General features: G+C 39.9%; 2 protein-coding genes, 1 non-coding gene and 1 pseudogene across 9 annotated transcripts in view; all 4 read left to right on the top strand.

Moving 5' to 3' along the window:
- Positions 1-31812: 31812 nt before the first annotated feature.
- LOC141417094 (small nucleolar RNA SNORA13) lies at positions 31813-31945 on the top strand. Its single transcript, XR_012441714.1, has one exon. It is a non-coding gene; the product is annotated as a small nucleolar RNA SNORA13 (small nucleolar RNA).
- A 4007-nt stretch (positions 31946-35952) lies between these two features.
- Positions 35953-96280, top strand: LOC109696799 (nucleolar protein 16 pseudogene; annotated as a pseudogene).
- Positions 96281-110937: 14657 nt separating this feature from the next.
- On the top strand, positions 110938-128220 carry Golga7 (golgin A7). 3 transcript variants are annotated; one of them, XM_020180023.2, is made up of 6 exons: positions 110938-111049; positions 111342-111474; positions 116954-117106; positions 122909-123010; positions 124183-124245; positions 126825-128220. In XM_020180023.2, the coding sequence occupies exons 2-5, from the start codon at positions 111364-111366 to the stop codon at positions 124228-124230; spliced, it is 414 nt and encodes a 137-aa protein (XP_020035612.1). In that variant the 5' UTR covers positions 110938-111049; positions 111342-111363; the 3' UTR covers positions 124231-124245; positions 126825-128220. The 3 variants fall into 3 exon arrangements, with proteins under 3 accessions (XP_020035612.1, XP_020035610.1, XP_020035613.1); XM_020180021.2 differs by having other exon boundaries at positions 111043-111101; XM_020180024.2 differs by having other exon boundaries at positions 111043-111101; positions 124178-124245.
- Positions 128221-132960: 4740 nt separating this feature from the next.
- The window catches only part of Gins4 (GINS complex subunit 4), a 20060-nt gene continuing 8841 nt past the window's right edge, over positions 132961-144179 (top strand). Inside the window, exons 1-2 of one of the 5 annotated variants that reach the window (XM_020180028.2) lie at positions 139137-139294; positions 139653-139822. In XM_020180028.2, coding sequence (XP_020035617.1) covers positions 139727-139822 — 96 coding nt within the window. In that variant the 5' untranslated portion in view covers positions 139137-139294; positions 139653-139726. Of the gene's footprint in view, positions 133149-139136; positions 139823-143488; positions 143600-144179 lie in introns of those variants that run through there. The other 4 variants (XM_020180027.2, XM_074054609.1, XM_020180029.2 and 1 more) reach the window with 4 other exon arrangements.

Genomic DNA, 144179 nt, shown 5'->3' with positions numbered 1-144179 from the left:
GGATGACTAAAGCAGGGGTGTCATCCCGCCCTTCTTGGTCCTCTGCTGTTTCCTAGGAAGTGAAGTCCTGCCAGGAGAGGGTGCTCAGGTTCCAGAGGGGGATCCTACATGGTGAAGCTGGATCAGGAATGCACTCCCACTCGAGAGAAGCTGGCTTAACTGGACTGTGGTGGATCCAAGGAGCAATCTCTGCTACTTTAACTGCAGTGGGGATAGACAAGATAACAACAAAAGGGCCCCTCTAATGGGGTTTTAACTGGTAGACATTCTATATATTTTTTTTCTAGACAATGTCTTTTTTTTTAAACTGAGTAGAATTACCATGGCAACAATATATTATCAGTGTATTTGTCCAAGAAAATGCATTGTTTTTAAAAAGTTAAAACCATCATCTTTAAGTATCAAAGGACATGTTTAGAGCCAGTAAAAATAGTTATTTTGTCTCTATTTTAGTAGAAGACCCTGTCAAAAAATATGAGTTTGTGTCTGGGAGGGCTTTAATGCCAGACAGCCACACATGCATAAGAACCATTTCTTTAATCCTCTCGGCCTTGGTTATTTTTGAGAGGTCTGGCACCAGTGACTCCATTTGAACTTTGAAAGCATTCCCCACTTTGTCTCCAAACTGCTTGTCTCTGAGCAGTCTCTTCTGAAGATCTGTCTCCCATCCAAGTACTTACCAGGCCCGACCCTGCTTAGCTTCCAAGACCAGACGAGATAGGGTGTGTTCAGGGTGGTATGGCCATAGTCTGAAGATCTTTCTTGACTGGTCATCATCAGGATTTTCTTTTTCCTGGATTTTGTTTGGTTGGTCTTGGTCCCACATCGCAGGAGGGTGGGGTGGAAGGGGATATAATGAGCAGATCAGGTGGGAGTCAGTGCCAACTAGACCCTTTTGGTCAAATTTAAGCAACAAAGAGGTTTAGAAGGAGTGCCTCTTAGGCAGTGGGCTTCTAGACAAGGACAATACAAAACAAAATCTAACAAAAGCAGATGTCTAAAAACCTAACCTGGTTGATACATAAGTAGTTATTAGAGTCATTTTTTTTATGGATTTGATTGTAAATGTCCCAGAAGGATCAGAACTGTAATGACAAATGACATGACCTTAAGAGCCATGGTTAAAATTCTGATGGACAATTTAGCAACTAACAGAACAGTATGTCAGTACCACTAACTTTTTGTTACTGTGTTTATTTAAATTTTGTATTTTAGAAGGCTTGATATACTTGAAAAACAGATATATTTAATATACAGGAAACAGCAACAGCATCACAGCTCTATACAGGTTATATATACATATTAGTTTAGTTGTTCTTGAAAAAAAACCTTAGATTTATATTAGTTGTAGGGGGAAAGACCAGTTTTAGTAAACCTAAATAGCCAAGTCACAGACACATATAGGGTACCAACTGTATTAGAATCACCCAAGATAACAGTTGTTTAACCATGAGGTCATCTAGAAAGTTTTATATAAACTGTTAGAAAATAAGAGGCATGGAAGAGGCAGAGAGATGGCTCAAACACCAGTAATAGGCTTTATTCTTTAGGCGGGAGCTCTGTGGAGGGAGACCCCAGCAAGAGAGCTAGAGCCCATTGCCATACACAGGCTTGGGCTAGATATAGGGGGCTAATTGAAAAGTACCAGGAAGGTCACTAAGGGCTATTGTTGCTGGGCAACCAAGAAAGATAAGTTGTAGTTAGGTCACTGTCTGCCCAACTGTCCTTGGCATCTATCCAGGGAGATAAAGTTAAGTCATCTGTAAGGGGAAGGGGGTCTGGTCCTAACATGGCTGTCCTTATTATTAACCCCAACATAAACCAACTCTTAAATGAACATGACTCAGTTACCTTAGTAGTTAAAACCCCAACAAAAATCACCAGAGAACACAGGTAAATATTTATGGGGACTAAGTGTGGAGTTAGGAAACATAGTGGCCAAGAATCATGGCTCAGATGTTGATAGTGATCATATCCCAGATTGTTGACATTAACACTTGGTTCATCACATACAGCAGGATCCCATCAACCTGCAGTCAATGGAGCCCCCCTAAAATAAAAGACCCAGTCTGTCCATCCCAGGGCAAAAATTCCTTCCATCCAACATGTGGAAGGAGTAGGACTAACACCTCCACTCTCTTGAGTCCAATAAAAACTGGAGGTCTTGACTTCCAGGGTAGTGCTCCTTTTTGAGTTTTTTTTTTAATCCTATCTGGAGGGTGGACTTTAGCTTTACATAAGTAAATTTGTAGTAACCCTCATATCAGTGCAGCAGTAATCCCTGTGCTCAGCTGCCTCTTGTCTGTGTTTTAATAAACTCTTGTGGTCTTGACAAATTTGTGGATTAACCTGTAACACCAAAAATTCCTGACAGTTATCTTGACAAAGCAAAAACAATTTTTAAGACAATTTTTTGTAAATGTTATCAAGAGCAATACAATATTTTAAAGATAGCCTTGTTGTCATGAGCTTAGAGAATTAAGTCTTAGCTTAACATCAGTACATTAAATTTTGACCTTATACAACCTTTAATGTAACTCTTAGATTTTAGTCAACTTAATCACTTACATAAGCATCTATAAGCTCCACCTTTTTATGACAACTTACTGTGTACTTTTATGACAACCTTATTTTGTATCCCCTGGGAGAGCTTGTCTTTATCCTTTTTTAAAGTGTTTTTTATCCTTTTATTTTAAAAAACCACATCTTTAATATCATGTTACTTGTTGAAATTAATTTATAAAACATTTTAACTTAAAACCTTATATTTGTATGGGGAAAAAACAGAAAGAAAGCAACCTTAAAATTTTTTTGTATAGAAACAATTTATAGAAAGCCCATTTGTTAATAGGCCCATGTATTATAAGAGAGAATTAAATTTCAGATTGTATTTATGGCAGAATGAAACATGTGAGGGTCATTTCTTTAACTACCCAAATTCCAAGATTCCTGCTGCAGGCTGTGCCCCCTCATTTTTCCTCTCCTTTGGTCTGAGCTGGAGTGTTAACCCCTGAATACCTGCATCTTAGTGAGACCTGATTGAAATAAGTTTGATAACCTGTTTTCTTAAAAATAGCAATAGAACAGAGTAATAATTTTTACATTGACTCTATAATAAGAACTATTCTCAAGATGTTTACATATTTCTGTGTAAAAAGCCTAAGCAGTTTATAACAACAATCTTTAAAACAAATACCATGATTGTTTTTTGTTACCTTGAGTATCATATTAACCTTATAGCAGTAGTTTAAGAAGCATTTTGAAGATGCTTACACACACACACACTGTGAGCACACCATTAGATGGATGCATAATCTGACCAGCCCTCAGCAAGGGAAACAAGCATCTCATGACTGTCTCAATAACAGATCAAGCTTATTGCATCAACCTTTTGGAGTAGTTTTTTGGTTTTTTGTTTGGTTTTTTTTTTATCAGAAATAGTTAAAGTTGCTCTTTTTCTCACCCTTTTAGGTAGGTTCTCCCTGTTTACGTTCCCTAGAGGTAATAGTGCCAGCAAGTTCAGTATTTTTGGCATATTTTAATAATACTAAATTATTTTCTTTTACTTTTTATTTTCAAGACATAAAAACTCAACTGAAGGAGTGTATCAAACCTTTCATCTTTTTCTGTCTCCAAACATTTTATGATATTTTACTTTTTTTCCTCTCTCTTTCTCTCGATCTCCCCTCTCTCTTTCCCTCTCTCTTCTCATTTCATCCAAGAAGACCTAATCCCAATTTTGTTTTCATTTCTCCATTTCCCTCTCTATATATTCACAACCCTTCCGCAACATGCCCCTTCCTTCAAGTCTGACCAGATCTTATGTATCAGTGCAAGTCCATCCATCATGTGTTAATTTTTGTAAGAGCTCAGTTAGTGCTGAGCCTCAGTCTGCCTTCCAGGTGCCCATTTGGGGTGAAGATGTGCAAACTGGGGCACCAAAGCCACCCATCAAGACTGAAAGACTCTGATTTCTCCTCAGTCCACCCAATAAATTGCTACTTGAATTTAAATAAACAACAAAGTCTGGTTTTTGAAGAGCAGTTTTAGCCTCTTGGCTTTTCCCATTCTCTGGGTGTTAGGGTTTTTTTTTTTACAATTACTCTGTAAGCTTCATTAACCACAGTTTTATCTAGTGACCCTTCTGGGGCCCATCCTACACCAAAAGCAGTTCAATCTACTTCACAAAGGACCTTTAGCTTGTTAGCAGTTAACTCCATAGTCTCCATTAAATCCCTTTTTAAAGTTATTAGTCATACACTCCAAGGGAGTGTTTTTACTCTGATTTGCACATATCTCCTCCCATTACCAGACTGCCAGACAGACACAGGGTGGGAGGGGACCCCTCACTCCCTTCGCAGCTGGGCTGCGTCTCAGCTCGCATTTTCATATCCTGTCACACAGCACAGTACTTCCACCCACTCCCTGCACCTAAGGGACATGGCTTCATTCAGAAAAAAGGCAGTTACTAGGGTGTCCCATTGGGAGGTGATCAGTCTCCCCTTCTGCCTCCTGGGGCAGGCCTGAATTTGAACCCAGGTCTTTACCAGTCTGATGAGCAGTGTTCCCCTCCCCTTTCTGGTTCCTGCACCTCACTGGGTTCCATTGTACATCCAAGACCCTCATCCTGACTCACCGAGAGGATGAATCCCCCTCTGGATCAAGCTGTCAATTGGCGCCTGGTGGGATCTCCTCCTGGCAGTCTGGGGGATGCACCCCAGTGAAAAGGGAGGTGATAACTCACCATCTCTGCAATCCCGGACAACCCCCCCAAGAAATGTTGTGGGAGGAGCTGAGATATGAGACTGAGGCAAATAGCAAGAAGCAACATTTTATTGTGCCAACACAGACTCATGTCCAAAGGCTGAGCCTCCAGAACAAAGGGGTCTCACCTTATGTACCCTTGTAAGCAGGTTACAGAAGCAAAAAGCAAGGTCTAATCCATATATGGTTATATTTAATTTTACTGGCTACTTTATCCCTCTCTGATGCTATGTGACCGTCCTCATGTTCAGATTTCTCAGATTTTATCTCTCTGCTATGCCATCCTTACCTCCCTGCTACTTTCTCAGGACTCAGGCCTAGACTGTTTTCTTCTGATCCTCCTCCCTGCTACAGGAAGGAAGGAGGGAAAGAGGGAGGGAGGGAGGGGGGAGGGAGGGAAGAAAGGAAGAAAGGAAAGAAGGAAAAATGCAGAAGTATATACCTCACACTGGCTTGTGAGAGCAAACACAGGTGGGAGCACACTGTAAATGTTTATATGTTTGTATGAATGAGATTCTTATGTTAAATAAAGAAAATAAAACTGTCAAATGCACCATAATGGGTGCATTTGACCCAAAATCAGACACACTAAGAAGATATACAAGATTTTAAAATGTAATACTAAGTTATACTTTGTAGATTTTTTTGGAGCAGGGACATACTAGAGTTTGATCTCAGGGCCTTGCACTTGCTAAGCAGGTACTCTACCACTCGAGTCACTCCCCTAGTCCTTTTTGCTTCAGAAATTTTTCACATAGGGTCTAGACCCACATCCTCCTATAGGCTTCCCAAATAGTTGGGTTAACTAGGCACACACCACCACATCCAGCTTCACTAGGTGAGATGAAATTTCACAAGGCCTAGGCTGGTCTCAAACTGTGATCCTCCCTATCTCTGTCTCCCAAATAACTAGAATCACAGACTTGAGCACCATTCCTGGTACTCTGTAGATCATAATGGAATTTTCCTGAACATTCTATCAATTAAAAGACCACACAATACAATGGTATGAAGTCACACAGACCTGGATCTAAACTGTTGTCCTATCCTCACAAGCTTTGCAAACTTGGACACATAGCCAACAATCCTGAACTGAAATTCCTTTTTCTGAAACATGATTAGAATAATAGCTAACCCACTAAGAGCCAAAACTAAGATGAAGTGAGCTGCCTTGGGCACAAAATTTAAGGAGATGCCAGAAAACTTAGAAATCAAGATAAATAACATAACATACATTTTAATATAGTATTTTAAAATAAAAATTAATGCAAAATGATCCACTATGAGCAAAATAGTAAATGACGTTAGACTCAGTGATGTTGATCTTTCCTTTTACGTTAGATTCCTGTTGGTTCAGCATAGTGCTGGGTGTGTGTGAATTAAAACAAATAAGCAAGACATGTAAATACCTAGAATAGCAGGTGTCACATAGTAGGAATTTTGTTTGTTTGGTTTGGTTTGGTTTTTGAGACAGGGTCTCACTATGTAGCCCAGGCTCACCAACTAGCCATCTTCCTGCCTCAGCCTCCCAAGTGCTGGGATACACACATGCACCACCAAACCCGGCTGAGTTCTGTGAATTTTTAATGAAGGAAGGATGATCATTTCATCTCTCTGGACTTCAGAGTTGTTAAAAAAAAATATTAATGATGAATAATATTAAGTTGCATCAATTTTTTCTCTATTTATTAAACACTTACACACACACATTCTCTTTCTACCTTCTTAATGAAAATAGATTGGACAGATATCCAGTATACTTTCCAGGTGAGAAACTGAGCAGGTTAAGTAACCAGCTAGAATTAGTCCTGTGAGAAGATGCTCTGGCTCCTTGGACCCCAGTGGGAAGCTGGCATTGGGATAGGATAGGTAGAAACACTGGCTGGCTCCCGGGCCAAGCTTCAGTTTCCTGTGAGTTACCTATTAGAAGACAGTAAAGATTACTTAAATCAAAACACGCACACACAGATAGCAAAGTCAGTCACACAGGAAAGTTTAGGATGAAAAGACACCCAGTCTTTTTACTCCCTGTCCCACCCACCGCGTCACTTTCTAAAGATAGCATCTTTGAAAGTCTCTGTCTTTTACTACTTGCCGAAATGGAGAACATGCTCCGGCCACTAGTTGTCAATGCATCAACTGTAAGCAGTGTCCACTGGTGACCAGATGAACCACAGTGACAAGGAGACTTGTGCTTATTTTATCTCATTCTCTCTGTTCTGTTACTAGGTCAGTGCAGCTATCTCAATTCTTGTGTCCCATGAGAGAAGATTCCAGGCAGAAGGTGAAGCAAAGTAGTTAAAAAGTAGTTTATTAGAGTAAAAAAGGCGCCTTCAGAAGGTGAAAGGGCAGTGCCTCAGAAAGAGAGGTCCAGAAGGATGACAACAGCCACCCCAGCACAGGCCTTTATGGAAGCTCAGTGGGCTTGGAGCAGCAAGTCCTCCCCTAACCAGCCTACAGGGAATAACTGACATGAAAACTGTGAGAGGATTATGTCTCAAGGATCATTTTATGCATGTGAATACCCATGACCACCTAAGAAAACCCATGGGCGTGAAGGAGAATAAAAATTTAAAGTACAGATTATAATGATGTGTTAATGGGGTGAAAGGCAACTTTCAGTCAAAGTAGCCCACTTTAACCAGACTAGACCAGACTTGTTCTTCACTTGGAACCAAGTACAGGGCACTGCAATGATGTATATGCATTCCAGCACAAAAGTAGTCTTGAGGAGAGTCCCGCTGCCTCAGGCCTTTTCCTCATCAGTTCACACCTACCGTTCCAGATGTGCTGTGTCTGAGCCCAGGGTCTTTGTCTCACAATTTCAAAGAATGAAAATTACAGAAAAAGGGGGAGAATTTGCTGAGATAAAGTAACAAAGAGTAGAGCCCCCAGAGCTCGGATGGGTCCCAAGAGAGGGTACCAGAGAAATTATACGATCTGAGGTTTCTCCAGGGCATTGCTCAATCTCTATGTTAATTAGATGGGTAGAACGCAGCATTCTGGTTGGCTGTGCCTGCAGTGTTCTGATTGGTCACACCCTAATCCTCATATTGTCCTTATTCTGGTCCATCCTGCTTTTCTTTCTTTCTACCCTTGTCATAGAGAGGTGATAATGGAGGTTTCCAGGGGGAGTAGATTCTTGTCACAGGATATTTACCCATCAGCCTCAGACTCCAATATGACTGCAGGAGAGAATGGCTCAAAACAAAGGTGACACATGCAAGAGATATCAAGTTTTTATCCTGCTTTTAATTACCCTTTGGACATTTGTAGGCCCAAATGAAGAGTCAATGGTTTAGTAAAAACAGTTCTAAGTACCTGTTCTACAAACACTTGAGTGGCAATGATTATAATAATCACAATTTTACATTTTATTTTATTCAACAGCTTTCATTTAACAAATACTGACTGTCATTATCATGCTACATTTTGGAGATGGTAACTGGGTGTGGTTCTTGCCTGTGATACCAGCTCTCAAAAGGCTGAAGCAGGAGTTCAAGGCCCTCTTGGACTACATAGTGAGTCTGAGACCATCCTGGGCTACATAGCAAGACTCTAACACCAAAAAAGTCAAAAAGCAAAACCAACATCGTCCCTGCTGTCATGGTCCACACAAGCTGGTGGCCTTTCTCTTCTTTAGAGTCACCACATTTTCTTTGTAAGCTCATTGGCTATTTGTTGCACTTTGTTTCTTGGGAGTACTTCTGTTTTTTTTTTTTTTACATTCACACTCATAGAAAATGCTTGCATAACAGAACCAGATTCACACATGTTGCCATGGAACTGTGTGAAACAAGTACTGTCTCTGTGATTTCACAGACATAGAAAAACAATACTATACCATTTTTCCTTGACAGTTTCCCCTGCTCCCATCCCTGTCTTCTCAGCATGTCATAGTGCATACCCCAGACAAATCAGATTTTAAAGTTTACAGAATTCAGTGGTAGAGCCTGTGCTTAGCATGTGCAAAGCCCTGGGTTTATTATATATGAAATTTTATTTTTATTATATATATATAATAAAAATAAAATTTTGTGAGTGTCTTTCCATATTTTTCTGTAAATCAGATAATCCTATACACATGTGCAGAGGCCTTTTAAAAAAGTCTGTGTGGCACTTTTTTATACACACTTTTCTACATCTTCCATTAATCACTCAAACATTTACTCTAGAAAATTGCTCCAAATAATAGTGTATGACTCTAGATCATTCTTTTATGATTGCACAATATTTCATGGTGTGGTCAGATCATTATTTATTCAGACATTTCCCCATTGACAAGAAATTCTCATTTTTCCAGCTCTTAGCCACTCCAGACAAAACCGAAACAAACAGACGTGCACTCGTGAACAGGATACATTTGTCTTATGCAATAAATTCCTGAAAGTGCAATGTTCATTGCTTTAGTTTGGGTAAGTGTCCCCAAAGGCCCATATGTTAAAGATTTGCTCTCCAGCCCAGGGTGCTATTGAAAGGTGGTGGAACCTTGAAAAGCTGTGGCCTTCATGAAGGTTTGGGTCATTATAGGCCCGAGGTCTCCTCTCTTCACTTCATGAGGTGGTAAGTGAGCAGCTTCCTCTAGCACACACTTCTGCCACTATGTACTAACTCACCACAAACCCAAAAGCAATGTGGCTAACCATTAGCCAGATAAACCTTAACTTTTTTAAAGTTGGTGATCTGAAGTACTTTGTTACAGTAATGGAAAATGGCACCTTTGTTTTCAAAAATGTGTATTTTAAATTTTGATTGGTGTTCCAGTTGCTTTCTAAGAAGGATATAACACTTAACATTTCCATAAGCAGTTACAGTGTCTTCATTCACACCCCTGAGAACAGTGAGCTTGAGTTCTTTTTAATTTTGCTAGTCTAATAGGAATAAACTGATACATTATTGTTGCTTTACTTTGCATTTCTTGATGACTGCCACATTTGAGCATCTTTTCATAGTTTTTAGCTATTCTCCAAACTGTATATTCAAACACACTGCCTAATTTTCTGTTGTTTTGTATGTCTTTTGTCAGCTTGTGAGAGCTCTTTGTGTATTATAGAATTTAACTCATTGACATCTGCATTACAACTATTTCACAGATCAGTAAGTTATGTACGGACTTTGTTTATGAGATTTCTTTTTTTCCACACAGAACGTGTAAGCTTTTATGTAACCAACAAAATCTCACTTTTGCCTTGTCACTTCTGGGTTTCTTGTCTTTACTGTGAGGCTCTCCCTACCTTCTGTAGTCTAAATTTTCTTGGAGTGTTTTTTAAATCTTTTGTTGTTGTTGTTGTTGTCCTTATAATTTAGTACTGTTTTTTATTTTTATTTTTATTGTTGTGCTGGGGGTACATTGTGGCACTTAAAAAAGTTCTTACAATATCTCATACTTGAACTCACCCCCTCCATCATTCTCCTTTATCCCCTACCACCCCCCATTCCTAGGATAGTTTCAGCATTTTTCCATTTACATACATGTATACCCAGTATTTGCACCATATCCATCCTCCTACACCCCAACACATGCTCCCCTTCCCCACTGGTACCACCCCCCCAGACAGAACCTGTTCTGCCCTGCTGTTCTCCACTTATGTAAAAGAAAAATAATAGAATTTGTGTTTGACTAAGATAGCTATACAGGGAGTATTCCTTGTGGCATTTATATGTAAATATCTATTATAACACAAATTGGTTCATCCCATCTATTTTTCTCCTTTCTATCTTAGCCCCCTTCTTATGGTGATTTCAATTTCAACAGGCTTAAAAATTCTATATTCATTCTTATATGGAAAGTACATCAACCATATTCACCTTCTTAACTTCTTTATTTTACCTTCCCTCTCTTGTATGTGACCTCCCCTTAGCATGACCTGTTTTTAATAATATTGCTTGTATTTGTATTAGGTCTATAGTCCACATATGAGAGAAAAAAAAATGTGCCTTTGGCTTTCTGAACCTGGCTAACTTCACTTAAGATGATGCTCTCCAGTTCTACCTATTTATTGGCAAATGACAAAATTTCATTCTTTGTGGCTGAATAAAATTCCATTATATATAAATTCCACATTTTCTTAATCCATTCATCAGTAGTGAGGCACTGTGGCTGTTAGCATAGCTTAGCTATTGTGAATAGTGCTGCAATAAACATGGGTGTGCAGGTGCCTTCATTGTAACCCGACTCACATTCCTTCTAGTATATCCCTAGGAGTGGCATTGTGGGATCATATGGCTTTTTAGTCATTGTGTTTTTTGTTTTTTGAAGCACTTCCATACAACCACTGTTTTCCACAGTGGTTGTACTAATTTCCATTCCCATGATGGAGTGTTTTAATTATTTCCTTTTACATTTATCTTGCATTAGTCTTTAATCCATCTGGGATTTGTTTTGTGTTTGATATGACAATGGGGCCCATTTTTTTTCTTCCAGTTATACAAATGCCATTAAAGAATTCATTCTTCTCCCTCTGGATTGAGCTGCTACACTTGCCTAATGAAAATTCACATTTAATTCTGGTTTGTCAGTTCTGCTCTGCTCGCCTACTTGTCAATTCTTATATAAGTACTACACTGCTTTCATTTCATGTATGTGGGGCAAATTATCCCTCATTCTCCTTCCATGTAATTTTCTTAGTTATTCTTAAACATTTCCCATACGAAATTTAAGAACATTTCATCCAGTTCTGAGAAAAGCTCCATCAAGTTTTTAAATTGAAATTGAAACAAGTTACATACAGATTTGAGGAATAATAAGTTTCAGGGTAGCCACCACTGTACTGCTTTTCTGCTTCTGAGGTTCCCCCAAGAAACCCATGCTATGTATCTGCAGTATATCGCAGGTGCATGAAGCAAATCCAAAGGGTAGTCAGCTCTGAGAAAAGCAACTTAAGGAAGAAAGATTTGTTTTAGTTCATGATTTCAGGGGTTTTGACCTTCAGGCCCATTGATTCTGGGCCTCAGATGAGGCAGAACATCATGGCTACAGGAGTGTGTGGAGGAGGTTCTTCATTGAATGGCAGATAAGGAATCAGAGAGAGACAAAGCGAGTGAGGAGAAGGTATAAACTGCAAAAGCACGCCCCAAGTGACCTTCTTCCTCCAGCTCAGCTCCACCTCCTAAAATTTCCACCATCACTCAAAATAGCACCACCAGCTGGAGACCAAGCTTGAAAGACCAAGCATGACCCTATAGAGGACATTTCATATTCAAGCCCTAACAGAAGGGCAATTCAATCTATTTTTGTTTGTATTAAGTTCTTTTATTTTGCTATGGATTTATTATAATAGATCTTTCACCCCCAAGTCTCCACATACCCAATTATACCTCATCCTATTAACTTTAAATTTTTTCTCACTTAATGATCAAGGCATTATGCCTATGGAAAAGCACTTCCATGCACAGAACACCTGCCCACCTGTGCATGTTCTTTGGAAGAATTTAGAGAAAAGCACATGGCAGGGACTTGACCCTTTACTAACTACAGGTCGAGCATAGGCTTGTGTCTTTCCAGAACATTAACAATGACCAAGATGGCTGCCTCTCTGATGCAGCAAACCATGAAAAGACTTCGGCTGGACGACCTACCGTGATCTCATCACCAACTGAGAAAGAAGAAGGACCCACCCCCTCCAGTGACCTGGGGAGCCGATAAAGGATTGGTCACCCAAGCTAAACGCTGGGGTTTTGCTACTGGACATGATATTACTAAACCTGAGATGCTTCTTGTGTGTCTGTTGGCTGTCCTTACCATTAATTCCCAGGGGGCCAAAGCAGAGGAAAATTACACACACTGGTCATTTGTGCCTCATCCTCCAATTCTTCATCCCAAAGTCTGGGGACAACCATTGCCTATATTTTGGAATAATGCTTCTCATGCCTTAGGAGGTGGACCTTTGCCTGGTAGTTATAACATCTCAGTCGTCCCTGTTAACAATTGTAGTGATGCTAACTGCACTAGACCGCCTACACCACCTCCTTTTCTCCCCTACTACCCTAAGGTACAGACATACACAAGGCCTCAGTATTGATCATGTGCCTTGGACAACTTGTATAGGACTTTACCCTGCACCTATACATCCTCAGGTGCCTTTTATTTCTTGGACCCTTCTCCCTACTTGGAATGAGTCTAATCCCTCTAAATTGGTTTACCCTCAACAGTTCTCTGATATTAACTGGGGATCTAGACCCAAAATGTGACATGGCCCCACCCTCAGCCACTGTGTTATTCAATATCAATCTCAAGTGTATGCCACCTTGGATACACTCCTTGGTTCTTTGAAACCTTATAACTTTCCTCTTGCAATGTCACTATTTTTCCTAATAATCTAAGCTTCTCTTGGGATTCCTCTAATTCTAATCATCCACTCAACTTTTCTGCCAGTTATGTCAGACCTCCTCATGCCTTTCTTATTGGTAATCTAAATTTTTCTGTTACTGCAAGCCAGATATTAGGACATGTACAATGTAAAAACTGTACCTTATGTGCTTGCATTGATTCCTCAGTTACCTCTTCTTTTTTAATCGTGCACCATCCTCCCTTTGCTTGGTTACAAGTTACCTTAAACCATACTTGGACTGGTGACAATGGGTTGGCATTACTACATCTAGCCCTGGAACAGATTCATTGCCCCAAGAGATTTTTTAGGTGCTCTCATTTTTGGAATTGTCTCTCTTATAACTCTTGTAGCCAGCACAACCACTGCTTCAGTGGCATTAACCCAGCAAATTCAAACAGCTCATTATGTAAATACACTCAGCAAAAATGTTTCTAACATATTGCATTCTCAAAATGACCTTAACAGGGACCTTCAACAAGGGATCCTCAAACTACAGAAGAATTGAACCTTATGGAAGAAACCCTCACTGGAGCAGTCCAATACATACAGCTCACTTGTGATTCCCGGTATCATCACATCTGCATTATCACTGCTCAATGGAACAGCATTTACCACAATTGAACTTTTGATACAGCATTATATTCAGGGAGCTTGTACTCAAAATTTAACCATACATATCCAGCGTCTGACCTGCAAGCTGCCCATCTCTCTACTATCTCCCTGTACTCTATACAGAGTTGGCTAAACAAACTTAATCCTAGTCACTGGTTTCATTTTGGACTTATAGGCCTGATAGGCATAGGAGGACTCATGCTTTTGGGTCTGCTTAGCATTATATGGCTAAAAAGACTAATCATGTGAGAAAATAACCACCACAAAAAAGAAAAATCTCTAAACGCCTTTTTCATTAAAAAAAAAAAAAGGCAGGGAGATATGGATAACTCTCAGGACCCCCAAAGCCTCTTGGAAGAGTGGAGTCACTGTAGCTTTTGTGCAACAGCCCTAAGAGAGATTGCAACAGTCCAAGAGGACAGTTGCTGAATTCCCCTGTTCTCCCTCTGCATGAGACCAGGAAGACCCAGTTCCAAAAACATGATGTTCCGCACCTGGGCTCGTAGCCATAGCAACGTGACAGCCAATCCTAGTTCAGAGGTCAAGGGAAACCTGGGGACTGCTAGGTACTCCTTCCTACTTTTCTGCACTGCTTAAATACACTCTTCAGAAAATAAACTGCGCCATTGCTGCCCAGCACAACCCCAAGTTCATGTTGTTATTCACCACTCGAGCCCTTAAGACCAGAGTTGGAGCCCCTGCTGCAGCTGGACTGCAGCAGATCTTACGCATTTTTGGTACATATGAATTTCTAGTTTTCATAACTATGTGTTTTATCATTAACAGATTGCCTGTCTTTATTCTATTTAGTGTTTTAATCCTAAATGCACTCTACTTAATATTCATATTGCTTTTATTGTATTATTTGGTTTGCATTCATTGCCTTCAACATATATATTCAAGCTTTTCCTTTTAATCTGTTATGATGAATAATAAATTTAATTGACTTCAAATTATTACATTTAATGTGATGACTAACCCAGCTTATCTCACTATATACTACATATGTACTTATAATAGCTTTGTTACTCTACATTGTTACTTATCTTAGGTTATCATTTTGTTTTTCCCATGTTCCTTTATACTGGTTTGATGAAGCTGCCATCTTTTTCTCCAGGTTTTGGAGGTTCTGCTGTATACTTCCACTCCACTACTACTAACTGTCCCTTTCTCTGGCTCTTTTAACCACATACCTATAATTCCAATGTTATGCATAAGCAAGGTATCTACCATAGCCACTATGAAGATTCAGTATTCCCCACAATGACAGTGTGATTCCTTTCTATCTCCTCCTTCTCCCTGTTTTCTCTGTCTGCCTATGAGGTTTTGAAAGTTTTTAAATCCTCCATTACTGAAACCACTCCTAGACTCTAGAGTTGACTGAAATCACTTAAAATTTCTTTTTTTGGTATTTTTCTCTTCTATTTCAAAATGTCTCCTTTATCTGCATAATACATATTCCCAGAACTAAGAGCTATTTAAAGTGATTCAAGAAAGCAGAGAATGTCATGAGGTAGGACTCTAGCTTGGATCTGAAATGTACCCCAAAGGCCTATGTGTTGGAGGCTTGGTCCCCACTTGTGGTGCTATATGGGAAGAGGTGGAACCTTTAAGAGGTGGGGCCTAGGAGGAATCTTCAGGTCACTGAGGATGTAACCTGCAAGGAGATAGTGGACACCTGGTCTTTTCCTCACTTTCTCTTTTTTTCACTCCCCTCCTTTGAAGCAGTTTTGCTCTCCTATGTGCTCTGTCCATGCTGTGCTGTCACAGGCCCAAAGAAATAGGGCCAATGGATCATGAACTGAAGCCTCCAAAACTGTGAGCAAAAACAAACCTTTTCTCCTCATAAGTTGATTATATCAGGCATTTTTTACAGTAATAGAAAGCTAACGCAAACAAAAGTTCACAAAATGCTCCACAAAGGGATTTATTTTGCTTTTGAAATTTTTGCCTAGTCTAGATATGCTCATTTTAAAATATTTCCTAAACAGGTATTCCATGATGATAATGTCAATTAATAGATCAGATGAATGAATTAGACTGAGACAGAGTGGAGAGAGGGGTCATGCACAGAATAATAACAAGACTTGGTCAATCAAATCTGTCAATCATCCTAGTCCCCCTCCCCCAGAAAGACTGCCCAGATTTTCCCTGCCATTTGCCCTTACAATTTATAAATTACCTTTTAAACAAAGATATCAGTGTGTCTGTGCCACCTGCCCAGAGCCCACTACTCTTTCTTTTGCAGTGCCTATTCTTTCCTTTTTCTTTCAATAAAGCTCTGCTTTGTAATATATGTCTCTGTCCAAGAGATTCAAGGACCTGACATCTCCTTAGTCCATCCTCTGGTAACATTTGTGGTGAGTCAGCCAGGAGCTAAGCCCCCTATTCATTTCCACTGCCTGTTTTCACTGAACTGAGTTTCTTTCCTTTGTCTGACTTTCTTTTTGCTATGGGATGTCATATCCCACCAGTCCCTTCACTTTTTTGATCACCACCATCTTATGGCTGCCCCCAGGAGGTGACTTCCCCATCCCCAACCTATGCACAAAATGTAAATCATGCCTCAATGGGAAGCCTTAGGGGAACAGGTCTGGGATGCACCAGTGGCCTGAGGCAGCAAAAACCGGCATCTGACACTGGAGCCAACCCAGCAGCCACCCCCTTTCTCCCAGTCCCGCTCTGGAGAGCAGGGAAACCAGACCAGACTTGGGAGATGAGAGGGAATGCCTCCTTCTCCTCCCTTGGGAACTGATTATAACACCTTCTCCATCTCCATGGAGACAGCCAGTACTCCCCCTTGCTGATGGCTGCGATTTATGCTGAGCATCACAACAGCTTCCCCAGACCAAACTGCCCCTCAGAGGCACTGGCAGCACGCATCAGAATAGGCTCAGTCGAGTCAGCTTTTTCTCACTCCTGTTACTACTGAACCTAACTAGCCTAACTGGGGGTGACAGGAGACTCAGAAAGGGCAAACGATAGAAGACAGACATGCATAAAGTTGAGGCCAGGTGTGCTGGGCGCTCAGATGGAGATGCACAACAGCCTCATTGCTTTTTTACTTCTCTTCTCTTTTGTTACTCTGCTTCTTTTGTTCTCTATTCTTTAAGGCCTTGCTTCTTTACTATTCTTTAAAACCTTGCTTCTTAAGTTTCCTTTTCTATGCTTTAAAGTGTCTTTCCTTAGATTCACTCTGTCCCATGCTTTCTCTTAGCTTTTCTTTAGCATAATCTCTCTTAGAGTCTTTGCCCATCAGACTTGCACTGTCCCATGTTCTCTTTAACTCAGCAGTAGCAGTCAGCTGTGTGATTCAGCAAGCAGCCCACCAATCAAAACCCCTCAACCCTCTTCAGCGAGTCTTTTATATCCAGTAGTAAACAAGGAGGTAGAGCAACAGTTCTCGGGGAGGGGAGTGACACTGTAACAAGAGAAACCTGCATTCCTAACTCTCTGAATGTAAACAATTTAGGAAAAGCAGCTGTGCTGCATTTTGCACTTCCCTCTCTTCTGTGGCTGGGGCCATGCCAAACTCAGCCTGCCAATTATTGGGTACAACTGTGCTTATGTCAAGTTCTCATAGGCTTCTCATAGTCCACTCCCCACAGCTCAGAGCATGAAAGGACTGGGCGTCTTTTCATAGGTACCTGCAGAGGGAGAATGACAGGAACTGTGATGGAAAAGGCAAAGTGGAGACCACAGGCACTGCAACTTCACTCTCAACCACCTCACAAAAAACTTCATCTCCTAAGGTACTAGGAAAGTCTTTTGAGTCCCTTCTCCCAGTCCTAGAGAATGACTCTGAGGAAAAGTCACAGATACCCTAAAATAATTCCTAAGTCTCTTTTGTTTGAGGGAAGTTGACAAGGGCCTAATTCTGACTTTGTTTGCTTTGGTCATTCAGCACATTTCTCTGAAGCCACTTCACCAGGCATTTTTGGATCAGGAAAAATATATAATCATTGGGTTAGTGCACAGATCAGAGCCCTTCTCTCTGAAATCCCTCAAATAGGGGTTGCACATGACCCTTGGAGGAATAAAAAAGTACAAGCAGCACCAGCACCCAAGCCAAAGCCAGAGACATGTTGCTCTGGCTAGTTGGGGTAAATTAGAGGAAAATCCTCCAGACCCCAGGATTCCTTAAACCCTAAGGAGAGGCACTGATGGTCTCTGGAATTCCCATCTCCTCTCCATCCTTTCCTATCTTCCCTTCTCTTTTCATAGATCAAAATGTGTCCACATTCAATCCAACCACTGTATCCTTAAACATTGGAAATGCTTTGACCCCACTAACCTGGAAAAGAAACACCTTGTCTTTTATTGTAATATAGCCTGGCCCCAATATCAACTGGTGAGTCAAGAAAAATGGCCTGAGAATGGGAACTTAAACTATAATACCATTCTACAATTAGATTTGTTTTTGCAAGAAACAAGGAAAATGGTGCAAGGTACAGTATGTCCAAGTCTTTATGACCTTATATTAGGAGTAGATCCCAGATATACTCTGACAAGAAAAAGGATGCCTCTCTGATGGGAGGACACAAAGATGGAGCTTGGTAGCATATAGATGATAAGCTAGTCTTGCCCCCAAGCAGCACAATGGAAGGTGATAAAGTCTATACTTGGCACTTTCCACTTGGGCTGAGATGCAACCCAGGGGCTGATCACCCAGCTGTTTGTGGGGACCAGAATAAGTTCTACAGTGAGATAGGTTTCCCAAGGCTGTTCCCTGTGCTTTTATAACAATCCTGGTCCAAAGCTTCCCCTCACTGGTTGATCCAGTTGAGAAAGGGCTTTTACCCAGGAGAGAATTGGCATATATATTTCACTTACATTCCTGCTTGCCACGGATATAAGCAATTGCTAGTTCTCATAAGTACCTTTATAGGATAAATTGAGGCTTTTCCCATCTGAACTTAAAAAGCCTCAAGATGGCAAAGGTGCTTCTAAAAGAGATAATTCCTAGATTTGGCCTGCCTCAGACACTCCAGGGTGATAATGGGCCAGCTTACATTTCATAGGTTGTCCCAGGCGTAGCTCAGGCCTTGGGAATTATATATCATCTACATTCAGCTTAAAGACCCCAATCCTCTGTAAGATGGGAAAGGCCAATCAAACAGACAATGGTCAAGCTTTGCCAAAAGACTTCTGGAAAATGGACTGCTAAGAATTAGAAATGCCCCAAGGGTTAAGATCCATCTAAGTCCCTTTGAAATGCTCTAAGGGAGGTCATTCCTCTCCAATGATTTAGTGATGGATCCTGAGACTGACAGTCTTCTAAGATATATAACAGATCTAGTGACATTTCAACAAGCAATCCAGGAACTGAGAAACTAGGTTCTCCTGGCCCCACAAAAGAAGGGGACTCAGAATTGAACTGGGAGAACAGGTGCTGATCAAGTCCTGGAAGGAAGGAACCTCAGCTGATGGAAGAGTCACTATTTGATGATCCTGGCCACTCCCACAGCCATCAAAGTACAAAGAATGGATAGTTGATTCATCTTTCCAAGGTAATCAAGGTATAAGAGGGAAGACTTCTTCCTGACAAGCATGACCTGAGGACACTTATTCCTATGAGCTGATAGAAGACCCAAAACTTCTCTTCCAGAGAGACCAAAGAACTTCAACTTAGAGACAAATAAAAGCTTTACATGCCTACTTCTTTCATTCCTCTTCCTCAACACAAATGGGCTCCTCACCCACCCAGGACTTCTTGTAGGAATACTTTTGATATGGTTGATGTGGATGTACCTACACCTCTCCTAGTCCCATTCCCCAAATCCCATCACTGTGTTTACTCCAAAACTCTGAGACACCTCCACTGAATGTTTTGCCTGACTTTTCTCCCAGGACTAACACCAGGTCTTGGTCAACCCCTAATGGAATCTTTAAATCCTACCTACTAACCACTGTAAATCTCACACACCAACTTCAGCAAAATCAACCCAGAGCTAGCCAAAGATTGCTGGTTGTGCCTTTCTCTCTCTAATGAATACAGAGCCTTTCCTGTTCCAGAGAGGTTATGGGCCCTTGGAAACATGTCCTTTTACCCAAGATATTAAGGAGTCTAGCCTACCTAGCCTATAACCCTAAATGACCTTTATAATTTCCAAATCTTAGAAACTGAAAAAAAAAAAAAAAAAAAACTATGACCACCAAGACTATCCAACTTCTCTAATCATACCAGGCAAACCTTACCCAGGGAGTCTCTCACTTGCTTATGTAGGGACCAGACACCACTCAAACCCCTCTTAAATTCAAGGCACCTCTGTGCATTAAAAGAATATTAATCAAAGGACACCATCTAGATGATCTTACAAATGACTCCTGTGCACAGATTTTAACTTCAAACCCCTCTAGTGGCTCTATTAATTTCTGAGTGACCCAGGCAGCCAGGTTCACCCACCCATGAGTTTTTCTGTGACCTTCAATAAATCAAGCCAGTGTCCTCTATAAACAGGTTGTTATACCGGATGCCCTTCTAGATGCACAACTATTTTTCCTTGGGACAATTGTGAACAGTCACTTCTTACAGAGTGCTTGTTGCTTCCCAAATACACAATTTTCCTGAGTGGCCTCTTGTGGACACCAAAAGATTTTTCCTACAATGGGAAAATAAGACCACTGGGGCTACTCAGGATCAATCCCAAGGGCCCTTCCAGCTCCTCACTGGGACTACATTGGCTGCATGGGAAAATGAGAATAATAAATTCTCACATGTTCTCATAGAGCTCAACTTTTGCTTAGAGACACTGAAAATACTCTTCCTGTGCAGTACTAATTCTTATGACTGTATATCTACTAACTAAACTGGTACCAACAGCCAGATACACCTGGCCCCTAATATAGATATTGCCCCAAAGAATCAGTCCTTAATTGCCCACTTACGGTGGCAGTCCAGACCAAAAGGACTATTCAATTCATCCCTCTCCTGATTGGGTTGGGGATAGCTGCAGGAATAGGTACCAGGATGGGAGAACTAACCATCTCCCTCTCACATTACCAAAAAATTATCCAGACATTTCTGGCAGCCTGCAAGAAAGAGCCAAAACCGTGGTCATACTTCAGAATCAAATAGACTTCCTGGAAGCTGTCACTCTTCAAAACAGGAGAGGAGTAGATCTTCTGACAGCTGAAAAGGTAGGCTTTGTCTTTTCCTAGACAAAATTTCATATAAATCAGCCGGGTTTGGTCAGAGAGGCCTAGACAAGATTTCATATAAATCAGTAGGTTTGATCAGAGAGGCAGCAAAAAAAGTTAGCTAAAAGAACTTCCCAAATCCAACAACAATTAATCGATGCCTGGGGATCATGGCTTAAGATTTGGAATTTGGAACCTAGCTGTTGCCTCTAGCAAGGCTGCTTGCGATGCTTCTATTGGTGCTCATGTTCAGACCTTGCTTGATGAACTTGTTAATCAGACTTATCTCTTCCAGGATCAGCCTTTAAGATTCAAGTCTTGATGCAACAGGGCTATCAACCTCTACAAATGGACAAGATCCCATGATCAACATTGATCATGCTGAGCAAAGAGTCAGGCAGCAGGAGCTAATGGTCACCAAATAAATCTCAAGGGAAAGAGATGGGAGAGACAAATTCCCTGATAGGTAGGGTCTGCAGCCCCTTGCCAGTTTCTAAGCAGATACAGAAAATACAGACTTCCCCTCCCTCAGCAACCCCAAAAAAGGTTTTTCAGGATATTGTCAGGGAGAAGTTGAGGCAGGCTAGTAATAGGGAAAGACGAAACCCCATCATTGGACTCTACCCTCCTCAGCAAAAGGGTCACCTCATGCTGAATTCCCACCTAGTACCACCCTCAGACACCCCCTCAATTGTAGATTTTGCTGGTTAAGACAGGAAAATGGCACATGCCAAATCAAGAGAAATCTGTCCTCAATTTGACCTCTTAGGTAAAGCCCTCCTTTTAAGACCTTATGAATGTTGGTTGCATCTCATACACACAGTTAAAGACTTGGGAATCAGCATGAGTGATTGCACAGAATAACAAGACCTGGTCAATCACCCTAGCTCCTCCTGCAAAGACCACCCAGATTTTTCAAACCATTTGCCTTACAAGTTATAAATTGCTCTTTTAACAAAGAGACTAATGCTTCTCTGCCACCTGGCCAGAGTCCACCACTCTTTCTTTTGTGGTGCCTATTCTTTCCTTTTTCTTTCCATAAAGCTTTGCTTTGTAATCTGTGTCTCTGTCCAGTTCTTTCTCCAAGAGACACAGGACCTGACATCTTGACTGGAGTCTCCTTAGTCTACCATCTGGGAACAATTCCATTGGTAGCAAAAATGTTAAACATTTTAAATGACTAAATATAAAATTCATGACTTCTGAATAAACTACAATTTTGAAATGAATAGAGCAAGTGTGTGGTAATTCTGAGCAAAGGAACTTACAAATACATTTTTATATTTAAAGTAACAGTCATTTTAGAAATACAGGAGTACAAATTTTCAGAAATTACTTATAATCTTCTCGAATTTTCCATTTAGCTTATAGAGTTTCATTTTTATTTTCTGAAAATTGTGCCTCCACAGACACCGCAGTAAGAGTGGTAAGGCTGGGAATGGAGCCCCAGAATCCCGACTCTATGACCAACCACTGTTTTTTCCCTACAGATTCTTTGAACATCAATGTAAAATACTTTTTTAAAAGTTTTTATGGAATAGTAAATTATTTGCAGGGGAGGAATGCTTTTCAATGATGTGGTTGCTTAAATTGGTAACTAGGCTGTTATTTGCATTACAAAACACCAGCCCTTCAGTTAGAGTTAGATGTCCTAAGGACTTCCTTCCTTGCTGTGGAAATACAGACAGCAATCCCCCTACACCATTTCAGTATCTTACTGGATAACAACCACCACCTACATAAGAGATGAAAGAGGTTTTCTCTTGATCTCCTTCCCCACACACAAACTTTCCTGCTGAATACTAACCATCGTAACCTCCAGCAACCATTGCGAATCTCATGGGAGATTCTGCAAGCATTGAGTAAGGCCAGTGCAAAATAACCAACAGATTCTCTTGTATGTACAAAGAATTAAAATGAAGAAAGAAGGATTGAGAAGACAAAAAGGCACCTCTTATATCCTCACATCCTCCCAGCCCACCTTGATCCCTGGATTTCCCTGTATCAACCAGCTTTACATGTGAATAATCCAATAACATCTTATCTCAGTTGAATGAAGTCCTATTCTTGCTCCCTGCCCCACTTCTTTGAGCCATTCACAGGAGGCCTGCAGAAGCTCACTAGGTACCTGCACGTGTGTAAATCTGGAAGTTCCGAGGACATGACTTCCCAAGAAACCACCCCTGCCAGTGGATAAGGATGCTGGTGGGTAAGGACTCTTGAATGTGGCTTTTGGAAGAAATTTTGATAGAGCTTGCTCACAGGGTTTCAGCAGTATTGAGTCTCAGTTATCCATAGAGGAGACCTCTTAATAATGCACTCAGAAATTGGCCTTCCCTTTCTCTAGTTTACTCTTCTAAGACCCCCCACTTTGATCCTCTGTCATCTCTTCCCAAAACAAAGAATCTTCATGCAAACCTTTTGTCTCTGCTTTCTGGCTAGAGAAAATTTAGGCTAATCCTGGAGTGGCTAACCCCCAGCATGCAGTCACACCACAATTGCTAACACTTTCACCACTGGTGGATTGGAATGAAATACCGATGAAAGTGACGCATTAGCTGATGCAGAAGCAATAACTGCGGGCAGTCTAGGGAATGGTTCTCATAATGGTTTTGGAGTTGGCTGGCTGTTGACAATGGTTTTTGAAGCCTTCCAAATATACTAGGCTCAGATTAGCCAACTATCAACTCAAGGCCTACTGTGAAAGCAGACGCTTCACAGGACAGCTTAAATAAACCCTTATCTTCTGCAGCTGCAGGGTAGACCACAAGCCCTGGATTTCACTGTCAATATAACCCAGCTACAAAGGTTAAGGAAGTGCAGAGTTAACAGGTCTCTTAGGCCAAAGTATTTGTCTAGAGAAGAAAATGATACGGCACTGAAACCAGGAAAGGGCATATTTGTATGGAGAATCTTACACCCAAGGTACCCCAAACTCTCCAAGTCAGCAGAAACAGCCTCTTCCTCCTTCCTAAAAGAGAGCTTCCTTACCAGGTGTCCCCTAAAGCCCCATGTGTTAGACACATGGGCCCCACTTTGGTGCTATTGGAAGGTAGTAGAACATGAAAGAGGTAGGGTCTAGTGGGAGGTCCCTGGGGGCATGCGCTTGAAGGGGATAGTAGGATCCCAGTCTCTCCATCTCTCTGTTGCTACCCATCCAGGAGGTGAGGAGTTTGTTTCACCACACTCTCTCACCATGATGTGCTGCCTCACCACAGGCCTAAAAGCATTGGGTACAACCAATCATGGTTGCCCCAAAAACTGTAAGCCAAAATAAACCCTTTCTCTGGATATAGATACAAAAAGGGGCATTGAAAACACAAAAGCCTTCATGTTGCATGCCTGTCCAGTGAAGTAACAGCCATTTTGATAAGAAAAGTCAACTAGAAGGAGGTCTTCAAATAGTTCCACTCCCACAGAAGACAGCACTCCATGGTAAAGTGTCTGCCTGAGTTCAACCCCCAGTGGAGAGGAGGAAGATACAGAGAAGTACTTTCATTATGTGCCCATTTAATTCACTTATATGGCCCCTAAAGAAGCCAGATGAATCATGGCAGGTTCATGGCTGTATACTTAACCAAGTACTTACAAAGCCCTGAGTTCAAACCCCAGGCCCACCAAAAAAAAAAAAAAACTGCTAGCATGGTGGCTTCACTATAAACAGAATAACACAGCCTCTGGGTCCTAACTTAACAAATGCAACCTTTCACCCCTTGGCAGCAAGCAATTTGCTTTTACCTAGGAACAACAGTGCATGCAAACACTTTCCCCAAAGCATCATTAATTCTCCTACTTCCTGCCATATAATGATGCCGAGTGAGCCTAAATATACAGCAACATTTTGTCCCTAAGCACCCCTCACGAGAGAAGAAGCTTCCTTACATTCCCTTCTACTTCTTCCAAAGCCCCCACATCACAGGGTATTCTCTCATTTTCTTTCTTTTTGAATAACAAAGTACTGCTTGGAGAATGTAAGGACCCCAACCCAAATTAGCCTAACCTACTCCACTTCATAGAGTACTCCAGCTTGTCTGACAGGAAAGTGGTTTTACGTTATTTTGCAGAAGCTTTTTCTGAACTCAAGTGGAACCCCACTTGATTATGTTGACAGCATAATCTAACCTCTTGATGTCATAGAAAAGATTGTACAAGCCAACAAGCAGCCAACAACCACCTTGACAAAACATTGAGAAACTGACCACCCCGGCTGCTTCCTGGAACAGCTAGCTGAACAAAAAAAAAGTCAGCAGTACATTCCTTCTACATCTTAAACGTTTATAAACCAACCTCCTTCTGGGTCAATATCTCTTAGTATCTGGCCCCTTTGTTCCCTTGGAAAGTGAATAAAACTGTTTCTGCCTCAATTCCTGTTTTTCTATGAAATCTTTCACACCCTACACACTGGTTTCACGGACTGGACCTAACAAGGAAGAAACTTGAGCCAGAAACAACCCAGTTAGTGGAGTTTAGATGTGTCACCTGACAAGATCAGTGTAAGAGACAAAAAAAACCTTGCACCTTTTAGTAACTGTGATTATAATATGTAATAAGTATATAAATGAATGTATTTGACCTGCAATTCTTCATCAGAACTCCAAGAAGGAGGAACTTTTCTCACTTTTATATTCCTTGGATAGAACAGTGCCTGGCACATAGAAAATAATATGTTTTTGCAAATGAATAAATCCATGAAATCACAGCTGTGAAGCTGCAAGTTGATGAGGTTCTAAAATGACCTTAAATGTAACAGAATTGGCATTTACTTCAGATAAATGAAAATTCATCTTCAGACAAAATCCTGCACATCCATAGCAGCTTTAGTCATAATAGCTAAAATTGGAAACGAGCCTGCCACCCTTTGATGGGTTATACAAACTGCTCCATCACACAGAGTCCTGTGCAAAGTGAAAAGGAATGAACTTCTGACACATGTGATTGGTTTGACTTGCTAAAGAATCGGGCTGAGCACTGAGTGGGGGAATCCCCAAGTTTACATTTTATATGAGTTCACTTATATTACATTCCTGAAATGGCAATTACTGAAGTGAAGAACAGATTAATGGTTATCAGGGGTTTGGGGTACTGGCTGGTAGGGGGAAGGTGGGATGATTATAAAGAGCAATAGTAGGAAACTTTTTGATGACGGAATTTCTCTGCATCTGTGATTATAGACACAAACCTACACACGATAGAGTTCAAGTGCACATGCACGCACACACATATGAGTATGTGCAAAACTGAGGGAATTTGGACAAGATCGGTAGGTTGCATCAGTATCAATTTTCTGCTTGTAAAATTGAACTTTTGGTTTGCAAAACAATACCATTGGACAAAACTGGGTAAAGGCTCCTTTACTATCATTTCTTAAAACAGCACATGCCGGGGACTGGGGATGTAGCTCAGTGGTAGAGCGCTTGCCTTGCAAGCACAAGACCCTGAGTTCCATTTCCAGCACCCCCAAAAAAAATGTGTGTGACTATACAATTGTTTTCAAAATATGAACTGCTAATAATATAGGAAGTAGTTAGGTTCTGGAGATGACAAATACACATATAAAGGACACTTCCCTACTGTCCTGTAATGGGAATCTGTAGCCTAGATGAAATTTCCAACAACAGCATCACACTCAGATTGCAAAAGTGCTTCATGCCACATAATGAAAATGAATACATGCTCCTGACAGCAGTTAAGTAACTCAAAACATGGCTTTAGTTGATGGTAATGCCCTTAAATTAAATATAATTGTGAAAACTTTGAATAAAATTATTCCTTAAAATGTGAGAATTGAATTAAGTACTTCTTATGAATTAATGTGTTATCTAGTATGAGATTTAAAATGTGTAGCACTGAATCAATAAACTTACAGGAGACATTAGACAATTGGCTTACTTTCCTAAAAATGTACTTAAGTTTTTAGAAATCTTTTTTTATTGGGAGAATGAGAAAATCGTGTTATAGTCAGTAAGACCTATGAATTTAAGCATATAGAATATTATTGATATGAGAAATAATGCTCAAAGAACTTGTGAGAGTGTTTAATATGACAAGGTGTTAAAGTGGCAGAGTAGAATCCATGTCACCTTAACTCAAGACATGGAAGGCTTCCCATGGGCCTGTAAGTTCTTACCCTCCCAAAGCTGATCACGACATTCTATAAACCGTCACTCCATGACAACTCAAGCCCACCCCTCCTCCTCATGTGCTGAGCGGCAGTGCAGACTGATTTCAATTTTCTTTTATTTTGTTTTATTCTATTTTATTTTATTTTTGTGCTGGGTAGGGGATCTAGATTCAGTTTTCTGCAGGCAAATATCCAGTTTCCCCAGCAACATTTGTTGAAAGAAGCTGTCTTTTCTCCATCGTATGTTTTGGGCACCTTTGTCAAAAATCATGTGGGTGTAGATGCATCGATTCACACCTGGGTCTTCTGTTCCACTGGTCTTCATATCTATTTTTGTTCCAGTACCATGCTATTTTTATTGCTATGACTTTGTGGTATGTCACACAGGTAGCATGTTGTCTTGAGCGTTGCTCTTTTTTTGCTCAGTATTGCCTTGGCTATTTGTGGTCATTTGTGTTTCCAATGAATTTTAGGGTTGATTTTTCAATCTCTGTGATGAATGTCATGGGAATTTTGATGGGAATTCTGTTGAACATGTACATTGCTTTTGGTAGTATAGCCATTTTCACTATGTTGATTCTAACAATCCATGAGCATGGGAGATCTTTCTATCTTCTGTAGTCTCCGATTTCTTTCTTCAATAGTTTATAGTTTTCCATGTAGAGATCTTTCACATCCTTTGTTAAATTTATTCCTAGGTATTTTTTTGAGGCTATTATAAATGGAATGATTTTCCTATATTCTTTCTCAATCTGTTCATTGTTGGTGTATAGAAATGTTACTGATTTTTGAAGATTGATTTTGTATCCTGCAACTTTGCTGAAACTGTTTATGGTGTCTAGGAGTTTTTTGGTGGAGTTTTTTGGATCCTTTTTGTATAAGATCATGTTGTCTGCAAATAGGGGTGGTTTGACTACTTCCTCTCCCATTTGTATTTTCTTTTACTTCTTCCTGCCTTATTGCTCTGGCTAGGAATTCCAAAACAATGTTGAATAAGAGTGGAGAGAATGGAATAATTGTCTCATTCCTGACTTTAGAGGGAATGTTTTCAGTTTTTCTGCATTTAGTGTGATATTGGCTATAGGCTTGTCATGTATAACCTTTGTAATGTTGAGATACATTCCTTCTATTCCTAGTTTTATCAGAGCTTTTTATCATGAAAGGATGTTGAATTTTATCAAAGGCTTTCTCTGTATCTATTAAGATGATCATGTGGTTTTTGTCTTTGCTTCTGTTAATATGCTGTATTACATTTAATGGTTTGTAAATGTTGAACCATCCCTGCATCCCTGGGATGAAACCAACTTGATCGTGGTGTATGATCTTTTTGATATGCTGTTGAATTTGGTTTGCCAATGTTTTATTGAGGATTTTTCATCTATGTTCATTAAAGAGATTGGTGTGTAATTCTCTTTTTTGTTGTGTCCTTGTCCAGTTTAGGAATGAGTGTAACACTGGCTTTATAGAATGATCATGGCAGTGCGCCTTCCCTTTCTATCTCATGGAAAAGTTTGAGGAGTATTGATGTGAGTGCTTCTTTAAAGGTCTGGTAGAATTCAGCAGTTAATCTGTCAGATCTTGGACTTTTCTTTTTTGGGGAGACTCTTTATTGCTGCTTCTAGTTAATTGCATGTTATATATCTGTTTAGGTGACTAAAATCCTCTTCGTTCAGTTTTGGATAGTCATATGCATCTAGAAATTTGTCCATTTCTTCTAGATTTTCCAATTTATTTGAAAATAGGTTCTCAAAGTAGTCCCTGATGATTCCCTAGATTTCCTTGGTGTTTGTTGTTATTTCCCCTTTTTCATTGCTAATTTTATTAATTTGAGACTTCTCATTTTAGTCAGATTTGCCAGGAGTTTGTCAATCTTCTTTATCTTTTCAAAGAATCAGATTTTTGGTTTTTTGGATTTTATTTTTGTCTCTATTTCATTGATGTAAGCCCTTATTTTCATTATTTCTCTCCTTCTGCTAGTTTTGGGTTTTGCTTGTTCTTGTCTTTCTAGGAGTTTGAGATGCAGCATTAGGTCATTTATTTGAACTCTCTCTGTGTTTTTAATACATGCACTCATGGCTATAAACTTTCCCCTTAGGACTGCCTTTGCTGAGTTCCATAGGTTCAGATAGGTTGTGCTTTCATTCTCATTAAGTTCCAGGAAGTTTTTCATTTCTTCCCTGATTTCTTCAATGACCCACTCATCATAGAGCAGTGTGTTGTTCAGCCTCCAGTTGTATGAATATTTTCTGCTGTTTCTTTTGTTATTGAATTCTAGTTTTATTGCATTGTGGTCAGCCAGTATGTTAAGACTTGTTTTGTGACCTAAAATTGGTCTATTTTGAAGAAGTTTCCATGGGCTGCTGAGAAGAATGTATATTGTGCTGTTGCAGGATGGCATACTCTGTAGACATCTGTCAGGTCCATTTAATCTCTAGTGTCATTCAATTCTAGACTTTCGTTGTTGATTTTTTTTGTCTGGACAACTTATCTATTTGTGACAGAGGAGTATTTAAGTCTCCCATCACCACTGTGTTGGGGATCTATCTGTGTTTTTAAGTCTAGTAATGTATGTTTAATTAAGTTGAGTCACTGAATTTGGACACATATAAGTTAATGATTGTTATTTCCTCTTGTTGTATTGCTCCTTTTATTCTTTGTCTCTTCTGACTAATGTAGGTTTAAAGTCTACTTTATCTGATATAAGTATTGCTACTCTTACCTATTTTCAGGGGCCATTAGCTTGGTAAATCTTCCACCCTTTCACTCTAAGGCAATGTTTGTTTCTGTCCATATGGTGGGTTTCTTGTAAACAACAGATAGTCAGGTCATCCTTTTTAATTCAGTTCACCAGTCAGTGTCTTTTGATAGGGGAGTTGAGTTCATTAACATTCAGTGTTAATATAACAAGGTATGTGGTAATTCTTGCCACTTAGTTGTTTTTGTTGTATAAGGTTTTTTGTGTGTGTAACTAATTCTATGCTACTCTCTGATTACTTATCTGGTCGTCTCTTGAGGTTTAATATTTCCCATCCTTTCATGACTATGTTTGTTTTCATCTTCTGAGTGTAGGATTCCTTTCAGAATCTTCTGTAGTGGGGTTTAGTGGTCAGGTATTGTTTTAGTTACTGAATATCATGAAAGATTTTTATTCCTCCTTCAATGAATGATAGCTTTTCTAGGTAGAGAATCCTAGGGCTGAAGTTATTTTCTCTCAGTGCTCAAAATACTTCACTCCATGCCCTTCTTGCTTTTAAGATTTCTGTTGAGAAATCTGTTATTTTGATGGGTTTACCTTTATATGTTATTTGATTTTTCTCTCTTATGGCCTTCAATATTCTTTCCTTGTTCTCTGTGCTTATTGTTTTAAATATAATATGCTATGGAGAGGTTCTATTTTGCTCCTGTCTGTTTGGTGTCTAGGAAGCTTCCTGTACCTGTATGGGCATCTCTTTCTCAAGATTTGGGAAATTTTCTGCTATTACTTTGTTGAATATATTACATATTCCTTTGGCTTGGACCTCTTCTCCTTTTTTGATGTCCATGATTCACAGGTTTGGTCTTTTAATAGAGTCACAGAATTCTTGCATGTTCCTTTCACAGTTCTTGAGTCTTTTGCCTAAGTATTCATCTGTTTTTTTAATATATCTATTTTGTCTTCAAGTTCTGAAATTCTATCTTCCACTTGTTCCAGTCTGCTGGAGTGGCTTTCACCTGTATTTTTTTAGTTGATAAGTAAAAAGGAACTTTTTATTTCCAGGATTTCTGTTTGATTTTTTTTCCCTGAGACTTTCAATATCTTTGTTATACTCCTTTTTCAAATCTTATGCTTTCCTTGTTATTTCATATATCTCTTTTTGTATAGTCTCCTTAGTTTCATTTTGGAGTTTGTTGAAATTCTCTCTGAGTTCATTTAGTTGTTTCTGTATCTTATCAAGTCTTTTATCCATTTTTCTCAATAATCATTGAACTGTTTTTGTATGTTTTCTTTAAGCTCCTCTTCAAGCTCATTGGACTTTCTTCTCATCATTAGTTTGAGATCAGCAACTGGGAATTTATCCCCTTTGCTTTCCACTAAATCTTCTATTATGTTATTGTTAGCCTTTTGAGGAGTCTTATTCCTCTGCCTTCTTTTTCTCCCCATGTTTCTATTTTGTACTTTGCTCATGTGCTGTTGATTAGTTAGTTGGGGGGTTTAATCACCTGTTTTCTGTCCCTTGACTTAATTTCTATGCTCCTACTAGCTTAGTTGTTAGCTAGGTTGTTGTAATATTTCTGTTCCCTAACCTGGAGGTATAACTAGGCAATAACAAATTCACAAATTCAATATCAAACCAATTATTTACATAATATATAAGAAACCCCTTGTGATATTGTCTACACAGTGGGTATTGGGGAAATAACAATTGTTTGTATAGAAATAGATACTTGAGTAATTGAAAATATGGTGTTAGAAGAGGGGGCAAGGAGGGGGGATGGGATGAGGGGCAAAAGAGGTATGAGGTTTTGGGGCTGTAAGGTAATGGTGCCCTAATGTGTGTAAAGGAGTAGCTCAGTCACTGGGGAGAAGACGCTATTGTCAGGGATTGCTGCCATGACTCTGAAGTATGTTCCTGAAATTGTGGAGTTCAGGATTTCTGTGTCCCTCAACTAGCCACCATTTTGGAATTTTTTGATTTCAGTGGATTCTATGAGGTGTTGGTGAATTATGTGAGGTGCATTGAACTAAAAGTCCTCCTAATGCAAAATACATAAGCATACTGGAGAAAAGTATCTTTTTAAAAACTTTCATTGGGTCACTAAGAGTATAAGGGAGACCAAAAATTACTCCGAAAGCACAAATCCAGTAGCCTTTGTGTTTCCTATTCAGTTTTGGAAACTAGTTGATGAGGTGTCAAGAAAGGCATAAATAAATGCTTTGCAGTCTTTTCCTACCCTTAAATTTGGTATCTTTGGTATAAGACCTGCATACACAACAGTTCACAAATTTGTATTTGTGTATTTAAGTAATCTTGGAGTCTGCCAATGTTAGGTGTATGGTATTAACCAGTTCCAACTAATTTTTGTTCAGGTGAAGGATGGGTGCTTGAAGTTGACTGCTACTACCTGAACACCATGTGGGAGCACAAAGGATATTCTTATTGGGGATTTTGATCTCCCAAAGTTGTTTGGATCATTTAAATTTCCAAGAGTCTGAGAAGTACTTTACCTTTGGGCAGTTCATGAATATACATTTACAGTACATGAATAAATATTTTAATGTGCTCAAAAAAAAGAAAAAAGCACAGATCCAGAAAGCCCTCAAAAAGTCCCCAAACTCTCAGCTTTCCCTGGGGCAGCTGTCAATCCCTAGCACCCTGAAAATTCTGGTGTACACTGGGTCTCACAGAAAGATAGAGTAGAGGGATATATTAGACAGAAAGTTAAACATAAGATCTTCATGTTAAGAAGAGCCCCAATGATTAAATCAGCACTTTCACAGTATCCAACCATAAGAAAACTAGCAACAGAAAGGGACTTCCTCAAACTGAGGAAGGCCATACATAGAGGTCACATGACACTTAGCGAGAGATCATTCTGTGTTTCCTCTCTGAGATCAGACAGAATGCCAATTCTCACTACCTCTGCTTGCCATTGTAGGAGAGAGGGAGAAAGAGGAGAGAGAAGAAGGAGAAGAAGAGGGAGGGAGGAGAAGAAAGGAGGAAGAGGAGAAAATAAAAAAAGAACAGAGAGAGGGGAGGGGGAAGAGAGAGAAAGACAAAGACACAGAGATAGAGACAGAGACAGAGAATTGCTTTATGTTCCTCTCCAGCCAATGGATGGTGACAACTGTCCTGATGTTTTCCTGTGGACTAGGTTTGCCTATGGTAGAATTTTATATGTAGATGGAGTCTCTCTCTCTCTCTCTCTCTCTCTCTCTCTTCCCCCCCCCCCTTTGTACACCAGCTTGTTCTACCTCCTCCCCCACACAGCCCCTGCATGAGTAGCAGAGGGAGGGAGCAAGAATAACTCCTATGTCTTGAGGGAAGCATTTGTTAAAATGAACTCTTAAGATCTGTATGTTTATATTAAAAGAAAAACAATAAATAAATCTTGAACTCAATAACATGCTTGTTGAAGTATATAAAAGGAAACATATTGATGTCTTGCTCTAAAATGGATAGATAGATAGATAGATAGATAGATAGATAGATAGATAGATAGATATTAAAGCAAATGTAGTAAAGTGCTATGGTAAATCTCTGCAGTGGGTGTTTAAGTTTTCACTGCAAAATTCTTTCAATTTTTCTGCATGCTTACAATTTTCATAATAAGATATTAAGAAAAAAACCTAAAGAGTAAGATACAAATGTTACTTTGAGGTGATGGACATTTTAAGTTAAAAATATGCAATGCTTTCATAAGAAAGAAGTGATACATATTTGAGGAGGTATATATGTTTAACCTGATTTAAACATTATACCAAAACCAGGTGTGTAATCCCAGTATTCCAGAGGCTTAGGCAGGAGGATCAAGAGTTGGAGGCCAGCCTGGGCTACACAGTGAGATCCTGTCTCAAAAAAAAAACCTAAAAGAAAAAAGAAAGAAAAGGAGTCAGGGAAAGAGGGAGGCGGGGAGAGAGGACAGAAGGAAAGAAGGAAGGCAAGAAGGAAGGAAGGAATTTGTCACCGAGACAAGTTGGTGCTGTGCCTAGCCTGAGGAATGATCAGTCACCCAGCAACAGCCTCACTCCCATCTTGGTCTGTTGACTCAGGTCTGAGGAGCCCACGGTGGTCAGTGGCTGTCTTAGTTTCCAGTCCAGTGAATCATTGTGTCTCCTGGTAGAAGCATTCCTCCCTGCGACCCTCAGACCTCTAAGCCAGCAGAGAAGGTTTGGGGGAAGGGGAGGGCATTGCCTGCCTTTTGAACCAGGAAAAGCCCCTCTTAGACGAGAATTTTCATGTACAGCTCAATTTCACACATCACAGGCTTGGAAGAGTCAAAAACGTCAAAAGAGCATTTTCCTGTTCTTTTCTTCCCACTTAAAACTGGGCATACTGACATCCACAATGCCTGGTGCTGCTGTACAGGAGGCACAGGAGGACTGAGCTCCCTGCCTCTAAATTATCTGACATTCTTCTCCACTCCCACAAGGACATGGGCCTGGGAGGGACACCTGTTTTAGGACTACAACAAAGTTTTGTTACATATGTGATTCGACACAAATATGATTGTTTTATACTTTTTAATTTTAGAGAAGTGCTCCCCCATTTTCTTTTGCTTGTCTCCCCTCTTCCTCACACCAACCCAAATCATATCAGGTATCTCCAGTCCATAGGTAATCCATCTTAACCATCTAGTCTGTATTCTGTATTTTTTCCCTGCTCTTTATTCACAGTACACACACAAATACATATATAAGATTTTTATCATCTTTTCACAATTGCAATCATCTGTACTTTTCTTGCCTGCATTTTGCTTTTTCTCCTTTAAAAATGTCTTGTGCAAAAATCTCTCCAAATTGATGGGTATAGTGTAGCACTCTTACTGGCAACAAGAGTGCCCCCAAGGAAGTGAAAGATACTTCATGAAGGGTGTGCAGGAAAAAATGCACACTTTTATGTATAAAGCATAGATACACATGCAGTACATAAGCGTACTGTGTGTATGTGGTGTAAGATTTCATGGAGAGTCAATTAAGGAAATTATATCTAAGAAAATTCCAGGGAGGGGGATGATAAATGAAGATGATAAATTTATCATGGGATGATAAATGTGAAGTGGTTTCATCCTTCACACTCTTTTCATTGGCTGTACCTTATTTCCTAGAAAGGTGTGCCACACCTTTCTGAAGGGGAGTCATTTCATTCCCAGTTTTCTTCCTCATTGTAACATGCTGCATTCACATCTTTGTACATGTCCTTCACACTGGCAATTATATCTCTATAGGTTCCTTCCTCATGAGCAGGATTGCTGGGTTGAAGAGATGGGTGGGTACTTTAAATTTCAAAATAGCAAACTTAAATTATCTTGTCACTTTCCAAAAAGACAGTGGGATTTCACACTACAAACAGCAATATATGAAAACACCTTTTCCCTGTATCCCTGCTAGCAATGGGTGTTATAGTGACTGAAAATATCCCATAGTTTGATGGCTATAGTATAACTCATTGTTATATTGGTCCTCCCCATATAATCTGAGCACCTTTTTATAAATTCACTGGCATTTGGACTTGCTTTTCTCCATGTTGCCTGTTTATAACCCTTGCCCACTTTCTTAATGGAGTTACTTGTCTTATTCTTGTCAGTTTGTAAGAGCTCTTTATATAGGACAAAAACTAAGACTCTATCTGTCATATATATTATAAATATTTTGGCAAAACTATCATTTGTCTATGAACTTTATGATGTCACTAGACATCTAAATGCTTTACATTTTTATGTAGCGAAATGTGGCTTTTCCTTCCTTACAGTCTCTGGGTTATTGAATACTTGGAAGTTTCTTATTTTCTTCTAACATTTCTTTATTTCTTTTTGTTTCCACTTTTAAATAAATATCTTTTGAATTGTAACATACAGATATGCATAAAGTGAACGCACTTACATAACCTAGGTCAAGAAATAACCCCTACTGGAGGCGTGGCTCACGTGGTAGAGCACCTGCTTTGCAAGAGTGAAGCCCTGAGTTTAAACCCCAGTACCACCAAAAAAAAAAAAAAAGAAAAACGAATAAAGAAAAAAAAGTTCCCTTTCCATCCTGTAAGCAGGAGTGCAAAAAAGCTAAGAGGCCAGACCCTTGGGGTTGGAAACCTGGAGCCCAGAACGCCAGTGTCATTGGCACAGTGCAAAAAGGCAGCATAAGCCTAAAGAATCCTAGAAGGGAAAGCGCCCCTGGTTAGAGGAGGGGCAGACACTCTTCTGCTATGTATTCCTAAAAGGCCATATCCAAGAGGGGGCAAGTGCTCAGCTACCGAACCCAAGGTTCAAAAGAAAACCCAGTTGAGGAGAATGGTGGTGCCTAGAGGTCCCCGTGCAGAAGACGTGCAGACTCTGCCCGGCCACAACCAAAGCCTTCAGAGGGCAACGGGCTGTCACCTCCCTGGACCACGGGGCAGCTCCGCGGGACGGCACCTCTGTCCCTCGTGGAGTCCTCTGCGCTGGCGGGAGCCCACAGGCCAGGAAGGAAGCTTCCAGCCCCGGACAGGGACGAGGAACGCGGCGGGGGGGTGGGCGGTGCAGGCTTTGCCAGACATCCCAGCCCTTCGTGGCCCTCCTTCCACGCCACCTGCTCTTGCTCAGATAAACAGAATGTATCCCATAAATTGATGCTCCGGATTTCTTACCGATACTCATTCAATAACCGGCACTCTGTGTTTGCGTCCCTTTTATTTTACTTAAGTTTTCTTTGGTGGGTGGGTGTGTCTTTGAAAAGTTCTTGGAGGTGAGTTGGACCCTGCCAACATAGTTGATTTTCACCTCTACCTTAAAGAGAGGCATTGTAGGGAGAAGAGGTCTGCAGTGCGGGGGCGGGAGGGTCCTTCTCGGCTTTGGATCACACTCTTGGCTTCAGGTTTATTCTTGGTGTCTGCCTTCTCAGCTTCTTCACGGACCCTCAACCAATACAAAATAGTGGCGCCGTCTCAATCATCCCTGACCGAGTCAACACTAAACTACTCAGACAGAAACGATGGGCTTCTCCCACCGCAAACGTTCCTCAAGTTCCATTACCGACACCCATTTCTCCCCCACCTGCTTGGCCTCAGCCTCCCCCACGATCTTAGTTTCTTAGTTTCTTGTGTATCTTGTGTCTGTAAACATTCACAGCAAGTGACTGTAACTGGTTGCTCTCCCCTTTTCTTAGTCAAAAAATGTGCATACTGTGGATGCCGTTAAACAGCTGATGTGTTTCAATCCTTCCATAGAAGCAGCTATCATTACTGCTACACCATGTAGTATTCCATTCCATGGATGCTTGGCATTCCATCACTTGTCATTATACACAATGTCGCAGTATATAACCTGAAGTATGCATTCAGACAGGCAAGTATCTTTAGAACAAATTCCCAGGTACTTGTTTTCTACTGCGTCAAAACCTTCATACATTTTAACTTTAGCAGAAGGTTCCAAACTTTCCTCTAGGTATTGTACCAGTTTATATGCCCCATAATGTACAAGAGAGCCCATAGGTCAATTTTATTGATACTTACATGTAGTAAAGTTCATGCCTTTTAAGTCCATAGCTCTGTGACATACTGTGGTGAAAGCATCACCAAGAGAATGTCATCACTTCATAAAGGTCTTTGTTAAAGACCACTGGGCTTTCTGGATTCACAATATCTTCAGGAAAACAATGAAAAAAGAAAATCCAAAACTCTCTTCAAATGTGTATTTGCATTATTTCATATGTGACTTACTTAATACATTGTCAAAAATCTCTTTTATTCTTTTCTCTCTCCTCTCCTCTTCTTTTCTCTTTCTCTCTCCTTTCTCTCTCACCCTCCCTCACCCCTTCCCCCTTTCTCTCTCCCATCTATTTTTGGTTTTTTGAGACAAGGTCCTACTATATAACCAGGCTGTCCTTGATCCTCCTGCCTGAGGGCTGGGATTATAGGTACACACTGCCACACTGGCTGCTGAATTTTATCATGTACTTTTCCAGAATCTATTAGTATAGCAAATGCTGTTCAGTGCCTGCCCATGTTCCCTTTGTGCATACTTTTATATACCAGAGGTTGCTTGCAATGGATAACTTTGACTCTGAGAGCTTTTCTTTCTGACAATGACAACAGCAAGGCAAATCCAAAGAGGTAGAAATCGAATGTAGTACAGTAGTTCTCAACCAATAGCCAGGGGAATTCAAGGAACAATCCCTTGGTGGCCACAACTCTAAATGTGTTGGATAGTGCTTCCCAGAGTGCCCCAGCAGGACTGAGCTCCACTGCTCAAAGTGGTAACTGCCTAGATAGAGTACTTTATTGGTTTCCTCTCTGTCTCACGTCCTCATTCCCCATCAGTGTTTCTTAGACCATGCTGTTGATTAATGATTTGTGTTTGAATCCTTGTTCCAGGGAATGCTTCTGGTGTAGGCAAAACCACTATGGTTTTCTCTATTACTGTATTGATATAATGTGGATAAACAAACCAATCTAAGGACCAGCTGCCTGCTTTTGAAAATAAGGCTTTATTGGAACACAGGCACACTTACTTGTCTAAGTCTGCCTTTGGGCTGTCATGGCAGGTGAGTAACTCCAACAAAAACCCTACATCTTCAAAGTCTAAAATGTATAGCATCTGTGTTTTTAAGAGAAGTTTTCTAGTGCCATGCCATCTTAAGGTATTAATTTGGTAGGAATCTTGTTCCTTAGTAAAGGTTCTATATATCCTGAAATAAATCTACATGTTCCAAGTTTTTTTTTTTGGTTTTTTTTTTTTTTTTTTTGCAGTACTGGGGTCTGAACTCTGGGCTTCACACTTGTTAGGCAGGTGCCCTGCCACTTAAGCCATTCTGCCACCCCAAAAGTACACTATACTTTTGATAAACTGCTGGTGTTATATTTTTAGATATATAGTTAGATGTATATATCTATCTGTAGATAGATAGATCAGTATATATTTACATCTATATTCATTAGTAAGACTTGCCTATTGCTTTTTCTTTATTTTTCAGGCTTTTATAATAAATGTATTCTGGCTTCATAAAAATGGGATAATGCAACACATTGAAATAATGCAATTTTTAAAGATTAGCTTAAAAGTATGGAACTTTTTCACAGTAAACCATTAACCATCATGCCAATGTCTTTTTTAAGAAATAAGTTTATTCAAGTTTCCCATTTCTTCTTGGATCAGTTTTTGAGTCTTCATTTCCTGTGGGCTTTTACTTCTGTTGTTGTAAAGCTGCATGTTCTATTCTCTCATATTTTTTATTCTTGTTTGTATTTAATAATGTGTCATTCTCATTTGATTTTGTTATTGGTGTCTTCCCTCTTTTGCACTGGCAGACTTGTGAGAAGTTCATCTATTATGTTCAGTTTGTAAAAATAATCAACTTTTAAAAATCTTCTTTATCCTTTCTATTGTTTAGTCCTGTTTCATTAACTTCAGCTTTTGCATTTATTAATTGTTTTCATATTTTGGGGTTACATATTGTTCTTTTTCCAATTTCTTTAATTTAGTACTTCATTCTGAGATTTGCTCCAGGTTTTGTAGAACCTGAAGCTGTTGTAATTTTGGGCTTCTTTTGATTTTGAGAAATTTCTTTAAGAAAAATAAAATTATGAAATTATATATAGAAGTCTGTGTAAATGAAGATCTCTGAAACATCATAAAAATAAGTCTATTCTTGATCAATTCTTTCATTTTCTTTATACCTTTGTTTTAATAATAAAAGTATCTAAGCTTATATGTTTCTAGCTTTTTGTGTCCCACACAGTTTGTCAGAAGATATAGAACCTCCATAGACCACTGACAGAGAAGGCGTCTAAGCAAGAATTCTACATCTAGCTAAGATACTCACCTGCAGGGAAAAGATGTTTGCACTTAGACAAGAATTCATAGAGTATATCACCCACATACCCTGTCTGAGTAAAGATCCAGATAAAACAATAAAGAAACAAAGGAAATCTCAAGGTAAAGAAAAACGAGAACAATATGTGTGCATACATATATATGAAATAAATGCGTAATATATTGTCTGGAACTGCACAATGTAAGTACAAGAGAAAGAACCTTGAAAAGAAAACTGAATTATCCTTCTATAACACAGAGGTTGGTATTGGGGGGAAGCATTGCAAGTGATCTTATTATTATCTTTATTTGGAAACTAGGTGCAGTTTAAGGAGGTACATGTAGGCACTAAGTTGACAAGGGGTAGACTTCCATGGTTAATGTTATGTGTTAACTTGGCTGGGATAAAGGATGCCCAGATCGCTGGTAAAATATTGTATCTTCATATATGTGCAAGGGTACTTCTGGAAGAGATTAATATTTAAATTGGTGAACTGCATAAAGCAGATGGCCCTTCCCAATGTGTCAAGGGCCTGAGTAGAACAAAAAGGCAGAGGAAGAACAAACATCTCTCTCTCTCTCTCTCTCTCTCTCTCTCTCTCTCTCTCTCTCTCCCCGCCCTCCCCCCCACCACATTGAGCTGAAACATCTATCTTCTCCTACCTTCAGACATTGGTGCTCCTAGTTTTGGGGCCTTTGGACTTGGTCCAGGGCTTACACAATCAGCTCATTTGGTCCTCAGACTGGAACTGAATTCATGAATTTCCTTGGTTCTCTAGGTTGCAGAGGCAGAGTGTAGGACTTTGTGGCCTCTAAAACCATGTGAGTTCATTCCTATCTTATAGGTCTTCTACTGGTTCTGTATGCTCCAAATGATATTTGGTTGCAGATTGTCACAACACATGCCACCATTAGTTGCTGCTTAGTCGGCATGGCTCAAATAAGACATCTTCCTTCTCTGTGAATGTTAGCCTATTGAGGAGGGTGAACAGCTACCAGGTCCTCCTTTGGGGAGATTTTGGTCTCTCTACTCATCATATCACCCATCTTTAAGGCTCAGCTTGTACTTTCTCCATGATGGCTATCACTGTGAATTACACAATCTATTTAATTCTCAAAACAATCATATTTTGTGTGATATCAGTTTAATTTCCCAGGTTTACTGAGCTCTCTGAATTATGTTAGGACCATTAGGAATAAGAACAAGAAGATTGGTAATGCCTGCATAGAGGTGACAGTTGGAACAATGGCCTCAGAGCTTCAAGGAATGCAGGAAAGAACCAGGGTAGAGATGGAGGAGAGGATAAGCCAGAATGGGAGGTATGACATTTGCCAAGGCAGGGCTGCAGTCAGAACCACCAAATTCACAAAGGATTGTCAACTTGAGTTAGATCTGAGTCAAGTTGATACCCAAGGATTGGCTCCAGATAGCAGAGCAGAGTGAGAAGGCATCATCTCCAAATCAGCAAGATTTCTCAGCACCATGCAAGAGCAGAATCATGAAAGGTATTGCCTGTAGAGTTCAAGGGCAAAATGCCAGAAAGGATCCAGTGCAGCAGGCAGCTGGCAGGAGTGAGGTTATACAGTGGTGAGCTTATGGCCTGGCCAGGCACAAGGCCACTCTCACCCCAGTGGACAAAGCCCAGAGCCAAGACATAGCCAGGCAGGCAGACTGGCCTTAGCATGGATCTCATATGGGATCCACAAGGGTTCTTCTTGGATCCAGGGCATAATGGAGTAGGTTTGCAGAATCCCAAAACAGCAACACAGGAAGAACTGAGACAGGGTTCCCTGGGAAGACAAGACCCCTAGGCCTGAAACAACCAGAGAACAGAACACAATTAAATGGCAGACTACGCAGGGCAGACAGTTGGGAAGAGAGGAGAGCAGTATAGGGCAACTTGTCCTGGAAGGCTGCAAATTCTCTTCAACTTGAGGTTTCTGTTGCCTGTCTGAGGGAGGAGATATGGTTAGAAAACTTCCAAGGTCTCTGGTAATCAACCTTGCTAATACACTTCTCAGAGGGTTTTGTTTAGTTTTTGTTGTTCTCAAGATTCACATTTTGCTACCAACTCTGCCCAGCTGGCCCCTTGTGGTCAGTGAATCTTTTACATGATCTCTGTGGTTTTCTCCCAAGGGAAGCTCCTTTCACATTTTTATAAAATAGACTTGGTTCACTTGAAAGGACCACAGCCTGCTGTCTGGAGGAGATGACAGAAGGGGCCCTTCTGAGGCCCTTGCTTAGTACCCTGGGTGGGCCTCACTGAAGATCAACACAAGAGACAAGCCACTGACCTACAGCAGCACAGGGGAGAAGCCACAGTCTACCTCCAACATCTGGAATCCCAAGTGCCTCTAAAATGGATAACTGTATGAGGGAATATTCCTTCCTCTCTTTTAATAGTATCTTCTTTTAAATTAAAACACTTAAGGATGCACTGCAAACTTAATAGACCTTTCCCTCAGGAGGAAGAAGAGGGGTTAGAATATGGGAAACAGAAGTTGAAGAAATCCAAGAGCACCTTCAACATCAATGACAAAACTCTAGATTGTTCAATTTAGACTTCATCACTTCCATAGTTTCTGGGATGTGATGAAATTATTTCTGAGTATAGATACGCAAGTAGGCATACCATTTTGAATTTTGGATATATTCATTCTCATACATATAATAGATATGTATACATATGTGTGTACATGATAATAGATAGATTCAGGAATACACATGTTTCTTCCACACACAAGAGGCCTAGGTGGAACCTGAGATTTCAGGATCAGCTTCCAGGGAGGCCACAAGAACTCTGGAGCAGCCATCTGGGAAGCAGGTCGGCCTTCTCCCAATCGTGGTTTTCATTCCTTCCCTTCTCCTGCTGCCATCCCTGTCCACTGCCCTGAGGTCAGATAGAGTCTGAGTGATTCTGGGTATTTCAGCATACTAAGAGAGGCCTTCCTCTTCCCTCTCCATTTCTTTGGTGGAGGGGGTGCTGTTTTTTCCGCTCCCTCCCTTGTTAGAGCGAGCTTTCTCTCTCGCTCCTGGTTACTACTGAACCTAATTGGGCTTAACTGGGGGGCAGCTGAAGATTCAGAAAAGACACAAGACAGACAGATCGACAGAAAGTGGGGTCAGATGTGTTGGGTGCTCATCAGGTGGAGACACCCAACCCTCATTGCTTCTTTTCTCTATCTTTATTCTTTAAGGCCTTACTGCTTGCAGTTTTTTAAAACCTTGCTTCTAAAGTCTTCTTTAAAACCTTGCTTAAGACCTCTTTCTTGAGACTCACATTGTCCCATGTTTTCCCTTAGCTTATTCACTCTTAAAGTCTTTTGCCCCCCAGGCTTTCACTGCCCCATCTCTCTTTAGCTCTCTCAAAGCCTTGGTGCTCAGAATTGCAAAGTCTCAGTCCTCTATCTTGCACTGTCCCATGTTCTCTTTGGCTTTTCTTTAGCTTCTAAAGCCTATGTTAAAGTTCTTTCTTTTGCTTTCTTTTCTGAGGCCTATGTTGAAGTTCTCAGTACAGACTTTCTATCAACCCCTCTTTAGCCATTCTTTTCCCTTCAGTAATTCCTTTCTCTTCCAAAAGCTACCCACACCAAAAAGCCCAAAGCAAAAGAATCAAGCCAAAGCCCAAAAAAACCCAAGCCCAAAAGGCCCTCTAAACCAAAAGCCAAACGCAAAAAGCCCCAGCCCTCCTTTAGGGGTCTTTTATAAACAGGGGCATTTTATAAACAGCGGCAAACAGGGTGGAGCAAGGGGCTGACATTATAACAGGAGAAACCTGCGTTCCTGCTTCTCTGAACACAAACAACTTAGGAGAAACAGCTGTTCTGTTTTCCCTGTTTCATGACCAGGGCTGTGCCTATCTCGGCCTACAGGTAAAAGCAAATAAGCCGCATCTCCCCTTGCTTAGGTACAGTTCTCATAGGCTTTTCAAAATCCGCTCCCCACACTTTGGGATTTTCATTCCCATAGCTACCACAGCAAGCGAGTATCCACAAAGTATTTCAGCCTCTCCATTTCCCAACTTCCCAGTAACTCCTATCTGTCTACTTCCCATAAAAACTCAGCAATTCCATCATCTCTCCTGTTTATTAAGAAGTTTAAGCCCTAAGGCCAGACTGACAGTCTGGACTGTCTCCTGGGATCCATGGGACCTCATGAAGACTGAAGTCCTGATAACCTGAGAAGAGTTCCCAGGATTCCCAAGGCTATGTGTAGGTCTCCCTATGACCATGCTGAGCTGATGACTAATGCAACATACACAGTGCAACATATGCATGTCTACTCATTCATCATCCTTAGTTAAGAGCTTTCTATGAGCTGGTACACACATAAGAAATAAAGTAAAAATGCCCCCACAGCCACGTGACAGAGACTGAGGCAGGGCAATCAGTCTGCAGTGGCCATCTTCATTTCTCCATCACAAAGTGAAAACCCAAGGGCTGATACTATGGTTTGTTTGGTTTTGCAGCTCTAAGCTAATTTTTAATGAGTTGCTAACATTTAGACAGTGAGGGCATCTCACATTAAAAATGCAAATACTGAGCATCACTTGAAAAATCACAAGTCTGGACCACATTGCACACAGCAACAGTTGGCAAAACAACTCCTTTTGGAAATGGAACATGTCACTTCCATGTCTCGCCAGCACTAAGGCTGTCATTGGCCACTGAACCATCCACCCAGCTTGCTCTGCACATTTAGGGATCCTATCAGGTCTGTTATGGATTGGATCTGGAATATCGCCAAAGGCCCATGTGTTAAAGATTTGATCCCCAGGCTGTGTGCTGTTGGGAGGTGGTGAAACCTTTAAGGTTTGTGGTCTTGTGGGATAAAATGAGGAAACTAGAGGTGTACCCTTGAAGTAGATATTAGTACCTCAGCTCCTTCTCTTTCTCCTTGCTTCCAGCCACCATGAGGTAAACGGGCTTTTCGGTCATGCATCCCCACTATGAAGGTCTGTGCTGCTATGGGCCCAAAGCAATGGAGCCGAGTGACCATGGACTGAAGCCTCTGAAACTACGAGCCAAAATAAACCATTCCTCGTTTTAAGCTGATTATCTCACAGCTTTAGGAAGCTGACTGACACAAGAGCATTGAGAGCATTTGTGCTCATGGATCATGTCCTGAAGTCTCAGACTAGTGTCCCTGCTCATCCTCCAGGGGAGAATGATGTGAATTAACTGGGTGACTCCATCTATCAGGACAGAGACCAATGCATGAGAGCAGTACAGCTGTTAATATAGGGCAAGAGTCTTCAGTAGGACAGCTGCCTTCAAAGAAAGTGAGTTCTCTTCTCGGTGGACATTGCCAGGACATCAGTGGACATTTTCAGGGTGTCAATGTCCTGGAAATGTCCATTACTGTAAGACAAATGTTCCAGGAGATCAAAGCAATGAAGGCTGGAGAGCTCAAGGAGGACCCACAGAGCCAGGAGAATTCCTTCTGGATCTAAAATAACAGATAATACTTCTACTTGAATGTGATTGAGGAAGAGTTTGGTTTAGCTGGATCTTCACAGCCAGTGAGGATTGTGGGCACTCAGGCACCAGAAGAAAGCCCACTGCTCTCACCCAGCACCTAGTGGGCAGCAAATCAAGGGTCCCTCCTTTCTCCCCTAAGGAGCAACTCCTACTGCATTGGAAAATTGGGGGTGCCCTTTGAAAACAACAGAATCAGAGTGAAAAAAATTACAAGGCAATGTTGCTGGCTTTGACTTGTCTCCTACAGAAAGGAAATAGATTTTAGTATAAGATCTAAGAGGCAACATGTTTAATAAACTGCAAAACATATACTTTTGGCTGGATACTAGAATGATGAGCTTGGGCTAAAAGGAGATTTTTTTTTTTTCTTTTACAAAACAAGTTAGACATGGACCCAAAGGGGAGGGGCTGGAATCCACCTCCCACGATCCCACCAAAATGTTCTCAAGGCACTTGGAAGCAATCACTCCAACTCTATCACAGATACCATACAAAAGGCAAGATTAAAGGCCCTTCCTGCTCCTTTTTCACCCAATGGAAAAGTTTATTGCAAAAACACTTTTGCAAGCCAAGCAATATATGTCTCCTTGTGATGAGACATCACTTAGACACTGACAAATCCCATTTCCCAAGTTGTGGGGCCTCTAGCTGACTATGAGGAGTCAGCCCAGAGGTCGACAGTGGAAATATTTCATAGTGTCCACCCCCACCCCTGAGCAAAGTATATTTCATTCTCATTCTCCTTAGCCCAGTTGGAATCTAAAGTCTAGACAGTTTTCAGATAACAACCATCAGAGACAGCAGAGAGAAATGTATATGCCTCCCAAAGATAAAAAGAAGCTGAGCTTCTCCCTTAAGCTTTCTGGAAAGTGCTCAGAAGGCTCCACTGAGGAGCAACCAAAGGAACAATGTCTGGAAACAAATTCTAAGATACTGGGGCACATTCTACCCATCCCTCAGTTGCATGGCAGAAAGAGACTCCCCCTTCCCAAAGCTCATTCAAAAATAAATGCAAAGGCAGCCCATGGCAAAGTAGGAGAAGAGGTGTATGCTGGTGACCTCTTCAGTCACTTATAAATTCTTTCATTTAGCAAATGTTTGTCCACTATGCACACTTAGCAGGTATCCCATTGGGCACAGAAAACACAACTGTGAACAATTCCAAACAAGACCCTGCTTTCATGACATTGAAATTCCTGTTAGAAAGTCTAGCAGGCCTTCACTCAGAAATGTCACAAAGTCTAGGGCGGGCCCAGCTTTGAGACACAGGGAATTTCACTATACTGCTTGCAAACCAAAACCCCTTTCCTCATCCTCACACCCACTGCAGTCTGGAGCTCATAAGAACTCCACATCTTCATTCCAGATTGCATAGACTTTCTATTCCTCAAAGCACAGGACTCCAAAGGCAAACATACCACTCTCAGTCCTTCTGGAGATTTCCTTAATAGGAAGCATGGTTCTAGGCACTAAATGGATGTCTCATAGACGCTTGTGTAGTTATCGATAAAGCAAAGACTTATACAAACAATAAAGGGGTATTGGCTGGGTGCCAGTGGCTCACACCTGTAATCCTGGCTACTCAGGAGGCCGCAATCAGGAGAATCACAGTTCGAAGCCAGACAGGGCAAATAGTCTGCGAGACCCTATCTCAAACAACCCTTCACAAGAAAAGGGCTGGTAGAGTGGCTCAAGGTGTAGGCCCTGAGATCAATCCCTAGTACCACAAAAAAAAAAAACTGTATTGAAGGGTTGCTGTAAATACAACCCTCATCTTTCCGCCTCTGAGGAAATGTAGGTTCACACTGATCTAACTCTGCTACTTTGCAGACCAAGTCATTCAGCCAACACACACACCATTTCTATGTAACAGCTCCTGGCTTCAGTGCCTTTGAAGAGGGGGTATCCTGCGGCAAAGACTGCAGTAGGACTTCACTTCTTCTGTTGCCAAGATGGGGCTTTTTAAGCCTGGATTGCAATGAAAATGTCACAATGCTCAAATCAAGAAGAAATTTTCATTCCACTGGCAAAGGGCCTCTGCTACAGTTTGGATCCTGAATGCTCTGCAAAGGCCTATGTATTAAAGGCTTGAGAGGTGGCAGAACCTTCAAGAGGTGGGACATAATGGGAGTTCCTTTGTTTCCTTGGAAGGACACAAGAACCCCAGGCCCTTCCTCTTCTTCTCTTTTGCTCCCTAGCTATTAGGTGAGTAGTTTTGCCACCATGATATTCTGCCTCAACACAGGCCCAAAAACAATGCGACCAGTGCACCATGGGCTGAAACCTCCAAAACTGTGAGCCACAGTAAATCTTCCCTCTTTTTAAGTCCTTTATCTCAAGTATTTGTTACAGTAGCACACAACTGACTGACATAGCATCTTACATTGCAACAGACCAATGGTGGGCTGAGGTCCTTCACTGGTCAGAGACAGATTAGGCTCTCCACCCACACCCCAAGACTGAGAGATCCAGTGTGGCCAATAAATGGGCCAACTCCAGAGAGGCTGGGGCAGATGGTGTCCTTCTTCTCCCACAGGAATCCCTTGATCCCTTAGAAGAGGCAGCTGATCTCAGTCCCATAATCCAAGCCTCTCCTGAAGCAATAAATACACAGGATCCAGGTTTGGAATCTGACCCCCTTTCAAGACCTTATCAAGCACTTGAAAATTAAACTTGGTTCCAAGGGACAACCAACTAGGCCAATCCCAAATAACAGAAATCCACATGGTGGTAGAATTAACTAGAGGAGGGTTAAGGTCTCTATGAGTTTAGCAAAACTTAAGTCCAATATCCACAATTTAAAATACAAATGAATTATTTAGGTCTAAAAGACCTAATTACCATTTTAAATTTTTTAATATGAATTGGTCATTTGCAATTAATCATATACATTTATGGGGTACAAAGTGATGTTACAATTTATGACTAATACAATGTGGAAAAATTAAGTCAAACTGACTAACATATCCTTTACCTCAAATACTGCTGTGGTTTTATATGATCTGAGTGTGTCCCCAAGGGTCATGTGTCAAAACTGAATTTACATGATAAGATATTAAGAAGGTAGGAACTTAGGACAAATGTGGTTGAGGAAGAGCCTTTGGGAAGTGACTAGAATTAGATAAGGTCATCAGGGTAGATCCCCCATGGTTGAATCCTGGTAACTTTAGAAGAAGCAAGAGAGACCAGAAGACCCAAAGGTACTTATACTCTTATCTCTCACCACACAATGCCCTGCACTAATTTGAGACTCTGCCACAAGAAGCAATCACTAGATGCAACCCTTCAACCTTGACCCTCCAAAACTGTGAGTCAAAAAAGCCTTTTTCTTCATAAAGTTACCCAGCCTCAGGCATATTGTTATAGTAATACAAAGCAGACTGATACAAGTACTTATCATTTTTTGTACTTGCCAGCAACTTTAAAATGTAAAAAACATTATTATTAACTATATTCGTCACACTGTACAATAGATCTAAAAAACATATTGTGATTGCCAAATATTAATAGTGGGCATCTAAGACTAGGATACTGAATGCGCTGAAACAACTAAGGGAGGACTGGCTTGTTTGGTCTAACAAGGCATCTACTTGCTGTATAAACACTACTAACAAATGAGAAATAAGGTGATAAAATAGCAATAACAAAATAACTGGCTGTTCTAGAATAAATACCCAGAATTAGCAGTATTCGTCCACAGAATCACAGACTCCTCTAGTTGTGTAATTTTCAGAAGAACAGGAAATCCTGAGAGATCTCAGGTTCAATCCCTTTCTCCTGTTTTACTGAAGTATCTATTGAATATGATTAGGGTTCTGAGTATGAATTGTTGAGCAGTTAGTTTTGCTGCTTGTGTCAGATAAGACAGCTTTAGTTACAAAAGACAGAGATCTTGACTTATACAAAAATTGATTTGGGCAAAAACAGTGACATACATAACTAAAAAGTAAAAAACTATGGGTTTCAGCTACCATGCAATTAGGTATACCTCGTTAGAAGGCACTGGTTTACAAGCCAGAGGAGAAGAAACTGTGTAACACTAATTTTGTCCTGTCCAATAGTTGAGGTGGCTGTGACAATCTTAGAGTGGTGTGATTTGTTCCCAACTCACTGTCATTGCCTCTGTGACCGAGCTGCCCTCCATGTGCTAGGAAACTGCTGGGTGAAAGCCAGGAGATCCTGTACACTGGATGTGAAGAACGTCGCTTTATGTTAGTTATTATTAATTAAACAAAAACAAGTCCACCATCTGTTTGGCCTGTGTCAAGAGCTATGGCTAAATTTTGAAAATTGTATGTACAATAAGAACTTACATGTTTTATATCCTATTTTTCTTTCTGCATGTTCAACAAAATGGGATGAAAGCTAATGTGCTTGCTTTGTTTTCTTTGGTAATTTTGAATTTTGTAGTTTTTAAAACTAGAAACCATTGTTCTAACAAGGCAAGAAACCCTCGCATCCAAACAGAGCTTTATGAAACAGCGTACACTGTAGATGGTTTTCCCAATGTCCCTGGCAGTCTTTGTTGTTGTTCATGCAATGACAGAGGGTAAGTGGGCTGGCAGTTCTATTTTAACATTCTTTAAGCATATTTTAAAATAGCACTGAAGTAAATGGTCTACATAATTATTGTGCGGACCTGTCTTTCTTGTTTTTAAGGTTTTTCAGTACGTTCAGTTAATTCAAAACACTGTAGCCACTTGTCTATCAGTATGCTTGACTTTCACAGCTTTAAGAATTATTTGTGAAGAAAATATATAAATATGAAACATCTCATGTTGAGTGTATTATGCTGTATTTTTAATGTGACAGTACAAATCGTTTTAGACACATGAATGTAGGTAGATATGTTAAATGCTAAAAAATAAAGCTGGTTCATTAAAAAAAGACTAAGCTGGACACCATGGCTCAAAGGTCCGTGTGTGTCGCCTACGGAGCTGACTGACCAACACTTATAATCCTAGCTAGTTGGTAAACTAAAGTCAAGAGAATTGAGGTTCCTGGCCAATCCAGGAAAAAGTTTGCAAGACCCCATCTCAATGGAAGAAAGCTGGGTGTAGTAGCATGCGCCTGGCATCCCAGCTATAGCAGGAAGTGTAAAATAGGAACATGGTCCAGGCCAGCCTGGGCAAAAAGTGAGAACTTATCTCCAAAATAACCAGAGCAAAAAATGCTGGAAGCATGGCTCAAGAGGTAGAGTGCTGCCTTACAAGCACATAGCTCTGAGCTCAGACCCTAGTACTGCCAAGGAAAAAAAAATCTTAAGGCATTGGGTCCAGACAAAGGGAACAGAGGTCACCATTCCCTATTCTGGTTCCCTCTACATTGATTTTATTCAGGCTTCCTTTCTGACTGCTCTGCTATCTGCTGCAGGTGACTTCCAATACATAGTCTAATGTGCCTGCTTGGTCCTTCATGGCAGTCAGATGTACTTCATTAAAACGAGGGGTTCTATAATTTATTGCACATTTGGCTGGACACAATAAATTAACTCTTAATTTTTTTAAACTTTGTGATCAAGATTGAAAAATTACCAACCTCACTGATCTCCATAAATAGAGAGGAAAAAAATCTTTCTTTCTTCCTCTGGTGCTTTCCAAAAAAATTTACCTGTGTTTTTCACCACTATGAGCAATCTGTCATTTCATCAGAATGCTTTCTCCACGCTTTATCCCTCCATCCATCCATCCTTTCATCCATCCTTTCACGCAGCTGCTTGCCAAGCACTGGTAAATAAAGATGAGAGAGGGTCATTCTCTTCAGTGGACTCACATTCTTATAAGGAAAAAAACAGGCAAACAAATAAGTAGATGAAACAGGGTAAACAGGTTCTTGTGTTATGGCACCAAGAACAGAGTAGGAAGGGCCACACTGTCAAAGCTTCACAAAGAGGTAATGCATGACAGCCAATGCAGGCAGGACAAAGCCTGAGCATGGACAGCACAATGTGCAGGTATAAGCATGCAGAAGTGCCAGGAGTGCTGGATCTAGACTGTGGGGGGAGGATAAAGACAAGGCAAGAAGGCATCAGATTTCAAAGGTCCATGTGTGCCTCCTAAGGAGACAACTGACAAACGCCATAGCTTATCTAGACCTGAGGAGAAAGAATAGCTTAGATTATCCATCAACTTGAAATTGAAATTGAAGTTGAGGTAAATACGTGCTAAGTCACCAGCCAACTTCCAAGGCAAAAGCATTCAGTCCATTCTGTCTTCCTTAAAACTCTAGTTTTGTCCAAAGCATTTGAAGGTAGCAGGCATAGAGAAGGCACAGGTAGAACAGTACAGTTGATCCTCATTATTCACACAGTCCATATTTGTGAATCCTCCTTACTCACTCAAATTTATTTGTAACCCCCAAAGCAATATCCAGGGTGTTCCCCTGCTCATTCATGTATACATGCACAGTGGTGAAAACTCTGATGCCCACATTCCCAGGGGAGACCGAACAGGGCAGTGCTCTGGCTTTGTATTTCAGCTCTCACACAATCAACAAACATCCTTTTGTGCTCAATTTAGCGCCACATTTTCACATTATTCTGTTTTTTGTTGGTGATCCTGCTGTGTCTCCAAACATAGAGCTGAAAGTGCTATCTAGTGTTCCTAAGCATAATTTGCCGTATGGAGAAAATATGGGTGACAGATAAGCTTTGTTCAGGCATAACTGCAATGTTAATGTTAAATGCATCAATAATATGTATTTAAGAAGGTATCTTTAAACAGTAACACATTTAAAACAGTATTATATATTTATCGACTGGTGAAAATGTTGCTACCAGAACTCAGAGGAACTGTTAGGGTGAACATGAGGACCTCCATGTTAGGATCAGACCTCCTCCCACTCACGGGCAGCTTACTGGAAACATCCTACCACTTACTGGAAAAATCACATCTGACCCCAAAAAATAAGAAAAACCCACCTTACGCCATTGTAACCAGAGGCAAGAGTCGATTGAGCAACTGATCGACCTAATCACCACTTATCTCCATTAGCTACCCCCAGCAACAAGCCAGTCACAAAAGTTTCCCTGGCCTAACCGGTTTCCAGGCACCTTCCCACTACCCTCCTATAACTACCCCAGGCCGCAAGCAACAGCACGCTCTAGTTCTCTTGCTGCAGACCCCCTCCATAGGTTTCCTCTCTAAATAAAGCCTGTGCTAATGTATTAAGCACACCTACCCTTCCGTGCCTTTTTTTCAGTCTGACAGGAACCTAGCCCTATATTTCTCCTAAGAGCTATGGTATTCACTAGTTCAGTATTAACTATTGCTTTATAGAACATTATTCTTGGAATAATGAGTGTTGGACTGGGCCTTAAATGTCATTTCATTCCCTTTGATAGGTTTAAGTCTGGAAGTTACTGAATGAGGTAAGCATAAGGTTGTTAAGTTGCCTTTAAACATGTAGCTGAATCTGAGATTGGAATTTCACTGAAGGAACTACATTTTGGGGAAAATATAGGAAGACTGAAAAGGTTCTATGCCTCTAAAAACACACTTTCCAGTCCCTATCCCACTGTCCTGACTATTTCTCTGTGTCTTGAAGAAAGGAAAGTAAACAAGTCCCCAGAAGGTGTACCAGTGAACTTCTAAATGAACATAACCAACTTCTACATGTAGGAGGCCTGTGGGTTCCATGACTTTCCTGCCATGCTCCCATCATCTGCAATCTCTGCCATTTCCACAATGAGCTTATTTGTATTGGAAAACGTGACATGAAATCTAAATAGCAGACACAGTCTTTAGTCTTTGGCTGTGAGGCTCAGAAGCCTCGCAGTCTCTGGAATGACATGGTACCAGTTGCCCTTACCATGACCCCATGTAGACCAAACTCCAGGCCATTCCACCACATCCAGACTTCATGACACACTAAAGTCATGAAGGGGCATGCTGAGTAATGCCATCTCCCTGTTCACAGCTGATGGTGGTCCAGCTTATCTCCACAGCCCATCCACATGTCCCCATGCCAAAAAACTCTATGGGCACCCCTTCATTATGCTTAAGAGGGACACAGAGCAGCAGAGCCTGGTGCTGCCACCTGAGCTCACCTAGAGCCTGTACCTTCAGAGCCTCTACAATTACTGTGCCAGAGCTCCAGGTCCAGCCTTGTGCTGAGGAAATGAACAGAAATTCTGCCTTGACATCCTGGCCAGTGGGTCACCCTCATTCCAAGCAGAGCTTGGAACTAAAGGAGTAGACAGCAGCAATAAGACAGGTAGGTAGGCAGGTGGAAGGGTGGCTGGCATTGCTGAGTCTGCATCATACCAGACACTATATAGGCACCTGGTATATACATACCAAGAGGTATCCCTGCCTGAGATAACCCTCATGCGCGTACAAGGAAACTGAGATGTAACAGAGACAGTAAATTACCCAAAGTCACAACTATTGAATCCAAAGGAAGACTCAAACCCAATCCACTCACACTTATCCCTGGGCTAATTTCTACCTCATCATCTTACCTCTGTTTTGCCCCCACCTAAAAGTCAGGGCCAGTGACTCAGTGAGGACTCAGTGAGAAGGACTAGGATGGTACTCTGAGAATTACTAAGCTCCAAACAAACATAAGATGCTATTATTACAAGAAACCCCAGGCAAATGGTCACATTTTCTGTTTCCTGCTGTGTGCAGGAAGAAGGCCTGGCTTGGCCTGGTAATTGATACTGCAAGGACCCAAGGGTGCTCCCAGGGTGTAACATCATTTGAAGGCAGTATGTATAAAAACTCAGGATGTAAGTACCTGCCCCCCTCCCCTCCTTGCTCAGTAAACACTCCCAGGACCTTCAGACTGGAGGCTTGGACTTACCCAGTCACCATTTCATTCTTTTATTTTGGCAGTCCTGGGGATTAAATTCAGGATCCTGAACTTGCAAGGCAGGTGGTCTACAACTTGAGTCATACCCCCAGTCTTTTTTGCTTTTAGTTGGCTTTTCAGATAAGGCCTTGTTTTGTTGTTGTTGTTTTGTTTTTTATTTTGTTTTTTTATTTTTTTTACCTGGGCTATTCTCAAACTGCAATCCTCCTATCTCTGCCTCCCAAATAGCTAGGGTTATAGGCATGCACCACCATGCCAGCCATCAGTTTCATTCTGACAAAGACCACACTGGGTGCTCAGCCAGGTAGGACTAGGTGAGGTAGTCTTGGTGCCAGGTACCTGGTTCTGGTGTGAGCACTGAGGTCTTGGGCTTCTCTTGAGCAGCAAGCCTTTGCTAAATCTCCCAGCATGTGCACAACACAACGCAGCTTTGGCCCAGTTTCCTGCTGAGGATTCCCATTCTCCTCACTAGTATGAAAATACTGCCTTATATTTCTTCAATTAAAAAATTTGGAGCTGGGTGCCAGTGGTTCACACCTGTAATTCTAGCTACTCAGGAGACAGAGATCAGCCCGGGCAAATAGTTCACGAGACCCTATCTCAAAAAAAAAAAAAAAACACAAAAAAGGGCTGGTGGAGTGGCTCAAGGTGTAGGCCCTGTGTTCAAACCCCCATACTGAAAGAAAAAAAATGATATTTAGCCAGGTATACAAAACAGAGTTGGGCATCCAAGGATCCCTCAGAAGCAACTTGCCCCCTGTGGCATGTTCCAAAGATACGTGAAAGAGCCTTGTTTGGCATAAAAAGCACCCATCAGTACAAGCAGCTAGAACACCTAAAAATGAAAACCTGTCCCCAGGCTAGAATTCCTGATCCATCATTCACTAGCTGGGTGGCAGTGAGTAGCTTTTTTCACCATGCTGAATGCCATTGTTCTCATCTGAGAATGGGGATAATGCTCTCCGGTCTGCTTGACAATACTCTTGAATGCATTACATGAAATCATTAATATAAAACATATGGTTCAATGCCTGGCACATAGTAGGTCCTTGATAAATAGCAGATATTGACTTACTTAAATCAGTAAAGAATGGAAAGGAGCTGTATTCTGAGGGCGAATGCCTTCACAAAAATGTCTCTGGCAACTATGGATGGAAAAGAAAAAATGACTTCTACCCTTAGTCTCCCTCAGCCCTTTGTCAGTGACTCAATTGTGGCATCCATTATGCTCTGGCTTTACTCAGGCTTTCTATATAATTACATAATAATGAAGTTATCACCTACTGAACACCTATCCCATATCTGGAACACTTGGAACTAGGAGTGTTTCAAATTTTAGAGTTTTTCAGATTTTGGAATATTTGCATAGCTTTTATCAGTTGAACATTCCTCATCACCTACAGTGGAGCAATGACAAGAATTACATCTCACGTCTCACTTCTCAGAATCCATGTAAGCAAGAAGAGTGGATTGAAATAGTTTCGAGAAAGGGAAAAAAAAAACCTAGAACTGTTTATTTAGTCTATATTTGTCCTTCAAAAGTGAAGGAAAAATAAAAGCTCAGATTAAAAAAAATTAGAGAAACTTGTTGCCACTATAACCTGCCTTGTAATAAAGTTAAGAAGAGTTCTTTAGAGAAAAGAATGATGTAGGTCAGGAACCTGGATCTACATAGAGGAAGAGCATCAAAGAAGAAATAAGTGAAAGTAAAAAAAAAAAAATTTAAGAAAGCCTATACTGTCTTTGACGTGCAAAGCAAAGAACACACACCCTGTCCTTAAGGAACTCACATTCTAAAAAGAAAAGAAACAGCAGAACTTATGAAAACAGTGTGGGCTCAGAGTCAGAACACTAAGTGAAACTCTACCAACTTACAAGCTTTATTCGTTAGGGCAGGAGGTTACTTAAGTTATCTGATCTATCTCCTCACCTAAATATTAGAGGATGAGAACTGACATATGCAAAAACAATATAGATTGAATATTCCAAAGCAAAATCCAAAAATGCTCTGAAGCCTAAAGCTTTTAAGGCATCATGTCAATACTCAAAAAAGTTTTAGATTTCAGGAAATTTCAGCTTCTGGCTTCTTTTGTGATTTCTTCTTCACTTTTGATTATTATAGTTTGAATATAATATTCCTAAGTGTTGTCTTTGTCACTTGTCCTTCTTGGTGTTTTCTATGAATCCTGGATCTGTGGATTGAGATCTAACATTAATTTGGAAAATTTTTCAGTCATTGTTGTTTCAGACATTTCTTTTCCTCCTCCTCCTCCTCCTCCTCCTCCTCCTTCTCCTCCTCCTCCTTCTCCTCCTCCTCTTATTCCCATCATGCATATGTTATAGCTTTCCTAATTGTCCCACAGTTCTCAAATAGTCTATTCTGATTTTTGCTTTTTGATTTTCAGTTTAAGACATCTCCTCAAGCTCAGACATTCTTTCATCATCTGGGTTTAATCAAAGGTATTCTTCATTTCTGTTATAGTGTTTTTTATTTCTAGCATTTATTTTTGGTTCTTTCTTAGAATTTCTAGGCTGAAAGGCCACATGTTTTCTCTCATATGTGTAATACAGGCCCAATACAGATATAAGCAATATTATGAAAAACAGGTCACACTAAGGAGAGGTCAGAACCAATTCTGGTCATAATACATAATACATGGAAATGTCACAAGGAAACTTCCTGTATAACTATCTTAAACAAACAAAAATGTTAATTGTTTTACAAAATTTGAGATGAGGAGGGCAAAACAGATCCTGTCTGGGGAGGGAGGTGGTATCAATCAGGGGGAGGGTTGGGGGAGAGGGTGTAGGAGAGTGAATATGGTGCAAATACTGTGTACACATGTATGTAAATGAAAAAGTGAGACCTACTGAAACTATTCCAGGAATGGAGGGAGAGGGTAAGGGAGAATGATGGAAGGGGTGAATTCAAATATATTTCATATATTGTATGAAATTTTATAAATGCCACAATGTACCCCCAGCACAACAAAAAAAAATTAACCTTCATGATCCAATCAACTCCCAAGGTCCCACCTCTAAGCCTTCAACACATGAGCTTTTGGGGGACATCCAAGGTCCAAACCATAATAGGCTCCTAAGAAGAAGACATACCCAGGTAATGTTTTGTAGTTGAAACATGGGAAAGAGCCACAAGTTCTCTTCCTTTTGCCCAGCTCCATCTGCCACCTTTTTTCTTCCCAACATCCTATCTCTATCCCCAATAGTATGGTGTTTCCAAAGTATATATTCAATGAGCTTAACATAAATCTTGAACATTAGGAGCTGAGGAATCAGTTCTGGAGTCTAACGTGGATTTTTGAAAAGTGTTGTGGCTGATCTGTCAGGGTCTCTTAGGAAATAGCATATTACCATGAATATTAGACCTTCTTACTCTCTGTACTCATACCTACCTGTCCAGGTCTTCCCTGGCTCTTACCATGTGTTACTGTGAAAATAATGCTTCCTCTTGTTCATGTATTTAGAAGTAAGGTAAGCTAAATTCCCTGCTGAGATGTTTGGATTAGCAAAGCACCCCTGAAGGAGATGGATGGCCCTACCATGAAATGTGTCTAGAGTCCCAGATGCTGTCCAGGTGTGGAGAAGAACTAAGCCATTAGCCCCACTTTCTGACTGAAGTCTATCTGCTTGGCCCTGCTGTTGGAAGAGATTGATTAACTCCATGCCCTCAGCTCGGGGATAGCAGAGTGGGAGCTGGGAGGGAGGATGAGCTGAAATAAGTCAGACATATGGGGTGTTACAGGATTATCTAACTTGTCTTGGCCAGGAGGGAATTTAGTGGGGGTGGGAGAGAAAGCCCAAGGAGAAGGAAGCTTCTGCTCTGCTGCTCCCTTTTCACAGAAATTACCAGAGGGGGCATGCCCCTTCTTACCCCTACACAATTAAACAGATGTAGTTGAGGCCAGCATGATAGACCACTTTCTTCTGCCAGTCCGCTAATGGGCCCTAAGTGCATCCCAGATTCTCAGCTGCCAAAAGGAGGTATCTGCCTGCACTTCAGGCTATCTTAAGACAAAAGGAGAAAAATAAAGAATGGTGCTAGGGATATGCTGGTGAATCTCCATTCATCTGATATAATCTAGAAAGAAAAAGCCAAATTGCACAATAAAAAATTATCAAGGAAAGTTTTGGAGGCATATACAATACAAAATAATATGAGGACAAAAGGTCAAAATGCTAGCCATCAATTAATTAACAGCAACCTTACTAGCACTTTCTGTAAAGAACAAGATTAGTGGTTCTCAACTAAGAAAAGAACAGGGTATTTTTTAATTTTGGAAAATAAGAGTTAGCTTGAGAACAGTCTTCCTTCCTCCCATACACAACTACAACAGAGAACTACTGTTAGGACTTACCAAAGGGGAAAACTTTAAAAAATGATTTATCTTCCCTTAGCCTTAAGGAGCTCAGGCTTTTACCATAGGTAGCAGATTTTCTCATCCTAATTCATAGTCTATGGAAGGTAGAAAACCTCCAGGGATTCAGTTGCTTTGTGTTAGATAAAAAAAAACCCTGAAGTCCAAAGAAGAGAAGAGACTTGCTGAGAAATTCAAGTCCAGCATTGCTTAAATGAAAAAAATACACGTTTCATATAAAACAGATGATACCCTAAATCTGAACTGGTCAAATCTACAGAGTGCATGTGTGGGTTTTGTGCAGCATACTGGTTCTGGGTCAGCCAGTTATGACGCAGTGGTGTGTGGCCAACCTTAAACTAAGGAATTTTTACATAAACATTCAAAACGCATTTTTGCAACTTTCCATTATGACAATTCCTGCTAGCTAGAACATAGAACAGAGAAGGCCACACAACATGACTTAGGTATCACATGGTACATGGCCAAAAGAATAGGGCAATATGGGTGAATGCAAGTTAATCCCTCCAAGAAAACTGAGAACATCCTAGAATTCAAAAGCAGACCACAGGCATGAAAAACTTGAGCCCACTTACTAACTGATGGTAAATTCTCAAATGTACTGAACCAGACTTCATTCCAAAGACCATGAGATAGGGTCAAAACAGAGGCTGGACATGGATGTTCCCATAAGGACCAATCCTTAGCTAGACGGTGGGACTGTGGAGGCCTGTATTTTCAGCTGCCCTCTTTTCCAACTCTCTGAAGCACAGAAGACTGTCTCTAGGCTGGTCTGCTCCTCTCAAATCCAAACCCACTTGACCTCACTGTCAATCAGAGAGAGCAAACAGACAGCTTTACACTAAAATGTTTATTGGATTACTTGTATTTCAAGTTTTTAATATAATGAAATAAATTTCTAATGCTGACACAACATTGGAATTTCAGCCCTAAATACTAGACTTTCCTGGGTGTCCCTCAAATTATATTGGAGGTCACTTTCTCTCCCACATGTGAAAATAGATCCTTAGCTCAGAGCAATTGTGATGCCATATGTTTTTTAAAAGTGTGTTCCCCAAGGTTTCATGTGTTGAAATTAAGTCCCATTGTGAGATATTAAGACAGTGAAAACTTAATCTGACTATGGCATTGAGAGGTGAGGCCTTTGGGAGGTGCTTAGGATTAGCTAAGGTCTTGAGGGTAGAGCCTTCATGACTGAATACTGGTGGCTTTATAAGACGGAGAGTGATCAGAAGACATGCATTCGGACACAAGCTCCCTGTCACTTGTCATGTGATGTTCTGCGCCACCTCTGGACTCTTTCAGCAAGGAAACCATCTCCATATGTGGCCCTTTGACTGTGGACCTCCAGAATTATGAGACAAAAAAAAATTTTTTAACCATTTTTTATTATTGTTGTACTGAGGGTACATTGTGATATTTACAATAGTTCTTACAATATATAATAGTTGAATTCACAGGTCCACCATTCTCCTTTATCAACTCCCTCCCTCCATTCTTGGAACAGTTTCAACAGGTTTCATTTTTCCATTTTCAAACATAAGTACATAATATTTTTCCACCGTATTCACCCTCCTACACCCTTTCCTTATATCCTCCCCCCTCCCACTGTTGCCAACCACCAGACAGGAACTGTTTTACCTTCTTGTTCTCCGTTTTTTTTTTTATTATTTAGAATTGCCTTTGCAGTTTAATTTACATCAATGCATATAGATATTAAAGGTATATATGCAAACATTTGATCAGGGGATATAATTTTAAAAATAATTTTGTGGTAGAGAAAGCTTTCTAAGTTAATATAAAACCCAGAAATTACATTAATGATAAAAGATATGGATACATAAATAGTTCTTTATTATTAGTGACATTATATTTAATGTTGAAAAATCTTCTACATATCAATTAAAAATTTGAAACAGCCTATTCTCAGGATTAAAAATGATATAGGCCAATACACTGTTCTCCATTTTTGAAAAAAGGAATTTTTGTTTGTATAAGATACCTATACAGAGAACAAGAAACCCCTTTTTTTATAAAGTATTCAGCCTCAAGTATTTTGTTACAATAATGTAAAATGAGCTAATATACTCTGCATTTTTTACTTAACTTGCAGCATGAGTTTCCACTCTTAGTGCCTATCTAAACTGGAGCCATATTTCAAGATCTGGATTTCTTCCTTTTTTTCTAAACAATAGTTTTACTGAAATATAATTCAGTATTTAAAGTACACAATTCAGGTGCCAGGCATAATGGTGCACTCCTGTAATCCCAGCACTCAGGAGGTGGAACCTGGAGGACTGTGAGTTCAAGGTCAGTCTGGGCTAGCTAAATTCTGTCTTTAAAAACCAAATTAAATAAAGTGTGCGATTCAGTGATTTTTGCTATTCACAGTTGTGTAGCCATCACCACACTCAATTTTAGAACATTTAATCACCTCTAAAAGAAGCCCTATACAAATTAGCAGTCATTCTCCATCTATCCAAACCTCTTTGGTCCAAAGCATCCACCAATCTCTATGAATTTGCTGATTCTGGACATGTTATATAATGCAATCATAAAATATGTGGTCCTGTGTAAGACTTCTCTCAGTTGCATAGTGTTTTCAAGGTTCCCCTGTGTTGTAGCACAAATCGGTTAATTTTTTATTGTCCAATAACATTCCATTGTATAGTTACAACACATTATAGTTATCATTTCATTGGCTGAGGGACTTCTGGGTTTTATCCACTTCTTAGCCATTATGAATAATACCACTATGCACTTTCTTGTGCAATTTATTATGTGGATATATGTTTTTCATGTCTCTTGGATATATAACTAGAAGAATTGCTGGATTATGTGGTGACTTTTGTAGGAACTTTCAGACTGTTTTCCCCATTTTATATTTCTACCAACAGAGTATAAGGATTCCAATTTCTCTGCATCATCATCATTACTTGTTATTCCTATCTTTTTGGCTCTTCTTGTCCTAATAGATTAAAGTGGCATTTCACTGTGATTTTGATTGGTATATCTCTAATGGCTAATGGCCCTGAGCATCTTTTCATGTGCCTATTGGCCATTTGTATTTTTTTTTTTCTGAGAAATGTCTACTAAGATCCTTTGGGTCTAGTTTTTTTTTTTTTTTAAGGAGAGTTAAAAGTAGTAGAACATAGGTTTCTGGTTTAAATACATTTTAAGTGGCATGAAAATCTAGAGATTCTTTGGGAGATAAATTTTAAAAACTTACTTGTTTATGCAATTCCATTCCACAAACCCTTGCTGAACTACCATGACAGAAAGTCTTTCCAGTCCTATGGAAATAAAGGAGTAAGTCATAGATTCTGCTGTGATTAAGCATAGAGTTTTGTGAGATAATCATTTGTTTTACTGGTTTGAATTAAGGTTTAACTACTTTCAATATCAATGTATCATGCTTTTCACTAATTCATGTGAGCCTACTCTGAATTAATTCAAATAGTGAAGTATTTTTCTATTGTTGTTTTAATTTCTCCAAGCTCTCTCTCTCTCTCTCTCTCTCCTTCTCTCTCTTTCCCTTCCTTCCCCACCCCCAACTCCCAGGATTTAAGGATTGAAGCCAGGACCTCACACTGCTAAACAGATGCTCAGCCACTGAGCTACTCCCCCAGCTTCTCTCTGCCCTATACTCAGTTTTTTGTTGTCTTTCCTAAATTATAATTTAAGTAGCTGATATCTCCTGTAAAAATGCATTTTGGAGGTATTGGGGATTGAACCCAGGACATCGCAGTGCTAGGTGAGCAGTACCACTACATCCCACCAACCCCATAAAAATACATTGCTTTAGATACTTCTCTAACATGATATTTAAAATCTATAACCAAGAGTTAATGACATAATAGCAAAACACTAGAAAGGATCCCATTTAACTAGACTCAAATCATAGACATACTCTTCAGTGTATGCTTGGCTCTGACTTGCTCTAACAATAGGTCTGAGGATGTTGCTCAGTGGTAGAGAGCTTGCCTGGCATGTGCAAGGCCCTGCATTCCATCTCCAAAGCCAGGGGGAAAAGGAACAGAGCAGGATGGGGAGAGAAAGTACAGGGCAAAAAGGTTGCAAACACTATCTTGGCCAAGTGATCAAACTTCACATTGCTAGTGATAAATCATGTTGATAAAATGGACCCCTGATAAGATGTGAAGAGATGAAAATTTCACCACTGTAGTCGTCCCCAAAACCAAAAACCAGAGTCTATGAGAAAATATTAGACAAATCCAAATTGAAAGGCATTCTACAAAACACTTGACTAATATTCCCTCAAAACCAAGAAAGATTAAGAAACTACCACAGATAGAAGACACAATGAGACATGAGAATAAATCCAGTGTGGGTTATCTCTCTGGATTGATGCAGAGAGAGAAAAGAGGTATTAGTGGAAAAACAATGAAATTCACATAAACTCTGGAGTTTAGTTCATAGTACTGTATCAATAATGGGTTCTTAGTTTTGATGGTTATGGACAATATTAAAAATGAGACAAACTAGGTGTGGGGTACACAGGAAATTTCTATGCTATCTGTGTCACTCAGTTTTCATCACTGTGACAAAACACCTGAGAAAGACAACTTAAGGGAGAAAAGATTTACTCTGGCTCATGATTTCCGAGGTTTCAGTCTGTGGTCACATAGCCTCCTTGTTTCTGGGCTATGATGGTGAGGCAGACAGCATGGTAGGCAGCAAGAGATGGAGCAAAGCTGCTCACCTCATGACAGCAGGGAAGCAGAAAGATAGTGAGGAGGGAGCCAGGGCCCCAATATTCCCTCCAAAGGCATGTCCCAGTGACCTGCTCCCTCCACCTAGGCCCTACCTCCTAAAGTTTCCACCACCTCCCAATGGCACCTTCAACAATGAGCCTTCCCAGATCCATAACACCATCTTTACAACTTATTTGTAATCTAAACTTAATCCAAGCTATTTTTTAAAATACAGCTTTATGAAACAATTCAGTGCCTTTGCATGTCCCTAGTCAGAAAAAAATAAAATAGAAACAAATATGCTCATTTAGCCACTAGTAACTCATATTGTTCCAATACATTTTACCTTTGCAACAAGATAAGGAAAACAAACAAGTGAAAAAAACCATAGTTATTTCTTTGTAGAAGGTCACTAGCAGTTGTTATGACTTGTACTTTTGATACAAAAATAAGCATAGCTATAAATATAGGTAGCATTATAGATAAAACACAATGGAAATAGCTAAAATTTTCAAAATTAATAATTAATACGAAAAAAATTTTAAAATACCAAAAAAGTAGTAGTTTACCTACTTACCAGAGAGAACTATTTAGAAAATATAACAAGAAATACCATTCTAAAATCTAATAAAAATGATATTAAACATCAAAGAATAAAATTTTTAACTATGAAAGTTCCATGTGAAAAGAACTGTAAAACTTTACTGAGGTAAATAAAAGATATTCAAAAATCAAAGGACATGGTTTGTTCTTGGACACAGAGACCCAAAAAAATAAAGACAGCAATCTTTCTGTAAATTATCACATAAATTTAATGCACTTCCAATTTTTAACATAGGAAAAAAGATCTAAAGTTCATTAGGAAAAAATCCACAATTATTTGGGCTAACAAAAACTAAAAGTAATCTAAATAGCTTTCAGTCAGGGATATTGCATCCATCTAGTGGGCAATTGTGAAGTGGTTAAAATGAATGAGTTAGAACTTTGTGTACTGATATGGAAAGATGTCCAAATATATTTTTAATGAAAAATCTAGTTATATAGAAGTCTGCATAACATGAACCTACTTATGTAACACGTATATACACATGTAGTTGTTAATGCATGCTTCCAAAGACAGAAGAAACTATTAACTATATTAAGATTAACTGAAGAGCTAAGAGAGTGGGGAGAGGGCCTTCACTGATTTTTTTGAGGGGGTGGGTTTTGGTTTTTTGGTTTTTGTTTTTTTTTTTTTGCTTTTTGGTTTTGGAACACAATCTATTTTTTGTAGGCTGATTTCCAACTCCTGGACTCACATGATTCTCCAGCCTCAGACTCCCAAGTAGCTGCCATTACATGTGTGTGCCTCAGCGCCCAGCTCCAGACTCTACTTTATTTTATACTCTTGTTCAGTATCCAAACTATTAGCCATGAGCATACATTACTTTTGCTTTTTCACTATCAAATATTTATATATTGGTTTTTAGAACAAGAACTATGTAAAATACACAATAGTCATTCAAAAATAATTAAAATAACAATGGCATATGATCAGTTAGTAAAATATATACTGAAGTTTGGAACTCTTTTTTTAAAGAGAATGCTAAAGTAAATATAGCAGAATATTAACATTTAACAAAAGTAAGGGGTAGGAACACAGGTATTGTGTTAGTCAGCTTTTTATTGCTGTGACAAGATACCTGAGAAAAACAACTTAGGTGGAGGCAAGATTAATTTTGGCTCAGGGTTTCAGAGGTTTCAGTCCCTGATTGGATGGCTCCACTTTTAGAGGCCTCTGGCAAGGCAGAGCATGATGATGGGAGCACATAGCTGAGCTAAAGCCACTCACCTTCTGGCAGCTGGAAGCAAAAGGAGCCCCCTCAAGAGCACAGCTCCAGTGATTTAACTGCCTTCCCCTAGGTCTCACCTCTTAAACATTCCACTATCTCCAAATAGTGCCTTAGGCTGGTTACCAAACTTTTGGTAACCATTATTTATGGTCTACCTGTGCTGAACACAATGCCTTAATGCTATCATCTAGATGTTTGTGTCCCTCCAAATTTCATGTAATGAAATTTAATCACCAACATGAGAGTACTTACAGGTAGGTCCTCTAGGAGGTGATTAGGTCTTAAGAACAGAGCCTTGATGAGTGAGATTTGCATCTGTACAAAAGAGAGCTTGGAGTGATCCCTGGTTTCTTCCACCATGTGAGGACACAGTGAAAAGATGGCTATCTATGCCAGGAAATAGGCCTTCACCAGACACTGAATCTGTCAGCACATTGATCTTAGACTTTCCAGCATCCAGAACTGTGAAAAACAAGGTCTGTTTATGAGCCACCAATTTATTGTATTTTGTTATAGCAGCCCAAATGAACTAAGACATTTATATACAGTAAAGACTCTATAAAAGTATAAAATAAATTATACTGTCTATACAACCTGTATATCCTCAGAGCCTATGAAGTAACCCTAGTTCACAATAGAATATACTTTATCCAAGCTCCACTCCCAGGGGGTAACCTTTATTTTTTAATTAGTCTAGTGAGAACCTAGGCATAAATCCCATCTGAATTTTCCCAGAAGATTGTAATATGTAACTATAAGTGAGAGCTGCTGTTGAACTAAGACCAACTTATAAGCAGGTAAGCATCTCAGATCTGGTGGAGCAGAAAGCCTTGGACCTTGCCCTTTACCTCTCCTTCTTCCCCACTCACCCTGTATGACATGGGAAAATGTTCAGTGAGGAATTTGACACAGCCCAGGCCCCAGGGCCAGGCTCAGGAGAGGTTTGTTTTTATAGTACCAACACTTGATGGATTAAAATCTGAAGTTGGAGATTGTTTACATCTTTCCTGCTGTTTTCTGGTGTTTTCATTTGCTGAAAGGGCATTGTCCCTTTTCAGAGGGCATAAGAAGGCCACATTAACACTCGTTATACTAAACAGAGGTTTTCCAGGACTCAGGAAGAGGCACACACAGGGTTGGCTGCTCATTTTCATTTAGTTAAACTGTTTCTAAATAATGTCATTAGATTGAGAGTCCATTTATCTATAGCATATGGATTTTCCCATTATACAAACCATCTCTGAACTGAACTGTCTCTCAGCAAAAGTAATTTCCTGTTACAGATGTTGTTTCTACCTCACTCCATCACAGATTGGAAACTTGCTACAGTACCTCAGTAACTAGGATAATGTAAGAGTCTGGGAAGCTGTTGTGAGGTCATCTAAACTCTTAATACTCAGTGTGATCCTAGGACCTACATATCAATATCGCCTGTGAGACCATTAGACATGCAGAGTTCCAGGCCCACCCCCAGGCTTACTAGATGGAAATCTGCATGTTCACACAGATCCACAGACACATTTAAGATTAAGAAGCACTGATCTCAAACTCATTGTTCATTGGAATCATCTGAAGGTTTTTTTTTTTAAGTAGTTATGTTGGGGGTGTAACTCAGTGGTAGAGTGCTCACCTAGCATGCATGAGGTCCTGGGTTCAATTTCTAGCAGAAAAGATAATAATATTGCCTGAAGACCCCACAGGAGATTTTGATATGTGGCCTAATCAAGATCTTTAAATTCTAATGTGAAGCAAAATGTGAGAACACTGATCTAAGCCAGGCCATTCTTTCCCCATGCTAAACAAACTGAGGCCCAAGGAGTTAAGTGAGTAATCCAAGGTCTCATAATCAAGACTCAAATTTGATATAAGAGCATGACAACAAACCATCTTAAGTTCATGGCAGAGACACAAATATTAAATCATGATATTTGGTTAGCCCTTGTAGTGAACTGAATAGTGTCCCTCAAAAGAAATTCCTAATTCTTAACCTAATTAGTACCTATGGATCCAAACAAGGCCAAAGAAGAGGCATTGCAACAAAATAGTGCTGGACTATAATTCCTGTTCTCAGATGTTCCCCTGTGATAATGGAAGTGCACAGTACTGGGTCTACCATGATTGTGCTGTATAGTGTGAGTTTATACAGCGTTTAACATTAGAAATTCTTTCTTCAGTTATCAAGTTGTTATCTTGTGTTATCAAGTTCACAGATAGTTATCCAAAACCCTGTTCTTTGACACACTAAGCAGTTGAAGAAGGAACCAAAGTGATACAAGCTAAATGGGGGGCAAAGACTTGAAGAAGCTGGGTTTCTAGGAATTTACCCTAAAGACATTGCTCCATGAATACATACACAAACATACTCTTCCAATTACTCCTTATGAAAAAGTTTCTAATAGCAAAAAAATTGAACAAGTCAAATGCCCATCCAAAGTGGACTGACTGGTTAAATAAACCGTGGCACTTCTACCCACTGTGGGTTTATACACCCTTAAAGAAATAGAGATCTCAGGGGAAGCCAAAACCACAACCACACCAGATGCCAGTGGCTCATACCTGTAATCTTAGCTACTCAGGAGGCAGAGATCAGGAGGACTGTGGCTCAAATCCAGCCCAGGCAAATAGTTTGTGAGACCTTATCTCAAAAATACCTGACATAAAAAGGGCTGGTGGAGTGGCTCAAGGTGTAGGCCCTGAGTTCAAGAAGAAAAAAAAAAAACAGCCACAAGGTAAACCAGAAAAACCTAGTGACAACAACAGACCCAGACCAAAGATAAGCCCACACTTCCTGCAAGCCTTAAATCCAGTTCAATGATTTGGTGTGACAGTGATTCCTCCTGCATGCCAGGCTAGCACTGGAGAAGAAAGACATTTTGTCCCTCCTCATGTCTCAGAGAGCTATAGCCACGCACCATCTTGATAGGGTACCTATTGTTTCAGACTGAGCTACTCTGGTGACATGAAAACAAGGAACAATTGCAGCTCAAGGAGCCTGGGGATCCCTTGTCACAGTGTCTGGGTGGGAGATGGTCATGGAGAGGAGCTTGGGCAGAGAAGGACACAGTGGTTAGTAGCATCAACCTCTATAATGAGGAGTGAGTTCCATTGCCTGAGGATCACTGCAGAAACACCACTCTGAAGCCATGGTTGCTGAATGCTCTGCCTCAAGAGTTTCCTCTCTACACTATGTGGTTTACTGACAAGCAGAACTGACAACTCTGAGCCCAGGCCCACAGATCATTTGATTTCCCTGGCATTCTTCCTCTCACATGGTAGTTAACTGCTGGGTGGGATCTAAAGCACTAAGATCGGCAGACAGAGTCCTGAAGTCTTCTTTGTTCTGCCCTTCCAGTGCAGATTTCAGTACTCTATTTGCTCTCCAATAGATTCAAGGGACACTCCTAGGCTTGGACACTTGTCGCCCCTGGGAGCACAAACTGGGAGGACCTATGGAGTGAGTGAAGACTAGCCCAGTCCACAGGCTACAAATCTTTTGCAGCCAGAAGTTATTCCCAGTACCCAAAGAAGGGAAGTTTCTAAGCTAAGTGCAGTGACTCATGCCTGTAATCCCAGCAACTTGGGAGCAGAAATCAAGAGAATTATGGTTCAAGGAGAGCCAGAAAAAAAGGTTAGCATCTCAGCCAACATTCTCAGCTGTGGTTCACAGCTGTAATCCCAGCTATGTGGGAGATGTAAACAGGAGGATCATGGTCCAGGTCAGCCCAGCCAAAAATGTGAGACTGTTTCTAAAAAATAACTAAAACAAAAAAGGTTGTGGGTGTGAATCAGGTGAGCTCTTGCCTACCAAGCACAAGGGCCCAAATTCAAACACCAGTACCACCCCACCACACTCCAAATAAAGAGAGCTTCTAAAGTGAAAGCAATCCTGAAGCCAACTACTGACTCTTGACTGGTCCCATCCTCAGGCCACATATGACACCAATCTGTATACTAGGAACTACAAGAGGTTCCTGTTAGTTTTCTTCTCTCTGAATAGTGCTGGGGATTGGACCCAGTGCCTTGAACATGTGGGCAAATGTTTGACTACTGAGCTATACCTCCAGTCAAGTGATGAAAAACTACACCTCAACCTTGCCACTACACAATCATGTCTAAACATTATGAACACTTCCACTAAAAGAATTCAGGAGATTGAGAGCTAGGGACATGGCTCAAGTGGTAGAGTGCCTGCCTAGTAGCACAAGCCCTTAGTTCAAACCCCCAATACCACCACCACCAAAAAAAAAACAGATTATAAGGAAATTAAAACCCTCAACCAATGACTCTGCCTTCGATGCCCAAATCCTAATGCAGAAACATAGAAGTATGAAAAAACAAGACAACATGACTTTTGCAAAAGTCAACAATTCCACAATAATGGACTCAAATGTTAGTGAAGTAGATGAAATCTCAGAAAAAGAATTCAAAAGAATGGATATAAGAATGATCAATGAAATTAAAAAGGAAATGAGGGGGGAGGGGGAAAGGAAAGGATACTAAAGGGTGAAGAGAATGAAAGTATACTACATATATACATACATATGAAGACAACATAATGAAACCCACCAAACTTGGAAGGAGGGAGGGAAAGGAGAGGGGGAATGGGAGCATAATGAAGGATGTAAACTTTCAAGCTACACTGTACACATGTATGGTGTGAAATCTCCTCATATTATTAATGTATGATAAATTTTAAAATAAAATTTTAAATGTATGATAAATTTTAAAACATAAGAAGGTCATGAGCACCTGAAAATTCAACAAAAATGCAAATAAACAGCTAAAAGAAGTAAGGAAGACAATGCAGGATATAAAAGAATAATTCAATAAAGTTATTTAAATCCTGAAAAAATGTAATTGAAATTCTGGAAATGAAAAGCTCAATAAGTAAATAAAACTTAATCAAAAGCCTCAGCAATAGACTGGATCAAGTTGATAATAGTATCAAGGCTTCAAGAAAAGGTACATAAATCAGAACACTCAGAAAATAATAAAGAGGGAATTCCAAGATGGCAGCTAGAAGGAGGAAGCTGAAAGTGTGCCTCCTAAAGTAAAATCTTGGAGAGATGCTGGAGATACACATTATAGGAAAAACCACCCAGAAGAGGCAAAATTTGACTCCTCCACACCTCCAGCCTGTGCATAGCATCCCCACACCATGTTAAATGGAGAAACCAGGAGGGCTCCCATGCTGCCACCAGACACCAGCACCCAGACTGCTTGGAAAGATGCGGACCACAAGGTGAGCTAAGTGGTACATGGTACTCCCACAGACAATCCTGGGCCAGATCAACATAGCCTCCTGGACAGACTGACCCCCACCCAGGGAAAAAAAGAAAAACTGAATAATAAGCAATAACAACAAAAAAGACACATAGCAAAGAGGGCAGGGCACCCTGAGCGCCGAAGCAGAGGGGAGAGGAAATTCCTCACAAGCCGGCTGGAGATGGCAGGAGCAGTGGCACTGCCCAGCAATCAAGAGCGGGAAAGCTTGTAAAAGCAGTGGTGGGAGGAAAACTCCACAGGAGAGGGGGGAAAACCACTTCCTACGTGAGCTGTAGATAAACAAGCTGGCTGGAGAAGGCAGGAGCGGTGACACACACCCAGTAACCAGGAGCGGGAAAGCTTGTAAAAGCGGCGGTGGGAGGAAAACTCCACAGGAGAGGGGGGAAGACCCACTTCCCATGTGAACTGTAAATAAACACGCCAGCCTGAGAAAGCTGGTGCAGCGTCACCTCCCCCAGTGTGCTTGGAAAGGGGAAAGCTTGTAGCAGTGGCATCGCACCCAGGAGAACTTTGAGTAAACAAAGCCTGCGGGGCCAGGTGAGTGTTAAGCTCACCCTTGAGATCTGCATAAATAAAGCCTCCAGCAACAGCAGGCTGACAGCAGCAGGCAGGTGAGCCATAGCCACAGATAGCCATTCACAGACCTGTCTCCAGACTCTTTTTTTTTTCTCTCTCTCCCTTTGATGAGACAATAACTGAACTACACCTGCATGCTGAAAAACTTACTGAAACTGTATTGCATTTGAACTTGGGACACTTTGTGGGGTTTTTTTTTTGCTTTGTGCTGTTTTATTTTGTTGTGTTTTTTTTAGTTTTGGTTCCCCTTTGATGAGACAATGATAGAACTCCTTCTGAGACACCATCTCCAGGACTGGAGGCTGAGGGACGAAACCCAAAATTATTAAGACTGAAACTTTATTGCATTTGAACTTGGAGATTTTTTTTATATTATTTTTCTTTTTTAATTTATTTTTTTTTATATTCAATCCTCTATCTCTCTAATGCCTGTTCAGCTTACTGTGATTAGTACACTATCTCTCCCTGTTTATATCTTGAAACTTTTTTTGTTGTTTCTTTGTTTGTTTTTTCTACTTGTTTATTTGTTTTTCCTTTTATTTAACTTCTTTGCTTTCCATCTCCTCTCACCCTTCCATTCTAAATATCACCATTGTTATTATTACAAGCTAGAAAATACTTAATTGCACACACTACAAGGACAATAACAACACCAACAGCAATGATGGGAAGACGGAAAAAAACAGGGAAACCAGTTTCCCCACAGAAAAAATTAGTACAGGAACCAGAGGGGAATGAAGAAAACGGATACTCAGATCCACACTCCAACAAAATGAAGATAAACTATGCCAAAGAACCCAATGAAGCCCACAAGAACAATCTAAAAGAAGAAATACTACAGGTAATCAATGAGAATTTTATAGAGATTATACTGAATATGGTCAAACAAAATGTATAGGAGACACTAAAGAAGTTCCAAGACAACAAAAATAGAGAATTTGAAAAAGAACAAGAAGAAACAAAAGAAACCATAGAAGCGCTGTATAAACAACAAAGTGAAACAAAGAACACAATTAATAAAGAGATAAATGAACTCAAGACAAAAATAGACAACATTAAAGAGGAAGGGACTCAGGATATGGAAAACCTCAGAAAAAAGAATGAAACAGAATTTCAAAACAAAATGGAAGGCCAATCCAGCAAAATAGAACAAACAGAAGGCAGAATCTCAGAACTCGAAGATGAAATGGTAATTAAAGGAAAAACTGAAGAACTATTAGATAAACAACTCAAGACCTGGGAAAAGAAAATGCAAGAACTTACTAACTCCATCAAAAGACCAAACTTGAGAATCATGGGCATTGAAGGAGAAGAGGTGCGAGCAAAGGGAATGCATAATATATTCAACAAAATAATTACAGAAAATTTCCCAAATCTAGAAAAATCTGTGCCCATACAGATGCAAGAGGCCTCCAGAACACCAAACAGACCAGATCAAAATAGAAATACCCCTCGGCATATCATTGTTAAAGCAAGTACAGAAACTAGAGAAAGAATATTGACGACTGTAAGAGAGAAAAAACAAACAACATACAAAGGTAAACCCATCAAAATCACAGCAGACTTCTCAACAGAAACATTAAAGGCAAGAAGACCTTGGGGTGAGATCTTCCAGGCACTGAATGAAAATAACTTCAACCCCAGGATACTCTACCCAGCAAAACGATCATTCATACTAGATGGAGCAATTAAAGTCTTCCATGATAAGCAGAAACTAAAACAATATGTTACCACAAAGCCACCACTACAAAAGATTCTTCAAGGGATTCTGCACACAGAAAGTGAAACCCAACATAACCATGAAAGGGCAGGCAGCACCAAACTACAGGAAAAGAAAAAGCTAGAAAATAGAGAGTAACCTCAACTTAGGTACACACAATCAAACCTTCCAACAACTAAGACAAATAGATGACAGGAATCACCACATACCTATCAGTACTAAAACTTAATGTCAATGGACTTAATTCCCCCATCAAAAGGCATCGTTTGATGAAATGGATTGAAAAAGAAGATCCAACAAATTGTTGCTTACAGGAGACCCATCTCACTGACAGAAATAAGCATAGGCTTAGGATGAAAGGCTGGAAGAAGATCTACCAAGCCAATGGCCGCCAAAAACAAGCAGGAGTAGCAATACTTATCTCTGACAAAGTAGACTTCAAACCTACATTGATCAAACGAGATAAACAAGGACATTACATACTAATAAAAGGGGAAATAGACCAAAAAGAAATAACAATTATCAACCTATATTCACCCAATGTCAATGCACCCAATTTCATCAAACATACCCTGAAAGACCTAAAAGTATATATTAACTCCAACACAGTGGTCATGGGAGACTTTAACACCCCATTATCATCAATAGATAGGTCATCCAAACAAAAAATCAATAAAGAAATCCTAGATCTAAAATATACCATAGATCAAATGGACATACTTGATGTCTACAGAACATTTCATCCAACTTCTATACAATATGCATTCTTCTCAGCAGCCCATGGAACCTTCTCCAAAATAGATCATATCCTAGGGCACAAAGCAAGCCTCAGCAAATATAAGAAAATAGAAATTATACCATGCATTCTATCTGATCACAATCCAATAAAACTAGAATTCAACAACAAAAGTAAAGACAAAAAACATGCAAACAGCTGGAAACTGAATAACTCATTACTTAATGAACAATGGGTCATTGATGAAATAAAAGAGGAAATTAAAAAGTTCCTAGAAGTCAATGAAAATGAAAACACAACCTACCGGAACCTATGGGACACAGCAAAGGCAGTCATGAGAGGAAAGTTTATAGCCATCAGTGCATACATTAAAAAGACTGAAAGATCCAAAATCAATGACCTAATGATACATCTCAAACTCCTAGAAAAACAAGAACAAGCAAATTCCAAAACAAATAGAAGGAAAGAAATAATAAAAATAAGAGCTGAAATCAATGAAATAGAAACCAAAAAAAAACCATACGAAGAATCAATGAAACAAAAAGTTGGTTCTTTGAAAAAATAAACAAGATTGACAGACCCCTAGAAAACCTGACTAAAATGAGGAGATAAAAAACCCAAACTAATAGAATCAGGAATGCAAAAGAGGAGATAACAACAAACACCATGGAAGTCCAGGAAATCATCAGAGACTACTTTGAGAACCTATATTCAAGTAAATTTGAAAATCTTAAAGAAAGGGACAGATTTCTAGATATATATGATCATCCAAAACTGAATGAAGAGGATATTAATCTCCTGAACAGATCTATAACACAAAATGAAATTGAAGCAGCAATCAAGAGTCTCCCCAAAAAGAAAAGTTCAGGACCTGATGGATTCTCTGCTGGATTCTATCAGACCTTTAAAGAAGAACTGATACCAACCCTCCTTAAACTGTTCCATGAAATAGAAAGGGACGGAAAACTGCCTAACACATTTTATGAAGCCAGCATAACACTTATCCCAAAACCAGGCAAAGACACGTCCAAAAAGGAGAACTATAAGCCAATCTCCTTAATGAACATTGATGCAAAAATCCTCAATAAAATAATGGCAAACCAAATTCAACAGCACATCAAAAAGATCATTCACCACGACCAAGTAGGTTTCATCCCAGGAATGCAGGGGTGGTTCAACATACGAAAATCAATAAACGTAATAAACCACATTAACAGAGCAAAGACAGAAACCACATGATCATCTCAATAGATTCAGAAAAAGCCTTTGATAAGATCCAACACCATTTCATGATAAAAGCTCTAAGAAAACTAGGAATAGAAGGAAAGTACCTCAACATTATAAAAGCTATATATGACAAACCTACAGCCAGCATTATACTTAATGGAGAAAAACTGAAACCATTCCCTCTAAAATCAGGAACTAGGCAAGAAGAAGGAATAAAAGGAATACAAATAGGTAAAGAAACTGTCAAAATACCCCTATTGCAGATGACATGATCCTATACCTTAAAGACCCAAAAAACTCTACTCAAAAGCTCCTAGACACCATCAATAGCTATAGCAAGGTAGCAGGATATAAAATCAACATAGAAAAATCATTAGCATTTCTATACACTAATAATGAACAAACTGAGAAAGAATATATGAGAACAATTCCATTTACAATAGCCTCAAAAAAAATCAATACCTAGGTGTAAACCTAACAAAGGATGTGAGTGACCTCTACAAGGAAAACTATAAACTTCTGAAGAAAGAGATTGAGGAAGACTATAGAAAGTGGAGAGATCTCCCATGCTCATGGACTGGTAGAATCAACATAGTAAAAATGTCTATACTCCCAAAAGAAATCTACATGTTTAATGCAATTCCCATCAAAATTCCAATGACATTCATTATAGACATTGAAAAATCTACCGTTAAATTTATATGGAAACACAAGAGACCATATATATATAGCTAAGGCAGTACTCAGTCAAAAGAACAATGCTGGAGGTATCACGATACCCAATTTCAAACTATATTACAAAGCAATAACAATAAAAACAACATGGTACTGGCACAAAAACAGACATGAAGACCAGTGGAACAGAATAGAGGACCCACATATGAAGCCACACAACTATAACCAACTTGTCTTTGACAAAGGTGCTAAAAATATACGATGGAGAAAAGACAGCCTCTTCAACAAAAACTGCTGGGAAAACTGGTTAGCAGTCTGCAAAAAACTGAAACTAGATCCATGTTTATCACCCTATACCAATATTAACTCAAAATGGATTAAAGATCTTAATATCAGACCCCAAACTCTAAAGTTGATACAGGAAAGAGTAGGAAATACTCTGGAATTAGTAGGTATAGGCAAGAACTTTCTCAATGGAACCCCAGCAGCACAGGAACTAAGAGGTAGCATAGATAAATGGGACTTCATAAAACTAAAAAGCTTCTGCTCAACAAAAGAAATGGTCTCTAAATTGAAGAGAACACCCACAGAGTGGGAGAAAATATTTGCCAGCTATACATCACACAAAGGACTGATAACCAGAATATATAGGGAACTTAAAAATCTAAATTCTCCCAAAATTAATGAACCAATAAAGAAATGGGCAAGTGAACTAAACAGAACTTTCTCAAAAGAAGAAATTGAAATGGCCAAAAAACACATGAAAAAATGCTCACCATCTCTAGCAATAAAGGAAATGCAAATTAAAATCACACTAAGATTCCATTTCACCATTAGCAACACCATGAACAACAGGTGCTGGTGAAGATGTGGGGAAAAAGAACCCTCTTACACTGTTGGTGGGAATGTAAACTAGTACAACCACTCTGGAAAAAAATTTGGAGGCTACTTAAAAAGCTAAACATTGATCTACCATATGATCCAGCAATACCACTCTTGGGGATATACCCAAAAGACTGTGACACAGGTTACTCCAGAGGCACCTGCACACCCATATTTACTGCAGCACTATTCACAATAGCCAAGTTATGGAAACAGCCAAGATGCCCCACCAATGACAAATGGATTAAGAAAATGTTGTATCTATACACAATGGAATTTTATGCAGCCATGAAGAAGAACGAAATGTTATCATTCACTGGTAAATGGATGGAATTGGAGAACATCATTCTGAGTGAGGTTAGCCTGGCCCAAAAGACCAAAAATCATATGTTCTCCCTCATACGCAAACATTAGATCAAGGGCAAACACAACAATGGGATTGGACTTTGAGTACATGATAAAAGCGAGAGCGCACAGGGAGGTATGAGGACAGGTAAGACACCTAAAAAACCAGATAGCATTTGTTGCCCTCAATGAAAAGAAACTAAAGCAGATACTTTAAAGCAACTGAGGCAAATAGGAGAAGGGGACCAGGAACTAGAGAAAAGATTAGATCAAGAAGAATTAACCTAGAAGGTAACACACATGCACAGGAAATCAATGTGAGTCAACTCCCTGTATAGCTATCCTTATCTCAACTAGCAAAAACCCTTGGTCCTTCCTATTATTGCTTATACTCTCTCTACAACAAAATTAGATAAGGGCAAAATAGTTTCTGCTGGGTAGCGAGGGGGTAGGCAGGGAGAGGGAGGGGGTAGGGGTTATGGGAGGGGGTGGGGAGAGGTGGAAGAAATGACCCAATCATTGTATGCACATATGAATAAAAATAAATAAATAAAACAGAAAATAAGAAAGTACAAACAAAATATACAAGACCTCAAGGACACCATTAAATCACCAAACCTATGAATCATGAGCTTACAAGGAGAAGACATACAAGCTAAAGGCATAGAAAACATATTCAATTAAATAATACCAGAACTTTTCTCAAACTTGAGAAAGAGATGATCATCCATGTATAGGAGGCTTTTAGAACACCAGACAAGACCAGAAAAGAAATTCTCTGTGTCATATTATATTTAAAACATGAAGTATACAGAATAAGGAAAGAATATTGATAGCTGCAAAAAGAGAGGCACCAAGTGCCATGTAAAGGCAAACCCATCAGAATAACAGCAGATTTCCCAACAGAAACTCTAAAAGCAAGGAGGAAATTCTAACACCATGGAATGATGTATTTCAAATCCTGAAAGAAAATAACTACCAACTTAGATTATTATATCCAGCAAACCTATCCTTCATAATTGAAGGAGAAATAAAAACCTTTCATGATAAATAAAAACTAAAGGAATTCATGAACACTAAAACACTACTACAGAAGATACTTAAAAGAATTCTACACGTAGGAGAGGAAAATAAACACTACCATGAAAATATGAGAATAAATCTCACAAGATGAGTAGATAACAAAATGAGGATCTGGAAAAAATCAAGCATTACAAAAGCAACAAAATGACAAGAATTTGTACATACCTTTCAATAATAACTGAATGTTAATGCTTCATTCTCCCATCAAAAGACACAGACTGATGGACTGGATTACAAAGCAAGACCCAACCATTTGTTGCCTACAGGAAACATATGTTATTGACAAAGAAAAACACAGGCTTAAAGTGAAAGGATAGAAAATGATTTACAAACAAATAGAACCAGAAACAAAGCAGGAGTACCTATACTCGTATCTGACAAAGCAGACTTCAAACCAAAATTAGTAAGAAGAAACAAAGAAGCTCACTTCATACTTATAAAGAGAACATTCCAAGAGGAGGACATAAAAATTATAAACATATACCCACCAAATGTCAGTGTACCAAATTTCATAAAACAAACACTGCTGAACATAAAATCACAGATACACTCCACTATAATAATAGTGGATGATATTGATATCCCACTCTCACCAATAGAGAGGTCATCAAGCTAAAAAACTCAACAAAGAAACTTCAGTATTAAATGAATTAGATCAATGGACTTAATAGAAATCTACAGAATATTCCAACCTATACCTACAGAATACACATTCTTCTCAGTGGTCCATAGAACTTTCTACAAGATAGATCATATTTTATGTTAATAAAGCAAGTCTTAATGAATTCAAGACAATTGAAATAATTTCCTGTATTTTATCAGACTACGATGGAATAAAACTAGAAATCAGCAGCAAGAAAAACTACAGAAAATACACATGAATACAGAATAATATACTCTGGTGGGGGTACTGGGATTTGAACTCAAGGCTTCACACTTGCAAAACAGACACTCTACTGCTTGAGCCACACCTTCAGTCCATTTTGCTCTAGTTATTTGGGAGATGGGATTTTGCAAATAACTTGTCTGCTGTTGACAAACCACAATCCTCCCAATCTCAGCCTCCCAAGTAGCTAGAAGTGAACCACAGACACTCAGCTGAGCAAAATACTTTTGAATGATAGTGGGTCATTGAAGATATAAAGGGTCATTGAAGCAAATGAAAATAAAAACACAGTATGCCAGAACATGTGGGATATAATAAAAGTAGTTCTATAAGTTTATAGCTATTAATGCTTACCTTAAAAAATGAGAGTTCTCAAGTAAATACCTTCAAGGTCTTAGAAAAACAAACAATACAATCATCAAATTAGTAGAAGGAAAGAAATAAAAAGATCAGAGCTGAAATTTACAAAATGGAAACCAAAAGAACAACACAATGTATCAATGAAACAAAGAAAGAGTTTGTTCTTTGAAAGAATAAACAAGATTGAGAAACACTTAGCTAAACTAGACAAAAGAAGGATGGATAAGACACAAATTAATAAAATTAGAGGTTAAAAAGGTAACACTACAACACATATCACTGAAATCCAAAGGATCATTAGAGAATTTTGAAAATTCACCCTCCAATAAATTGGAAAATCTGGAAGAAATGGATAAATTTTAGAAACATATGACCTATCAAAATGAATCAAGAAACTACAAATAACTTAAACAAGCAATGATATTGAAACAGTAATTAAAAAAAAAAAAACTCCCCAACAACAACAAAAAAGTCCAAGACAGGAGGGATTCACTGTTGAAGTCTACCAATGTTTAAAGAATTTACATCAGTGCTCCTCAAACTATTCTACAACACTTGCAAACACATTCTATGAAGTCAATATTACCAAAACCAGGTAAGTGCACAACAAGAAAAGGAAAAGTATAGGCCAATTTCCTTGGTGAACACCAATACAATAAATGTTCGATAAATCTTCAATAAAATACCTGCAAACCAAATTCAGCAATATGTTAAAAAGATCAAGCATCATGATCAAGTTAACTTCATTCCAGGAATGCAAGGATGGTTAACCAAACACAAAACAATACATATAACATAACATATAAACAGAAGCAAGACCAAGAATCACATAATCACCTGAACAGATGCAGAAAAAGCCTCTGATTATATTCATAAAAGCCCTGCAGAAAATAGAAATTGAAAGTTCATACTTCATCATAATAAAGGCTACATATGACAGACTTATATCCAACATTATACTGAATGGAAGAAAAATGAAATTGTTTCCTCTAAAAGCAGGAATGAGGCAAGGGTGTCTACTTTCTCCATTCTTATTCAATACAGTGCTTGAATTCTTAGCCAGAACAATAAGGCAAGAAAAAGAAATAAAATGCATACAAATAAGAAAGGAAGAAGTTAAACTATCCCTGTTTGCAGATACTATTCTTAAAAAGACTTGGAGACTCCATTAGAAGACTCTTAGATCTGATATACAGTTCAGCAACATACCTGGATACAATATCAGCACACAAAAAAAACACAATAATGAACTTGCTGAAAAAGAAGTCAGGAAGGCAATTCCATTTGCAATAGTACCTCCACATGTGCAAAATGAAATAGTATGTATAAACTTAATCAAAGACGTTAAAAGACTTCTACAATGAAAATTATAAAGCACTGAAGAAACAAATTGTAAAAGACATGAGAAGATGGAAAGACCTCCTATGTTCATGGATTAGCAGAACTAATATTGTGAAAATAGCCATACTATCAAAAGCAGTATACAAATTCAAGGCAATCCCCATCAGAAGTCCAATGGCACTATTCACAGAAATAGAAAAAGTAATCCTAAAATTCATATGGAAACACAAAGACCTAAACAGCCAAAGCAATCCTGAGCAAAAAAGAGTAATGTTGGAGATATCACAATACTTGTCTATAAACTATACTACAGAACCATAGTAACAAAAACAGCATGGTATTGGCACAAAAACAGACACATAAATCAATGGAATAGAACAAAAGACCCAGAAAAAATCCAAGCGGATACTGTCATCTATATTTTTAAAAAGCTACCAAAATCATATATTGGGATAAAAGACAGACTCTTCAACAAGTGGTGGTGGGAAAACTGGATACTCACACATAGGAGACTTAAACTAGATCCCTATCTCCCAACCTGTATTAAAAAAATCAACTCAAAATAGGTCAAGGACCTTAAAATAAGATGTAAAACTTGGAAAAACTAGTAGGGGGAAACACTTAAAAGATATAGGTATATAAAACAACTTTCTGAATAAGACTCCAATAGCTCAGGAAATAAGAGAAAGAATTGACGAATGGATGCATCAATTAAAGAGCTTTTGTACAACAGAAGAACAACCAATAGAGTGAAGAGGCAGCCTACAGAATGGGAGAAAACCTTTTCCAGATATTCTTCTGGTGGGGGATTAATATCCAAAAAATATAAAGAACTAAAAAATTAATACCAAAAGAACAAACAATCCAACTGATAAAAGGACAAATGAAGTGAACACTTCAAATGAAGAACTACAAATAGCCAGTAAACAAAGATGAAAAAATGTTCTACATCCTCAGCCATCAGGGAACTGGACAAGCACATTGAGATTCCACTTCACCACAGTCAGAATGACTGTCATTGAGAAAATAACAATTTCTGGTGAGGAAGAGGGGGAAAAGGAACTCTATTCACTGCTGCTGGAGTTAGACTGGATGCTCATCAAAAAATTAAAACTAGAATGACCATATGATCCAGTCATACCACTTCTGGGTATGTATACCCAGAAGAATTAAGCTCCACTTGCTATGGAGATACCTGTATGTCCATGTTTATTGCAGCACTGTTCACAATTGCCAAATTGTGGAATCAGCCTAGGTGCCCATCAATGGATGAGTGGATAAAGAAAGTGTGGTAGATATTGCCAATGGAGTTTTACTCAGCAATTAAGAATAAAATTATGTTGTTTGCAGGAAAATGAATAGAACTGGAGATCATCATGTTAAGTAAAATAAGCAAACCTCACAAAGACAAGTATTGCATGCTTTCTCTCATGCAGAAGCTAGGGAGGAGAGGACTAAGCTCCTGAAATTAAAAGGGAACCAACAGGGGAGATAAAAGGGGAAGAGAAAAGGATGAGGGAAGTAAGAAAGAGTAATAGAGGGAGTGAATATGATCAAAGTACATTATATGCACACATGAAAATGTCATGACGAAACCCCTTACTATGTATAATTTAATAAATGCCACTTTGAAAAGAAAAGAAAGAAGGAAAGAAGTAAGGAAGAAAGGAAGGAAAGAAGAAAGGAAGAGGGAGGGAAAATACGTTTTTTGTTGTCTCAAAAAGAAACACAGGAAACATAAACCAGAAAAAATGAAAATAGTTGCCTCTAAGGTAGGGAAGTGGAGAGATAGAAATGGGATCAAGATAACTCTAAGCATAGTTTATGTATTATTTTGACCTTTAGCACTTTATGACTATGTTACATATTTGAAAGCTAAAATTAAGTAAAAACAGAAAAACTACCATAAAAACTTAAATTGAACACACACAAAAATGAATTAACCTAATTGGTTATCAAATTAATAATATAACTTTATAATAAGGGATATTATTATTCTGAGTAACTTTAGAACATAATACTCTGTACATTCTCATTGTCTATATTCTCTCTCTCTCTCTCTCTCTCTCTCTCTCTCTCTGTACTGGTTTTGAACCCAGGGCCTCACACTTGGTGGGAAGGCACACTCTACCACTTGAACCACTCTACCAGCTCTCTATTTTTTCTTATGGTTCTGAATTCTAAGGACAAAAGGGGTTGAAAGAAAATATTAAGCTCCATTGGAGAAATTTATTGCTAGTAGCAATATTGTAATTATAATCATAAAACTATGCTATATATATGAGATTAAAAAATAAGTTTAAGTTAGTTATTCTGAAAACCAAGCTTTTCAAATAAGAAAAGAAAAAAATAATTTGGAGGTACTGAGGACTGAATTTAGGGCCTCATGCTTGCTAGAGAAGTGCTCTACCACTTAAGCCATGCCCCCAGCCCTTTGCTCTTTAGTTTATCTTTTCAAATAGGGTCTCATATTTTTGCCTGGAGCTAGTCTCAGACCAAAATACCCACTGCACCTGGCCCATTTAAAAAAAAAAGAAAATGGAAGAAAAACCTACAATGTTAGATTAAATTTAGAGATATCAAAATGAACTCATTTTTTAAAATGCCATTTCCTAACTCTGTCTACTGAAGAGATGGAGAAACAAGAACACCTTAGTAAAACTGAGTACATCTACCTTGCACCATCTTCGTTTTGTTAATTATGGTAAGTACTCATAACATAAAAATTACCATCTTAAGCAGTTTACAGTGTATAATTCAGAATTGTAAGGTTGAATGTTGGTCTTTAATAACATTCCCTATTAAAAGAAATTAGAACTCTCTGAGTAACAGCTAGATTCAGTTCTAGGTCAAGAAAAGAATAGGGAGCTGGACAAAGGTGGCACATGCCAGTAATCCTAGCTTCTTGGGAGGCTGAGGTCAGGAGGATTGCAGTTCCAGACCAGTCTTGGCAAAAAGTTTGTGAGATCTCATCTGAACAGAGCAAAGCTGCACACAGTAGCATTCACCTGTCATCCAGTGATGGGTGAGAAGCTTAAAAAGCAAGACCCTACCTGCAAAATAACCGAGCAAAAAAAAAGAGGGGCTGGAGGCATGGTTCAAGTAGTAGAGCACCTGGCTAGCAAGCATGAAGTCCTGAGTTCAAACCCCAGTACTACTCAAAAAAAAGAAGACCACGGAGAAGGAGGAAGAGGAGAAGAAGAAGAAGGGTAGTAACATCTTAAATAAAATAAAATCTATGAGTTCATAGTGATTCTCAAAGAGAGAAGTGGAGAAGAGGGACCTCAGAGGAAAACTCTGTTTTACACTGCCATCCTTTGGCATCCATGAGGAATTGGTTCCAAGGTCCTTAGATATCAAAATTTGTGAGTACTAAAGTTTCTATGTAAAATGGCATATATTTGCATATAACCTATGCAAATCCTCTGTATACTTTAATCTCTAAATTATTTATAATACCTAAAACAATGTAAATGCTGTGTAAGTAGTTGTTATATAGTATTATTTACAGAATAATGACAAGAAAAATGTCTGTTCATGTTCAGTATAAATGTACTTTTTCCCACAAATATGGGTTGTTGAATTCATGGATGTGGAGCCCATGGATTGGGAGGGCTGACTATGCTTAGCCACACATTTTGCATCCTCCAAAGTCAGCAAAGAGTCAGATAAGGATGAACAGAGGATACCAAGACCATCCAGTGAAATGTCTCTGAGAAGATACACAGGGTTCCAAAGACTCATCCCTCACTTGGGATGGCAGAAATGTATCTTACAATTACAAGAGCTATCAGGAGCCACCTTTAACCAGCTGATCATAAGAAACATCATTAACAGGACAACATGCCAGCACATGCCTCCCAATGAACACGGCATCACCTGCAACTTACTCTTGCAAAAGTGTTTCACCTGATTAGTCAACCTTTAGTCTTAATTTTCATTTTACAGAAAATGCAAGGAATAGAGGAACAGATTAAAAACACCATGAAAACAGGCAAATCCAAAATGTGAGCTATTCTACAATCACCTGACCTGGAATCTTCAAAAGTCAATGTCATGAAAAAAAAAAAAAAGTAGGAAATGGAGATGTAGGTCAGTGGTAGAGTACGTCCCTAGCATGTGTGAGGCCTGGGTTCAATTCCAGTACTGAGAGAAAAAAACATGAAAAAAAAAAGAGTAAATGATAGGCCAAGTGTGATAGTGCATAACCTGTAATCCCAGCACTAAAAAGGATTGTAAATTCAAGACCAGCCTGAGAAACACAGGGACACCCAGTCTAAAGAGGGTGGGGAGGGAGAGAAATTATGGGATTGTTCTAGATTAACCAATACCAATGTGACATAAAAACAAAAAGCCAGGAGTTAATCTAGATTAAATCTGATTCAAAACCAAAAGATGTTGTTGAGACAATTGGTAAAAACACAGGTATATATAAAAATTTTATTTATATACTACGTAGGTAGGTAGGTTGGTAAGTATATACACATTCACAGATAAAGAGAAAACAAAATAGATTAAATATTTGCTCCTATTCTCCAGCTGGGAGGCAACCAAGGGACTTGATGATATGCCAAAGTGGTAAATTTCTGCAGTTTGAGCCAAAATAATTCATTTTGTAGGATCTGACCTCCCTACTAATAGGAGCTTGGAGGAAGTCTCATCATTTCTCAGTACTTTCATTTCTTTTTCATAAAATTGAAATTATAATTGTCTGCCTCCCAGAGGGACTCTGAAGATTCATTAACTAACATCTTTAAATATTTTGAGGCTGAAAATCAGATGTGCAAATGTCAACACAAACCCAAAGTATACAGAAAAGCCAGAGTGGGTCTTCCATAAATCCAGGGATGGGTGTTAAAGAGATTTAATAAAAGTCTACCTCGGTGTTTCTGCTAACATCATGGGAGGTTGTCTTTGGAACTTCCAAGGGAATGAGATATCAGTCAGTGCCATGACATTTGCATACAGAGACAGATGGGAAGCGAGCACCAAAATATGGGGTCAGAATACTTGGTTGTGGATCGTAACTCTGCCATATTTTTGGCCTGGAAGCTTTAAACCAGTATTTGATACAGTAGCCCATTTTCCCCATGCTAAAGTCAGAATAATTTCTTTTTATTGTAAGTCTTGGCTAGATTTTAACCAAAGCTGCACAGTTTAATTAAGCACGTGTCACAAAATGCAATTAAAACCATGCTGTTCACCTGTGTAGCTTTCCAAAGAGCTGCCCCATGTCTCGGCTACCCACCTGCATTCATTCCTACCCCAGCCCCAGGTCACTGTTATTTCTATAATCTAAGCAAGAGTCAACAACTAACGAAAAGGATTTATATTTTTCAAGGCACTTTGATAATCGTTATCTCAGTCAGTTGTCCCAATAATCACATGAGTTAGAATAAGCCAGGATCCACCTATCTTGGTCAACACCACACCATCAATACATCACAAAGCTGGGAACGTGATTCAGTCCATAATCTAGGTGTCAGCACAGTGTGGGCCTCACAGAGGCCACATCCAGTCTCTGATCCCTTTATCTAAACCTCAACAACCCCCCTCCACATATATGACCATTAACAACAGCATCCCTGCCTGCTCACATGGTCCCAGACACTCTACAACCAGTCTCCTTATGACCCACACTGTCCTGGGAATCTTCAGGACTTCTGGAAACAGGCAAGGAAATGGTGTACAAATAAAACTGGGGCATAGTCATTGTATGATTGAGATAATAAGATTCCATTGCTCATTCTCTTCCAGGTTCCAGCCTCTTTCTCAGAGGTCAAGAACTGAAACCTCTTCCATAGAAGTGCAGAATTCTAGAACAAGCAAAAATCTTAAGGATGATCTAATCTTGTGGATTCCAAGTGTGGCTTCCCATTGGAATATGCTGGAATATCAGAAAGTCAAGGGACTCTCTGGAGAACAGACTGATTGCCAGAGACCAAAGAGACTTACCCAATGTGGCACAGCCAGACAATGCTTACTATAGTTTGGATCTGGAATGTCCCCTCCAAAGCCCATGTGTTAAGCTTCGTTCTCTTGGAAGGTGATGAAACCTTTAGGAGGTGAGATCTGGTGGGACATCTTCAGGTCATCAGGTGCATTCCTCAAAGAGGATTGTGGGATGCCAGTTCTCTTTCATTCCTGGCCGTGAAGTAAATGAGCCTTCTCTACCATGAACTCCTGCCATGATGTGCTGCCTCACCACAGCCCCAAAAGCAATGGAGCCACTAACCATGAGTTGAAACCTCCAAAACTGTGAGCCAAAATAAACTTTTCCTCTTTCTTAAGGTGATTCTCTGCCAAAAATATGATGGTATTCTATATCCTTCTAATCAAATCCACACACTACCTGACCAGTACTATAAGTAAGAAGCCTCATGTCCAAGGGAAAGAAGAACTTTTTTGTGCTCTCTAGGCACCCTCTTTATATTACTTTGCTAGGGTGCCCTAACAAAGTGCCACACATTTATTTGCTTAAACAAATAAATACTGGTAGCTAGAAGTCTCAGGTGAAGGTGCTGGCAGGGTTTGTTTCTCCTGAACCCTCTCTCCTTGGCTTATAGATGGCCACCTTTTCCCAGTATCATTACATGGTCTTCCCTCTGTGTGTTTCTTATAAGGACAACAGTCATATTGGATTAGTGTTCACCCTAAAGTTCTAATTTTTAACTTAATTACTTCTTTAAGATCCTGTCTCCAAAGGCAGTCAGATTCAAGGTACTGAGGGTTAAAACTTTAATATGTGAATTGGTGGGAGGGTACACAACACAGGACATGATTCAGTCCCTAATATTCTCCAAAGTGCTGTTATTACTACTCAATTTAGATTAAAATCAGGATGGTTTCAACATTAATTAGACATTCAAAAGATCCAAAGTAAGAGTGGTGGCAAACACCTATCCCAGCACTGCTGAAGCAGGAAGATCATGAGAGTTCAAACCCAGCTTAGGCTATATAGTGACACTTGTTTCAAGAAAAATTTTTTTTGATAAAAAATAAAGATCTGAATGTCTTGAAGTTATTAATGCAGGGAAATTTCTGAGAAATGCTATTTTTGAGCCTAAGGACTTAAAATATTATGTTCACATTGTCACAGAAATTCATAAATGTCACAGTAATTCACAAATACTGTTTCCTCTTTTTATAAAAATAGGATGGGTTTTGTCAGGGTGCAGTGGTTCAAGCCTGAAACCCTAGATACTCAGGAGCTAAAAATGAGGAAGATTGTGGTTTGAGGCCAGCCCAGGCAAAAAGTTCAAAAGACCCCATCTCAACCAATAAAGCTAGATATGATGGCAAAAGCTTGTCATCTCAGCTACTCGGGAAGTGTAAATAGAAAGGTCACAGTCCAGTCCAGCCCAGGCGTAAACTCTAGACCCTATTCAAAAAATAGCTAAAGCAAAAAGGATTGGGGGAGTGGGTTAAGAGTGCCTGCTTAGCAAATGCAAGGCCTTTAGTTCAAATCCCAATGTGCTCCCCCCAAAAAAATAATCAGGTGGGTTTTGATTTTTAAAAAGGAAACTGAAATTTTCAAAAAGTGATATTTTTTAAAGAGAATATAGAACACTACATCTTGGAGCAGCAGAGTTGGAGCAACAATCCTCCCCATGTTTCATTGAACAAAATAACCTTTGACCCTGCTTATGTCTTGTGAAAGCAGGATGCTGGAGGTCAAAGGTTAATTAGTTTGGAAATGATAATATGTTTATCAGCAACATAAACGGAGAAATAATGTGTGTGGGTAAAGGCCAATATGTTCTCACCGACTCAAATTCCTAGGAAAGCCCAATGAAATTGACAATTCATGCAGTCTTTCCACCAAAATAAAAAAAAGAAGAAGAAAGAAAAAAAAGAAATCCTTTTTTTGTGGATTGAAAAAGACTGTGCCAATACAAACTTCTGCTTTTCATCCTCAGGGCAGTCCTGGGCAGCAGTGTTATCTGTGACCTAGGTCCTTGCTTTTAGACGCATTGGATCCTCTTCACACAGAATTAATTGTGTATTTCCAAATCTTCCTAAGTGCCTCCACTCTGCAGCTCCCAACCCTACTTCCACCGCCGCTTGCTAAACAAAATGATTGTGCAAGATTGGGGGGTGTGCTGGGACACTTCGGGGAGCAAAGTGGGGTCTAATTTCAAATTTACCACCTTTTGTGTGATGTGCAGCAAATTAATCCAACCCCTGTGCCTCTGTGTTCTCAAGCGTCAGAATGCAGGGTGAAATTCGGCCTCTTACATTTTTGCAATGACCTTTTTATTTTTACTCTTTAAAAGGATAATATATGTGACTTGAAAAATGTTTTTAAGCCTTATCTGACTGACAGTAGAGGAAAGAGGAAGAGGAAAAAATCAAGGAGGAAATGAATGGGCTCTGCTTCATGCAAGCATTGCTGCTGCAGAGGTGACTAGAGCTCCCTACAGGCGTGTGAGGGGACACTCAGTGATAGGGTCCCAGCAAACACATATCACAAGTGGAGAGCAGCCTAACCTGCAGAAACAGAGCTAGGACTAGAGCTCCATCTCCTGACTAAAAGCACAGACTTATCACTCTATTGCTGTGTGACCTTCAGGATTAGCATCACATTAGCTTCTCTGACCCTCAGTTTCTTTACTGCAGAAAGAAGTTAGAAGACAGGGTCTCTGTCTTCTCTGAGATTGCATTAGTGTGGCAGCTGGGTATTGTTAACTGATAAAGGAAACATTTCAAAGAGGATCCATCTGTTTTTAATTAAATTCTATTTGTAACATCTTTCTAAATGCTCTAGGAGATAACATATTAGGAGTTACTGAAAACATACATATTGAAGCCATATGGCAATATACAAAGGACAGACTCAATTAAATAGAATTAAACCAGTGACTGGTGAGAGCTGGGGAGTGGTGAGAACCCATGGTTTGAAAGATCTGAGGGGGAAGCTAGAGTTTATCAGGCATCAGAGAAGATAAAGAATTTTCAATGGAAATTGGGTGTTAGCAGGAGCATCATTATAGGAAATGGACAAAATAAAAGGAAGGAAAGAAAACAAGAAAAATGATTTGGAATGTCACCCATGGGATTGTGGAATGGGAGGAAGACACATGAAACCTGGAGCATATTACCAGTCTTACCCATGACTCTACATATTTTAGTCTTTATTTTTTAGAATAGTTTGCAGCTAAGAGCAAAATCGAGCAGGAAGAACAGATTTCCCTTATACAATTGGAACACTTGTTGCCGTCTATGCATGCTGATGCATCATTATCATCCAAAGAATATATGCTACGTTTGGACTTACTGTTGCTGTTGGATATTCTGTGGGTTTTGACAAATGTATAATGACACAAATCCACCATTACAGAATTTATCATATAGAATACTTTCATTGCCCTAAAATTCCTTTGTGCTCTGCCTATTCATCCCTCTCTCTCCTAGTTCCTGGAAACCACTAATCTTTTTCCTGTCTTCATAGTTTTGCCTTTTCTAAAATGTCATATAGTTAGAGCTAAACACTATAAAGCCTTTGCAGATTGGCTTCTTTCACTTACTCATATGCATTCAAGGTTCTATTATATATTTTTATGGCTTGATAGCATATTTCTTTTTGGTAGTTATTCTTCTGAGTAATTCTCCATTGTCTAGATGTACCATAGATTATTTATTCATTCATCTACTAAAGGACAGCTTGGTTTGGCTTCCAAGACAACTGTGAATAACACTGCTATAAACATTTGTGGGAAAAGTTTTTGCAAGGACATAAAATTCCAATTTATTTGAGTAAATACCAAGGAATATGGCTATGGGATCATAGGACAAAAGGCATAGTTTCATAAGAAACTGCCAAACTGTCTTCCAAAGTGGCTGTACCATTTGCCATCCTGCCAGTAATAAATGCAAGTTCCTGTTGCTTCACATTGCCAACTTCAGCATTTGATATAGTCAGTGTTTTGAATTTTGGTCATTCTAATAGGTGTATAGAGGTATCTCATTTTAATTTGCAATTCCCTAATGACATTTGATGTTCAACATCTTTTCATATGTTTATTTGCCATCTGTATTTTTTTCCTTGGTGAGGTGTCTGGGACTTTTTTCCAAATTTTAATTGGCTTGTTGATTTTCTAATTGCTGAGTTTTAAGAGTTCTTTATGTATCTTAGATAACAATTTTCTTATCATTTGTGTCTTTTGCAAATATTTTCTCTTAGTCTATGGCTTATCTTCTTATTCTCCTGATCATGCTTCTAAAATAGGTAACATCTGGTTAAAATGAATAAGATCAACCTTAAAACAAAAATAAATCACAAAGGTACCCCTGAAGGAAATAATGGAAGTAAAAGAAGGGGAAGTAGTTACATATACAGTCTGTCTTGGTGCATATGTTCTAGTATACATACCCAAGGTGTGGATAAACATATGTACTAAAATAGATCACACACAATGCTGGAAAATTCATTTCAGAGAGTACATAGAAGTCTCAGAGAGATGGCTGGAATGATTAATACCATTTTCCATCACTCACCTCTCTTATTCCCATCCTTTTTATTTGAAACATTTTGTAGTAGAGGGAGAGTTCTTATTTCTACCAAGGTTTGATGTCACTTCTGCCAGGAAGCCTTCCATAGCTTTCCAAGTACTGTTGGAGTGAGTACTTCTCACACAGTCTGATGGCCAATGACAGCTCTCAACAAATATTTGCTGCAAAAATAACTGAAGAAAGTACTGGAAGATGAGGCAGAGACTTCTTGTATTAATTTGATAGGGCAACCATAAGAAAGTACCACAAATTAGGCAACTTAAACTACAGAAATTATTGTCTCATAGTTCTCAAGGATACAGCCTGGAGTCAAGGTGTCAGCAGGGCCAAGCTTCTCTGCAGGAGCTAGGGAGGGACCTGTTCCAGGCATCTCTCCCAACTTTTGATACTTCCTTGGCCTAGTGCAACATAATTCTTGTCTCCTGGTAAGTGTGTATCTGTATCCAAATTTCTCCTTTAAAAAAAATTGAATTAGGACCCACCATAATGACCCTAGTTTAACTTGATTGACATCTATAAATATCCTAACCCAAATAAAGTTATATTCTGAGGTACTGAGGTCAGGACTCTAACCTATCTTTTTTGGAGGACTCAATCCAAGATGTAACACTCATCTAGGGACTTTGAATTTTGTCCTGCAGGCAGATAGGCCCCTCAAACAAGAGTGTGACACAGTAAGATTTTAGTTTTAAAGAGATCATTCTGGCAGAGGTGAGGAAGGTAGAATAAAAGCATGCAATGCAAAACAGAAGAATGAAGCCAGTGTTAGTCAGCTCGCCTGTTACTATAGCAAATACCTAATATAAGCAACTTATAATTAAGGAGGTTTATTTTGGCTCACAGTTTTGGAGGTTTCAGTCCACAGTGGATTGGCCCTGTTGCTTGTGGGCCTGTGGCAAGGCACCACATCATAGCAGAGCGATGATAGAGAATAAAGTTATTCCCTTCATTGCTGGGACACAAAAAGAGAGAAAGAGGAAAGGGATGAAGTCCCAATATGCCCTTCAAGGGCATAACCCCAATTACCTGAAGACCTCTCACTAAGCCCCACATCCTAAAGGTTCCCCCACCTCCCAAAAGTGCCAAGCTGGGGACCAAGTCTTCAACACATAGGCCTTGAGGGGCACTCCAGATCCCAAATGTAGCACCAAGGTAGGTCCAGGTATAAGGTAATGAGCCCCAAACAAGGGCAGTAGCAGCCAAAATAAGGAAAGAATAGAGCTTCAGAAATATTGAGGAGGTAGATAGACAAGGATATAATGACTAATTGCTGATGATTAATTAGAGGAGTGACAGTTACTAATTTAGAGACTATAAGAAGAGAGGGAAAGGAAGAAAAGAATTAGCTCAACTTGAGGATTACACTTTGAAGCCTTCCACCCTAGTAACTGTCTCCCTAAATCTCTGCCCTGCAAAACAAATCTAGAGTAATTTATAATGCTCTCATTCAGCATCATCTATTCACGAAGAGATACATTACTTCATAACAAACAGACCTTAGTATTTTTTTAATTTTCAACGTTTCATTTTGAAATAACTACAAATGAAGTTGTTCTCTGAAAGTTATATATCTTTCACCTAGTTCTCTAATTATAACCATCTTATAGAACCACAGTGTAATTATCAATCAAAGTCTTGATTATATTACTAATTGCACTATTGTTTGATATGATTAATAATTGACTATGATTAATATTGATGCATTATTATCAACTAATCTACAGGCAACTTGGTACTGTAGATTTTTCAAAGCAATATTTTATTAAAAGAAATTCAGAATAGTGCCTGATGCAAAGTAGGCACTCGATAAAGACTTGTGTAAGAATGAATAAAAGAATGGATAAAAATGTTAGGGCTGGGGATGTCACTCAGCAGTAGAGTACTTGTCTACCATGCACAAGGCCCTGGGTTCAATCACCACCACCTCAAGAAAAGAAATAGAAAGGAAGAAATGTTAGGAGAAGAAAATTAATATCCATACGCTATCAGAGATGAGTTAAGAACTTTGCCTGGATTACCTTCATTTCATCTTCATTACAACCTGTGAGGCCAGCAATTAGCTCTGATTTCATACAAGGAAATTTAAAGCATGGTATTTTTGATTATTAAAACATGCTAGAGGAGTTGAAAACAATATAAAAGAAAGAAAAATCTCAAGGAATAGGTACAGCTTAGAGACTGATCATTGGGAAGGAATGTCCTCATCCTCAAAACCATGGGATGAAGAGCCTGTTTTCCCTATGAACACACTTCACTCAACAGGACACCTGAGATACCAGAGTACACCTGTACACCCAACCAGCCCTCCTCAGTTCCATTACATCCTAACCAGTTGGTTCTGACAGTCTACTCACTGTTGAAAGGGAATCTTGTCAGATGTGGCAGAGCCATGCCAATGAAGCCGCTGAGGAGGAGTTTGTCTTTGGCCTGCCCCCTACTACTTCCTTCCCCAATCTACCTCCCACCTACACAATAGAGAGCATCATACAAAAGCCCACACCAGTTCACACCTCCCTCTTCTGCCTCTGCCTAGCTCACCTGGCCTTTGTCCTGTTCGCCCTGGTGCTAACTGGTGACTATTAACAGACAATGGAGAAATACTACTTTCCTACAGATTCAATGCAAGATACAGCTGGTCATGTCCTGGATTATCTTTTCACACAACTATGAATGTATGATGACATTTCAAAGCAGCCTGCTCCCAGCCTCTCCTTCTCATCTTGTGGCTGCCGCTGCCTCTGTGCCTTCTGGAAATTTCCAGGAACTCCTCAGTGCTGCTCTCTGGCCCCAACTCTTTTCCATGCCATACTTTTCCACTGGCAGAAAATACATCCACCATCAAGGGCTGCACACTCACAGGCCTCTAAGTTTCAGGGAGATGGTAAAAATCAGTCTAGGCTTAGTCATGTATGTAATCAGGCCTTGGGCAAGAAATGTGTCTTTCTTCACTTTGGGGAACACTCAAGATCCAAAGTACAGCACACACATGCAATGCAGCCTTGCTTCTGCCTTTGTGATTTTGCATTGTACTGGTGAAGAGATAGCCTGAAATCAACAACCCTTTTTTCCCTCCAATTATCAGCCACTTGCAGACAGGAGGGATCTTCCCTCTGAACCTAAACAAGAAAGACAAAGGGCCGTCATTATGCAACACACAAAATTGCAGGCAAGAGAGACTCTTTCATGGGGACAGGGTTCAGCACAACTATTAGGCATCTGCTCAGCCTATTTCCTGAGATAGGGACACATTTTGGAGAGGGGGATTTAAATGGGAAGGAACAGATGTTGTCAACTCAGGTATGCTAATAATGTTATCTCAAAATGCAGTAAAGACACACAGCCTTCTAAAAGGAAGCTGACTTGAAATTACCAAGAAGTGCATGAAAACAAGAGACAATGATCCTTGGAGTTCTGCCCATTGTACAAGTGCACCCTAGAAACCAGAAATGGAAACTGGGAAATGGATCTGATCTGCCTACATGGTACTGCCATGATGCTGTAGAAGAAAACAAGGGAAAGAAGTGTTAGATGAACAGGAAGAGGCTTTAGATAACAACACAAGCATGGCCAAGGAAGACAAGTTAAGGTTTCTTTAGTGCAAGGGCATCTTTCAATTTGATTCAAATTGTTATGAAGGACCTGGGAGGAAGCAGTTGGACACAAATAGAATGAAGATCAGGAAGGAGAGTAGCCAAACTGGAGGAACCAACTGCAGAGTGGAAAACTGTAAGCAGAGCTGAAAATGACCCATGGGCAGAAAGCTGAGCTTGAAGTAGTGATACAGAATAGGACCCCTGTTGAAAAGCTAGCTTTGTTATGATATGGAATAAAAGTAAGTTGAAATGAAAGGACTAAAGGAATTCGCTGATAATAACCCTCACAGGTTAATGGTCCTTTGGGAGAAGCTAGTTAAACATCAGAAGGTTGAGAGTCATACAAAAAAGGCTAAGGCTTTGGATTAATCATCATGCTATGAAAGACAGAGGAAACTAGTTTTTTCACCATGAAGAAGACACAATAGATGAGGTATGTAAAAAGAGTAAGATTTTTGTAACCATCTTTTCTCTATTAAAGACCTCTCATCTCCCCACCTGCTCTTCACCCAAGCAGATGCCAGACTCCAGTCACTTCAGGGATGCTCATCATTTCCTGGGTATGGGGGCTGGAATGTCCAATACCTCTTCATCTGTTAGGCCTCCTCCATCCTCCAAAGTTTATCTACCTGTTATAATGTCTCTCCTCCCACCCTCCTGGCCCCATGAGCTTTCCTAGGATGTTCATAACCCATGCTTTGTCCATCCTTTCAGGTCCAGCTCTCATTGTTGAATGAATTGATTTTTAAAACATTTCTTGAGAATCTACTAAGGATAAAAAATTAAATATAGAGTCCAAAGAAACTAGACACAGACAAAGGACAAAGAACTCAAATTCAAAAAGAATGAAAGAGTGAAATTTCAAGACCATAGACTAAGAGCTTGACTTTAATCCCTTAAAATAGTAAAGGAGGCCAGGCATGGTGGCTCAAACCTGTAATCTTAGCTACGTGGGAGGTGGAAATTGAAAGATGAAGGTTCCTGGCCAGTCAGGGCAAAAAGTTTGCAAGACTCCATCTTCAAGCATGCCCAACCAGGCATGGTGGCACATGTTTGTCATCCCACCTGTGAGGAAGCACACATAGGAGAATTGCACTATCAAAACTATGTCTAAAACAAAAAAGGCTGAAGGTGTGGCTCAAGTGGTAGAGTACTTGCCTAGCCAAGCACAAGGCCCAAGTTCAACTCCCATTACTGCCAAAAAAAAAAAAAAAAAGTAAAGGATTTTGGAACCTTAAAAGAATAAAATGACAGTCTGGGCATAGTGGCTCATACCTGTAATCCTAGCTACCTGGGAGGCAGAGATCAGAAGATCATTTTTCAAGGCCAGTCTGTGCAAAAAAGTTAGGAAGACTCCATCTCAACAGATAAGCCAGGCCTGGTGGTATGCGCCTGTGATCCCAGGCCATTGGTAGATGAATTACATTCCAGGTCAGCCTGGCCAAAATGTGACACCCTATATGAAAAATAGCCTAAAGGCAAAAAATATTGGAGGCATGGCTTAGCTGCACAAGGCCTTTAGTTCAAACCCCAGTACAAAATTTTTTTTTAATGACAGTTTGAAGCTTTGCATAGGCTCTGGGTCATATTATTATCATTGCTTGGCCACAGTTACTAGACTAACAATCATAGTAGGGATTACAGGAGATCATGAATAGAAAGTGTTCTGTCTAATTCCTGACACTAATAAATAGGGACAGTCCTGAGCATACCTGCTGGAAGGAATCTGCTAACCCAAGGTGCTGAGAGTAAATGCCACTCAGGTGATCTTTTGGTGTGATTAGTAGAATCCCCAAGGCCAAGGACAAGACTCTGAGGCAGAAGTTTAGTTAACACTGAAAGCATCTGAACGGGAATGCTCAACAGAAGCTAAAATGGCAGAGTGAGTGTTCCCATATCTGAACTGCTTGGGACCACATCAAATCAGTGTGGCGGAACCTGACAGAGACGGAATTCCCCAAGGACCCCAACAAAGCTGTTCCCCTCCATAAGAGAAAGGTGAAGGTCATGGAGGTGGATGTGGAGGAGAAGCCCAAAGAGCTTATGCAGAAGCCCTGTGTGCTAAATGACCTGGAGGCAGAAGCCAGTCTTCCAGAAAATACCCTGTGTCAGGACCTCAATGACTACATATGCTACAATGTAGAGAACTGTGGAGAAGACTGTAAGGCCATGGCCTGGATTAAGAAGGATTACCACCAAGATACCCCAAAATAGATTCAGGATAAGATCAACATCTAAACATTTTACCCAGTGGAGAGGTAAGCCTTCATGATTCTTTGGAGAATAAGATGAAAGTCAAATCCCAGTACTGCCAAGAAAAAAAAAAGACGATGGAAGTTGAGCGGCTGCTCTATACTGCCCCAGGCTGAGTAAGAGTTTAAAGCAAGGAGTGTACAGCATCAGGGGAAGTTGGCCAAATCCCATAGATTCAGGTAACACACACATACATACATACATATTCCCCTAGAGGCTCCGATTTATATTCTTTTGGAGGCTCACAGAAAAGCCTGTACTTGCTGTTCAGGGTGGGTACTTTCCTTAAATATAATCTGTACATAATAAAGCCAAAGATATCTTGCTTCTCTACCAAAAAAAACCCTCAATGAGTGATACCTATTACTATTATTAATATTTATTTGAGCAAAATATTTGACTACATCTCTAGTAATAATAAAAGCTATGATTACCATTTTCTGGATATTGCTATAGTTTGGATCCAAAGGCCCATGTGTTAAGGGTTTGGTCCCCAGCTGCTATTGAGATGTGATGGAATGTTTAAGAGATAGTCCTAGTGGGACGTCTTTAGGTCATTGGAAGTGTGCCATCAAAGGAAATAGTGTAACCCTACACCCATCCTCTTCCAATTTTAACATCATGGAAATGAGGTAAGTGATTTTTCTCCCTAACATTGCTAACTAGTGCCTTGACCAGAGGCCTAAAGCAATTGGCCAGCCCAATCATAGACTGGAACTTCTAAAACATGAGCCAAAATAAACCTTTTCTCCTTAGTTAATTAGTTTTTAGTTAGTGTTTATTATGTGCCCAAATCTCCACAAGACAAGTGTACTGGATGTCCCCAAAACTCCTTGTCAGTCAGGAACTTCAGACCCTTATTTGGAAATAGGGTTTTTGCAGATGAAATTTGAGTTAAGATGGTCATGTGGGATTAAGATGAATCCTAAATGCAAAGGTTAGTGTTCCTTTTAAAGAGAGAGGTTTGAAGACCAGAGGAGATATAGGCAAAGGTTGAAGTTATGCTGCCACAAACCAAGGAATTCCAAGGATTGCAAGAAACCACCAGAAGCTAGAAGAGGCAAGGAAGGATTCTTCCCCAGGGCCTTTAGAGCAAATGTGGCCCTGCTGACAATGTGATTTCAAATTTTTAGCCTCCAGAACTGGGAGGGAATTAAATTTTGTTGTTTTAAGCCATCCAATTTGTGGCAGTTTTTAATGGTAGCCCTAGAAAACCAATACAGTAAGTATGACTACATTTATTTACAGTGAGGTCAAAGCTAGAAAGTCACAGAACGCAGATTTCAGATCAGGTATGTCTAACTCCTTGCACTTAAAATGCTTGCAAACTGGGCTCCACTGGCTGGGCCCAGGCCTTTCCTCCCATAGGCAGCTCACAACTTTCCCTGGCCATCAATCCATCTCCTGGAGACCCTCTACCTCTCTCCTGGTATCCCTTCAGGGATGACATAAATGAGCTCCCCTCTTCACAATCAACATTTGATCCTGGAAAACTGCTGCACCATAGGGGTAAGGAGTCTCCTCCCAATACTGCTGCTTCATGAGATCATCAGGAGAAAGCACTGCAGGTGCAAACACTTGTGGTACCAGGCCTTAAAAGTCCAAGGGGATCTACTGGAAGCTCTTCAGACTTGGTTTGGGGGAAAATGTGTAACACTCCAATAAATCCGGTAAGGAAAGAATGTTCATGCAGCTGGTAGAGACAGGCAATGGACTCTATCAATAAGACAAGTGTTACATATTCCAAAGAGGTGGCCAAGTACCACTTCAGGATGTGCAGTACTGGGCACCAAATGATTGTTCTCAACATTTAGACATTTTGCAGAATCCTCAGAAAGAGTTCCATCAAGTTGCATGCTAATACACTGTCACAGAAGTCACAGAAAGATGGACTTCCACCCAATAAATTCATCTTCTCAAGAAAATAAATCCAGATCATAAGGTTGAAGTTTACCAGTCACTAAAATGAATGTTTAAGCAGAGGTTGTAGAAAGGATTTCTGTACAGAATGGAAGGTAAATAGCTTTAGCTTAATTATAAGATCTCATGAGAGAGGACCTCCTAGAGAGGTAAAAGGGCTCCAAGAGATATATAGATGGCCAGGGGAAATCTATGAGGCACCCATAGGAGAGGCATTGCTTCAGTCAAAAGAACCCAGCCCAAGTAGGTAACACCTACCATCTTCTTTCTTACTGTAGAACTCTATTATGCCTAAAACACTTAAGAAATGTATTCATTTTAAGAGAAAGTAATCCCAAGGGGTCGTGGAAGTAAGTGCAATGCAACATAATGCAAATAGTGTTCAGATATGGTAAAGGGAATTGAAGGAAAGGAAGGCTCCTCATATGATAGAGTTTAGTTAGGGAGTATTTCTCTTCTACCACAGCACTTATTTAAAGAGTATTGTTTCTGATGTACTAGGTTGTTTAAGAACCTTAAGGGTGTGTCTTTGTATCCCAACAGTTGGCACAGTTCCTGGCATGGCACGGATGTCAATAAAGATCTGTCAAGTAAATGAAATGAATGAGTGAATGAACAATCTAATGAAGGATTAAAGAAAGTATAGAAAGAGTAGGATTTATGTTAGGCCAAGAAAATGTGAAAGGTTATTCTAGGAGAGGGACTAGTTAAATGAAGACGTGGTAGGAGGAACTGGGGTGGACAGGGCCAGTAAACATCACAGCCCAACTAAAAACAAAGGGACTGTGTAAGAAAGAGAGAGCCATGTGGTTGAATTATGTAAAAGCAGTTGGTTTAATGCCAGGGTTACATCCAATAGATGTTAGGAAGATGTGTCAGGGGAGCAATACTATGAAAGTAGAATTGCAGAGGATTAATCTTTCCAGACAAAAAGACAATTGGAGCTTCCAGCTAAAGATGAACCAAATGAATAGTTCAAGCCAAAGTAAGGAAATTAGATTAGATATAAGGATGGTCATTCTGTGAAAAGTTTGTGAAATCCTCCCAAGAGTCTTTATAAATCCTTCTGAGAAACCAGTCCACTACCAGGAAAGAGAATTGTTCCAATTAATTTTCCAAAGGCATTTCTATGCTATGGTTTTAGGTTTCTTTGATAACTAAAAGTGAGTGCTTAGTTGTTTTCAAATGCATAGAATGATAGGGTCATTTCAAACCACTCAGTGCCAGTAATCATAAAATCAACTGAAGAAGAAGGGGAAAAAAGAAAAGGAGGAAGAAAGGAATGAGGAAGATGAAACGTATGGAGAGAGGAAGGAGACACTAGAATAAAGACTGATCAAAATGTATCTATAGTTGGGCGCCGGTGGCTCTTGCCTGCAATCCCACCTGCTTAGGAGTCAGAGATCAGTAGTGTCATGGTTCAAAGCCAGACCAGGCAAATAGTTCACAAGACCCTATCTCAAAAACACCCAACACAAGAAAGGGCTGTTGGAGTGGCTCAAGCCATAAGAGCATCTGACTAGCAAGCATGAGGCCCTGAGTTTAAAACCCTGGTGCCACCAAAAAAACAATGTATTTATACTACAGTCTTGGGACATGTGTAAAAGTGTGTTTATTATCACATAAATGTGATTGTTATCCATTGGATACATCAAGGCAGAAAACAGAGTGGGAACCACTAGGGAAATGTTTATCATTGATCCAGGCTTAGCCAATCTTACTTACAGAAGAACAATTCCATAATCACACAGATATCTCCTTCAGTGATCTTGTGGAACCTTGAACCTAATTGGCAATTGCCAAAATAAACAAAAGTAGAGGAGAAAAATCACCTCAACCACTTGACTCCTGCTCATGTGAAGATCACATCTCACCTCCTTGGGGATCACTTCCTACATATGACTTATGTGAAGTGACAAGTATAGGCTGTGATAGGCAAACTAAAGAAACTTTAAAGCAGAGCATGGTGGTACAGGTTTGTAGTCCCAACACTCCTCTGAGGCAGGAGGATTACAAGTTCAAGTCCAGCCTGGTCTACATAGCAAGACCCTGACAGAAAGAAAAAAGTAGGAAAAGAAGGAAAGAGAAGGGGAAAAGGAAAGGGAAGGGAAAGGGAAAGAGAAGGGGAGAGGGAAGGGAAGGGAAGGGAAGGGAAGGGAAGGGAAGGGAAGGGAAGGGAAGGGAAGGGAAGGGAAGGGAAGGGAAGGAAAAAAGGACCAGGAAAGATGGCAGATTGCTGACACCCCCAAATCCTGGAGCCTACAATCCCAAAGAAGTTGGAAACTGAGGCCCTGGAGGACACATATATGGTCCCACAGCCTGCAAGCAACAGAGCTCTGTTTGAACCCATAAAGAGAGAAGCAACAGTGTAGGTGAAGAGTTTGCAGGTTTGCACTCCCCCTGGCCCTGGAGCTTATCGCCAGCTCCTTGGGTGGGGGAGGGAAAGGTGAAATCTTTACCACAAGAACAGCATGGACAAGGTCGGTATCCAAACAAAGAAGGTGCACAGCCTGAGAGCTGCTGGGGAAAGCTTCTGGGACCCAGGGAACAGAAGCAGTAGCACGTCACATTTGAAGGTCTTTGAACAGACCTTCCCTGGAGCCCACATGCACAGCAGCAGCAGCAGCTGAGAAAGTCACTGTAGGGCACAAACCACCAGGGAACCACTGGTATCTCGTGAGTAGAAGCAGCAGCTCACAGAGGTCCCAGGGAACGTGGCACAGTGTTGCCTAAGAAGTTGCTGAGCGCTTAGGGTTGCCTGTGGCCACAGCAACAAGGAGCTGCACTTCCAACCCAACTCCTGTGCCTCCTTCCAGCGAGGACATCTGACAAAAGCCTGCATCTGTGAATAACTACAGAATCTCTCAGAATCCCCTGAGAGAGGGGATGGTGTGAGAATGGCAAGTTGACAGTACAAACTCCAAACAGTCCCCCCTCTGCATCATCAAACACTATTCCAGAGGCAGGTATCCAATTAGAGTGCCATCTAGTGGACTGAAAGATTCAGTAGGGGGTAGACATCAACTGCTCAGAAAGCACTAAAAAATTCACAATTTTTTACATAAAATTTGTGTTTGTTGCTATTCAGACTGTGATGTCAATTTGTTATCTGTTTGTTCTTATACTCTCTTTTTCTGTTTTACATTCTTCTCCCCCCCCCCCCCAGTTTTCTCTTTGGGCCTACCTTCCTCCCTTATCCATCTCTGTAGTCATCATATGAGAACCCATAACCCACCTTTCAGTATGTAACCTTAAACCATTTCTTCTCATCCCCTTTTCTATCACCCTCTCAAATTTATACTTTCCATCTGTCAACAACCAGAACCACTTTCTGGACTTTAATGACCCTTTTCTCTGTCTTCCCACCCACAATTCTCCTTCACTACCAACACTTTTAGTGGATAGATTCCTAGATTAGTTTTGCCGTTTTATTGTTTATATTTGTCTGTCCAACTTCTCAATTGCTCTCCCACCTTTTCTCTCCCATCTTAATATCTACTGAACCTCTTCTACCTATCCCAGTTTGCTTCTTTTCTAGGTGGTAAAGGGGTTTGAACTCAAGGCTTCACGCATGATAGGCAAGCACTCTATCACTTGAGTCATTCTGCCAGCCCTTCTTTGCGTTGGGTATTTTCAAAATAGGATCTCACAAACTATTTGCCCAGACTGACTTTGAACCATAATCCTTCTGACCTCTGCCTCCCGAATGGCCAGAATTACAGGCATGAGCCACCACTGACCAGCCCCAGTCTACTTCTTAGTTAATCCCTTATTAGCTCAGCTGCCATCCCCTTCTGCTACAAAAATATTTCGCCTGATATCATCTACTAGAGATACTCTCTGTATCCCTCCCATCACCACTCTTATTACCTTCAGTCTTCCAGGACCATGAAGATCCATCTTTGCCTCAATAGACAACTAAAGATACTCAAACCGGAGTAGTAACTGATTCTCATTAGGGATTACTGTAATTTCAAGGCTACACCTTAACAACTGGGATAGCTACAGAGCTGTGACTCCTCACTCCATGTGGAACAGGGGTAACATTCAGCATCTTGAAAACAAGAAGCTGAAGGGTTCACTATTGAGCCACTGCCCCACCCCATCCAGAGACAAGATACCACAGATTAACCACCACCAAGTACTCTATAATCTTTCAGAAAAAAAACCAACTAAAAGGACACAGAGGATTGGAACTTCCCTTCAAAAATTACCTCAGATGCACAAGTCTCAACACAGAAACATGAAGCAGTAAGGCAACAGCTTTCCCTCAAATCCCAACTCCACCACTAAGGATCTAAACAACACCTAAGAGGAGGAAATATCAAATATTAAATTCAAAAAAATAGTAAGAATGACCAATGAGCTCAAGGAGATGCATAAGCTAGTGACTAAACTCAAAGGGGATATGAATAAACAGAATACTGAAAGCTGCAAAAGAGAAATGATAGGTCACATATAAAGGCAAACTCATTACAATAACAGCAGATTTCCCAACACAAAAAGGTTGTGGAAAGATATATTTCAGGCCCTAAAAGAAAACAACTGTCAACCTAGACTAGTCTAGATAGCAAAAACATTCTTCCTAATTGAAAGAGAAATAAAAATCTTTCACAACAAACAAAAACTAAAGGAATTCAAGACCACCAAACCAGCACTGCAAAAAATACTTAAAAGAATCCTACACATAGAAGAAGAAATTAGAGTCAGCTAGGAAAATGAAAGAAAGAATAAATCACTCTGACCAAGACGACTAGCAAAAAGGAATAGGGGGAAAAGTAAACACCAAGGGAAAAGAAATGACTGGAAATACCCTACATCTCAATACTAGCACTGAATGTTAATGGCCTCAATGCCCCCATCAAAAGACACAGAATAACAAATTAGATTAAAAACAAGACCCAACACTTGTTGCTTACAAGAAACACATCTCACTGAGAAGAATAAACATTGGCTCAGCGTTAAAGGGTGAAAAGATTTTCTAAGCCAATGGACCCCCCAAAAAAGCAGGAGTAGCTATACTTCTATTTGACTAGGTAGACTTTAGACTAAAATCGGTCAGAAGAGACAGCGAAGGTCATTTCACACTAATAAAAGGAACAATTCATCAAGGAAACAATTCTTAACATATATGCACCAAACATCATTACACCTAACTACAATTTAAAAAAAAAACACTAATGGAATTAAAAGAACAGAAAGACCCCCAACACAGTGATAGTGGGAGACCACAATACCCCATTGTCACCAATAGATAAATTATCCAGAAAAAAATGCCAACAAAGAAATATCAGAATTAACACACACTTTAGACCAAATGCACCTAATAGACATCCACAGAGTATTTCATCCAACCACCATGCAATACACATTCTGTTCAACAGTTCATGGAACTTTCTCCAAAACAGATCATATTTTAGGACATAAAGCAAATCTTAACAAATTTAAGAAAATTGAAATAACCCCCTGTATCATATCAGATCACAACGGAATAAAACTAGAACTCAACAACAAAAGAAGCTACAGAAAATATTCAGACACACAGAGGCTGAACAACACACTGCTGAATGACCAAGGGGCCATCTAAGAAATAATGAAAGATATCAAAATGTTCCTAGAATCTAATGAAAATGAAAATACAGCCTACTAAAACCTGTGGGACATAGCAAAGGCTATGCTAAAGAGAAAGTGTATAGCTAAGAGTGCATAAATTTAAAAAACAGAGACATCTCAAATAAATACCCTAATGATGCACCTTAAGCTTCCAGAAAAACAAGAACAAACCAAACCCAAAACTAGGAGACTGAGAGAAATAATAAAGATCAGGGCTGAGATTAATGAAATTGAGATCAAGAAAATTATACAAAGAATCAATGAAATAACAAATTGGTTCTTCAAAAGATTAATAAGAGCTACAAACCCTTAGCCAATCTGACTGGACAGAGGAAGGAAAACACCCAAATAAATAAAATTAATGATAAAAAGGAGATATAACCACAAATACTAATGAAGTACAAGAGATCATTAGAATATAAGTTTGAAAACTTATATTCAAGTAAACTGGAAAATCTAGAAGAAATAAATAAATTTCTATATGCATTTAACCAATTCAAATTGAACAAAGAAGTTATCAACCACCTAAATAGATCTAAAACAATGAGATTGAAGCAGTAATAAAGTGTCTCCCAAAAAAATAAAAGGGCAGGACACAATGGAGTCACAGCTTTAAAGAAGAACTAAAGAAGACCTTTAAAGAAGAACTAATACCAATAGTCCTCAAACTTTTCCAGGGAATAGAAAGGGAATGAACACTATCAAACTCATTCTATGAAGCCAGTATTACATTCGTTCCAAAGTCCAAAAAGGATGCAAAAGAGAATCCTTCAACATCTTTAATGAATATAGACACAAAAATTCTCAGCAAAATATTGACAAACTGAATTCAACAACACAGCAAAAAGACCAAATTGGTTTCATTCTAGGAATGCAAGAATGGTTCAACATACACAAATCTATAAATGTAATGATCAAATAAACAAAAGCAAAGACAAAAATCACATGACAATTTCAAGAGCTGCAGAAAAAGCCTCTGGCAAAATCCAACATCCTTTTATGATAAAAGCACTGAAGAAACTAGGAATAGAAGGAATGCTCCTCAACATAAGAAAGGCATATATAGCAAACCTATAGGCAACATTATACTAAATGGAGAACAACTGAAAACACTCCTACTAAAGTCAGGAGTGAGACAGTCACTTTACCCACTCTTATTCAATATAGTTTTGTAATTTCTAGCCAGAGCAATAAGACAGAAGCAAGAAAAAGGAATTCAAATAGGGAAGGAAGAAGTCAAACTATCTCTATTTGCAGATCACATGATCTTATACCTAAAAGACTCTAAAAACTCCACTAAAAAACTCTTAGAAATTATAAACACTTTTTGCAAAGTAGCAGGATACAAAATTAATATACAGAAATCAGTAGCTTTTCTAAATACCAACCATGAACAGACTGAAAAAGAAATCAGGGTAACAATCCCATTTACAATAGCCTCAAAAAATAATAAAATGCCTATGGATAAATTTAATGAAGAAAATCAAAGACTGTTTAAATGAAAACTATAAATCACTGAAGAGATATATCAAAGAAGACATCAGAATATGGAAAGATTTCCCATGCTCATGGATTGGCAGAATAAATATTGTGAGAATGGCCATACTAACAAAAGCAATCTATGTGTTCAATGCAATCCCTATCAAAATTCCAATGACATTCTTCACAGAGGTAGAAAAATCAATCCTAAAGTTCATATGGAAACACAAAAGATTTCAAACAGTCAAAGCAATTCTGACCAAAAAGTGTAATGCTGGAGATATCATAATTCCTGACTTCAAACTATACCACAGAGTCATAAAAATAAAAGCAGCATGGTATTGGCATAAAAACAGACATGAAGACCAATGGAACAGAATAGAAAACCCATTCATAAATCCACACAGCTACAGCCAACTGATTTTTGACAAAGGAACCCAAAACATATGGTGTAGAAAAGACAGTATCTTCAACAAATGTTGCTGGGAGAACTGTATCTCCACATGCAGAAAATTGAAACTAGATCCCTGTCTCTTACCCTGTACCAAAATCAACTCAAAGTGGATCAAAAACTTTAATATAAAGTGTGAAACTTTGAAACAACTACAGGAAGTAGTAGGATAGTCATTGCATAGGAAATGACTTCCTAAATAGAACTCCAATAGCTCAAAAATTAAGAGGAAGGATGAACAAATGGGACAGCATCAAACTAAAAATCTTCTGCACATATATACAAAAAAAAACATGACCATATACATAATTATATGTAGAACATTTTTGTATACTGGAACTACTCTGCGGAACTCGGGGTAGGAGGAAAAGGAAAAAGAAAAATTTGAAATACATTACATCCATGCAGGTAGAGCACATAACAACATGTACTGAAAGTTGTTGAACAATAGGGGGTAGCAGGGAAAGAGCAAAGGAGAGTAACAGGGGGTTGAACTGACTTCGGTAAAGTATATTCACAGCTAGGACATATAGAGAAATCCCGTTGAACATTGACTTTGGAATTAAAAATGAAGGACAGGACTATAAAATAGGTACAGTGGGGGTACTTATGGGAGTGGGGAGGGTGATTGGAGATGAAGGTGAGGGAATATGGTTGATGTGCTTTGTGTACATATAGGGAAATACAATGATGAAACCTCTTGCAATTGCTTTAAGTGGAGTGGGGAGGGGGTTGAGTTGGGGAGATTGGGGGGGAGCAATATCTAACCAATATACAATGTAAGGCTATTTGGAATTGTCACAATGAATCTCCCCTGTACAATGAATATATGCTAATAAAATGATAAAAAGAGATACGGAGATAGAAGAAACAAACAAACAAACAAACAAAGATGGATCTGCAGAACATCACCTTAAGTGAAGTAGGCAGATTCGGAAAGCAAAGACCACATGTTTTCTCTCATATGTGGAATATAGACCTGATACAAATACAACATTATGAAAAACAGGTTGTGCTAAGGGGAGGTCACATGTAAGAGAGAGAGGGTAAAAGGAGGAAGAAGGTGAATATGGTTGATGTACTTCCTATACAAGAATGAATATAGAATTTTTAAACCTGTTGAAATCACTATAAGAAGGGAACTAAGGTAAAAAGGAGAAAAATAGAGGGGATGAACCAATTCAGGTTATAATACATATATACAACGAAATGTCACAATGAAACACAAACAAAAATGGCTTTTTTTCCTTTTCTTTTACAAAAACAGAGAACAGGAAGGCAAAACAGGCCCTGTCTGAGAGATTTGTACCAGTGGGAGCAGGGAGGACATAAGGAAAGGGTGTAGGAGGTGAGTATGGTAGAAATACTATGTACTCATGTATGTAAATGGAAAAATGAGACCTGTTGAAACTGTTCCAGGAATGGAGGAAGGGGGGATAAAGAAGAATGATGGAGGGGATGGATTCAACTATGATACTTTGTAATACTTTTGTAAATGTCTTAATGTACCCACAGTACAACAATAATAAAAAATTAACTTAAAAATAATAATTAAAATATAATTTTAATTATTTTTTTTCTTTTGGCAATACTGGAGTTTGAATTCAGGGCCTTGTACTTGAAAGGCAGATACTCTTCCATTTGAGTCATGCCCAGCTCTCTTTTTTCTTTCATTATTTTTCAGATATGGTCTCACATTTTTTTCCCAGAGCCAGCCTGCCTTGTATTATGATCCTCCTACCTATTCCTCCTGTGTAGCTAGGATTACAGACATGACCACCATATCATGCCCAGCTTGTTGATGGAGATGAGATCACGATTCTCGCTACCTACCCCTCCCTCAAACCTTGATCCTCCCAATTTCCACCTCCCAGGTAGCTGGAATTACAAGTGGGAACTACCATACCAGGCCTTATTTTTTTCTTTATTCTCTTTGCTACTTGGTAACAAGGGAGAAAAATTTTTTTTAATTTGTCCATTCAAGAACACTTCCCTTTTCACCAGGTCTGATGGTGCACACTTGTAATCCCAAGACTTGGGAGGAGAAGCGGGAGGACTATGAATTCAAGGGCAGCCTAATCTACATAGGAAGTCCCTGTCTAAGAAAGGCGAAAGGAGGGGAGGGAAGGGGAGGACGCTTGGAGGCTCCATCTCAGTCTTGGTTCCCCTTTGCCAGCTGGGTAGCACCTGAGTTGCTCTGGTTCCCAAAGAGAAACTTCAGATCTAAGCCTTGAGAAGTAGTGAGCAAGCAACCCTGCCCTGGCATTCTGGAACTTCACTGCTTATCAGTCCTTCCCCATCAGCTCTTCCCTGATGAATAGATATGGGAGTATGTTCAGACAATGCCACTTAATATGACTTACTGTCCACTGAATCATCTTTCATCCAGGATCCTCTTCCAAAACACCAAGAGAGTTTTCTTTAGATTATATGCACTCTCCAATTTCCTGGGGCAAAAATAATTTGTTTTATCATGTACCCTTAGTGGCCAAGGACTGTAGGGGAAACGCCAAATATACAATGCATGAAAACTGTTTCAAGCTGGGTGCAGTGGTGCACGTGGGTAATCCCAGTGGGGCTTGGCCAGCCACTCAGGAGGCTGAGGCAAGAAGGGTGTGTTCCAGATGAGCCAGGGCTAAATAATGAGACCTAGTTCAAAAAAATTAATAAATAAATGTCTGTTTTCTTTGTCTCCTCCATTAGACTGAGTTCTAGGGTAGAAGCTATTTTATCTCTTTGAGGGTGTTCTCTACTGCAAATGTTGAACACATAGAAAAACAGCTCACAAGAGAGCTTACCAAGGCAGTAAGGAAGTACCAGTTTCAAGACCAACGCAAGACATTTAATGCAAAATATGATCAGATGACACATACAAACTGATTTTTGGCAAAGATACAAAGCGAATTCGTGGAGAACAGAGAGTCTTTACCATAAATTGTGTTAGAACAATTGGGTAATCATATTGGGGCATACCATGATCACAGAATAATGTCTTCCCCAAAATGTCCATACCTTAATTTCTCAAGTCCATAATATGTTAAGAAAATAAACAGACAAGCCACAAACTAGGAAAAATGTTTGCAAATTGTGTATCTGATAAAAGACTTTTCTTCAGAATATATAGAGAATTCTCAAATTCAGTAACAAGAGAACAAACTGCTATGGTTTTAATATGAGCAGTGTCCTCCAAAAGTCCATATGTAAAGGTTTTGTCCCCTTGGTGGCAGTATTGAGAGGTGCTGTGGACCTTTAAGCGGTGGAGCCTTATAGGAGGTTCTTAGGTCACTGGAGGTGTGCCCTTAAAGTGAATTGCAGGACCCCACCCATCCTCTGCTTCCTGACTCAAGATGTGAGCACTCACTTGAACATGCTCTCTGCCGGGATGTGCCACCCTTCCCAGAGGCCCAAACCCATGGGGCAACCCAATCTTGGACTTGAACTTCCAGAACTATGAGCCAAAATAAATCTCTCTTTACTTCATAAGTATCTTGTGTCATGTATTTTCATATAGTGATAGGATGCTGACTATCCAAAAACCAAATAGTGGATTAGTCAGTTCACCAAGGAAGATGAATATGGATAGCAAATAAGTACATGCAAAGATGCTCAAAATCATTAGGCATGAAAAAATAAAAATTATAACCACAAGGAAATATCACTATACATGAGTTAGCAAAGATGGGAAGCAACTGGGCTTCTCATACACTGCTGGTAAAAAGGTAAAATGGTTCAGGACAGCAGTTTCTTAAAAAGTTAAACATATACTTACTATAACCCAGTCATTCTACTCTTGGGTATTTACTCAAGAGAAGTAAAAACATACATTCATACAAAGGCTTGTAGATGAAGGTCTGTATAGCAGCTCTATTTGCAATACTCCAAAACTGGAAATACCCGATAAGTGAATGAATAAACTGGGATATCCACACAATGGACTTACTACCTAGCATCAAAAAGGAATTAATTATTGATAACACAACAGATGAACCTCAAAATAGACTATGTGAAATAAGCCAGACAAAAAAGTGTCATCATATACTATGATTTGATTCATGCAAAATTAATGTAATTTTATCTAAAATTAATTCTATTTATGTAAAATGAAAACTAATGCATAATGACAGGAAGATCAGTGCCTGTGCAGAAAACGAGAAGAATGAGGACTTTTTGAGGTGATGAATGTTTTTTATCTTGGTGTGATGGTTTATAGGTATAAACATGTTAGAACTTATTGTTTGCTTTAAATGAGTGGCTTATTGTAAGCCATTTGTGAAAGAAAGCCCCCCATTTATGGAGGTATAGAGGTAACAAAATATCAAGTGTTAGATGGAGTGAGAAAGCAGAGGTCCAGCTCAGGAGATGTTCCTGCCAGTGAAATACAAACCATGATCCCAGGAAAAAACAACCAATCAACAGGTCTACAAAAAAGAAGACAGCCAACCAAAGTGGCCTAACCGAGGTAGAAAACCTATTCTCAACCCTATCTCCCTGGCTAAGCTCCTTTGCATAGCTACTTCCCTCTCAATGGCGTCCTAATAAATCTTTGCTTTTTTCCTACTCTGTCTTGATAAATTCTTTTACCAATCCGCGGCTCCCCAAAATCCACACACCCTTTGTATTTTGATAAAGCTGTTTTAAAAATACAATAAGAGACCAACGTAGATATATAAAAGCAGAATCAGACAGAGGTGCTAACGAGTCATATTAGCCAAGAAACACCAGACAGAGGTAGGGTGGTTTCTCCGGCTGCCTTGCAGAGATGCTGAGTAAAAGTGAGGGCCATGAAGAGTAGAACTGCTTGTCCAGGAGGGGCGCAGGCAATAATGAGGTGTTGGGTACAAATCTTTGGGGTGAAGAAAGCCAGCGCCTCGGGGAAGAGTTGGAGGGGGGTAATGCTTGAGAATGTGGGCCAGGCAGATTATCCTGTCTTCCTCGGGCTCTGTTTCAAGAGCTTCTCAAGGGACCAAGTGCATCCCTAGTAGCTTGCTTTCTGTTTCTGAAAATAGGGGAACACTGTTTCGAGTCTGAGACTTGGGGGTGGAGTGTTGCGTTGTCGGGGTTTGTGATTGAGGTGGGTAGTGCACACACGTAAGCAGCGACGTCCAATCCAGAATGAAAGTACTCTTAAAATCAGAACTACCTCATCACGACACATGCGAGAAATCCCACTTCTCAAACCGCTCAAACCCCAGAACCCTCGGACAGTCTCAGCTTTCCACAGGTGTCCCTGCCCCGCCTCCACCGCCCTCTTCCTTCCGGAAAGACTCCGCCTTCTGCGCAGAAGGTGGGGCTTTCCCCCAGCGCCTCACCTCAGCGCGCAGACGCAGAAAAGTCGCTTTACGGCCGAAGGAGAAGGCGAGGCATAGACTTAAGGCCCGAGGCTGAACTGAGGGGCGGGGAAAGAGGCTTTTTGCGGCAGAACGTAAGTGACGGCAAAGGCGGTGCGACAGCAGCTGGAGGGCAGGAGGAGGCGGGTTGGTGTTTCCCGGGTCGAACCGGGCTGTGGCGGGGGGGGGCGGGGGGGGGGGGGGGGCGCGGGACTTGGGCTGGGGCGGTAGTTGAAGGCCCGCTGCAACAGCATGGGTGAAGGGGAGCGCGAAGGGGGAGGCCTTGGGCTTCTTTGGGCGGTGGGTAGGCCCAGGGGCCTGGCGGACTGTTGTCCCGGATCCAGGCCCAAGATCTGACCGGTGGTGCCCTCCTTCCCGAACTCGCAGTGCGGCGGGTCCTGTCCTCGCCATGAGGCCGCAGCAGGCGCCAGTGTCCGGGAAAGTATTCATTCAACGAGACTACAGCAGTGGCACACGCTGCCAGTTCCAGACCAAGTTCCCCGCGGAGCTGGAGAACAGGGTACGCCGCCTGTCGCCCCGCACCTGCCCCGGGGCGAGGGAGGGGGACTTCACAGGGGTTGGGAGGGGGTACGGGCCGATTTTCGGCCCGCTGAACGTCTTAGGATTCTGGGGAGGGGCAGACCGAAGTGGGTTGTGGACAGAGGTGTACGAAGAAGGTTCTATCAGCGCTTGGAGGAGAAAGAACAGGCCAAACTCCGGGGTGTGATCTATAGAACTTGATGGAGTGCAGTGCCCGCATTCTGTATCCTGCGGCCTTCTTACCCTGCTGCCCCCATCCCGGGTGATTGGCAGCAGTGACGAGCTAATTCCTGAGGCTCCAGGCCATCTCAGTCAGCATGTTGTAAGCTATAACCTCCCACCTCCACCAAGAGAAAGCATCATCATATACACATGACTGGCATTTGTGGTCACTATGCTGGGCGCACTGTTCAGCTGAAAGGGCTTATTAGTTCTGTGCCAGGCAGTGCAGACAGGCCTTCTTGGAACCTCAAAAACGTAGAGCATTACATGTATAGGAAAATGTCTCTGACAAGGCCTTAAATTCGGCACTCCCAGTTGTGATCACTGGGAGCTATGTGTTCTGCTTGCAAATCTAAACTGTCATCAAGATGTAGGTGCTTTGGTCAACCTTGCCTACAGAAATGGAAGAAGGCGATTTGTTCTTCAATTTAACTCCTCCCCTTCCTCCCCCCCACCCCCCCGTTTTTTTCCTGTTGTAAAAGTTCGATGGAGTGTGTGTGTGTGTGTTGTGCTCACATGTGTAAACCTAACCAAAGAACAATTCTTTTGGTCTTAAGCTATGTTACTTAGATTCTGGTTCCTGTTCAGAGGTCAATTTCTGATTAGTTGACAGCAAGTTTTGTGGCTCTTTAGTCTTTGATAGGGAGGGTGACGGACTGCGAGTCAATTAGGCGTGACGTGGGTGTGGGGCTAAGAAATGCTGGTCATAGAGTAAGTGGGTGGAGATGAGTGTCTACTAGAGAAATGTGTAGCCGCCATTTAAAGTCAGTTTGTAGGCTGGGGTGTAGCTCAGTGCTACAGCTTGTGCTTTGCATGTGTGGAGGCCCTGCGTTCACTCCCTGGCATCAAAAGTAAAGTCAGCTTATATCAAAGTGGGTTGCTCTACCTGATTGCCAATGTTAGAAAATGAACAGTGGTCATTTATAATTTCCTTCAGCTTGATTTATAACCAGAGGCAGGTTAATAACACAAATATGTTCAACCACAAACATGCCTTAGAAAGACATTGTGCAAGCCAGGCATAGTGGATGCATTCCTGAAATCCCAGCACTCAGGAGGCTGAGGCTGGAGGATCTCAAGATCAAAGCCAGCCTGGGCTACATAGCAAGATCCTGTCTCAAAACAAAAAGTGTAAATTTACTTCTTTGTAAAATGTCATTTAAAGGTTGCATTTTGTTGTCAGTAATGTTTTAGTTAAATCAGTTTGACAGTAGGTGGACATTGCCACTGTGTTTCGAACAAGTAGAGATTGAACAAGTTGCTAAACTAGTTCAATCTAGACAAGTTGCTAGAGCTACAGAATGTTGCTTTAAAGTAATTTGCCATCATAGGCTGGCACCTATGAGCCTAGCTATTCGCGAGGCAGAGATCAGGAGAATTGTGTTTCAAAGCCAGCCCTGGCAAATAGTTCGTGAGACCCTATCTCAAAATAATCCCGTCACAAAAAAGGGCTGGTAGAGTGGCTCAAGGTGTAGGCCCTGAGTTCAAGCCCTGGTATCACAAAAATAATAATAATAATTTGACATCACAAGTTTAAAAGTCAAACTTCCACCTCACAGTTGAACCAAATGTGCATATGCAGAATCAGATACTAGCCATCCACTCACTGTGTGTGTGGTAGAGCCTTTCTTTTACAGTCTAAATACAGAAGCACCACATAGTCAAAATTCTCCACTGATTGTTACAGGAAATTGATGTTGCTAAATTTTGGAGTCCTTTTGTGCTTTAACTTTATATAGCCCAAAAATGCTTGTGGTACTGAGTACTGTGTGGGATTATATGTTGCTATTCAGTTGTGACTTTGAACTCTTTTTCTTTTTTAAAAAGAAATGTTTTGGTCAAAACACTAGCTTAGACTTTAAACCAGTTGGAAAAGCTTTGATTTTTTTTCTTTCTTGTGTTGAGATTAAACTTCAATTGTAAGTTTTCCTTGCTTTGTGTGATCAGAAATTGAAAGGTTCTTTTGTTTCTGTGCCACTTACCTTAGAAATGTTACTGATTGTGCTGCCACTGGGGCTGGTTTTCCTTTTGTGAGAACATCACAGTTGCAACTTAATAGAAGAAGAAACTATATACAAATATTTTCTATTACTTTAAAGCATTAAAAAATGCCTACATTTGCACCCTTTAATTTAGAGTGTGGACAGCTTCTGTTAACAAGTGTACTTTCTCCACTACCTGTTAGGATATGATGCTTAGTGCTTTGTTACCCAAACAGTTCTTTAAAGGAAGCTTTATTCTCACTTCAGCCAAAATGCAGATAGATGTCTTAGTCACCCTTAGTGTAGAAAGAAGAAAAAAGAGTGAACTGTAATTGAGAACTATAATTGTTCTCCTGCATGCTTTTAAATTTTTACCTCTATATCTGCCACCTTGGTTTTGTGATCACTTTAAGCTTCAGTACCATGTAGTTCATTCAAAACAAGAATCTTGAGAAAATGAGCCTGACTCCTTATTTCCATTCTGACTTTCAGTATTTATTGGTCCACATATCTCCAGAGTTTGTTACAGTTCCTGTATCAATGTCCAGGGGCCTTTGGGAGAACAATAAATAGCTATCTTCATAGGGACCAGATGTGGTAGATAAAAATGCCTAAATTTGTTCTTTTGAGCTCTTCCAACTCAAGTACAGATGTGTGTCACTAATATCAGAGACACTTTGTGGCAAGTGCGTCATTAGGTGGTAGCGCTGCGTGCCTGTACAAACGTGAAGCATAAAAGGCTGCTGCTGATGTGCTGAGGACGAAGCACACTACAAAATAACAATAAAAGATATAGCGTAGAATATACATAAGTCAGTAATACAGTCTTGTGTTATCATTTTAAATTAAGTGCTAGGTACCATACAAAGTGGTATGTGCTGTACTTCTTGTAAGACTGACAGCACAGGAGGTTTGTTTACCCCAGCATTTATTTATTTAGGTGGTACTGGAGTTTGAACTCAGGGCCCTATAATTGCTGCACAGGTGCTGTATCCCTTGAGCCACTCTGCCAGGCCAGCTCCATTATAATCTTATGGGGCCATTGATACGCAATCCATTAACCAAAACATTATGGAGTGTGTGACTTAATATTTGCTTTTACTGCTCCCTTCTAGGCTTTTTTTTTTAAATCCCCTTTTTCATAATGACCTTTTAGAAACTTTTTTTTTTTTGGTATGGTGTTGAAGATTAAACTCAGGGCCTCACACATGTTAAGCATGGATTCTACCAGTGAGCTACATGACCTACACCCCCAGCTGCTCAAAAACTTCTTGACATTTACTGTTTTTTTCCCTTCTTTCCATTTAACTGGCCTGGATTTGCCTCCATCCTGTAAAGCATTGCAATCTCACAACAACTTAAGAATTAGTGTTGCTGATCTGAACAGTAATTCCAATCTGAAAGAAAAAAGTGATGCTGGGTTGGATCCCATGGTTTTGAATTATATTGTATATAAAGAAGCTTAAATTGGGTGTGGTGGCACTTGGAGGCAGAGCAAAAAGATGAGTTTAGGACCAACGTTGGCAAAGTTAGCAGGACCCTATCTCAAAAACAAAAAGAGCTGTGGAAATAGCTCAAGTGTAGAGCACTTGCAAGGTCCTGTGTTCAATCCTTAGTATTGGAATGGGGATAGAGGGAGAAGAAACATAAATAATTGAAGAGAATTTACCAAGTCATAACATTGTAGGCAAATAAAACGTGATTAAAATTATTTAGACTTGATTCACTGATGAATAAACTAAAGACATTAATTTAGGCATAATTAGTTGAATATAACACTTTAACGTTTATTCGCTGAGCTGTTCTTCTCAGTCTGTTTTGAGGGAAGGGATACTGTGACTTAGGTTCCTAGCTAACCAGCCTTGATGCTACATCTTAAAGTGATAGAGCAATGAAGAATGCTGCCCAAGCTTTTAGAACCATCTCTTCCCACCCAGCCCTTGTCAGAAACTTGAAATATTCTAAAATAATTTAACATAGCTCTTTTTGAAAAACAGGTAACACCAAAAGCATGTTCAAGGTTACATTAAATTTTCTCATGCCATTTGTTCATTAAGACCTACAGTTTTCCACACTAAGGATAAAACAATGATTACAGCTGCTTCTAACCTGAGAAGTCTTAATAGATTAAGGAAAATCATAAATTGTTTATGCTTTCTTGGAAGCCAGACACAGTGGCTCATGCCTGTAATCCCAACTGCTTATGAGGGGAGATCAGGAGGGTTGAGGCTAGCCTAGGCAAAAAGTTAGTAAGACCCCATCTTAACAGAAAAAAAGTTGGAGGAGGCAGGAAGTCCAAGATCTGAAAAATAAACTAAAGTAAAAAGGGCTGGAAATATGTCCCAAGTGATAGAGAACTTGCTAGATCTGAGTTCAAGCCCCAGTACTACCAAAAATAAATAAATAAAAGTTCTTGGAAATATTTTATCTTTTACTGTATATTGAAGTTCTTTTTTCTCCCCTCCTGAGTCTATTTTTATTTAAAGACTTCATAAAAGAGATAATTCATCAGTAAATAGCTATTAGTTTTAGGAATAAGGGAGGTGCTATGTAGGAGAAGCTCTAGAGTGATTTGGTAAATTGTATTTGTTAACCAAGTGTCTATAATCCTAGCTACTCAGGATGTAGAGCTTGGGAGGATCACAGTTTGAGGCTGGCCTGGCAAAGTGGAGTTCAGGAGATCCCATGTCAGTCAGTCAAAAAGGTGAGCATGGTACCATGCAGCTGTCATCCCAGCTAGCAGGAAGCATAAATAGGATCATGGGTCAGGCATAAATTGAGTCCTATTAGAAAAACAACTACAGCAAAAAGGACTGGGGGAAAAAAAGGTGAGGATGGCTTCAGTAGTAGAGTGCCTGCCTAACAGATGCAGGGCTCTGAATTCAAACTTCAGTACCACCCAAAAAAAGAAAGAAATTCAGAATAAACAAGTAACATTTTGAGCCTTGAAGATATTCAGTGCCCATAACATAGATAAAATTAAACTAACACCCAACAGCCTCAATAACTTAGGTCCAGATTTAATCACTAAAAAAGTATTTGCTGACTTTTACATTAGGAGTGTTGTCAGAACAACATGGTAAATTACTGATAGCAAGCATTGATGAGTTACTAATCTTTTTTTCCAAAACTTACCTTTAAATTCTTTTCCTAGGGCTGGGGATGTAACTCAGTAGTAGAGCTCTTGGCCCTGAGTTTGATCCCCAGCACTGCAAAAAAAAAAAAATCGTAACTAAATTCCTTTTCTCCTTGAAGATTGACAGGCAGCAATTTGAAGAAACCGTTCGAACTCTGAATAACCTTTATGCAGAAGCAGAGAAGCTTGGGGGTCAGTCATACCTTGAAGGCTGTCTGGCTTGTTTAACAGCATATACCATCTTCTTATGCATGGAAACTCATTATGAGAAGGTACGTCTACATTTGTGTTCACAAAATCTCTTAAATCATAAGGATGGTGAGTTGGTTACATGTTTATGTTTACATGATTGCCAGAAATCTTATAAAAGTATTTATAAATACTCTGATTTTGTTTTTTCCTGTGTCCAAATCATATAAAGGAATGAGTCCAAGCATTTCAGAAACAGGTCACAGTTGGCATGTTTACTTGGAGATAACATGTTAGTTGTTCAGACTGGCCTACACTTAAGGTGAATGTAGAAAATGTGTTTTCTTATTCTATCTAGCTTTCTGAGAATCCTTGTACATTGTTTGCCCAGATTTCCAACTTTAGTCTTTTCCTCCCACCTGAGTTCTTGTTTCCTCTTTCCAGCTGCCTTCTAGATCCAGAGTAGCTGATTTCTCAACTTGAGATGGCCATAGTTCAAACCTCCCACCTCTCCATTTTATTTAATAGTACCTCTGTCTTTTTAGTACTTTCTTTAGGTGTGAGGAAAGAAGAGGGAAGAAATAGTAATTATTAAAGACTGAAATATCTTTCATTTTCCCATTCACTAACTTTTCATGATTTCCTCTGCACTCTCCCAGTTTGCACCCCTATTACTTCTCTCCTAGGCTATTAATATAGTCTCCTGACTTTGTCTTGTCTTTCACATTTTCTACCTGTCTGCTGCTGACTTCATAAATCACATCCTTACTTCCCCTGCCACTCCTGCCAAGACCTTCCCAGTTACTGTTATTGGGTCAGGTTCACAATCCTCAGGCTAATCTCTCAACTTGCCTTCCCAGCTCTGTCTACCATCCCTTCCTTCACTTACTTTGACAGCCAAACTTGAGTACTTACCAGTCACCAAAGATCCTGTCTGTGATTTTCCCCCACTGAGACTGGCATTCCTCCCATATTCAAATACCACCAGTCTCTTGTTTCCCACTTCCATCTAACTTCTCTTCTAATCAGAACTCTTTCTCCTCTGAGTCCCTGAAACATTTGACTAATATCCCTTTTCTGGCACTTAGCACTCTTTACCTTGGAATATAGCAGTTTAGGTTCTTGTTTTCTTTGCCCTTCAACTATGCACAAACTCTTAACCACTTTTGTATCCCTCTTAATGCCTAACACTATGCTTTGGGTATATTGGGTACTCTTTAGATATGTGAAATAAATGACTTTAAGTTCATCACAGTAAAGTCTGAACACATCTCTAAATTCTGACAATGTTTAGAGAATGAAAGACTAAGAATACCATCTGTATTATGCCCCACCTCACAGAAGTGTCCCAATGATTGTCTCATACTCCATGTGGTAGGGAGCACCTAAAATATTGTGAGCTGATGACTAAAAGTGATGCTGTATTCTTAACTAGCATCCTGATACGCACTCTGAGTCTTACTTACAATTCTATCTTATGTAAAAGTATTTTTGTACAATTAATAAACACTAATAAAAAACTCATATTAAAAACAGTAACTAAGGTAGTAGTTTATGTTCTTTGAGAAGCAGCTTTTTATTACTGTTTAACTTTCAAATCAGAAGTTACCAAGGATCAGTGTCAGCTTTTAGTCTGTGTTCAGTCTTAGTAGCTTTTTAATATATTTGGCGAATAAAGGGTCAGGGAACTCATTAAATTTCATATTTATTGAAGGCCTACTATGTGCCAAGCAGTGCATCAAACACAGTGCCAGAAATGTAACCAAACAAGGCAAACATGATTGCTGACCCATTTGTGGAGTTTATAATTTAATGGTAACAAACTGACAATAGCAAGGAAGGAAGTAAAACCAACAAAATTTTAAGTTGTGATAAGGAAACAAAGTGGCCTGTGATAGAAAATAAAGGGAGGAGCCTAATTTAGATTGTGTGACCAAAAAAGTTCTCTGATGCGATGACATTTAGATGATGCTCCATGAAGGACGAAGAGCCCTGTGCCACTCAAACAAAAGGCCAGGGAGCTTGAACTGAACAATGATGGTGTTGCCTGGGAGGAAGGGCAGGAATGACTAGAGATGAATTTGGAGAGGTGCCGTACATTAATTCATAGTCCTGGGAAAGACGTAGATTTTATTTCTTGTACAAAAGGAAGCTACTCCAAGGTTTTAAGCAGAAAAGTGGTATTTTCATTTTAAAAGAGATCTGTTTGCTCTCTAGGAGAAAGTGTAGGAGTGGAAATGGGGAAACAAGTTAGGGAGCCCACAGAAGTTCAGGCAAAGGTGATCACTGCTTGGGCTAGGAATATGGCACTGTGGAGTGACAGAGGAGAGTGACTTCAAGGGATATGCTGGTGGTAGAAACAAGACTTGGAGGAGCTGAATATAGGGGAGAAGAGTAAGTTGAAGGCATGTGAATAAACATGGTGATCAGCAGTGTTCATTTAAAGATGCATCCATGATGCTAGTTAAAGTAGAAACACCTCCTCCAGAAGGTGTTGCTTGTGGTTAGTGGCATGCTGGAGGCCTGAGCGATCGTTTCACTGTGTCTTTTAATTCGTTGATAAAAGTTTAGTTAGCTTTTATTTATCTGTATGTATTTTCTGAAATAGGTACAAATATCTCCTAGAAAGTCAGGTGTAAAAAGAAATTAATAATTGGGTACCGACCAAGTCATAGTACTTAGAGCAGTAGTTAGAGAATCTTTTTATTTATTTATTTTTGGCCATACAGGGGTTTGAACTCAGGTGTTCTAGCACTATGAGCCACTTCGCCAGCCCTAGTTAAAGGATCTTGGACACATTCATCTCTTGGAGTTCTCTCACTATAAAAGGGATCTTAGAATTTACATATTCCTTCCCAATATGGTAAATGCTGAATAAACATTGTTTTTTTGAGATAGACTTTTTAGTGAAGTTAATATGTGTGTAAGTTTTAATCAGATATTTGTGAGCTCATGCAAGATTTTTTGTTTCTGTGATAACTGGGGTTGGAACTCAGTGCCTCTTGTTTGCCAAGCAAGTGTTCCACTACACCCCCAGACCTTTTTTCTTTATTTTTCAAGATAGGGTCTTACATTTTTGCCTGGGTCTGGCTTTGGACTAAGGTCTCCCTACCTAAGTCTCCTGTATATGTTTGGTTTCATTTCATTTTGTTTTTGAAGTCTTGACCCGTAGCCCAGGCTGGCCTGGAACTTCCCATCCTTCTGCCTCACTCTCCCCAGTGCTGGAATTATAGGCATGCACCTCAAGGCCTGGCATCTGATATGATGTGTTTATTTCATGTATAAGTGATCTTTTTTTAGCCATCTTTAGTTGATTTGGATACTAAAACACTTAGCAACTTTCAATTAAAACATGGCTACATTTTTTAAACAGATGTTTATTTTTAGAAACTAGACATGAATAACTAGATCATTTAAAGGTAATAACTGAAATAATTAAGGTACAGTATATCTGTATTTTTGATAAAATAAAAAGTAGTAAGTAAGCACAGCAGTCCTCTTCCTTCTCCCATTTGTCCCTAGAAATTTCTGTACTGTTATTTCTTTATGAAAGACATGGTTGAGTCATTTAGCCTCTATTGTTTCAAACGCTAAAATTCCTAGTCTACAAACAGTAAACCAAATGTGCTTACACTTTGTCATTGGATTAAATTTTTTGAAATTGTAAATAATGCCTTTTAAAACTTGCTAGAACACTCATGCATTTTCCCCTAGAGCATGCTATTTATTGATTTGAAATGAAGATAAAGACTTCATTGTTGTTTCTCTGTTGTCACTATCCATTATAATTAGGGAACAAATGAGCTAGTAGAAGGCTCTCCTCAGTAACTGTCTGCCTTGTTTATCAAGTAGAAAGTACCCCTTCTGCCTGTGTGCTGTAATCTGTAAATCAGCAGTTAAGGACACTTGGGTATTTTTTGAAAATGCTAAAGTCCTGTTGTTACTGAACTCCCAGACTGTTTTTCTTGAAGGTCTACACTGGGCTGTCTCCAGTTTAATGTTCTCAGAACAGTAGTCTTTTCAATGTTTCATTTTGTAAATATTACACAAATTGAAGTTGTGTTGAGGATTTGGTACTTTTTTAAATATTATGGTTTGTTTTGACATTGATTTACCCCAAATAATAAAGTGTGAGTAAAATGTCAACACAAGGTTTCCTGGGGTGAGATTGGTGCTTGGTGCTGTCTGGTATGGCAGATGAGCTGACCCATATTAATGGCTTACTATTACTAAAGAGACAGGGTTTGAAAGCTTCTTATTTAGGACAGTACTGCCTTCACCAAAGTAGCATAAAAGGATTTGAAACTTAGATAAAAAGAAAACTAATTGTTTTCTTTCTGAACTTACACCCAAGTACACATGAATGTTACTAAAGTTTAAATAAAAACTTGGCCCAGCAAAATTATGCTTGAATAAAATAAAGGAATGCTGTTTTCTTGCTAGTAACCTATACCAAAGAGAAAAGAGGAAAGCTGTTCTGAAGGAAGCCTTTCTTCAAAACCAGCTATGCACGCATTTTTTTGACTATCCCCTCCAGGGTTAATGGACTAGGGAGAAAAAAAGACTGTCTGCAGTTTCCAGTTCTGGCAATTGAGCGGAGAAGGAAATTGGAGAGAAGATTGAGAGTCCTGAGTTGGACACCTTTATGGGCTACTCCTTCTGTTCATTACTTTAGGATGATTGGCAAACTCTGATAAAAGTTAGTGCCGCAGAGGTTTTTTTGCTCATAATGACCAAGCACATCTCAAATTCTTTGAGAGCTGAAAATGGGATAGTGATATATGCATTGCTTCGGGTAATTAAGTGAAAAAAATCTTTTTTAGAAATAACTTTTTAACTGATAAAAGGAACCATACAGAGTGCTCTTTTAATAAAAGAATTAAGCTTGAGATTGTATTATTCACAAAGATGTAATCTGAATATTAGATATGTTTTTATTTATTTATTTTGATGGTACTGGGGTTTGAATTCAGGGCTTTGAGCTTGGTAGGTAGGCACTCTACCACTTGGCCTACACCTCCAACCCCAAGAAAAATCTTTTTATTTAACTGCATAGAATTTTAAATTCTAAATCAGTTTCTAGCATAGCATCTAAATTGTAACATCCCTACTTTGGCCTGGTCCTTTATATACCGGTACTTAAGACATTGCTTAATTTCCAACTTTATTTTCATGCAGTTCTTTTTCCCCTTTGTGTTGTGATCACATTTGTGACTTTATCATTTCCTGATAGGGTGCATTTTAGGAAATATATGGTGATTTTTAAAGAGATGGATCAAAGTTTCTTTGAACATTAGAGCCAGAAAAGGGTTATGATGATTTGAGCCTGAAATAAAACATGTAAGTCTTTCATTTTGGATAAAACTACTAAGATTTATTTCCTTCTAGCTTATCTATCTCAGAATTGCCCTTATTAAAGCTGGAGATTTGGCTATTTCCAGAAGTTCTTTTTTATCCTATCTGGTTTTTTTCTCCATTTTCTTTGACTTTTTTTTTTCTTTTTTGTGGTACTGGGGCTTGAACTCAGGGCCTTCAACCTTGAGCTACTCCATCAGCCCTAGTTTTTTGTGAAGTGTTTTTCGAGATAGGGTTATGCCAGTTTTTGCCCAGCATGGCTTCGAACCACGATCCTCCTGATCTCTGCCTCCTGAATAGCTAGGATTATAAGCGTGAGCCACCAGCGCCCAGCTGAAGGTACTTTTAAATTGAAGACTATCACACTGTTCCATGCAATCTATGAGGCAGATAACCAGAGCAGCCTTAAAAATATCCATATAACTTTCCTTGAGAACTTATTCCACTGCCCAAATATTTTGAGTTGTAGCTGATACTTCAAGGAAAATCTGATGAGATTTGTAATAAGCTGTGGTGTTTCTTTCTGTCAGGTTCTAAAGAAAGTCTCCAAATATATTCAAGAACAGAATGAGAAGATATACGCTCCACAAGGCCTCCTCCTGACAGACCCCATTGAGAGGGGACTTCGAGTTGTATCTTTTAGTCCAGATCAAATCTGATGGTACTCTTTGGCATTGGCTAGAGAGGATTTAACTTCTATTTCTTACCTTTGCCTTAGAAAGTTTCTGTGTGACTTATATACCTAAGTATCCTGTTGCCAGCATTTTTTCTAAAAGCATGGCTTTCCGCCTTTTGCATTGCGCAGGTCTCTGGATTGTTTAGTATTCTGGTTCCCATCTTGGTGGTTCTGAGGGCATCTTGTAGTAATAATTGGGGTTGTATGAGTAATGCATTTCAGCTGCAGACACTCTGAACCTGAAGCTCCTTTGAAATGTATAAACCTGTAATGTGTGGTGAGACTTGTCATCCAAATGAATTGCAGTTCCACGGGTTCATCTGACTAGTTCAAATCAGTTACAGCTGCCAGATGTATAATTTCATTACCTTTGACATGCTGTACATATTTTTAGAGGCAGTAAACTTTGAAAATCACTAAGTGAATTTGGTAAATAAAATTGAAAAAAGCTAATTTGGCTTGATAACTGAAGTAGTAATGAGTAAATAAATCTTTTTTTTTTAAACCTGGGTCACATAATCTTAGCCCTTGCAGCTGATAATAATTTCAGCAGTTTTATTATACTTTGCAGCAATGATTCTTAAACTCTTAGGGGTCATGAACCCTCTCCCAAGAAAAAGTTTTCATATAATTTCTGGGCATTTTGAACACCTGAATTCATTACTGCCTTGAATTCTCAGTTAAGAAATATATACAAATAAAGCATTCTTTCCAGATTGCTGTTTTTAAAATCATTAGTGTTTGGGAAGGAACTATGTGGAATAGTTTATTGAAATTTTCAGCAGTGTGGGAAAGCATATTTAACTTAAATAGGAAATTATTTTTAATACTTTAAAAATAAAGCAGATTGAAAGCAAAGTCTGTGCAGACCACATACCATCATCTTGCTGTGGGCCCCCTTGTTTTTGTTTTTGCTTAGTTGGATGTTTTTTGTTTTTTCCCCCCCTGTTTTTGTTTTAAGAAATGGTCTCACTACTAATTCAGGCTGGCCTTAAAATTTAAGTCATCCTGTCTGCACCTTGGAGTGGTGGAATTGCATGCATGCATCACCACGCCTGGCTGTAGTCCCATTTTCCCTTTTATATGTTATCTTCTACAGTGTGTTTTCTTAACAGCCATGCTGCTTAGATTGAAATTACCATTTATGAAGACAGAGGCCTGAGCAGTGGAAGATAAGCCATAAAACTAAAGGTAAATGTGAAATCTCATGGTTTATGTGCAGGTTTTGGAAGTATATATGACTTTTCCCTGTGTAGTAAATATTAAATTATGCAGTTAAATAGTGTTATATTCATTGTATTAGCTTAAGCTAATCACTGGTAGCTTGATGTTTAAAATGGGTGTGTAACCAAATTCTATCTGAAATAGCATTTAATCATGTTTTGCTTCCTCTGTATCATTATCACACTGGTTTTGTTGTTACTTTGATTTACAGGTAGTGGTTTATTTGGCTTGTTTTTTATATTTCAAAACTATCCTGGGCACTTAAATGTTGGGTTTTATGTAGAAGAATCAGTTAAGCAATTCCCTCCCCTGCCCATATGACAAATGACTTTAATAAGCAAAGAACATTCCAGGGGGAATTTGAGAGACTCTGGGTGTTTCATTTGTTACACTTAAGTGACTTCAGGGCCCTGAAACTTTACCTGATGGGTAGAACCTTAAGTTTCATTCTTTTGTATAGAATTAATTTTTTTTTTGTTGTTTTTAATTTGTTGTGCACAATACTAGGGATTGAACCGTTAGCCAAGTGCTCTACACTAAGCTAATATCCCCAGCTCTTTTTTCTTTAAGATAGGTCTTGCTGGCCTTGAACTTACAACCCTCTTGTTTCAACCTCCCAAGAAGCTGGGACTACATGTGTGTGCCACCACTCCCAGCTCTAGAATGTTAATGTTCTTATATGTCCAGATAATGCCCTTTAATAAATGAGAAACAAAGAATCTACAGGCAGAGCTTGTTAAGACCGTAAGTATATTTGCCCAGCCTTCTAAGAGACACAGTAAAACTTCCTGTTTCAGCCAGTTTCAATTATTTGCCTCCCTACAGAAGTGTTCTGCTGCTGTGTTTTTCTAATTGACTTGGCTGGCAGGTGTCTGTTACTAATTTAGCAGCACAAGCAATGTACCAAAGCAGACATATTCCTTTCTAGGGCAACAATAGTAATAATAGTTAACATTTTTAGGTGACCTACTATGTGCCAGTTATTGTATTTCTAAATCTCAAAGAACCATGCAATGAATTTTCCCCACTTTGCAGATGAGCAAACTGAGGTACACAGAGATTAAATTTCAAGGTCACGTGTTAACAAGTCTTGGAATGTGAACCTAAGTGATTAACCATAAAAGGCCTGTTTTTGACCCCATGCTTCCTCTTCAGTGTTTGCAGCAGCAAGAATATAGAGACTTAAGAGTCCATCAGTATGCTAGATGCCTATCCTGTTCTCTTCTTTTTCAATAGCTATTTTTAAAGTACATGTTGTCTACTTCCATTCCACTTACTGAATCCTACAAATCATCCAACATTTTCAAAACTGCTTCTCTTAGCTCTAGTCAGTGTATCACCTGAGTTCTTGAAAGCCAGAAATCTAAATAATGACATCCTCTGCCATATGTTTCATTTCTTTAAAAAGGCTTTGTTTTGGAACACGTAGGCTTACTTGTCCATACATTTTCTCATGTACAATCTCCAAACTGATATTTCTCAGACGAGCCACCAGGATCTCTCTGTGTGGTTTTTGTTACGTGCCATTGGAGTAAGTTTGTTTTATCAATTGCAGCTGCATTGACTTGGCACAACCCATTTGTCATGATTCATCTTGCAGCTATTATTGCTTAATAAGATGTTTTTCTGAGGTGGTATGGGGTTTTGAGCAATTACACACCAGAGGCTAATCTACTAATATTCAAACAACTGTGAAATTTTGAAATGAGAAAGATTTACATTAGAAACTTCTGGATAGTTTCATGAATGCAAATATTTTTGTTCAACACAATTTAGTTTTCAGAGCTGTGTTCCTTAGTTCCAGGATCTAGTGTGGGCTGTCTCTAAGACAGGGTAGACAACTGTAAGAATAACATTCATTTCTACCAAGGGGTCTTCAGGTTGAAGTATTATTTTATGGGAATTAACAATATAATAAAAAAATACAAAAACCATGCAGATGACCTTTATTTTTAAAAAAGAACTTTAGACAAATTTCCCCTTTTAATTTTTAATATCATGTATCTGTTGTTATATCTTTATTATTAGATAAAGTGGTGTTTTCATTCATAATGTTATCTTTATATAAAAATGAAATATGATTCTGTCATAATACATTAGTGAGAGAGTATATATAACTATTTTGTTGCCACTTACGTGCCAGCACTGCTCTAAATGATAATCACACTGCAACTCTGCTATGTAAATACTGTTCCCTGTCTTTCAAATGAGGAAACTGAGGCATAGAGAACTGAAGTTAATTATTCAAGGTTAAACAACTAGTAGGTAGTAATTAAGGCAGCCTGGCTCCATGGCTGGCACTAACCAGCCTCCTCTCGTGACGTGTTAGCCAGAGATCTATCTATACAGGATTTTATTTCTAAACTGTTTGGCTATGCACTGACTTAGACAAGTATAGATTCCAGTATTTTCTTAGATAGGACCCTGGATTAATGAACATTGTCCCCAGGTCATAAGCTTATACCATTTCATGTAACAGAGATGGTTTTAGAAGTTTATTTTTAACATCACTTTCTAAAACATTTAGTTTTCACCTCTAATTACAGATCCTGCCTCCAGCTGGGACCCTCATGTATCCACAGGCCGATCACAGAGTGTCCCTACCTCCTCTCAAGAGCATCATTCCTTTGTATCTGCTGCCAGAGCCACGGTGCCATTTACTCCAAGGACTAACTTTCTAAAATTCCACACCTGCAGTGACCCCTGGTCACTCCGCATCCACTTTGTGTCTCCAAATTATGTAGGATGCTGTAATCTTTTGATTAGTTTCTGAGAAAACAAAAGGAAGCGTTTCATTTTTCTTATTCAAAGTCATTTAATAAAATATGCAGTTGGTCAGCCCAAAGTTTATTTCTTACCTGCCACCAGGTAAGAAATTGCCATTGGTTCTCTTCATTCCTTGGGCCAGTTTCCCAGGTAGCTTTAGACTTCAACAGGTCATATCTTAGCCAATGTTCAGTCTTATTCCCCCATATTAATAAAAGGCTTTGCTCCAGGTGAAGCATGTATTATTTCTGTGGTTTTGCCAATGCATCTCCCAGATTTCAAAGAACTACCAGTTTTGCCATGATTCAGATCTTAAGATTTATTTCTGCTGTTAATGTTTCTCAAGCTGAAGTTCACTTAAGAAAATAACAGTATAATGTTATTTGTCGTCTTATAGCAGTTATTACTAATTTTTAAAACAGTATTTAATGTAATTTCCTGTTCCTTTCTTTGGAGACTTTTATGTTAGTATTGCATTACCTTGAATGTTGGAAAGATGTGGTATGTGTTGCTTGTTCATTACACAAATAAGTAAGCACAATAAAGTGGATGCTAAACCATCAAACATGTAAATGTCCCTGCTCTGTCCTGAATGTGTAATAAACAAGTGTAATAAATATTTTAATTATAGTTTTGTTATAAATATAACTTATGACAAAAAGTTTGATAGGAATAATACTGTATATTGCTAATTTTTAACCCTTCTGACAACCCTTATGAGTCACAGATTCCTCATATACAGTATTCAGTGCACACAAATCTTAGGATTGGCTCAAGTAAAGTAGCTAAATGACTTCCAAGTTAAACTCTCAAGTCTGAGTTAGTTTTTCTAGCTCTTCAGTATGTATGTCCTTAGTATTGGAGTTTCTTAGGCCCTTCATTCTTTTTGGAGTTGAGAGCACTGTATTTGAAAGAAAGTTAAGAAGTATGTTAGGAGAGAATGAAGCAGTTAGAAGTTTAACTTTCAGAGATATTGTAGGTGCTAATACTGGATTTAATCTTTCATATTTAATTTCTGAGTCTGGTAGTTGATAAATCCCACAGGTCTGTGTAATATTTTAATTGTATAAAATTCATTTGTTACTTTATAGCCTTAGTGTGTCTGTCTGCCTTTTAAACCCGTTGCAATAACTTTGCTGAAATATTAACACATTAGTAAAACTTTTCTTAAACAAACTGCCTCTGTGTGATATTTGGTGTGGCTTGATAAAGTAGTAAATATATGGCATTAAATTTGGCAGTTATAACTGCAGTCACCAGTACAGTGTGGATTAGTATTAAACATCTTATACCAGGTCCCACCTTTCAGTTGTTTACTGCATGCTTTTATTTTTATTTCATTTGTTTATTTTGGCAGTACTGGGATTTGAACTCAAGGCCTCCCACTTTCAAGGCCTCTTGAGCCATATCTTCAACCCTTGTTTACATGTTTGATCTGAGAGCAGATACGTTGGCATAGTGAAAAATCAACAAATGTTAAGTGTTTTTTTAAGTATAAAAAGAGATTGAAATGTTTCATTAGGAAAAGTATCAAAATTATTGTCACCATCTTGGATTATCTGATGATTCAGGTTTTTTTAATGAGGTAGATTTGTAGAGTATAAAAGTTTAGAAGATGGTCTATATTCTGACTTTTATTTTGTCAGCTTATTTTCCAATATGGAAATTTTCAGCATCTCTTTCCTATTCAGTGAAATGAATAGTAACTAATACATGTAGCAGTATGTTCTGTGATACTTAAAATGGACATGTGAGGAGGATAGCAGACATCTAATTCACACCTTATTTGTCCGCAGAGGTTAAGAGTGCCAGAACATAAGTTCTGGACTATCTAACTTCTAGGATACCCACAAGTACAGCAGTATGTTTGTTGCTACAAAATGAAGGGTTACAATGTCTACATTCTATTCAAAGTTCTTCCCGGGTGCCTCTAATAGTGCCAATGTGATAGTCTGTAAAAATCTCCCTAAAACCAAGAAGCCCTATGGGAACTTTTTTAATACTTAAGCCTATGTTTTGTAAAATAATTTTATAATTTTACAATCCAACAACTGCCAAATATTCTTAGGCATCATTGCCAAGTTAAAATAGATCTGTGCTGACAGGATTTTCCGTATTTGGGTTTTCTGGTTTCTTAATTCTGTTGTCCAGGCTGGACCTGATCTGGGCTCAAGCAGTCTCCTGCCTGAGCCTCCTGAGTGGCCTGCAGATGTGCACCACCATGCCTGGCTTTTCTTTTTTTTTTATGCTATCCAAGCGAATAACTTATTTAACTTTGTTCCATCACTTTTTACCAGGATAATGAAATCTTTAACCTTCAGATTCAGACTGGGGATTTGACTCAGTGGTAGACCACTTGCCTAGTAGTGTGTAGCCCTGGGTTTCATCCCCAGCACCACATAATTCATAAATCACCTTGTCTTTGAAGGAATTCTGAAGCCAGACGTGGTGGTACACACCTGTAATCCCAGCACAAAGGAAGCTCAGGCAGGAGGATCACAAGTTCAACCTGCACTACAGAGACCCATGTCTCAAAATTTTTTTTTCTTTTTGTTTCACTTTCGAAGGGCTCTTTAAGAAAAAGAAAAAAAAAGCAGAGGGGATCTAAAATTCACTCTTGGCTGCTGTAACTGGTGTACTTGAAGTTTCTGCTCATGTATATATTCTCTTTCCTCATATTTTCACAGAACACTTTATTGCCAGGAAGTGAGCATAAATTGTATTCAAAATGTTTTGGCAATTACTCTTCTGGGAGAAACCAAATGCCAAGGAACATAACTGTAGAAGCGCCAATTCTGTGTTTCCAAAACATAGATGTGGACTTTCCCAATTTTCTCATCTTTGTGCCTGACATCCAACATGCTAATGTTTTTATGGGGCTAATTCCTACTTTTGTAGGTGTCTGAAAAATCAACATTAATCTGAGTCTTAGTGCTGTGGCTTGACTGTGCCCCTAGAAGGCAGACTTGATCCCTAATGCAACGTTGGGAGGTCAGGCCAAATAAGAGGTGATTAGGTCTTACAGGGCTCAATCTGAAGGTCGGTTAATGGTGTCCGGTTTGCATTCTTAGAAATGTTTTTATAAAATGGCTGGTGACATAGAACATCTTATCCTCTAGCTTTCTGACAAATAGGAGGAGAGGGTTAAGCTATAAGCATTTAAAAATACTGAGCTTGGGGCTGGTGGAGTAGCTCAAGTGGTAGAATGCCTGTCTGGCAACCGTGAGACCCTGAGTTTAAACCCCAATGCCACCAAAAAAAAATACTGAGCTTAGCCTGATTTTATTTAGCCCTAAGGACAATTTACTCAGGTGAGCTGTATGAACTCTATGAAGACCCCGCTTAGCACTTAAGACATGAGTTTTCTCTCAAAGATGTCATCAACTTCTTACGGAAAGGTCATATTTCTCTTTGCTTACTTTTTTTTTTTTTTTTGGCAGTACCAGGAGTTGAACTCAGGGCCCTATGCTGCCTGGCAGATAGTCTACCACTTGAACCATGCCCCAACCCTCTGACTCATCCAGAAGATCAGTAGGAAACTCATTTTACTCAACCTGCTAAATGTGTTGACCACAGTGTTTTGGAAGAAAGAGTTTTAAAATATTGATGGTCATTTTATACTCTGCAATGAGCATATGACAGGATAGTTTTTGTTTCAGAAGAGCTAGAATCTGAGGAGAAAGGGAATTAGGACTGTGATGGGGTGCTGATTACACATCTATAAGGGAGACCCAAGTCTGACCCTGGGCCCCTGAGCTTGCCAGCATCTCAGCCACACAAGTAGGTATTAGGCTGTATTACTGGCCAGAAAAATACTTAGGAATTTACCAACCAATAGCTTTCCTTATGAGGCTAAGGAAACATTCTCAGAAGGCTGCCTTGTTACATTCCTATCCTTAGTGCAAATCTTCATTCAGAAAAGCTGGAGATTAAACTTTGTTTAGCTAACATCCTCCCAAAACTTAATGCTTCAATAGTGAGATCAAGAATGTGATGAGATTCAGAGGCAGGAAACCATGAGAAATAGCTGTTAAAGACACAAACACAAGAGTGGCGACAGAACAATGACCTTTCAATATACCTGGAGGCATGGCTCAAGCAGTGGAGTCCCCCTTCCTAGAAATCATGTCAGTCCTGAGTTCAAACTCCAGTTTAAAAAAAAAAGGCATCTTTCTCCATGAAACCTTACCATACTGTACATCAATATACATATTGTCTTATTAAAAATATCAAACATTTTTGGGGACTGGAGATGTGGCTCAAGCAGTAGAGTACCTGCTTTACAATATGTATTAAAAAATACGTACTGACTGATTAAGAAACTAATTTCACTCTTATCAATGAATAATTCCATAGCTATCTACAACTTTTTTTTGGCAGTTCGAGGGTTTGAACTCAAGGGCTCTCGCTTAAGGAGGCAGGCACTCTACCGCTTGATCAACTCCACCAGCTGTTTTCTGTGTTGGGTCTTTTCAAGATAGGGTCAAGCTACTTGGCCAGGATTGGCCTCAAACCATGATCCTCCTGATCTCTGCCTCCGGAGTAGCTAGGATTACAGGCGTGAGCCACTGGGACTGGGCTCCACAAATATTCTGACTTTCTGTTTGCTGTATCTGTAATGAACACTATGAGAGAAAATCAAAATAAGTCTAAGGCTTTCTAAAGTGGAACCAACAGGTCGCAAGAGCATTTTACTCACACCTGCTGAAGTTTAAACTTCAGAATGTTCCAATAAACCTAGGCAAACAGCTGAAGTCAGAATCCTAATTAACCAATCAGAACACGTTTTCAGTTAGGATTTCTACCCGGCCAATGAGCTTCCTCCAAACACAAATGTTTCTAAAATCCCTTATTAAAAACTTCTCTGGATTGGAGATGAGGCTCAAGCAGTAGAGCACCTGCTTTGCAAGCTCTTAAGCACTGAGTAAAACCACAGTCATGCAAACACACACACATACACGGAAAAACTTACACACCTTACACAACACTATTCAGGGATGCCCTCATTCAGTGTACCCGAATTGCAATTCTTTGTTTCCCAAATAAATGTTATTTCTTTTTGTAACCAAACACAGTAGACTTGATCCTTGGTGAGTGCAAAGCCAGTAAGCACAACCAAGAGATAAAAGAGTGAAGAAAGATTTATTACTTGTACAAGTAGAAGAGCCCTGTGAATAATTCCAAAAGCACTGTCTCCACAGGAGGCAAAGGTTTTTTGTTTTGTTTTAGGGAAAGTTAAGCATATTTATGTTATCCATAATAAGGAATCTGCATTATAATGAGCAAAGTTTATTCTAAGTCACCTAAAAGAATGATTCAGCATGACTCATCAGTTTTTGGCTGGTTCCTCTGAGTTTTCTCTGGAGGGCTTATCTGGTAAACATAAGTAAGTAACTTGAGATGGGCGTGGTGGTGCACACCTGTAATCCCAGCACTCAGGAGACTGACACAGGAAGATCTTGAGTGCCAGAATAGCCTGAACTACATAGCAAGACCCTGACTCAAAAAGAAAAAGAATTTTGTTAGCAGTCAATTAGTGAAGCAGCAGCTCCACCCCCACAAGTATAGGAGCATGCTAATAAAAGTTCCTTTCTGACAGCAACACTTTGACTTCTGAATCCATCTTTTTTTTCTTTCTTTCTTTCTTTTTGATAGTACTGGGGTTTGAACTCAGGCAGGGCCTTCCACTGGCTAGGCAGTCACTCTACCTGTGGAGACCATATTCTCAGTTTCAAAAGTGCAACCTTGGAGGGAGGGCGGGGCGCAGCTCTGGGAACACTGTTTTAGGAATGTAATCTTGAAGGTGTAACCATGGAAACTTAACCCTGGGCCATTAGGCGCCAGCTGGATGCCAAAGTGCACTTATGTAACAGTGTGTGTGTGGGTTCATAAGCACAGACTACTGTGTACCTGGCTTTGGGGGTTTTAGGAGACACGGTCAGGTTACTTCCTTCTGCTTCCCTCCTGGAGCCTGCTGGGTTGTTGCTTGGAATAAAGCCGCCTAGCTATACAAGCAATTGCCTCCTGTCCTTCAATTGCCTCCTGTCACGCATGAATTCTTTCTGATTTCCCCTGGACCAACTCCAGCCCTGTTGGCCAAAACGGTGAGCATGACACTACCACTTGAGCCATTCCACCAGCCTTTTTTTATCTTTTCTAAATTCACACCATAGCATTGATCTGTCACTTTCTTCAATTGTATAAAAGCCTACTTCCTATACTCTTCAACGTTACCTTTTTCCTTCTTTTTGCCATGTTTGTATCTTCATATTTAACCCGTCTGATTGAATTAATCCCCTCTGATTACTCATCTTGCTCTTTTCAATTGACAGAGCTTGCCTACAAATTCTGCTCTTCAGTTACATTTATCACCATCAAACTTCCTCCTCCTGCTTGCATACTTCTGTAATTCTCTGTTAGACGTCATCTTTTTATTCATTTATTCATATGTGCATACGTTGTTTGGGCCATTTCTGCCCCCTCCCTCCTACCCCCTCTCTCCACCCCCCACCCGCTCCGTCACTTCCAGGCAGAATCTGTTCTGCCCTTATCTGTAATTTTGTTGAAGAGAGAGTATAAACAATAATAAGAAAGACAAAGTGTTTTTGCTAGTTGAGATAAGGATGGCTATACAGGGAGATTCATAGCATTGCTTCCATGTACAGATGTGTTACCTTCTAAGTTGATTCATCTCTAACTCCTCTTTTCTAGTTCCTGATCCCCTTCTCATATTGACTTCTGTTGCTATGAAGTTTCTGTATTAGTTTCTCTGCAGTGGGGACATAAAATACTATCATGTTTTGTGTTTCTTACCTATCCCCATACTTCCCATGTGTGCTCTCCCCTTGCTGCATTTGGCCTCGATCTGAAGTACACATATGAGGGAGAACATACGATTTTTGGTCTTCTGAGCCTGGCTAACCCTGCTCAGAATGATGTTCTCCAGTTCCATCCATTTACTTTCAAATGATAAGATTTCATTCTTCTTCATGCCTGAGTAGAATTCCATTGTGTATAGATACCACATTTTTTTAACCCATTCGTCATAGTGGGGCATCTTGGCTGTTTCCATACTTGGCTATTGTGAATAGCACTGCAATAAACATGGGTGTGCAAGTGCCTCTGAAGTAACCTGAGTCACATTCTTTTGGGTATATCCCCAGGAGTGGGATTGCTGAATCTATGTTTAGATTGTTAAGAAGTCTCCACATTTTTTTCCAGAGTGGTTGCACTAGTTTGCATTCCCACTAGCAGTGTAGAAGGGTTTCTTTTTCCCCACATCCTCACCACACCTGTTATTAGTGGTATTTTTAATGATGGCTATTCTAACAGGGGTGAGGTGGAATCTTAGTGTGGTTTTGATTTGCATTTCCTTTATTTCTAGAGATGGTGAGCATTTTTTCATGTGTTTTTTTGGCCATTTGAATTTTTTCTTTTGAGAAAGTTCTGTTTAGTTCAGTTGCCCATTTCTTTATTGGTTCATTAGTTTTGGGAGAATTTAGTTTTTTGAGTTGCCTGTATATTCTGGTTATCATTCCTTTGTCTGATGTGTAGCTGGCAAATATTTTCTCCCACTCTGTGAGTGGTCTCTTCAGTTTAGAGACCATTTCTTTTGTTGTACAGAAACTTTTTAGTTTTATGAAGTCCCATTTGTCCATCCTTTCTCTGAGTTGCTGAGCTGCTGGGGTTCTATTGAGGAAGTCCTCGCCTATATCTATTACTTCCAGAGTGTTTCCTGCTCTTTCCTGTACCAACTTTAGAGTTTCAGGTCTGATATTAAGGTCCTTGATCCATTTTGAGTTGATACTAGTACAGGGTCATAAACATGGATCTAGTTTGTTTTTTCCAGATGGTTAACCACTTTTCCCAGCAACATTTGTTGAAGAGGCTGTCTTTTCTCCATCGTATATTTTTAGCACCTTTGTCAAAAATGAGGTGGGCATAGTTGTATGGATTCATATCTGGGTCCTCTATTCTGTTCCACTGGTCTTCGTGTGTTAGATGTCATTTTAATGGATGGGATTCCATCCTGTGGCTATGTGGTACAGTGAGTACACATCAAGCAAGTATCCCTGATTTCCTCCTTTCTTCATAGTGACATGTAATATCATTGTCAATTAGACACTGTCTACATATGTGTTAATAAGACATGCCTTTTCTCCCACCTTTCTGAACTTATAGTACCTCTGACCAATAGTTTCACCAAAACTCTGAGCTGTTTCTCTCACGTAGCGCTCTCTAGCTCTCTCTTTTATTTTTTTTTGCGGGGGGGAGGGGGGGTTGAGGGCAGGCAGTACTGATGCAGGCTAGTAACAGGGAAAAGTCATCATGGGACTTTCCTCAGTGTTTCTTGCTAATAAACTCCTTGCCTCAGCCCAATGCCATCCTTTGCAGCAGTTGTAAATTTCTTTTTTTTTTTGTTCCTGGAGTTTGAACTCAGGGCCTACACTTTGAGCCACTCCACCAGCCCTTTTTTGTGATAGGTATTTTTGAGATAGGGTCTTGCAAACTGTTTGCCCAGGCTGGCTTCAAGCTGTGACCCTCCTGATCTCTGCCTCTCCTGAGCAGCAAGGATTACAGGTGTGAGTTACCAGTGTCCAGCTATAAACTTCTATTCAGTTGTAAAATCTTAGCTGTTATAGAATCCTCTTCAATTCTCAATCCTTTGGGGAATTCTGCCCTTGACTACCTCTTGGGTAAAAGCCCTCTGCTTAAAACATGAATATTGATCACACCTCATAACATGTAAAATACCTGAGAGCTATCATAAGTGCAAGTGCAGAGTACCCTACATTGTATGACAAGACCTTGTCCACCAAGCCTGTCCATCACCCTAGCCCATCCCACAAAGACCGCCCAGATTTTTCCTGCCCTTTGCTCTTTCAATTTATAAAGGCCTTTTAATACAAAGATGGGCACTTCCAACTCATATAGCTGGGCCCACCGATTTTTCTTTTGCGGTCCTTCCCTCACTAAACTTTACTACCACTTTCACTACATTTTCATGGCCTGCCTGCATTTGTATCTTGTGGGATACAAGTACCTGAACTCTTCTGGACCAAGATCTCCTTAGACCACCCATCAGGTGACAGTACAGGTGTTTGAATTCAGTGCTTTGCACTTCCTGACCAGGCACTCTACTGCTTGAATCACACCTCTAGCCCTCTTTTTCTTTCTTTCTTTCTTCTAACATTTCTTTAAATACTTCTTTACAGAGTAGAAGTATTTCTCTGGAAAATCATTTTATCTGATGAATATTAGCTAGAATCAAAGATCTTAGAAGTGAAAAGGGTCCCCCACATTGTTTGATCTATCCCTTTGCCTTCAGGCAAACACTGAATTCTCTCTTAAGAATACAGAATGCACCCAAAGCCCAGAGAAGATCATGCCTCTATTAGATAAGGAAGCAGAGCTGGAGTCCAGATCCCCAGCAAAGGAGAAGTGATGACTGGGAATACAGTTAGTCCCAGAGAAAAGAAGTCTCTGAGTAGCTGATACTTGTGTGATGAAGTTATCTGTGCTTGAACTCAAATCTATAACACGGAATGTTAATAAAAATCATTGCCAAGGTTTGTGGTAATGAAATGATGCTCCAGTCACCTAATGATAAGTAACAAATCACTCCAAAACTTAGGGCCTAAAACATTTATTTTGTTCACAAATCTGCAATCTGGGCAGAGTTTGGCAGGGACAACTGTCCTGCTCCTACTCATGGTAGTTGGGACAGGTGAAAATCTGAAGACTCGTTCAGCTCAGACATCTGGGGCTGCTGGAGTTTCTCAGCTATGATCTCTTTCCACATGGCCTCTGCAGCATAGCAGCTGCAGTCAGACAGACTTCTTACACAGCAGCTGATGGCTCCCCAGGGACAGAGCTCAAGAGAAAAAGAGCACCAGGGGGAAGCTGCGTTGCCCTTTAATACTTGGTCCCAGAAGCTATGCAGCATCAACTTCTGCCAAATTCTCCTGGTCAAGGCAGTTGCAGTTGCAAAGATCTCCCTGATCTAAAACATGAAAACAGGACTGAGAGTGTGGCTCATGGTATAGACCTACCTTAGCACAGGCAAGGCTCTGGGTTCCATCCCCAGAGACTACAAGAGACCCAGAGACTACAAGAGGGGTGGGGAAGACAACATAGTTCCCACCCGTTGATGGAGAAATATTAATATCACATTACAAGAAGGTCATGTCACATGGCAGCTATCTTTGAAAATACATCTGTCCCAACCAAAACTTGCTGCAAAACAAAATCATTAAAACACAGCATTGACCTTTTTTTGTTTGTTTGTTTTTTTGGCAGCCCTGGAGTTTGAACTTAGGGCTTCACAGTTTCTAGGCAGGTGCTCTTACTGCTTGAGCCACTCCACCAGACAAAACACAGCATCGAAATGGACCTTTAAAAAGCCATCTAGCTGGGTGCCAGTGACTCACGCCTGTAATTCTACCTATTCAGAAGACAGAAATCAGGAGGATCCCGGTTCAAGGCAGCCTGGGCAAATAATTCACAAGACCCTTTCTCGAAAAAACATGTCACAAAAAAGGGCTGGTGGAGTGGCTCAAGGTTTATGCCCTGAGTTCACAAAACACATTCTGCAAAACACAGTTTAGCTATCCCTTTTGTTACAGGTTGGGCAGCTCTTGTCTCAGCATTGATCAGGATGGGGCCTCGTTACAAGAAGAGTCATTGCTGCTTAGCAGGTAGTCTTTGTCCCCTGTCTGGTCCTTCCCTGGTTCAAAGATGGCCACAAAGTGACTGCAGGAGAGAATGGCTCAGCACAATGACATAGATACAAAATGGAGGTTGGGATGCAATCCTACCTTCTATTAATTGGAGGACCCAAGTAGAGTAGGAGTCAGTGCTCCTCAGCAAAAGCAGCTTTTAAGTACCTGGTAAACTTTCTTTTGGAAATCCCCTTCAATTACCCAAGCTTCCACAACCCAATGTAAATATGCCCACTCTTGCACCTGCTGGGAGTCAAATCTAGGCCCTTGCACATGCTAGCCCTCACCCAACATATTCCATTGGAGTTCTATTTATTTGTTTGTTTATTTGATGTGACTGGGGTTTGAACTCAGGGCTTTACACTTGCAAAGCAGGCACTCTACACCTTAAGCCACTCCTCCATTCCATTTTGCTCTGCTTATTTTGAAGATGGGGGTCTCATGATCTGTTTGCCTGGGCTGACGTCCGACCACAATCCTTGAATCTCAGCCTCCCAAGTAGCTAGGATTACAGGCGTGAGCCACCAGCACCCAGCTCTATTGGAATTTTTATAACATGATCAGGCAGGCTATTAACCTGCCAACTAACCAATCTTTTTTCTAGTCAATCAATATGGCATAGCAAAGTTCTCAGAGTCTTTGGATGGATGGGAAAGCCAGACGTGACACTTTGCACAGAAAACTAAAGACACCAGAGAGAAAAGCATCAGCAGTTCAGAGAAGAATTATTGGCGTCACAGGCAGATAAAGCTGTATATAGGTGTGGATGTATACATATATTACGCTTGCTCTTTTCCTACATGGCAACATGCAGGTACTGCCTAAGGCAGTGATACCCAAACTTCGCCGGCATCAGACTCGCCTGGGGACCGGTCTGGGGAAACATCGCAGATTTTCAGATTCAGTAGGCCTGGTGGAGCCTGGGAATCTGCATTTCTCGGGGCTCCAGCCATTGAGCTTGCAAGAACAGGGAGCCTCGAGTTTTAGAACTAGTAATGACTATAGCTGAAGCCCTGGCAAAGCGAAGGAACTCGAAAGGCCACAAAAGTTGCAAGTGGAGCTGACACAGGAGACTAAGGGTACGTGGTTCTAACAGCAGATTTCTCTGTTGGACCCACTACCGGTCAGCCTGAACGCAGGCACGGCCTGGTTCTCCTTGGCCTGGTGGCGCGCGCCCCCTCCTGGCTATTCTCGGGTGGTGTCAGCCGGGACTGCGCATCCAAGCGCCAGCTTTTTGCTGCTGCTTTCAGGAAGTCACTGAGGAGATCTCGAGCCACGAAGCAAGTCCCCACCCTGCGGTGGGCGGGGTCAATGAGATGCCTGTCTCTTTTCCCCGTAGCCTGATTGGCTAGCGCCGCCCGTGCGCGGTGACGTATGCCAGGGCGGAAAGTTTGTGAGAGGAGCGCGGGAGCTGGACGGGTCGGGTAGGGTCCTGGCGGGCCTCGGACGGAGCGTTCCGCTGCCCCACCAGCTTCCCGGCCTGACCTCCTACGTCCCGGGTCCGCTAGTGAGCGAGCCAGCGCGTGGGAGTGAGTGTGCGCTCTGGGGGAGGAGAGGGGAAGGACCTGTGTGGGGGGCGCCGAGAAGGGAGGGGAGGAGAGGGCGGAACGTGCGCTGTGTCCCTGCCCCACCGTCCCCCTTCGGAGCTACGCTTAGTGTACTGTCGCTGCACCTCGTGGCCGCCGGGTCACCCAGCTCGTCGTGTCCCCGTGCTCAGCGCGCCGGGCTCTGGACAGGTGCGCGGTACAGAGGCCGCTGCTGGAAAAGGAGGAACTGCCCGCCAGCGTCACAGGCGCTGCGTCCAGGGTGCCCACGGTTATCAGGGGACCGGAGCCGGGAAGGAAGCGGCACGCTGACCAGTTAATTACCCGCCACGTCTCCAGCCAGGCACCTACTGCTCTTCAAGTAAACGGGAAACACCTGCAGGGTGTTGCTTCTCGCATCGTCTGGTTCCGGAGACCATGGCAGAGGAAGTGGACCTCGCGGGCCTGGACTCCGATGGGGGCAGTGAGGAGGTGGTCCTGACGCCCGCGGAGCTCATCGAGAGGCTGGAGCAGGTAGACATCCGGGGCTGCAGAATGGGGAGATGGAATCCAAGACTGGGTCCCATCGTCTACACAGAGATAGAAGTGGGAGGACACCCTCTTAGAAACGTCATAATAAACCAAGTCTTCACACGTTGGGCTAGCAAAGGACAGCTTTGGGCATAATTAGTGGAATATGTCACAGAGCAAGGATGTGGAATTTGCAGATACCGTCCAGGTGTTTCTGCAGACTTGTGAAGTCCTTGACTTACCTGCTGACTCCCAGGAGAATGCCTGAGTTAGCAAGAATGTGTGGAAGTACCTTCTTCAAGGAAAACTAGTCATATTCTTTATTTTCCTGAGTCAGTTCTTTATGTTTCCACTGCCTGTCTAAAATAATTTCTGAGATATTTATCCTCTTAGTCATAATGTCAGTGATTTATTGAGTATTTCCCATGTTCCAGTAACTGTGTTAAATTCCTAAAACAAACAAAAAAAGGGTCTCATTATATATATTTCAGTAGACCTCAAACTAAAGCTCCTCCTGCCTCAGCTTCCCAAGTGCTGGAGTGACAAGCATGTGTCACCACACAGCCAGCTAGAATAAGCTGGCTTAATGATCTTGGCATAAAGCTCATTGAGGAGTTCAGAATATCTAGATTAAAATAGATAACTAAATAGCTCTATATTAGCCAAGCCTGGTGGTACTACTCCTGTAATTCCAACTCTTGGGAGGCTGAGACAGGAAGATCAAAAGTTCAAGGGCAGCCTGGGCTACATAGTGAGACCCTGTCTCCAAAAATGTCCCTCCCTGCCCTTAGTCTGTTGTGTGACCTCAAGCAGGTTGTGTAGCTCGTCTTAAGCCTCCTGGACTGTAAAATGGAGATAATAGTGGCTTCTTCACAGGGTGTATGTAAGGTGTTTACATGTTTCTGACACATGATAATCACCAAATGTGTAAAAATATCTATTTTACAGATGCAATAACTGAAGTTTAAAGATGTTTTTACCCAAGATCACACATAGGAGCATGAACTCTGGTCTCTCTGACTCCAAAACACATTTGAACCCAGGACCTTGCACATGCTAAGCACACACTCTGTCACTGAGATACACTCCAGCTCCAACATGCTCTTAATTCACTCTTCCTTACTTTTGCCCTCCCTTTAACTGCCCTTTCCAGAACTCTCATGTTTTCTCCTTTCATGTTCTTGCTGTATGTGCTATCATGAGTGACAAAACTGAAGGAAAGTTTTTTTGGTTTTCATAGTATTGGGGATGGAAGCCAGGGCCTCAAGCATGCTAAGCAAGCATTCTTATCACTTGAGTCATGTTCCCAGTCCTGATTATTTTTTATTTTTGAGCAACATCTTACTGTGTAACTGAGGTCTGGCTTAAAACCACTACATAACGCACTGACCTTGAGCTCACAGTCCTCCTGCCTCGGCCTCCTGAGCTTAACAGGAATTCTTAATCTGTTTTTATGTAACAGATCTAGAAGAAGCTAGTTAAGGAAAGGAAAAAAAAAAGCAACCCTCTGGTCCTTGTTACCAAAGAAATACACAAATATGTACCCATGCAGAATTCTGCATATTTCTGGGGCTGGGGGTGGGGGGAGTGGGGAGGAATTCATTTTCCAGAAGTAGAAACCAAGGTAGCCAGTAAGCATATGAAAAAGATGTTCACCCTTTTAGTAATCAGAAACATGAAAATTAAAATCACAATAAGGTATCATTTCATACCAGTCAGATTGGCAAAAATTAAAAAGATGTGTCAATTTGAAGTGGCAGAATGTAGAATAATTTGCAATTTAGTACTTCAGTGAGGGTGCAAACTGGTACAGTTATTTTGGAAAATAATTTGTTATTGTCTAGCAAAGTTGAAGATATACCTGTCTTGAGAACCAGTAATATTTCCCTGGTACTACTTAAAATTCCCTGTGTACTCCAGGATGTATGCACAGTATGTTCATAGCATTCCTTGAAATGGTTAAAAATGAAAATAACTCAGATATCGATCAACAACAAAAATGGATAAGAAATTGCAACTCGTGGCTGGGCACTGTGCCTCACATCTGTAATGTCAGCTATTCAGGAGGCAGCGATCAGGAGGATCAAGGGTGGAGACCAGCCCAGACAAAAAGTTAATGAGACCCCATCCCAACCAATAAAGTTGGGCATAGTGGTATATATCTGTCACCCCAGACACATGGGAAGCATAAATAGGAGGATTGAAGTCCAGCCTTGTCCTAGCAAAAGTGTGAGGCCCTATTGGAAAAAATAACTAAAGCAGAAAAGGGCTGGGGCATGCCTCAAGTGGTAGAGTGAGGCCCTGAATTCAAAACCCAGTACCAAAAAAACCCCAGTTTATATACACAGCGGGGGAAAAAAGAGAGTGCTTGCCAGGCATGCACAGCTGTGGGTTTGGTCTTGAGCACTGCCAAAATGAGATAAAGGGGGAGGGGTAGAATACAAGTTGCAGAAGAAACCATTTACATAAAGTTCACAAGCTTGTGAAACTTCAACATAGGGAGTTTTGTTACTGTTTGGTTTGGGTTTTTGCAGTTCTGTTGACTGAGCCCAGAGCTTGGCACAGGCTAAGCAAGCACTCTGCCCATCACTGAGCTACACCCTCAGCCAGCATAAGGATTTTCGGAGCGGGACACAATTCAGCCCAACAGTAATGAACAGGCTGTCACTAAAAATTCTGACCAGGGCTGGCGGAGTGGTGCAAGTGTTAGAGTGTCTGCCTACCACTCAGCGAGGCCCTGAGTTCAAACACCAGTACCACCAAAAAAAAAAAAAAAAAAAATCCAATCAGGAAGGGAGCATAGCTGGGTGGTACAGCACTTCCTAGCATGCACAAAGCCCTAGGTTTGATCCCCAGCATCACAAAAAAAAAAAAAGGAAGGATGGTTTTGATAAGAAACCAGATGGAGCCATTTCAAGCATTGAACCTGATTTTTTTTTTTTTGGAAGTTGGGGGTGTTTGAACTCCAGGCATTGTGCTTGTTAGGCAGGTGTTCTACCACTTGAGTTGTACCCCCAGGCCCTTTTTCCTTTAGTTATATATCTGGGGCCGACCTGAACCTTTATCCTCCTATTTATGCTTTCTGAATAGCTGGAATTACAGAGGTGAACCACCTTACTTTGCTTCTTGGTTGAAATAGGGTCTCACAAACTTTTTGCCTGGATGGCCTCCAAATTCAATCCTCCCAATAACCACTTCCTGAGTAGCTAGGATTACAGCTTTGAACCACTACACATAGCCTGATTTTTTTTTTTGAGACCATTATTTAAACACAGGTTTCCTACAAATTTTGAAAATATTTTAAAGTTTTATACTCAGAGAAAAATTTCCCTAATGTTTTAGATTTTAATACCACATTTTTATAATGTGAAAGATTTCCCCAAATCAACTTTTATCCCAGTGTGCCTTCCAAGCTTTATCATTTTCTTTGAGTGTCATCATTAAAAAGTTGGGAAGCACATGTAGAAATATAAACAGCTATAGTGAAACAAGAAAACCAAACACTAGATTCAGACTGCTGATTACCTCTGAGGAGGCAGGACACACAGGACTTTTCAAATAACACACAGATGTTTATATCCATCTACTGACAAGGAAACTGCTTTTGATAAGTCCTCCAGAAAATCTGATCTTATTCTTGCACAGGCTGTCTTTCTGATTAATTTATATAGTTGCAGGGCTGGGTGACGCAGTTCAGCAGTAGAACACTTGCTCACACGGGCAAGGCTCAGTCCCCAGGATAACTTCATCATGGTTAACAGAAGTTCAAGAATTTGAAAGGTGTGTGTGTGTGTGTGTCTGTGTGTCTGTGTCTGTCTGGGGTTTGAACTACTGCTTGAGCCATACATCCAGTCCATTTTGCTTTGGTTATTTTGGAGATGGAGTCTCGAGAACCACTTGCCTAAGCTGGCCTCTCAATCTCGCCATCCCAAGTAGCTAGGATTTTAGACGTGAAAGAGTTTTTATGACTGTAAGAGTACCCAGTATTTAATGTGTCATGATGGTAATAACTGGGGAGCAGAAACTAAAGCATATTGGAAAACATAGGTTGAATCTGATTGGCATGTAATTCTGAACTAAGCTAAAACCTAATGTCCTGTAATTGGGAGATAAGAATAGCTTCCTGAGTCACTTCATGATATGCCATTTTTCTGAGCCTTAGTAATCTACACAGTATGCCAAGCAGCTGGGCCTGAGTCATAAATAAGATGTTTCATCTCATTATCTGAAACCTTAACCTACTCTGTTCTTGATCCTTTATACTTTGAGGCCAGTCTGTGTGTTTTCATCAGTAATGGTTTCTGTTTCCTCTCAGTTATTGCAGTAATGAGAGAAAAGTATTTGCAGAGTGCTTGAGCTT

The sequence above is a fragment of the Castor canadensis genome, chromosome 14, assembly GCF_047511655.1.
Source record: "Castor canadensis chromosome 14, mCasCan1.hap1v2, whole genome shotgun sequence".
Lineage (NCBI taxonomy): Eukaryota > Metazoa > Chordata > Mammalia > Rodentia > Castoridae > Castor > Castor canadensis.
This window is presented reverse-complemented; position numbering and strand designations above follow the sequence as displayed.

What these genes read in the sequence shown, in the direction of transcription:
- Golga7 (XM_020180023.2), top strand. Translation starts at nt 111,364, where the DNA reads ATGAGGCCGCAGCAGGCGCCAGTGTCCGGGAAAGTATTCATTCAACGA. An exon ending in CCGCGGAGCTGGAGAACAGG is followed by an intron (nt 111,475 to 116,953) that starts GTACGCCGCCTG and finishes TTCTCCTTGAAG; the next exon opens with ATTGACAGGCAGCAATTTGA. An exon ending in TGGAAACTCATTATGAGAAG is followed by an intron (nt 117,107 to 122,908) that starts GTACGTCTACAT and finishes TCTTTCTGTCAG; the next exon opens with GTTCTAAAGAAAGTCTCCAA.